This window comes from Rhinopithecus roxellana, chromosome 8 (genome assembly GCF_007565055.1).
Source record: "Rhinopithecus roxellana isolate Shanxi Qingling chromosome 8, ASM756505v1, whole genome shotgun sequence".
Taxonomy (NCBI): domain Eukaryota; kingdom Metazoa; phylum Chordata; class Mammalia; order Primates; family Cercopithecidae; genus Rhinopithecus; species Rhinopithecus roxellana.
In genome coordinates, this window is record NC_044556.1 from 12,557,691 (window position 1) to 12,672,400 (window position 114,710).

The 114,710-nt window shown below is 54.1% G+C and overlaps 3 protein-coding genes across 9 annotated transcripts; 1 reads left to right on the top strand and 2 right to left on the bottom strand.

The window, feature by feature from the left end:
* The first annotated feature begins 10,438 nt into the window (after positions 1 to 10,438).
* TLE6 (TLE family member 6, subcortical maternal complex member) lies at positions 10,439 to 28,609 on the top strand. Its single transcript, XM_030936265.1, has 17 exons — positions 10,439 to 10,485; positions 11,071 to 11,156; positions 14,243 to 14,325; positions 15,639 to 15,684; positions 16,261 to 16,302; positions 21,402 to 21,464; positions 21,556 to 21,811; positions 21,925 to 21,947; positions 22,296 to 22,362; positions 22,471 to 22,547; positions 22,662 to 22,699; positions 23,625 to 23,877; positions 24,099 to 24,349; positions 26,157 to 26,298; positions 27,006 to 27,156; positions 27,467 to 27,543; positions 28,323 to 28,609. The coding sequence occupies exons 2-17, from the start codon at positions 11,106 to 11,108 to the stop codon at positions 28,425 to 28,427; spliced, it is 1,725 nt and encodes a 574-aa protein (XP_030792125.1). The 5' UTR covers positions 10,439 to 10,485; positions 11,071 to 11,105; the 3' UTR covers positions 28,428 to 28,609.
* Positions 28,610 to 30,914: 2,305 nt separating this feature from the next.
* Positions 30,915 to 77,205, bottom strand: TLE2 (TLE family member 2, transcriptional corepressor). Of its 6 annotated transcripts, none has more exons than XM_030935450.1 (21): positions 77,150 to 77,205; positions 65,991 to 66,067; positions 65,816 to 65,913; positions 65,435 to 65,498; positions 64,937 to 64,981; positions 61,348 to 61,410; positions 56,325 to 56,399; positions 55,908 to 56,091; positions 53,837 to 53,856; positions 51,332 to 51,439; positions 49,266 to 49,310; positions 48,364 to 48,513; positions 45,765 to 45,903; positions 44,020 to 44,180; positions 43,354 to 43,430; positions 40,300 to 40,549; positions 39,565 to 39,812; positions 39,284 to 39,431; positions 35,515 to 35,665; positions 33,815 to 33,945; positions 30,923 to 31,212 (listed from the first exon to the last, which is right to left on the bottom strand). In XM_030935450.1, exons 2-21 carry the CDS (start codon positions 66,012 to 66,014, stop codon positions 31,105 to 31,107), a joined length of 2,289 nt encoding a protein of 762 aa, XP_030791310.1. In that variant the 5' UTR covers positions 66,015 to 66,067; positions 77,150 to 77,205; the 3' UTR covers positions 30,923 to 31,104. The 6 variants fall into 6 exon arrangements, with proteins under 6 accessions (XP_030791315.1, XP_030791314.1, XP_030791310.1 ...); XM_030935451.1 differs by lacking the exon at positions 77,150 to 77,205 and adding an exon at positions 66,666 to 66,710; XM_030935455.1 differs by lacking the exon at positions 77,150 to 77,205 and having other exon boundaries at positions 30,915 to 31,212; positions 33,815 to 33,891; positions 55,908 to 56,088; positions 65,991 to 66,390.
* A 10,483-nt stretch (positions 77,206 to 87,688) lies between these two features.
* Positions 87,689 to 97,312, bottom strand: TLE5 (TLE family member 5, transcriptional modulator). Of its 2 annotated transcripts, none has more exons than XM_030935456.1 (7): positions 96,966 to 97,312; positions 95,947 to 96,044; positions 92,490 to 92,553; positions 91,115 to 91,159; positions 90,448 to 90,510; positions 88,914 to 88,988; positions 87,689 to 88,834 (listed from the first exon to the last, which is right to left on the bottom strand). In XM_030935456.1, exons 1-7 carry the CDS (start codon positions 96,990 to 96,992, stop codon positions 88,613 to 88,615), a joined length of 594 nt encoding a protein of 197 aa, XP_030791316.1. In that variant the 5' UTR covers positions 96,993 to 97,312; the 3' UTR covers positions 87,689 to 88,612. The 2 variants fall into 2 exon arrangements, with proteins under 2 accessions (XP_030791316.1, XP_010365608.1); XM_010367306.2 differs by lacking the exon at positions 96,966 to 97,312 and adding an exon at positions 96,391 to 96,551.
* Positions 97,313 to 114,710: the final 17,398 nt, after the last annotated feature.

Sequence of the window (114,710 nt, forward strand, 5' to 3'; positions counted from 1 at the left end):
CCTAGCCACTTCCAGAAACGCAGTCTTCCTGCGCCAGGCGATTGGTGTGGAGCCTGAGGGTGGGGGTGACGCTGTCCTCACAGGGTTAACAAGAATTCTGGACAGACATATAGTTATAAGTAAGCATTAGGCTGGACACGGTGGCTCACGCCTGTAATCTTACTACTTTGGGAGGCCAAGGCAGGTGGATCACCTGAGGTCAGGAGTTCGAGACCACCCTGACCCCGTCCTTACTGAAAATACAGAAAATTAGCGGCCGGGTGCGGTGGCTCACGCCTGTAATCCCAGCACTTTGGGAGGCCAAGGCGGGCGGCTCACGAGGTCAGGAGATGGAGACTCTCCTGGCTAACATGGTGAAACCCCATCTCAACTAAAAATACAAAAAATTAGGCCGGGCGCGGTGGCTCAAGCCTGTAATCCCAGCACTTTGGGAGGCCGAGACGGGTGGATCATGAGGTCAGGAGATCGAGACCATCCTGGCTAACACTGTGAAACCTCGTCTCTACTAAAAAATACAAAAAACTAGCCGGGCGAGGTGGCGGGTGCCTGTAGTCTCAGCTACTCGGGAGGCTGAGGCAGGAGAATGGCGTAAACCCGGGAGGCAGAGCTTGCAGTGAGCTGAGATCCGGCCACTGCAGTCCAGCCTGGGCGACAGAGCGAGACTCCGTCTCAAAAAAAAAAAAAAAAAAAAAAAATTAGCCGGGCATGGTAGTGGGCGCCTGCAGTCCCAGCTATTCGGGAGGCTGAGGCAGGAGAATGGCGTGAACCCGGGAGGCAGAGCTTGCAGTGAGCCGAGATCGCACCACTGCACTCCAGCCTGGGTGAGAAAGCGAGACTTCATCTCAATAAATAAATAAATAAATAAATAAATAAATAAGCTGAGCATGGTGGTGCACGCCTACAGTCCTAGCTACCTAGCTACTCGGGAGGCTGAGGCAGTAGAATCACTTGAACCCAGGAGGTGGAGGTTGCAGTGAGTCAAGATTGCGCCATTGCACTCCAGCCTGGGCGACAAGAGCAAAGCTCCAGCTCAAAAAAATTAAAAAAAATAAAATTGGCCAGGTGCAGTGGCTCACGCCTATAATCCCAGCACTTTGGGATCCACCCGAGGCGGGTGGATCACGCGGTCAGGAGATCACGACCATCCTGGCTAACACGGTGAAACCCCATCTCTACTAAAAATACAAAAACTTAGCCAAGGCCGGGCGCGGTGGCTCACGCCTGTAATCCCAGCACTTTGGGAGGCCGAGACGGGCGGATCACGAGGTCAGGAGATCGAGACCATCCTGGCTAACATGGTGAAACCCCGTCTCTACTAAAAAATACAAAAAAAAAAACTAGCCGGGCGAGGTGGCGGCGCCTGTAGTCCCAGCTACTCCGGAGGCTGAGGCAGGAGAATGGCGTAAAACCTGGGAAGCGGAGCTTGCAGTGAGCTGAGATCCGGCCACTGTACTCCAGCCCGGGCGACAGAGCAAGACTCCGTCTCAAAAAAAAAAAAAAAAAAAAAAAAATTTAGCCAAGCATGGTGGTGGGCGCCTGTAGTCCCAGCTACTCAAGAGGCTGAAGCAGGAGAAAGGCGTGAACCCAGAAAGCAGAGCATGCAGTGTGAGCTCAGATCACGCCACTGCACTCCAGCCTGGGCAACAAGAGTGAAACTCCATGTGAAAAAAATTTTAAAAAAAATTAAAATTAAAATGAAGCATTAATCTGGCTGCACTCTGACCTGCTTCCTTGTAACAGAAAAGCACATTGCACTAGACACTGACCATTTGCACCACATAGATACAATCTCTGACGTTAGAAGCAAAAGATTTCTGTTTAAGAATTGCTTAAGCAGGCCAGGCTCATTCCTGTAATGCCAACATTTTGGGAGGCCCTGGCAGGAGGATTGCTTGAGCCCAGGTGTATGAGACCACTTTGGGCAACATAGCCAGACCTCATCTCTAATTTAAAAATTAGCCAGGCATGGTGGTGGATGCCTGTAGTCCCAGCTACTCAAGAGGCTGAGATGGCAGGATCGCTTGAACCGAGGAGGTCATGGCTGCAGTGAGCTGTGATTGCACCACTGCATTCCAGCCAGAGCAACAGAGCAAGACTCTGTCTCTAAAAAAACAGTAACAGGCTGGGTGCGGTGGCCTACGGCTGTAATCCCAGCACTTTGGGAGGCCAAGGCGGGTGGATCACCTGAGGTCAGGAGTTCGAGACCAGCCTGGCCAACATTGGAAAACCCCGTCTCTACTAAAAACACAAAAATTAGCCGGATATGGTGGCCGGCACCTGTAACCCCAGCTACTTGGGAGGCTGAAGCAGGAGAATCACTTGAATCTGGGAGATGAAGGTTGCACTGAGCCAAGATCACACCACTGCACTCCAGCCTAGGTGACAGAGAGAAACTCTCTCAAAAAAAAAAAAAAAAAAGGCCGAGGACGGTGGCTCATGCCTACAATCCTAGCACTTTGGGAGGCTGAGGCAGGCAGATCACCTGAGGTCAGGAGTTTGAGACCAGCCTGGCCAACACGGTGAGACCCTCCCCACCCCTCCTACCTACTAAAAATACAAAAATTAGTCGGGCATGGTGGCAGATGCCTGTAATCCCAGCTACTCGGGAGGCTGAGGCAGGAAAATCGCTTCAACCCGGGAGGCGGAGGTTGCAGCGAACTGAGACTGTGCCGCTACACTCCAGCCTGGGCAACAGAATGAAACTCTGTCCCAAACAAACAAACTAACAAAAAAAGTTTTGCAGTGTGGCGCCTGTTTATGGGTTGAAGAGTGCAGGGTGAAGTCCTGGGACAGGGGAGGGAGAAGCTAGGTTCTCATGCTCATCCTGCTCCTCTGTGGGGGCCTTCAAACTAGCTGGTGTCAGCTGTTCTGCTGGAATTCAGGATCTACTCAAGCAATTCTCTCTTTTTATTTTCCTTCCCAGGCTGGAATGCAGTGACGCGATCTTGGCTCACTGCAACTCCGCCTCCCGGGTTCAAGAGATTCTCCGGCCTCAGCCTCCCGAGTAGTTGGCATTACAGGCATGCACCATCATGCCCGGCTAATTTTTGTGTTTTTAGTAGAGATGAGGTTTTGCCATGTTGGCCAGGCTGGTCTCAGACTCCTGACCTCAGGTGATCCACCCGCCTCGGCCTCCCAAAGTGCTGGGATTACAGGTGTGAGCCACCGCCCCCGGCTGCAATTCTCTTTTTTTGACACAGGGTCTTGCTCTGTTGCCCAGGCTGGAGTGCAGTGGTGCAGTCACGGTTCAGAGCAGGCTCCACTTCCTGGGTTCAAGTCATCCTCCCACCGCAGCCTCCCGAGCAACTGGACAACAGGTGTGTGCCACCGTGCCTGTCTAAATTTTTATTATTCATAGAAATGGGGGTCACATTTTCTTACCCAGGCTGGTCTTGAAGTCGCAGGCTCAAGCCTCAGCCTCCCAAAGTGCTGGCATTACAGACGTGAGCCACAGCACCCAGCGAGGTAGTTTACTTGTGTAAAACAAAAAGTCCAAAGTATTTGGAATGCAAATGCCTTTTGTCTCAAACCTTCCAGACCTTGAGTTTCCAAGTCAACCAAACAACTCGAAAGCCAAGAACAAGGAGGAAATATTGGCTTCCTCCCTTCCTGTCTGCTGTGTCCTCGGTGTCCTCCCTGAGGGGTCAGGGGAAGTTGCTCCCTGCTGGCCAGGCGGGAGTGGCCAGGGCACAGCCATAGGGAAGAACCCAGGGTGGCCGCACTCCAAGGAATTCCCTTCAACCCCACCCACGGGGGTGTTAAAACAGGGAGAAACGGGCCACGCCCAGTGGCTCACGCCTGTACTCCCAGCACTTTGGGAGGCTGAGGTGGGTGGATCACAAGGTCAGGAGTTCAAGACCAGCCTGGCCAAGATGGTGACACCCTATCTCTACTAAAAATACAAAAAAATTGGCCGGGTGCGGTAGCTCAAGCCTGTAATCCCAGCACTTTGGGAGGCCGAGACGGGCGGATCACGAGGTCAGGAGATCGAGACCATCCTGGCTAACACGGTGAAACCCCGTCTCTACTAAACAATACAAAAAACTAGCCGGGTGAGGTGGCGGACGCCTGTAGTCCCAGCTACTCCGGAGGCTGAGGCAGGAGAATGGCGTAAACCCAGGAGGCAGAGCTTGCAGTGAGCTGAGATCCGGCCACTGTGCTCCAGGCTGGGCAACAGAGCGAGACTCCGTCTCACAAAAAAAAAAAAAAAAAAAAAATTACCCAGGACTGGTGGCACGCACCTGTAGTCCCCGTTACCTCAGGAGGCTGAGGCAGAATTGCCTGAACCTGGGAGGCGGAGGCTGCAGTGAGCCGAGATCACACCACTGCACCCCAGCCTGGGCAACAGAGCAAAACTCCACCTCGGAAAAAAAAAAAAAACAACGGAGAAACAGAACGGACCAGTCTCTGTGGCTCACCCCTGTAACCCCAGCACTTTAGGAGGCTGAGACGGGAGAACTGCTGGAGCCCAGGAGTTCAAAACCAGCCTGGGCAACACAGCAAGACCCTGTCTCTACAAAATACAATTAGCTGGGTACGGTGGGTGGCAGGCACCTGTGGTCCCAGCTATTTGGGAGGCTGAGATGGGAGGACTCCTTGAGCCCAGGAGGTTGAGACTGCAGGGAGCCAAGATTGTGCCACTGCACTCTAGCCTGAGCAAAAGTGAGATCCTGTCTCAAAAAAAAAAAAAAAAAAAGGTGAGCATGGTGCCTCACGCCTGTAATCCCAACACTTTGGGAGAAAGAGGTGAGCAGATCACCTAAAGTCAGGAATTCAAGACCAGCCTGGCCAACATGATGAAACCCCATCTCTACTAAAAATACAAAAATTAGCCAAGTGTGGTGGCTGGCGCCTGTAATACCAGACACTCAGGAGGCTGAGGCAGGAGAATCACTTGAACCCGGGAAGTGGAGGTTGCAGTGAGCTGAGGTTGTGCCATTGCACTCCAGCCTGGGTGACAGAGTGAGACTCTATCTCAAAAAAAAAAAAAAAAAGTAGAAATGGAACGACTACTGAAAATGCTTCCGATTTCTACATGGACCCTGGAGGAATTTCTGTTTCCTAGGAGCCTCCAATCAGTGCTGTCCACTGGGACTTTCCGTGATGACAGAATGTTCTAGATCTTCGCTGTCCAGTACGGTGATCCCCAGACCCCAGTGACGACTAAGCGCCTGATGTGCGGGCAGTGTGCCTGAGGAATGGAATTTTAAATTGTATTTCATTTTAATTAATTGTAACTTAAATAGCCACTGCTTAGTGGATACCCTGTGAGACAACAGAGTTTTGGATAAAGTAACGTGCCCAGCTGAAAGTCCACAATCAGAGGAAGGGGAAAAAGCAAAGACCATATTAGGAGGCTGGACCACAAATAAAACACACTTTAATTATGGGGCCGGGCGCGGTGGCTCACACCTGTAATCCCAGCACTTTGGGAGGCCGAGACGGGCAGATCACGAGGTCAGGAGATCGAGACCATCCTGGCTAACACCGTGAAACCCCATCTCTACTAAAAAATACAAAAAACTAGCCGGGTGAGGTGGCGGGCACCTGTAGTCCCAGCTACTCAGGAGGCTGAGGCAAGAGAATGGTGTAAACCCAGGAGGCAGAGCTTGCAGTGAGCTGAGATCCGGCCACTGCACTCCAGCCTGGGCGACAGAGCGAGACTTCGTCTCAAAAAAAAAAAAAAAAGAAAAAAAAAAAAAAGATCAGCCTGTCCAACATGGAGAAATCCCGTCTCTACTAAAAATACAAAATTAGCTGGAGGTGGTAGTGGGTGCCTGTAATCCCAGTTACTCAGGAGGCTGAGACAGAAGAATCACTTGAACCCAGGAGGTGGAGGTTGCAGTGAGCTGAGATCGTGCCGTTGCACTCCAGCCTAGGCGACAGAGAAAGACTCTGTCACACACACACACAAAATAATAGGCCGGGCGCGGTGGCTCAAGCCTGGAATCCCAGCCCTTTGGGAGGCCGAGGCGGGCAGATCACGAGGTCAGGAGATCGAGACCATCCTGGCTAACATGGTGAAACTCTGTCTCTACTAAAAATACAAAAAATTAGCCGGGCAAGGTGGTGGGCTCCTGTAGTCCCAGCTACTCGGGAGGCTGAGGCAGGAGAATGGCGTGAACCCGGGAGGCGGAGCTTGCAGTGAGTGGAGATCGCACCACTGCACTCCAGCCTGGGCGACAGAGCAAGACACTGTCTCAGTAATAATAATAATAATAATAGCCAGGCACAGTGGCTCACACCTGTAATCCCAGCACTTTGGGAGGCCAAGGCAGGCAGATCACAAGATCAGGAGTTTGAGACCAACTTGGCCAATATGGTGAAACTCCATCTCTTTTAAAAATACAAAAAATTAGCCGGGCATAGTGACGGGCACCTGTAGTCCCAGCTACTTGGGAGGCTGAGGCAGGAGAATGGCATGAACCCGGGAGGCAGAGCATGCAGTGGGCCTAGATCGCACCTCTGCACTCCAGCCTGGGCAACAGAGCAAGACTCTGTCTCAATAATAATAATAATAGCCAGGCACAGTGGCTCACACCTGTAATCTCAGCACTTCGGGAGGCCAAGGCAGACAGATCACAAGATCAGGAGTTTGAGACCAACTTAGCCAACATGGTGAAACTCCATCTCTATTAAAAATACAAAAAATTAGCCGAGCATGGTGGTGGGCGCCTGTAGTCCCAGCTACTTGGGAGGCTGAGGCAGGAGACTCGCTTTTGAACCCAGGAGGTGGAGGTCGCAGTGAACTGAGATCGCGCCACTGCACTCCAGCCTGGGCGACAGAGCAAGACTCTGTCGCAAAAAAAAAAAATAAATAATAAACATTTAAAAATAATAATAATTATGGGACAGTGGAGGGTTCATGGATGGGAACCTTTCCTGCAGCTCTTTCATGTCAGCTCCTCCCTTTGTCCTCCATGGACCAGCTGCAAAACCCAAGTTATGTGTGCACATCACCTGACCTTTGGGGGCCACTTGTCCCAGCACTAAAACCCTCAGTTCCCCGCAGTGAGACAGCCTTGAACAGAAAACAGCGAAGTTTCTCTGGCTGGGTGTGGATCTGAAGTCAGCAGACCTATCGGGTGTTTGTGTCACATGGGGAGGTCAGAGGACGGAAGGCGTCTCTGCAGGAGAATCCTGACAGCATTCTCTGCATTTAGAACACCCAGGGTTTAGAGCTAACGTGGGAGGCTCCCCGCCACAGGAGCCACTGAGATTACAAGATTAGCTGCTATCCAAACCACATTTGGAGAAAAATAAAATAAGAAAAGGAGATACAGGCCTGGTGGCGGCACAGTGGCTCATGCCTATAATCCCTAGTACTTTGGGAGGTGGAGGTGGGAGGATCACTTGGGGTCAGGAGTTCAAGACCAGCCGGGGCAACCTACTGAGACTCCCCTCCCCCTCGCCCTGTCGTTAAAAAAAAAAAAGAAAGGGAGATATAGGAAAGGGAAGGGAGGGTTGGGTGGTCTCTTCGATGAGATGATTCCTTCCTTCCTTCCTTCCTTCCTTCTTTCCTTCCTTCCTTCCTTCCTTCCTTCCTCCCTTCCTCCCTTCCTCCCTTCCTCCCTTCCTTCCTTTTTTTTGAAACAGAGTTTCACTCTTGTCGCCCAGGCTGGAATGCAAGGGCACGATCCTGGCTCACTGCAACCTCTACCTCCCGGGTTCAAGCGATTCTCCTGTGTCAGCCTTCCAAGTAGCTGGGATTACAGGCGTCTGCCATCACACCCAGCTGATTTTTGTTTTTGTTTTTGTTTTTTTTTTTGAGACGGAGTCTCACTCTGTCACCCAGGCTGGAGTACGGTGGCGCGATCTCGGCTCACTGCAAGCTCCGCCTCCCGGGTTCACACCATTCTCCTGCCTCAGCCTCCCGAGTAGCTGGGACTACAGGCGCCCGCCACCTCGCCCGGCTAGTTTTTTGTATTTTTTTTTTAGTAGAGACGGGGTTTCACCGTGTTAGCCAGGATGGTCTCTATCTCCTGACCTCGCGATCCCTCCGTCTCGGCCTCCCAACGTGCTGGGATTACAGGCTTGAGCCACCGCGTCCGGCCGATTTTTGTATTTTTAATAGAGACAGGGTTTTGCCATGTTGGCCACGTTGGTCACGAACTCTTTTTGTTCTTTTGGGGCAGAGTACTGTGTCGCCCAGGCTGGAGTGCAATGGCATCATCTCGGCTCACTGCAACCTCCACCTCCCGGGTTCAATTAGCTGGGATTACAGGTGTGTGTCACCATACCCAGCTCATTTTTGTATTTTTAGTAGAGATAGGGTTTCAGTATGTTGGCCAGGCTGGTCTGGAACTCCTGACCTCAAGTGATCCTCCCGCCTCGGCCTCTAAAAGTGCTGGGATTACAGGCCTGAGCCACCACGCCTGGCCTGATGTGGTGATTTTTTTTTTTTTTTTTTTCTAAGACAGAGTCTCACTGTGTCACCCTGGCTGGAGTGCAGTGGCACGATCTCGACTCACTGCAGCCTCTGCCTCCCAGATTCAAGTGATTCTTCTGCCTCAGCCTCCTGATTAGCTGGGACTACAGGTGCCTACCACCATACCCGGCTAATTTTTGTATTTTAGTAGAGCTACGGTTTCACCATGTTGGCCAGGCTGGTCTCGAACTCCTGACCTCAGGTGATCCACCCAACTCTGCCTCCCAAAGTGATGGGATTACAGGCGTGCACCACTGCGCCCGGCCTAATGTGGTGATTTCTAAGTAGGGAGCTGAGGGAGTAAGGAGCCAGCCAGTGGCTGTCTGAGGGAGACAGAACGAACTGCTAATGCCAGTACCAGGTCCTGGGTCAAACAGAAAGAATCTTGGGCTCTCACTACATATATATACTTCATATGTATACTTTATATATATATTATATATGCTTTATATATGTATAACATATACTTTATATGTAATATATATGCTTTATATATGTATAACATATACTGTATATATTATATATACATTATACATGTATAACATATACTTTATATATACTTTATATATGTATAACATATACTTTATATATTATATACACTTTATATATGTATAACATGCTTTATATATAATATATACTTTATATATGTATAACATACTTTATTATATATTCTTTATATATGTATAACATATACTTTATATAATATATGCTTTATGTATGTATTGTATATGCAATATGTATGTTGGTTTTTATTTTTGAGGTGGGGTCTTGCTCTGTTGCTCAGACTGGAATGTGGGCTTACGCAATCCTCCTGCCTCAGCCTCCCCAGTAGCTGAGACTACAGGTGCATGACCACCACACTTGGCTAATTTTTAAATGTTTTTGTAGAGACGGGGTGTCACTGTATTGCCCAGACTGGTCTCCAACTCCTGGCCTCAAGCAATCCTCCCACCTCAGCCTTCGAAAGTGCTGGGATCACAGGTGTGAGCCATGGTGCCTTGCCTTCGTATTTTGAATAGGCCAAAACAGAACTCCGGAATCCCCTACCCCTATCCCCACCACCCCACATAGCAGGTTTCTCTCGCTCTGTAGCAACCCACTTACCTCTCTGAAATCATCCCAGGCCTGTTCGAGTGCACGCAGCCCCGTTAGCCTCCCTGTCTTCTCCTGTAACCAGCCCAGCTCTGCCTGAGAGCTTCCACTATTCCCTCCATCTGGAATACCCAGCAATGTCTCCCACCCCGGGCTTGGATCTGGCGATACAGTACCAGCCTCAGGGCCTCTGCCGTCCGGCTTTCTGCCCTCAGAGCCTTTGTCACTGGGCAGGGAGCTCCAATACGATAAATGCATAGCCCGGGACTAGGACCATCAAGGGAACCCAGTAAGTTGGCTCCAGAAAAAGGACTAGAAGCTTCGTTTGCATTGCGCGTTATTTAATATTGAAGAAAATATAACTAGCCCGTTTCTAAGAATTGGGGTGAGAGCGCTAAAGATTGACCCCACCCACCTCCCACTCCTCACCTCCAGCCATAAGCCACTTCCAGACAAGGGTAAAAATGCATAAAACAATGCAACTACTCGCCACCTATCCCTCCCCAAGTTCCACCCTCCGAGCCTTAAGCCCCACGCCCTCCTAAATATCCCCGCCCCTCGCTGGGACCCCAAATTGCCTAGAGCTCTGCAATTCCGCCCTTCCCGACAGCGGGACCGAAAGGGTTAAGCGGAGGCTCCCAGCTCGCTGAGTGACGGCTTGGCCGGCAGCCGGGGAGAGTTGACCAATCAGGGAGGGCGTACGCGACCCACGTGCGCAAACGGCCTTGCGATTGGCCAGTGCTGCCAGATGCCTGCCCACCCCGAGCCTGGACCCACGTGCAGCTACTGCGCCTTCATTGATCCGCTTCGCGGTCCAGGTGGCGGCTGGGTGGGGCCTGGGCGGGACGGGGCGGGGACAGGGCGGGACGAGGCGGGGCCCGATGGGTCAAATGGCCCCCCGGTGGGGGGGGAAGGAGGAGTTTCCTTTTGGCCTGAACTTGGTTGACCTCGGCAGCTTCCGCCCTGTGAGGGACGTGAGTTGCCAGGCGTTTTCCTGGGGGTTGGGGGGACTCCAAGATTCCCGGGCCGGGGAAGGGGCTGCAGGGGCGTGGAAGGGCAGGACTGAGGCAAGGAAGGAGCTTGGTGCTGCAGCTGGGATGCAGGTGGAGGGAGGTCGTTTCTTCTGTCGGATGAATTCCGCCTAATGCACCTGGCTAACTCCTATTCATCCTTCAAAACCCCTTTCTGGTGGTCTCCCTGCGCTTTAGGAAATTGTTTCAAAACTAAGGTTGAGCTTTGGCGACCTTCCCTGGGCTCCCCCATCCCAGACTGCCCCCAGCAGGGAGTGTATGTGCACCATCCACCCCAACCTCCTAGAGTGAGGCCTGGGAGGCAGGGCTCAGTTCTTTCTGGGTTCCCGGCCCCATGAATCTGGGCAGCTGGAGGTATTGATAAGTGAGGACGGGACCTAGGGAACGCATGGGGTAAACGCAGGCCTGGGTCCCTGGAGACTTACCAAACTGGGAGGTGCAGGTGGGGTAAGGGGTGACTTCCCTCCCTGGCACTGCCTTATTTTCTGTCCTTCAAGACCTTCCATCTCCTTGTTTTAGACTCTGGCTAAAGTCCTGGAGGCTACTGCCTGAAGATGACCTCTAGGGACCAGCCTAGCCCCGAGGGCCCTCCGAAAGGCACTTCGGTGAGGAGGGCATGGGGTGGGATCAGCCCTCAAGGGAAACCCAGGCCGGCCCAATGAGGTTCTGCCCCTTTCTCATCCTGTATCCACCTGTGACCTGGGCTGGCCCCGTCCAGGCCTCGCAGCTGAAGACAATACCGGTCACTGCTACACTCAAGACAGGTGCCAAGGAGCCATTTAAAAAAAAAATTAAGTGTGGGGCCGGGCGCGGTGGCTCAAGCCTGTAATCCCAGCACTTTGGGAGGCCGAGACGGGTGGATCACAAGGTCAGGAGATCGAGACCATCCTGGTCTACACGGTGAAACCCCGCCTCTACTAAAAAATACAAAAAACTAGCCAGGCGAGGTGGCAGGCGCCTGTAGTCCCAGCTACTCGGGAGGCTGAGGCAGGAGAATGGCGTAAACCCGGGAGGCGGAGCTTGCAGTGAGCCGAGATTGCGCCACTGCACTCCAGCCCAGGTGACAGAGCTAGACTCCGTCTCAAAAAAAAAAAAAAAATTAAGTGTAGGCTGGACACAGTGGCTCATAACTGTGATCTCAACATTTTGGGAGGCCAAGGCAGGAGGATCATTTGAGCCCAGGAGTTGGAGACCAGCCTGGACAACGTAATGAGACCCCGTCTCTACAAAAAAATTAAAAGAATCAGCTGGGCCTAGTGACATGGGCCTGCCTGTAGTTGTAGCTACCCAGGAGGCTGCGGCAGAGGCTTCGCTTGAGCCCAAGGAGTTTGAGGCACTGCACTCCAGCCTTGGTGACAAAGTGAGACCCCATCTTTAAAAAAATGTAGCTTCTGCCGGGCGCGGTGGCTCACGCCTGTAATCCCAGCACTTTGGGAGGCCGAGACGGGCGGATCACGAGGTCAGGAGATCGAGACCATCCTGACTAACACGGTGAAACCCTGTCTCTACTAAAAATACAAAAATTAGCCGGGCGCGGTGGCCGGCGCCTGTAGTCCCAGCTACAGGGGAGGCTGAGGCAGGAGAATGGCGTGAACCCGGGAGGCGGAGCTTGCAGTGAGTGGAGATCACACCATGGCACTCCAGCCTGGGTGACAGAGCGAGACTCCGTCTCAAAAAAAAAAAAAAAAAAATGTAGCTTCTAATCACATACGTAATAAAAAATACAGGAACACAGCACGTATTTGGTTAATATTTTACAAGCAATCCCGGCTCCCTGTACTTTATGTCCCAGAGATGACCATTTGTAAATTTAGGCTCTCAGGGCTGAGCAAACTCTCTTTTTTGTAAAGGGGTCAGATGAGAGATATTTTGTTTTGAGACTTGATGACTATTATTTTTGAGACGGAGTCTCACACTGTCACCTCGGCTGGAGTGCAATGGCGCAATCTCGGCTCACCGCAACCTCTGCCTCCTGGGTTCAAGTGATTCTCCTGCCTCACCTCCCGAGTAGCTGGGACTACAGGCACCTGCCACCATGACCACCAATTTTTTTTTTTTATTTTTAGTAGAGATGGGGTTTCACCATGTTGGCCAGGCTGGTCTCAAGCTCCTGACCTCGTGATCTGCCCGCCTCAGCCTCCCAAAGTGCTGGGATTACAGGTGTGAGCCACCGCACCTGGCCAAGAGACTTTATTTTATTGAGTCTTGCTCTTGTCGCCCAGGCTGGAGTGCAGTGGCACGATCTTGGCTCACTGCAACCTCTACCTCCCAGGTTCAAATGATTCTCCTGCCTCAACCTCCCGAGTAGCTGGGATTGCAGGTGTGTGCCACCATGCCTGGCTAATTTTTGTATTTTTAGTAGAGACAGGGTTTTGCTGAGTTGCCTCGACTTGTCTCAAACTCCTGACCTCAGGTGATCTGCTCACCTCGGCCTCCCAAAGTGCTGGGATTACAGGCATGAGCCACCTTGCCTGGCCTTTTATTTTTAAAAATATTTTGTGCTTCTATTTTTATCACAAGAATGTGGTGAATATTTTAGACTTTATGCCAAAGTGCAAAATGGAAGATGCTCTTTTAGGTACTGAAATAAGAGAGGCTGGGAGCAGTGGTTCATGCCTGTAATTCTAGCACTTTGGGAGGCCGAGGCGGGTGGATCACGAGGTCAGGAGGTTGAGATCAGCCTGGCCAAGATGGTGCAACCCCATCTCTACTGAAAATACAAAAATTAGCCAGGCATGGTGGGAGCCGTCTGTAATCCCAGCTACTCAGAAGGCCGAGGCAGGAGAATCACTTGAACCTGGGAGGCAGAGGTTGCAGTGAGCTGAGATTGTGCCCCTGCACTCTAGCCTGGGTGACAGAGCACGACTTGGTTTCAAAAAAAAAAAAAACAAAAAAAAAACGCAATTACTTTTGCACCAACCTAATACCTATACTCTGGTTGAGATGGAGACCTGGGGTCTTGAGTGTTTGGGGCATTGTAAGTTTTTGTTTTTTTTTTTTTTTTTTTTTTTTTTTTTGAGATGGAATCTCGCTCTGTGGCCCAGGCTGGAGTGCAGTGGCGCGATCTGGGCTCACTGCAAGCTCTGCCTCCCGGTTTCACGCCATTCTCCTGCTTCAGCCTCCCAAGTAGCTGGGACTACAGGCACCCGCCACCTCGCCCGGCTAGTTTTTGTATTTTTTTTTTTAGTAGAGACGGGGTTTCACCGTGTGTGCCAGGATGGTCTCGATGTCCTGACCTCGTGATCTGCCTGTCTCGGCCTCCCAAAGTGCTGGGATTCCAGGCGTGAGCCACCGCACTAGCTGGGACTACAGGCGCCCGCCACCTTGCCCGGCTAGTGTTTGTATTTTTTTTTTTTTAGTAGAGACGGGGTTTCACCGTGTGTGCCAGGATGGTCTCGATCTCCTGACCTCGTGATCCGCCTGTCTCGGCCTCCCAAAGTGCTGGGATTACAGGCGTGAGCCACCGCACTAGCTGGGACTACAGGCGCCCGCCACCTCGCCCGGCTAGTTTTTGTATTTTTTTTTTTTTTAGTAGAGACGGGGTTTCACCGTGTGTGCCAGGATGGTCTCGATCTTCTGACCTCGTGATCTGCCTGTCTCGGCCTCCCAAAGTGCTGGGATTACCGGCGTGAGCCACCGCACCCGGCCGGGGCATTGTAAATTTTATGTAACCTTGCTCTGACCTTTCCAGCCCCATCCTGGGATCTGGAACTCGGAGAGCGCTCCACCACTGAATTATCAAGGCGTTCTCAATCGGCTCAAGCAATTCCCCAGGTGAGAGCAATTCCAGGGGCGCTAGCGGTCCCACGCTGGGAAGGATTCCCACCTGGCCTCTCTCCTTGCGGTCCTAGTGAGTGGTCTAGAAACTGCTGGCCCAAGAGACAGGCTCAGGAACAGGAAGCCATGCGGATACCCAGCATGAAGAACCCAGCAATACCCATCCCAGCTTTTGTTTAATAGGTTGATTTTCCTGTGTGACATGGATTTGTTGGCATTCAATTTTATTGTTGAAAAATACTGCAATGGCTGGGTGTGGTGGCTCGCACCTGTAATCCCAGTGCTTTGGGAGGCAGAGGCAGGCAGATCACTTGAGGTCCGGAGTTCGAGATCAACCTGGCCAATGTGGTGAAACCCCATCTCTACAAAAAATACAAAAATGAGCCAGGCGTGGTGGCAGGTGCCTGTAATCCCAGCTGAGGCAGGAGAATCTCTTGAACCCAGGAGGCGGAGGATTGCAGTGAGCCGGGTTCACACCATTGCACTCCAGCCTAGACTACAGAGTGAGACTCCGTCTCAAAAAAAAAAAAAAAAAAAAAAAAATACTGCATGGGCTGGGTGCAGTGGTTTGCACCTGTAATCCCACCACTTTGGGAGGCAGAGGCAGGAGGATCGCTTGAGCCCAGAGTTCAATACCAGCCTTGGCAACATAGTGAGACACCATCTCTTAAAAAATAAAAAAAATCTAGCTGAGTGTGGTGGTGCATACCTGTAGTCCCAGCTACTCAGGAGACTGAGGCAGGAAGATCATCTGAGCCCAGGAATTGGAGGCTGCAGTGAGCCATGATTGTACCACTGCACCCTAGCCCGAGCAACAGGGTGGGACGCGGTGGCTCATGCCTGTAATCCCAGCACTTTGGGAGTCCAAGGTGAGCGATCAGCTGGGGTCAGGAGTTTGAGACCAGCCTGGCCACCATGGTGAAACACTTTCACCATGAAAAATAAAAAATTAGCTGGGCTTGGTGGTGGGTGCCTATAATCCCAGCTACTCAGGAGGCTGAGGTAGGAGAATCTCTTGAACCCAGGAGGCAGAAGTTGCAGTGAGCCGAGACTGTGCCACTACACTCCAGCCTGGGTAACAAGAGTGAGACTGTCTCAAAAAAAAAAAAAAGAAAAAAAAGAAAAGGAAGAAAAAGAATATACTGCATTAAAATCTTTATTGAACTTCTTGACACTGCCTTAAATTTGGCTTTGGGAGCCAATGCCTTCCAGCTTCATTGAGACCCTCCCTAGGGGTTGAGGGCGGGGCTTACTCTGGGGAAGGGGTCCTGAAGTTACAGGTCTTCCAGCCTCTCCTCCTTCCCCCTCAGGTTTTCTCCTCTTTTTGCTGCGGAGTTGGAGAGCATTTACTACTCGGTGAGCCAGACCCAGGCAGCCCCAACCAAGGAGGGCCCCACTGGGACAAGCCAAGGCAGTGGTTTCACAGCCCTGCCTCCTGAGTGCCCCCAGAGAGGCTCTTTTCAGCCAGGCACTGTGCCTCATGCCTGTAATCCCAGCACTTTGGGAGGCCAAGGCGTGTGGATCACCTGAGGTCAAGAGTTCGAGACCAGCCTGGCCAACATAGTAGAGACCCTGTCTGTACTAAAAATACAAAAATTAGCCAGGCATGGTGGTGGGTGCCTGTAATACTGGCTACTCGGGAAGATGAGGCAGGAGAATCGTTTGAGCCCGGGAGGCAGAGGTTGCAGTGAACTGAGATCACACTGTACTCCAGCCCAGGCGACAGAGCAAGACTCCCTCTCAGAAAAAAAAGGAGGGACCATACATCAGCATAGTATGAAAGTAAAAGAGAAAACAAAGTGAAAACAAAAATGTCTTTAAGGTGGGGACAGGGGTGGAGTAGGGATCAGAGAGGTAGAGCAACTTGCCCAGGGTCACACAGCATTCACACCCGGACCACCTCCTGATGGGATCCCTGTTTTCCCTTTGCAGCTGCACAAGATCCAGCAGGATGTGGCAGAACATCACAAGCAGGTGGGTGACCAGGAGCTCAGGGGTGCGGCTGCCCCTCCGTGAAAGGCATGAGAAAGGACAGAGGTGGGGCCAGGCACAGTGGCTCATGCCTGTAATCCCAGCACTTTGGAAGGCTGAGGAGGGCAGATCACTTGAGGTCAGGAGTTCGAGACCAGCCTGGCCAACATGGTGAAACCCCGTCTCTACTAAAAATACAAAAATTAGCCGGGTGTGGTGGCGGGCGCCTCTAATCCCAGATACTTGGGAGGCTGAGGCAGGAGAATAGCTTGGACCCAGAAGGTGGCGATTGCAGTGAGGCGAGATTGTGACACTGCACTCCAGCCTGGGTGACAGAGCGAGACTCTGTCTCAAAAAAGAAAAAGGGGGGGGATGGTGAAGATAGGGAGGGGACAGGGGCAGGTCATGCAGAGCCTTGTGAGCCGTGGGAAAGACTTGGGCTTTGACCCCAAGGAAGGTGGGAGCCACAGAGGACTGCGGGCAGAGGAGGGACATACCCTGACTTGGAATCTCTCATGGTATCAGCGGAGGCCCCGTATCTTGGGGAGCATCTCCAGTCCTGTCTGAGCTTCTTCCAAGAGAGGATCAGTCCAGCTCCCTCCGCTCCCTGGGCCCCTGCACGACCTAGATGCCAGTCAGTTGCTTTGGATAGAGAGCGCCTGTGATGGGGCAGGCACCCGCTGTGTTCCTCTGTGTGTCTGAGTGTTCAATGAGGGGCAATAGAACATGAGAGCGAGGGAAGCTCTGCGTGGGGAGGGGGTGCCCAGGCTCCCACCTGCCAACCCAGGGCACCTAGCCCAAGCTGAAGTACGCCTTCCAGCCCTGCCCGTTCTCCCGCCACCTGGCCTTTTCTCCCAGGCACTGGCAGGATTTTCCGCCTGTGCCAGATGTAACTGGCAGGGGCCCAGGGCCGTGTCTGCAACTTAGCAGGGCCTGGGAGGAGGGGGGCAGCGGAGGGAACAGGGTGAGGGGGGCCAGGAAGCAACCAAAACATGGTTATTCATTCAACAGATATTTATCCGTCACCTCCTTGCCAAATACTATTGTAGAAGCCAGGAAAATAGCAAAGAACAAGGCAGAGCTTCCCACCCTTGGGGCGAGTGGAGCCTGGTAGATGGAGTGTTAGAGGGTGAGGACTGGGCAAGGTGGCGAGTGGAAGAGAGCAGCCCCAAGGGGACTGGGGAGGCCAGGGTGGGTGAAGGGTGCAATTCAGGGTGGTTGGGGAAGGCATGCGAGAAGGTGATATCTGAGCGGATGCTTAAAGAACATCAAAGAGGACGTGTGGCTGTCTGGGGTGGGAGGGATATTTCAGGCAAAGGGCACAGCCTGTGCGAAGGCCCTGAGGCAGGACGGCAGCGCCTGTCCTGTTGGTGCTGAAGGCACCGCGAGGGGACCCGAGTGGCTGGAGCAGAGTGAGAGAAGGAGGAGGGGTGGAGGGAGGGGGCAGGGCAGGCCACACGGTGCCCTGTGAGCTTCAGGGAGGACTTGGACTTGAACCCCAAGGGAGGGAGGTGGGAACCATGGAGGGCTGCAGACAGGACAGGCCCTGGCTATTGCGGAGAGGACGGAAGGGGAGGGATGAGGGTAGAAGCCCAGGAACCAGTTAGGACAGTCCAGGTGTGGAATGCTGGTTGCTTAGTGATGAGAAATAATTGAATAATTGTGGACGCGTTTTGGGAGGAACCTGACCACAACTGCGGAGCATCGGGATAGGCAGGGGATGAGGGCCCCAAAGGAGCCACTTAGGATGGAGCCAGACCCAGAAGGGTCCTTGCCTAGCCCCCACTGCAGGAGGCCCCAGGATCCCTGGCAGCCCAGTCTGGCCTGTGGTCTGGGGCAACCCGCTTCCCCCACCCCCTGCTTCCAGTTCCGGGCTTTGCCAGCCTCCTTGCTGTGCTTTTAAAATCCCCATCAGCGCACAGCCCCCTCCTCCGCCAGCCCGCCTGCCACTCTCCCACGGGAGGACCTGCTAGCAGGCAGAAGGGAGCCACACTTTTCATGCTGAGCGCATTAAAGTGCCGGTAAATTGCGCATTAACGAGGCGGGGTGAATTGCAGAGGGCTCCCCTGGGCTTTGCTGCTGCCGGGCGGGCTCAGCTGGGGAATCCATCACTGGCTGCCCCAGCAGGCAGCAGCCTGGAGCGCCCCGCAGGGCTCCGATGGAGGATCTCCCCTCCCCGCCCCTCCCTCCGCCTTCCTACTAAGGAAACAGGTAGCCTGTTTGTAGAGAAAACTTACGGGATCACTCACCTTGCTTTCTTTTTTTATTGTTGTTTTGACGGATCATGCTCTGTCTCCCAGGCTGGAGTGCAGTGGCAGGATCTGAGCTCACTGCAACCTCTGCCTCCTGGGTTCTACCCATTCTCCTGCCTCGGCCTCCCTAGTAACTGGGATCACAGACATGTGCCACCACACCTGGCTAACTTTTATATTTTTAGTAGAGACAGGGTTTTTCCATGTTGGCCAGGCTGGTCTTGAACTCCTGACCTCAGGTGATCCGCCCGCCTCAGCCTCTCAAAGTGCTGGAATTACAGGTGTGAGCCATTGCACCTGGCCAGTTTCTTTATACTTTGAACATGGCTACTAGACATTTCATATGCATGACTATATTAATATATGATTCCAATTGTACTAGATGGCATTGATCTAGATTTTATTGTTTACTGGGAAACTACATTTAAATTTGAGATTGGCAGTGGTCAGATGGCTTGATTATTGTTGTTTGTTTTAAATAAAAAACACTAGACTGGGTGCGGTGGCTCACACCTGTAATCCAAGCACTTTGGGAGGCTGAGGTGGGCAGATCGCCTGAGATCAGGAGTTCAAGACCAGCCTAGTCAACATGGAGAAACAGCGTCTCCACTAAAAATATAAAATTAGCTGGGCATGGTGGCGGGTGCCTATAATCCCAGCTACTTGTGAGGCTGAGGCAGGAGAATTGCTTTAACCCAGGAGGCAGAGGTTACAGTGAGCAGAGATTGCGCCTCTGCACTCCAGCCTGGGCGACAGAGCAAGACTGTCTCAAAAGAGAAAAAAAATTACTGACCTGTTTCTATCAATTCTCCCCAGCAAGTAACCCTCAGTTTCTTAGTATCTTTCCAAAGTTTAAGCAAATGCTGTTTTGCTGCTTGAAGCTTTTTTTTTTTTTTTTTTTTTTTTTTTTGAGACAAATCTCTACTAAAAAGTCTTGCTCTGTTGCCCAGACTGGAGTGCAGTGGCACGATCTTGGCTCACTGCAAGCTTTGCCTCCTGGGTTCCCGCCATTCTCCTGCCTCAGCCTCCGGAGTAGCTGGGACTACAGGCGCCCACCACTAAGCCTGGCTAAATTTTTTTTTGTATTTTTTAGTAGAGAGAGGGTTTCACCATGTTAGCCAGGATGGTCTCGATCTACTGACATCATGATCTGCCTGCCTCAGCCTCCCAAAGTGCTGGGATTACAGGCATGAGCCACTGTGCCTGGCCTGCTTGAAGCTATTTTAAGCAAGGGGTGGTGGTGGTCAGGTTTTCTTTTTAAAACATCCCAAAAAGGGATTATAGGTGTGGTGGCTCACAAGGCAGGAGAGTCATCTGAGGTCAGGAGTTCAAGACCAGCCTAGCCAACATGGTGAAACCCTATCTCTACTTAAAAATACAAAAATCAGCCGGGCGCGGTGGCTCACACCTGTAATCCCAGCACTTTGAGAGGCCGAGGCGGGCGAATCATGAGGTCAGGAGATCGAGACCATCCTGGCTAACATGGTAAAACCCTGTCTCTCCTGAAAATACAAAAAAAAAAATAGCCAGGCGTGGTGGCGGGTGCCCGTAGTCCAGCTACTCGGGAGGCTGAGGTAGGAGAATGGCGTGAACTTGGGAGGTGGAGCTTGCAGTGAGCCGACATCACACTATTGCACTCCAGTCTGGGTGACAGCAAGACTCCATCTCAAAAAGAAAAAAAAAAATCAGCCGGTGTGGTGGTACACACCTGTAATCCCAGCTACTTGGGAGTCTGAGGCAGGAGAATTGCTTGAACCTGGGAGGCAGAGGGTGCAGTGAGCTGAGATCACATCACTGTACTCCTGCCTGGGCAACAGAGTGAGACTCAGTCAAAAAACAAAAAAAAGTCCGGGCATGGTGGCTCAAGCCTGTAACCCCAGCACTTTGGGAGGCCAAGACCATCCTGGCTAACACGGTGAAACCCCATCTCTACTTAAAAAAAAATACAAAAAACTAGCTGGGCATGGCGGCGGGCGCCTGTAGTCCCAGCTACTGGGGAGGCTGAGGCAGGAGAATGGCGTAAACCCGGGAGGCGGAGCTTGCAGTGAGCTGAGATCCGGCCACCACACTCCAGCCTGGGCGACAGTGAGACTCCATCTCAAAAAAAAATAAAAAAAATAAAAAGATATATGCCAGGTGCGGTAGGCCGGGTGCGGTGGCTTACACCTGTTATCCCAGCATTTTGGGAGGCAGAGGTGGGATGATCGCTTGACGCCAGAATTCAAGACCAGCTTGGGCAATATAATGAGACCCCCATTTCTACAAAAATGTTTAAATTAGCTGAGCATGGTGGTGCACACCTGTAACCCCAGCTACTCAGGAGCTGAGTAGGAGGGATGGGAGGATCACTTGAGCCTGGGAGGTTGAGAGTACAGTGAGCTATCATCGCTCCACTGCACTCCAGCCTGGGTGTCAGAGTGAGATCTTAGCTCCAAAAAAAGTAGATGAAGGCCGGGGGTGGTGGCTTACACCTGTAATCCCATCAGTTAGCGAGACTGAGGTGGGCAGATCACTTGAGGTCAGGAGTTCAAGACCAGCCTGGCCAACATGGTGAAACCTATCTTTACTAAATAATACAAGAATCAGCTGGGCGTGGTGGCGGGCACCTGTAATCCCAGCTACTCAGGAGGCTGAGGCAAGAGACTCACTCGAACCTGGGAGGCGGAGGTTGCAGTGAGCCGAGATCGCACCACTGCATTCCTGCCTGGGCAACCCAGTGAGACTCGGTCTCAAAAAAAGAAAAAAGTAGATGCTATGACCTCCTTTTACAGGTGGGGATAATCATGCTGTAGGGTTGCAAACCCTTAACTGCAACAACGTTTAACTGTTTTGCTGCCAACCTCCCTCTAGATAGGAAACTTCTTACAGATTGTGGAGAGCTGCAGCCAACTCCAGGGTGTCCAGTCTGAGCAGGTGGGTTTCTGGGTCTTTGAGGAGGGGAGGGGACAGGCTTGGGTGAAGGTACATCCTCAAAGCTGTCACCACCTCGTTCCTGCCGGGCCAGGTCTCCCCTGCTGAACCAGTCAGCCCTGGGATGCCCCGGCAGGCAGAGGACAGGACCCCGCAGGAGTCGAGCTTTGAGGACATCATGGCCACCAGGTCCTCCGACTGGCTCCGGCGGCCTCTGGAGGCGGACGATCAGCCGGAGACCCAGCTGTTCTGGGACAAGGAGCCTTGGTTTTGGCACGACACTCTGACAGAGCAACTTTGGCGGATTTTTGCCGGCGTCCACGATGAGAAGGCAAAGGCCAGAGACAGACGTGAGTGTCCCGGAGGCTGAGAGGGAAGGGGCGGCCGCAGGCTGCATCCCAGGGGCTGTGCAGTGAACCCTGCTGTTCTCTCTCTGTCCCCCTCCTCCTCTCCGTTGTCATAGAGACAGAGCAGGCACCAGGCCTGGTGAGTAAACAACCTCGGCTCTACCCAGAGGCGTGGGCTTCCAGGCAGGCCGTTTGGGCTCCCCCAGGTCAAGGCACCTGGGGTTCCTGTGCAATTTGCCTTCCTTCCATCTTGCCCCTCAGGTCGCGGCGGGGCGGGGGCACTTGGGTGATCCAGGAGGCTATACTGGAGCAGCCTAGGACCCACAGCCCAGGGCTTCCAGGACCCTATACCCTGACTCCTTCTCTGCAACTCTGCCTGGACCCGGAGATGGGACCCCAGGCAGTTGACAAGCCCTGGGCACGCTGCCCAGGAATCCCTGAGGGTTTCTGGTCCTAACAGGCCTGATGAGACTTTTCCATTTCCCAGGGGCAGGAAAGCAAGGCGCTGGGATCCTGTGACCCAGGAGCGGACCCGTGTCCAGGAGATGCCTCCAGTAATCCCAGCGGGCGGGGGCCGACAGACTCCAGGCGGGATGGGATGGGGGGCAGCCTGCGCTTAGGAGCCAATGCAAGCCGCTTAGTCCCTCTTATCTCCCTACTAGCCCCCAGGCCACCTGAGACCTCCTCCAGCCCCGCCAATGGTTCCCAAGACAGGAACACAAGGTGTAGTGTGGTCCAGGTGAGACCCAGGCCCGAGCTGGTAGCCCAGCATGAAGGCGGCCCAGGTGGGGTAGAGGAGGGTACACAGATGTGTGGGGAGCCTGGGGGCAGCTGTGATCTCCCCCACCTACAGGAGCCTCCTGGAAGAGCCTCTCCATTTCTACAGTCCATGTAAGTGTCTGCACTGTTTGCTTTGGGCGGGGTGAGGGTCAGCGGGAATTCCTTCGTGTCTATACCTCTGTTCCCGGCACATAGAGGGGAACAGAGATGTCAGACTTTCTTCCCCCTTTCCCATCACTACTCTGCCATCCTCTCCAACAGCAGCTGCAGAAGCTGGGTAGAAAAGTGCAGTGTTAGGCCAGGCACAGTGGCTCATACCTGTAATCCTGACACTTTGGGAGGCCAAGGTGGGCGGATCACAAGGTCAAGAGATCGAGACCATCCTGGCTAACATGGTGAAACCCCGTCTCTACTAAAAATCCAAAAAATTAGCCAGGCGTGGTGGCGGGTGCCTGTAGTCCCAGCTACTTGGGAGCCTGAGGCAGAAGACTGGTATGAACCTGGGAGGCGGAGCTTGCAGTGAGCTGAGATCGCCCCCACTGCACTCCAGCCTGGGTGACAGAGCGAGACTCCATCTAAAAAAAAAGTTCATTGTTGGGTTCACAGGATTGTCGCCCCAATACTGGGCTCAAGACATTTGGGGAAGACATTTTCATGGAAGGGGGTGGGGAGTAGCTGTGTTAGAACTGGATGCAGATTGTTGCAACCTTGTGGAGTGACGCTGGGAGAACCCAGATAAGGCAAAGAAAGCTTTTCTGGGGAAGGGGCATAATAGCTAGGACCCTAAAGGATGAATAGGAGTTCTCCTGGGGCAAAGCAGTCTAGGAAGAAAGTAGAAGTATATGGAGGGCTGTGGCAAAGGGACAGTACTTGAAGGAATGTGAGCAGGACATATGGGGAGTCTGAGGGTAAAACAAGACCTTGAGAGGGGGATCAAAATCTGAAAAAGAAGCCCCTCTAGGCCTTGATGTGTGGCTCCCACTGGGCAAAGGGGGCTCACAGGCAGGTCAGTTACCCCGAGGCCTCCCCTCCCAAGATCCTGGGACCCTGAGGACTTTGAAGATACATGGAAGAGGCCAGATGCCTTGCCCGGGCAGTCTAAGAGACTCGCCATCCCGTGCAAACTGGAGAAGATGCGGATTTTGGCACACGGGGAGCTCGTGGTCGCCACAGCCATCAGCAGCTTCACGCGGCACGTGTTCACCTGTGGCAGAAGAGGCGTCAAGGTGTGGAGCCTGACTGGCCAGGTGGCTGAGGACAGGTTCCCGGAGAGCCACCTGCCTGTACAGGTGAGGGCGGGCTTGGTTTCCTGGGGTGCAGGGCTTCTGGGAACAGGGGGTTTGAGGTTTGAGACTGGGAGAGCCCAGATGGTGGAGAGAGGGCTTCCAGGGAAAGGGGGCATAATAGCTAGGAACCTAAAGGATGAATAGGAGTTCGCTCTCATGAGGCAAAGCAGTCCAGGCAGAATGCCACAGGGGGCGACAGCTCACAGTGACTCTGCCCATCCCAGACTCCTGGGGCCTTCCTGCGTACCTGCCTGCTGTCCTCAAACAGCAGGAGCCTGCTCACCGGTGGTTACAACCTGGCCAGCGTGAGCGTATGGGACCTGGCGGCGCCCTCCCTGCACGTGAAGGAGCAGTTACCCTGTGCAGGTCTCAACTGCCAGGCCCTAGACGCCAACCTGGATGCCAACCTGGCCTTTGCCAGCTTCACCAACGGCGTGATCAGGATCTGGGACCTGCGGGATCACAGTGTGGTCAGGTGCGTTTCGGGGGTGGGCAGGGACAGCATCCTGTTTCCAGCCTCCTGTGACCACCTCTGCCCACCTTCCTGTCACCACCTCTGCCCGCCTTCCTGCTGCCACCTGAACCTGGGACATAGCACTCTCCCAGCCAAAAGCCCTTGCCCCCTTGAACTTGCATTTGAGAAAGTTGGAGGTGCGGACTTGGCTCTTGGCTGGACTGCATTCCTTGCATTCGAGGGCATTTTACTTTTTGTCTGTCTCAGTTTTCCCACTTGGACACAGGATGTGACAGCCCCAAACTCAAAGGCTTGTTAGAAGGGCAAATTTGTTGTAAAAATATAAAACAGCAGGCTAGGCATGGTGCCTCAAAAATGTAAATCCAGCACTTTCGGAGGTCAAGACGGGAGAAATGCTTGAGCCCAGGAGTTCGAGATTAACCTGGGTAACGTAATGAGACCCCATCTCTATTTAAAAATATGTATATATAAATTAGCCGGGCACAGTACCTCACACCTGTACTCCCAGCACTTTGGGGGAGGCCAAGGTGGGCAGATCACGAGGTCAGGAGATCAAGACTGTCCTAGCTAACATGGTGAAACCCCGTCTCTACTAAAACTACAAAAAAATTAGCCAGGCGTGGTGGCGGGCGTCTGTAATCCCAGCTACTCGGGAGGCTAAGGCAGGAGAATTGCTTGAACCTGGGAGGCGGAGCTTGCAGTGAGCTGAGATCTGTGCCACTGTACTCCAGCCTGGGCGACAGAGTAAGACTCTGTCTCAAAAAAAAAAAAAAAAAAAAATGTCTATAATATATATATTATATATAACAGGCTGGGCACAGTGGCTCATGTCTGTAATACCAGCATTTTGGGAGGCCGAGGTGGGTTGATCACTTGAGGCCAGGAGTTCAAGACCAGCCTGGCCAACGTGGCAAAACCCCGTATCTATTAAAAATATGAAAATTAGCCAGCATGGTGGCACATGCCTGTAATCCCAGCTACTCTGGAGGCTGAGGCAGGAGAATCGCTTGAACCCGAGAGGTGGAGTTGGCAGTGAGCCAAGATGGTGCCATTGTACTCCAGCCTGGGTCACAGAGTGAGACTCTGACTCAAAATATATATAGGCTGGGCATGGTAGCTCATGCCTGTAATCCCAGCACTTTGGGAGACTGAGGTGGGTGGATCACCTGAGGTCAGGAGTTCAAGACCAGCCTGGCCTCAAACATGGTGAAACCTCGTTTCTACTAAAGATGCAAAAATTAGCCAGGTGTGGTGGCACACACCTGTAATCCCAGCCACTTGGGAGGCTGAGACACTAAAATCGCTTGAATCCAGTAGGCAGAGGTTGCAGTTAGCTGAGATCGTGCTGCTGCACTCCAGCCTGGGCAACAAAATGAGACTCCATCTAAAAAATACATGTAAAATATGTATATAATATATAAAATATCAGCATGTTTGCAGGAAGCAATGGCTGACGTAAAATACAGCACAGCACCCGTCCACCACTATTCCCCTTCCCTGCTTGAAGGGATTCCTGTAGACCTGCCTCAGAGCTTGGGTGGACTCAGGGTAGAAGAGGCAAGAGGGGGAGGCCTGGGTGAGACCAAGGGGAGGCCCAGGTGGATGGAGAAGGGAGACTGAGGGCTGTGAGGGGCCAGCACTAGTTCCTGTGTCCATTTTCTGCCAACTTTGATACATGCTCTGTGAAGGCAGAGATTTGTGGGGGGTGGCACTGTCCTTTTCATGCCCAAATGTAGTGACTGGTGTTTCTGGGGGCCCAAACCTCAGAATCTTGGCCTGATTGCCTCCCGCTGTCCCTTCTGGCCAGGGACCTCACAGGTTACCCTGATGGAGTCAAGAGTATGGTGGTCAAGGGCTACAACATCTGGACTGGGGGGCTGGATGCCTGTCTGCGGTGCTGGGACCAGAGGACCATCATGAACCCTCTGGAGTACCAATTCGAGTCTCAGGTGCGGAGGCTGGGATGGGGTCTGCTTGGCCAGGCATCCTCTGGTCCTCACATGAAAAAATGAGGTCGAGGCCGGGCGCGGTGGCTCACGTATGTAATCCTAGCGCTTTGGGAGGCCGAGGCGGGTGGATCTCCTGAGGTCAGGAGTTTGAGACCAGCCTGGCCAATGTAATGAAACCCCATCTCTATTAAAAATACAAAACTGAGGGCTGGACGTGGAGGCTCATGCCTGTAATCCCAGCCCTTTGGGAGGCCGAGGCAGGCAGATCATTTGAGGTCAGAAGTTCAAGACCAGCCTGACCAACATGGTGAAACCCCGTCTCTACTAAAAAATATAGAATAATTAGCCGGGCATGGTGGTGCATGCTTGTAATCCCAGCTTCCCGGGAGGCTGATGCAGGAGAATTGTTTGAACCCCAGGAGGCAGAGGTTGCAGTGAGCCGAGATCATACCATTGTAGTCCAGCCTGGCAACACAGTGAGACTCCATCTCAAACACTCATGCTATATTGGGTGCAAAGTAGGGAAGACGCTCCATTTTACAGACCGACAAACTGAGGCACAGATATGAAGTTGCTTGTCCCAGGGCTGCACAGCTAGGAAGGGGTCAGTCGCTCGGCCTCCAGGGTAGGTCCCCAGGCTCCTGCCTGCTTCCTGGGCCAGGCTGGGACCTAACCAGGTTCCTCCCTCCCCACTGCCCTTTACCCAGATAATGAGCCTGTCCCACAGCCCCCAGGAGGACTGGCTGCTGCTGGGCATGGCCAATGGCCAGCAGTGGCTGCAGAGCACCAGCGGGAGCCAGCGGCACATGGTGGGGCAGAAAGACGGCGTCATCCTGAGCACCAAGTTCTCCCCCTTTGGTAAGCGGCTGGCGGAAGGTGGGGGGACTCCCCTGCAGCCCCCAGCCTCCCACAAGACCCCACCCAATCCTCTAGGATACCTCAAAACCCATCTGTAGCAGAAACAAGTTTTGGGGATGCTGTTGCAGGGGGATGAGGGAGGGAAGGGGGTGGGTGACTGTGCCCTCCCCACCCCATGGCCCTCCCCCCCGACTCCCTACCCCTGGCGTGGTCCTTCACCCCAATCCCCGCCCCCCCTGCCCCCGGCGTGGTCCTCCCCCCACCTTCAGCTGCTAGTGTCCCCATGAGCCGACACCCTCATTTCTCCCAGGCCAGTGGTGGGCAAGTGTTGGGATGGACGACTTCCTTGGTGTCTACAGCATGCCAACAGGGACAAAGGTGTTCCAGGTACCGTGATGGACTTGGGGAAGGACCTGGGGGTGGCCCCAAAGGGACCATGTTTACAGCCTGGGCAACATAGCAAGACACTGTCTCTACAAAAAGTTTAAAAATTAGCCAGGTGTGGTGGCTCATGGCTTTAATCCCAGCATTTTGGGAGGCTGATACGGGAAGATCCCTTAAGCTTAGGAGTTCGAGACCAGCCTGGCCAACAGAGTGAGACCCCATCTCTATAAAAAATAATTAGCTGAGCTGGGTACGGTGGCTCACGCCTGTAATCCCAGCACTTTGGGAGGCCGAGGCGGGTGGATCATGAGGTCAGGAGATCAAGACCATCCTGGCTAACATGGTGAATCCCCGTCTCTACTAAAAATACAAAAAATTAGCCGGGCATGGTGGCCGGCACCTGTAGTCCCAGCTACTTGGGAGGCTGAGGCAGGAGAATGGCTTGAGCCCAGGAGACGGCGCTTGCAGTGAGCAGAGATTACGCCACTGCACTCCAGCCTGGGCAACAGAGCGAGACTCCGTCTCAAAAAATAAAATGATAATTAGCTGAGTGTGGTGGTGTGCACCTGTGGTCCCAGCTACTTGGGAGGCTGAGGCAGGAAGATTGCTTGAGTCCAGGAGGTCAAGGCTGCAGTGAGCTGAGATGGCACCACTGCACTCCCACCTGGACAACAGAGCAGGACTTTGTCTTCGAAGAGATCATGCTTCATGCTTGAGCTAACGGGTAGAGACCAGGGGTGTGTGAGCCCTACCCCAGTTCACTGCCCACTGCCCCCCTCCAGGTGCCCGAGACATCCCCAATCACGTGCTGTGACGTCTCTTCCAACAACCGCCTCATTGTCACAGGCTCCGGGGAGCACGCCTCCGTGTACCAGATCACCTACTGAGGGGCCTCGCTGCTGTCGTCCAACTCTGGCTCCTCTTTGCATCCCCGCCGCCTTTTTTTTCCCCCAACCAGGGGGGGTCATGGTGGAGGGAAGTGGGAAGGATCTTCTATGGCATCGCACGATCCAGTCTGTGGTGTACAGACTGACCGCCATCACGTGTAATAAAGCACTCGGGAAAGGCAGAGAGTGGATGTGTCCTGTCCTCCGAAGGGAAAGGGGCCTTCCTATCCCATCCCTGCTCAACTTTTGGAAATCTGGAAGGACTTCGTCCAGCCTGGTGGCTCTAAGCCTTTTTTTTTTTTTTTTTTTTTTTTTTGAGGCAGGGTCTCACTCTGTCATGCAGTCTGGAGTGTGGTGGTGCCATCATGACTCACTGCAGTCTTTCCAACTCCTGGGCTCAAGCCATCCCCCTGCCTTAGCCTCTTGAGTAGCTGAGACTACAGATGTGCACCACCATGCCCGGCTAATTTTTTTGTAGATGCCGGATGTGGTGGCTCACGCCTGTAATCCCAGCACTTTGGGAGGCTGAGGCAGGCAGATCATGAGGTCAAGAGGTCGAGACCATCCTGGCCAACATGGTGAAACCCCGTCTCTACTACAAATACAAAAATTAGCTGGGCATGGTGGCAGGTGTCTGTAGTCCCAGCTACTTGGGAGGCTGAGGCAGAAGAATCGCTTGAACTTGGGAGGCGGAGGTTGCAGTGAGCTGAGATTGTGCCACTGCACTCCAGCCTGGTGATAGGAACTTTTTTTTAAGACAGAGTCTTGCTCTAAGAGTCTCACAGGAAATCTGGCTACACTCTGAATAGCTGTCTGCTCTGCCCTTTTTACCCCCTACCCCTTGTACTTAGGTTGAATCTTGGGATAATTTTTTTTTTTTTTAATAGGGTCTTGGGACTGGGTACAATGGCTCATGCCTGTAATCCCAGCACTTTGGGAGGCTGAGGTGAACAGATCACCTGGGGTCAGGTGTTTGAGACCAGCCTGGCCAATATGGTAAACCCCATCTCTACTAAAAAATACAGAAATTAGCCAGGCGTGGTGGTGTGTGCCTGTAATCCCAGCTATTCAGGAGGCTGAGACAGGAGAATCACTTGAGCCCAGGAGGCAGAGGTTGCAGTGAACTGAGATCGCACTACTGTACTCCAGCCTGGGCGACAGCAAGATCCTGTCTCAAAAAAGATAATGTGTTGGCCAGGTAGAGTAGCTCATGCCTGTAAAACCAGTACTTTGGGAGGCCAACGTGGGCAAATCACTTGAGCCCAGGAGTTTGAGACCAGCCTGGGCAGCATAGTGAGAATCCACCTCTAAAATAAGCTAACCAGGCATGGTGGTGGTACATGACTATAGTCCCGGGTACTTGGGAGGCTGAGGAGGAAGGATTGCTTGAGCCCAGGAGGTTGAAGTGAGCTGTGATTGTACCACAGCACTCCAGGCTGGGCATCAGAGCAAGACCCTGCCTTAAAATTCCAGGCTGGGCGCAGTGGCTCCTGCCTGTAATCTAGGCACTTTGGGAGGTTGAGGTGGGTAGATCACCTGAGGTTAGGAGTTTGAGACCAGCCTGGCCAACGTGGTGAAACCCTCTCTACTAAAAATGCAAAAATTAGCTGCACGTGGTGGTATTTCTGTCATCCCGGCTACTCAGAAGGCTGAGGCAGGAGAATTGTTTGAGCCCAGGAGGCGGAGGTTGCAGTGAGCTGAGATGGTACCATTGTACTCCAGCCTGGGCGACAGAGTGGGACTGTCTCAAAATTTCTACCTGGAGGCCTGAGTGACTGCCTGGAGTAGAGCCCTGTATACCGTGTGGGCATGAGCAAGAAATAAATGTGTTAACCCAGAGACTAGGGGGCTACTTGTTACACAGTATCTAAACCATCCTCCCAAGGCAACTCCTGTGTCTCGGAGTGACTTTCACACACCAGGCAGACACTTCTGGAATATCCTGCAGAATTTTTTTCTTCTCACTCTGTTGCCCAGGCTGGAGTGCAGTGGCGCGATCTCGGCTCACTGCAAGCTCCACCTCCCGGGTTCACGCCATTCTCCTGCCTCAGCCTCCCGAGTAGCTGGGACTACAGGCGCCCACCAAATTTTTTTTTTTTTTTTTGAGAAGGAGTCTCACTCTGTCACCCAGGCTGGAGTGCAGTGGCCAGATCTCAGCTCACTGCAAACTCCGCCTCCCGGGTTTACGCCATTCTCCTGCCTCAGCCTCCCGAGTAGCTGGGACTACAGGCGCCCGCCACCTCGCCCGGCTAGTTTTTTGTATTTTTTTTAGTAGAGACGGGGTTTCACCGTGTTAGCCAGGATGGTCTCGATCTCCTGACCTCGTGATCCGCCCGCCTCGGCCTCCCAAAGTGCTGGGATTATGTGAGCCACCGCGTCTGCCCCAGAATGAATTCTCGTTATGTATGATTCCCAGGACATGGTCACCTCCCAGTAACCGTGCCCAAGAGAAGCAATGATCACCGGTTCCCCAGTCCGAGAGAGAAATGCGGATATGATAACTACATTTTATTTCTACCAAGGTCCTCTGCCCATCGGCCCCCACATGCAGCAGGGGAAGGTGTGAAGCTGTTGGCCAGAGAGCAGTGGGATGAATGGTTCCTAGGCAGGGCTATGAGGCGGCTGCTGCTTCCCCTAGGAGTCTGGACTTCGGGTTCAGGAAAGGGGGCATCATGTCTCAGTAGACCACCTCATACACGGTGGCCTTCTTGTCCCCCGAGCCTGTCACGATGTATTTGTTATTCCTGGAGATGTCACAACTCAGGACTGAGGACGACTCCTTGGACTGCCAAGGGAAGGGGGAGAGAAAAGGGCACGGTGAGGCATCGTCCCCACAGATGGGTGTGTGGGCAAGGCTGGGGCGGAGTCGGGAATAGGAGGCCAGGACTCGCCTACACTGTGTGACGCGTTTCCTTTTTTTTGAGATGCAGCTTTGCTCTTGTCACCCAGGCTAAAGCAAAGTAGCGTGATCTCGACTCACTGCAGCCTCCGCGCCTCCTGGGTTCAAGACATTCTCCTGCCTCAGCCTCCCGAGTAGCTGGGATTATAGGTGCCTGCCACCATGCCTGGCCAGTTTTTGTATTTTTACTAGAGAGGGTTTCCCCATATTGTCCAGGCTGGTCTCGAACTCCTGACCTCAGGTGATCCACTGCCTCGGCCTCCCAAAGTGCTGGGATGACAGGTGTGAGCCACTACGCCTGGCTGAGTGACCTGTTTTCTAGAGACAGGTGATTTGGAGCTAAGTCTGATGGGCAGAGCAGGGCCTCCATTCCCTCAATACCAAGAGAGATGGAACTGAAGTGCTACCCTTTCTGAGATGCTCAGAGTGGGTGTGAACCAGGCATGATGTCACACAGCACAGCAGAGGGCCAAGGCAATGGCCCAGACCAGGGATCGGCAAACTTCACAAAGGGCCTGGTAAATATTTTAGGCTTTGTCTAAAGTCTAAATAAGTCTATGTCACATATTCTGGGATTTTTTCTTACAACCCTTAAAAAACTGGGCCGGGCACAGTGGCTCACGCCCGTCATCTCAGCACGTCAGGAGTTCCAGACCAGCCTGGCTAACATGGGGAATTCCCGTCTCTGCTAAAAATACAAAACTTAGCCAGGCGTGGGGGTGGGCACATGTAATGCCAGCTACTTGGGAAGCTGAGGGAGGAGAATTGCTTGAATCCAGGAGGTGGAGGCTGCAGTGAGCTGAGATCGTGCCACCGCACTCCAGGCTGGGCAACAGAGCAGGACTCCATGTCAAAAAACAACGCCAGGCATGGTGGCTCACGCCTGTAATCCCAGCACTTTGGGAGGCCGAGGTGGGCGGATCATGAGGTCAGGAGATCAAGACCATCCTGGCTAACACAGTGAAACCCCATCTCTACTAAAAATACAAAAAATTAGCTGGACGTGAGGGCGGGCGCCTGTAGTCCCAGCTACTCGGGAGGCTGAGACAGGAGAATCACTTGAACCTGGGAGGCCGAGGTTGCAGTGAGCCGAGATCGTGCCACTGCACTCCAGCCTGGGTGACAGAGCAAGACTGTCTCAAAAAAAAATAAAACTTTACCAACCAGGATGGGCATCATTAAAAAGACAGCCAATAATAAGTGTTGGTGAGGATGCAGAGAATTTTAAAACCTTGATCCTTGCTGATGGGGATATAAAATTTGAAAAACAGCTCAGCGCAGTGGCTCACGCCTGTAATCCCAACACTTTGAGAGGCCAAGGTATGCAGATCACCTGAGGTCAGAAGTTTGAGACCAGCCTAGACAACGTGGTGAAACCTCATCTCTACTAAAAATACAAAAATCAGCCAGGCATGGTGGTGCGTGTCTGTAATCCCAGCTACTCAGGAGGCTGAGGCAGGAGAATGGCTTGAACCCAGGAGGCGGAGGGTGCAGTGAGCCGAGATCGTGCCACTGCACTCCGGCCTGGGAGAGGAGATAGAGCAAGACTCTGTCTCCAAAAAAAAAAAAAAAAAAAAAAAACGGCAAATTTTTATTTATTTGAGGCAGAGTCTCGCTTTATCGCCCAGGGTGGAGTGCAGTGGCACGATCTCGGCTCACTGCAAGCTGGGCCTCCCAGGTTCACACCATTCTCCTGCCTCAGCCTCCTGAGTAGCTGGGACTACATGCGCCCGCCACCACGCCCGGCTAATTCTTTTGTATTTTTTTTAGTAGAGACGGAGTTACACCGTGTTCACCAGGATGGTCTCGATCTCCTGACCTCGTGATCCACCCACCTTGGCCTCCCAAAGTGCTGGGATTACAGGCGTGAGCCACCGTGCCCAGCCACCAAATTTTAAATTTTATGTTATGTGCATCTTTTTTTTTTTTTTTTTTTTTTTTTTTTTTTTTTTTTTTGAGACGGAGTCTCGCTCTGTCGCCCGGGCTGGAGTGCAGTGGCCGGATCTCAGCTCACTGCAAGCTCCGCCTCCCGGGGTTACCGCCATTCTCCTGCCTCAGCCTCCCAGTAGCTGGGACTACAGGCGCCCGCCACCTCGCCCGGCTAGTTTTTTGTATTTTTTTTAGTAGAGACGGGGTTTCACCGTGTTAGCCAGGATGGTCTCGATCTCCTGACCTCGTGATCCGCCCGCCTCGGCCTCCCAAAGTGCTGGGATTACAGGCTTGAGCCACCGCGCCCGGCCTGTTATGTGCATCTTACTGCAACTATATTTTAGAAAAACCAACAGGCTACAGGCAGATGAGGTGAGGTCCTCCGGCTGAAATTCCAACCTCTGCTTCAGTACCTGGGCGGTGGGGAGGCTTGCAGGACCCTGAGGAGGGGTTAGGGTGGCAAGGGGGGATGGGGGACGGGGACAGGGGCAATCTCTCTGACCATGGCATACCTGGGCCCATGGCCCTGCCAGGGTGGGGACTCCAGACCATTGAGTACCTGGAAAATGCTGGCCCCGTACGGTGTCCTCCAGGCGTTGAGTAGGTTGTCCTTCCCAGTGCTCACAAACCACCGTCCTTGGGGAAGGAGAGCAGCGGGGTTCAAGGCAGGGTACTGAAGAGACGCCAGGGCTGCAGGGGGAGGTGGGGCAGGCTGGGTCTGGCCTCTCCCGTTTCCTTTTTTTTTTTTTTTTCCCGGAAAGGGTCTTGCTCTGTCACCCAGGCTGGAGTGCCTTGGTACAAACATAGCTCATTGCAGCCTTAACTGCCTGGGCTCAAGCGTGCCTCCCACCCAGCCTCCTAAGCAGCTGGGACCACAGGTGTGCAACACCATGCCCAGCTAACATTTTTAGTTTTTGCCAGGCACGGTGGCTCGCACCTATAATCCTAGCACTTTGGGAGGCCAAGGCAGCTGGGTCACTTGAGGTCAGGAGTTTGAGATCAGCCTGGCCAATGTGGTGAAAGCACTTCTCTACGAAAAATACAAAAATCAGCTGGACATGGTGGCAGGCATCGCATCTGTAACTCCAGCTACTCGGGAGGCTGAGAGTTGAGAACTGCTCGAACCTGGGACGTGGAGGTTGCAGTGAGCCAAGATCATGCCACTGCACTCCAGCCTGGGCAACAGAGTGAGACTCCATCTCAAAAAAAAAAAAAAAAAAATTATTTGTAGAGTTGGGATCTCACTATGCTCCCCAGGCTAGTCTCAAACTCCTGGCCTCAAGCGATCCTCCCACCTTGGTCTCCCAAAATGCTGGGATTACAGGTGTGAGCCACCGTGTCCAACCCAAGTTTTTTTTTTTTTTGGTATAAGGTATCTCATGTACTATTTAGGATATACTTACACTAACAAATGATTTTTTTTAAGAGATAGGGTCTCACTGCATTGCACAGGCTAGAGGGCAGTGGTGCAATCATAGCTCCCTACAGCCTCAAAGTCCTAGGCTCAAGCAATCCTCCTGCCTCAGCCTCCCTAGTAGTTGGGACTACAGGTACAAGCCACCATACCCAGCTGTTTTATTTTTTTGTAGAGAAAGTCTTGCTATGTTGCCCAGGCTGGTCTTGAACTACTGGTCTTGTAGTTCCCAAGTAGCTGAAACTACATGCATCAGCTACTGTGCCTGGCTTAAATTTCTTTTTTTCTTTTTGAGATAGAGTCTTGCTCATTCAGGCTAGAATGCAGTGGCATGATCTTGGCTCACTGCGACCTCCACCTCCCAGATTCAAGCGATTCTCCTGCCTCAGCCTCCCAAGTAGCTGGGATTACAGGCACCCACCACCACACCTGGCTAATTTTTGCACTTTTAATAGAGTCAGGGTTTCACCATGTTGGCCAGGCTGGTCTCGAACTCCTGACCTCAGGTGATCTGCCTGCGTTGGCCTCCCAGAGTGTTGGGATGACAGGCGTGAGCTACTGCACCCAGCCTTAAATTTGAATCTCGGATAAGTCATCAATAATTTTTACGACAGGTATCTCCCACATATTTCATTATTTGGTTTTTAGTATAAGTATATCCCACACACCATTTGGAATATAGTTGTACTAACAATTTGCTTTTGAATATATAAAACTTAGTAGAGAAATAACATTTTAGTATATAAATAACATTATTTGTTATTTATCTAAAATTCGGATTGAATAGGCACCCTGGGTTTTGTTGCGGTTTTGGGGGTGTGCCCCCCCCGCCCCAGAAGACACACCACAGGAGGCAAACTTCAGGGACAGCACGCAGCTCTCGTGGAGGTGCAGCTGGTATTTCTCCGGCTTGCGGACGTGCAGGATCTCCACATTGCTACTCTCCATTCCGACCGCCAGCCAGTCCTGGTTAGGGCAGTGGCCCAGGGAGAAAATCTGGGGATAAAGAGGGAAGAGAAGGGGTCACGAGCCCCGCTTTGTTTTGTGTCTCCTGGGTTCACTCCGTCGCCCAGGCTGGAGTGCAGCAGTGCAGTCATGGCTCACTGCAGCCTCGACCTCCAGGGTTCAAGTGATCCTCCTGCCTCAGTCTCCCGAGTAGCTGGGATTACAGGTGTGCACCATCACGCTGGATAATTTTTTTTTTTGAGACAGAGTCTCATTGTGTCATTCAGGCTGCAGTGCAATGTTGCAATCTCAGCTCACTGCAGCCTCTGCCTCCCAAGTTCAAGGGATTCTCCTGCCTCAGCCTCCCAAGTAGCTGGGATTACAGGTGCCTACTGGCACGCCCAGGTAATTTTTGTATTTTTAGTAAAGACGGAGTTTCACTGTGTTGGCCAGGCTGGTCTCAAACTGCTAACCTCAAGTGATCTGCCTGCCTTGGCCTCCCAAAGTGCTGGGATTACAGGTGTGAGCCACTATGTCCAGCCTACGAGTCCCTTTGGATATTGGGGGGTGCCCAGCACCATCAGGGTTGGGGGTGGAGTCCAACATTCTCCTTCAGCCCTCCCAAAGAAAGGCAGCTGGCCCAGGACTGGGAACACAGCAGACAACTGCATGTCGAATCATTAATATTAATCAGAATTACACAGAACCCTAGGGCTGCACATCGATTATCTGCTCTGAGCGCACAACAGCACAGGGAGGAGAGAGAGAGGAGGGAGAAGAGACAGAGAAGGGAACAGCCAGGCAAGGACAATCACTCCCGTTAAGCAGATGGTGGAAGCTGAGGCGGTGTCCCCTCAAGGTCACACAGCAAGGCTATGAAAGACCAGGCCTTGGCCGGGCTCTGTGGCTCATGCCAGTAATCCCAACACTTTAGGAGGCCAAGGCAGGCGGATCATCTGAGGTCAGCAGTTCGTGACCAGCCTGGCCAACAGGGCAAAACCCCATGTCTACTAAAAATGCAAAAATTAGCCAGGTGTGGTGGCAGGCACCTGTAATCCCAGCTACTTGGGAGGCTGAGAAAGGAGAATCGCTTGAACCTGGGAGGTGGAGGTTGCAGTGAGCAGAGATTGCACCACTGCACTCCAGCCTGGGCGACAGAGCAAGACTCAGTCTCAAAACAAAAACAAAAACAAGACAGACAAGCCAGGCCTGGGAGACAGGACTTCTCTTAGCTTGGAATGTTCCCTACTTTTTTTTTTTGAGACAGGGTCTCGCTCTGTTGCCCAGGCTGCAGTGCAGTGGTGCAATCATGACCCACAGCAGCCTCGACCTCCTCCTAGGCTCAAGTGATCCTCCCGCCTCAGCCTCACAAGTAGCTGTGATCACAGGTGTGTGCCATCATGCCTTATTTATTTTGAGACGGAGTCTCGCACTTTCACCCAGGCTGGAGTGCAGTGGCGCGATCTTGGCTCATTGCAAGCTCCGCCTCCTGGGTTCACGTCATTCTCCTGCCTGAGCCTTCTGAGTAGCTGGGACTACGGGTGTCCACCACCACACCCGGGTAGTTTTTTGTATTTTTAGTAGAGACAGGGTTTCACCATGTTAGCCAGGATGGTCTTGATCCCCTGACCTCGTGATCCGCCCACCTTGGCCTTCCAAAGTGCTGGGATTACAGGCGTGAGCCACAGCGCCCGGCCCACCATGCCTTATTTTTAATTTTTTTTGTAGGGACAAGGTCTTGCTATGTTGCCAAGGCTGATCTCAATCTCCTAGGCTCAAGCGATCCTCCTGCCTCAGCCTCCCGAACTGCTGGGATTACAGGTGTCGGCCACTGAGCCTGGCCTGGAATGTTCCCCATTTGCAATGCTGCTTTTCGTTGTTTATTATTATTATTATCAGAGTTTCACTCTTCTTGCCCAGGCTGGAGTGCAATGGCACGATCTCGGCTCACTGCAAACTCTGCCTCCCAGGTTCAAGCAATTCTCCAGCCTCAGCCTCCCAAGTAGCTGGGATTACAGGCATGCACCACCACACCCAGCTAATTTTGTATTTTTAGTAGAGATGAGGTTTCTCCACGTTGGTCAGGCTGGTCTTTAACTCCCGACCTCAAGCGATCCACCCACCTCAGCCTCCCAAAGTGCTGCGATTACAGGCGTCAGTCACTGAGCCTGGCCTGGAATGTTCCCCATTTGCAATAGTGCTTTTCGTTTGATTTTAAAAGGATTCAGGGTCCTCCTCCTCCTGTAGCCCACTCCATTTTAGGCACAAACAGGAATTAGTTTCTGTTCCACCCTAAACCTCTTGGAGTCTCACTAACAAGACGCCTGTGGAAATAACCACACATTTACAGAAGAGAAGACTGGAGGGTTTCAAATGTCATTTCCTGGCCATACAGAAGCATTCCTGAGTAGAGACGCATTGAGGGGTACCCAGTGAGCTAGGAGATAGTCACCATGGGATCCCTAGAAATGTTCTTAGCCCACCTAAGCTTTGGCGATATGGGATGAAGAACTATGTCCACCTGCACTCCTGATTTCCCTATCCAACAATTCGTCAAACGAAAGAACAATGGGTTGGACATAATGAGCCTGGGAGGCAGGGCGCGGTGGCTCACACCTGTAATTCCCACACTGGGAAGCTAAGGCAGGTGGATCATTTGAGGCCAGGAGTCCAAGACCAGCCTGGACAACACAGTGAAACCCTGTCTCTACCAACAAATACAAAAATTAGGCGGGCATGGTGGTGCATGCCTGTAGTCCCAGCTACTCAGGTGGCTGAGGCATGAGAATCATTTGAACCTGGGAGGCAGAGGTTGCAGTGAGCTAAGATCACGCCATTGCATCCCTATCTCAAAAAAAAAAAAAAAAAAAAAAAAAAAAAGGAGTTTGGGAGTTAGGAGTTAGCTCCTCTTAGGTTCCAAGGAGGGGCAAATGAGATGGGTCTTGAGGGATGAATAGGAGTTTGCTAATTACAGAAAGAAGAGAAAGGCATTTCAACCACAGGGAACAAATGAGCAGAGGTCTCAGAGCTGTCCCAGAGTGTGCTGTGCATGAGACCAGCCCATGGAAACCCTGAATGACAGCAAGGAGCTCACAGCCTGCCCCCAAAGCAGGTGAGAGGCAGGATCTAGGGTCATGGTGCCTTGAAGATTCGCTTTGTTCAGCCCTGAGGAGCCCCCAGTTCTGTCCAGCCCCTTCACCACGTCCTTCAGCTTAGGCTCCACCTCAGTGGGGATCTCTCCATGCCCAGCTCCTCCTCCATCAACCTCCAGTCTGTCCTCCTGGCCAGTAGCTGCCCCTTGGTGAGTCCTCGGTGGGGAAGTGTGTGTCCCACGCTCTAGGCGCAGTCCAGAGATTAAAGGCTGGGAGAACCCAGCTACACGAGGAAAGACACACATAAGGGTATGGCCGGACACAAGCAGGTGGGGAAGATGATCTGGCGGTCTCAGTAGCCCCACAGCTTCATATGAATCATCAGCACCCTTGTGTTCCCCTACATCCTTAGAGAGTTAAAGGGGAAGCTTGTGGATGTGTCTGGAGGACAAGAAAGATGGGCACCACAGCAGATGTGAGTCCTGTCCTGCCTGTGGAAGTGGGCACCTCACAAGGAAAGGAAGGGACGCTGGATTCCTAGAGCTTCCATCCCCCTCCCGCCAGACCCGAACAGCACCTGGGAGCTGAAGTCGTGCTGCTGCAGCTGGCGGCCCTCCCGCAGGTCCCAGCAGCGCACTGTGTTGTCCAGGCCCCCTGTCCAGAGCCGAGTGCCGTAATCGGAAACATCAATGCAGCTGGCGCCGTCCGTGTGGCCCTGGAACTGCCTGGAGGGAGAAGGCCCAGGCGTCCATCTCGGAATTCGAGCTGCCCCAGCGTCCTCCCAGGTCACTCCTCCACCCTCCCTGCACCAAGAGGGGCCGGGGGCTTGCCCAAGGTCCTAGCGCACCTGCCACCCACCTGACCATAGTCTGGTTCTGCAGGTCCCACACCACAATGTTGCCATCGCTGCAGCAGGAGAAGCAAACCTTGGCGTCGGGGCTGACGGCCAGGGCGTAGCAGGCTGGGGCCGAGGAGGTCAGCTCGGCCTTGATACGGGGGGTGGGCGCCGCCAGGTCCCAAATGGACAAGGTGCTGGCCTCACCGCCCACTATCAGACTCCGGCCATCCGGCAGCAACTTGCAGGAACGAATGTAGTTGTCTCGGTTCTGGGGTCGGGGAGAGAAGCAGGGGCTGGGGGTTGGTCCCAGGTGAGGCCTCTAGGAGCCTAGCTCAATGTGGGGGTCTCTGGAGCCTAAGGTAGCCTCATCCTGATTAGCCTGCAAGCCCTACCCTGACTGGCCAGCAAAACCCACCCCTTTGGCCCACAAACCCTGTTCCATTTGACAAGCTCCGCCCTTCACCTGTAAACCCCACCCATGGTTGGCCTGCAAGCCCTACCCTGATTGCTGGTGAGCCACGCCCCTTTGACTCGCAAATGCTGCCCCATCTGACTATAAGCTCCATCCTTTACCTGTAAACCCCACCCATACTTGGACTGCAAACCCTGATTGTCTTGCAAGCCTAATTCTGATTGGCCAATGGGCCCCCACGTGACAAGCCCCGCCCACGCCCAGCCCGCGAACACCAGCCCATTTGAACAAAAGCTCCACCCCTCACCTGTGAGTCCCGCCCACTGTCCCACCCCACCCTCACCAGGCAGTCGAGCTGGGCCACGGGCGTCTTGGCTCCAGGTTGGCCCACGTCCCACACCTTCACACAGCCCTTGCCGCCCGTGTACACGTGCTGCGTGGAGCCGCTGATGGTGACTGCGCAGACCACCTCGCCGTGTGCCAGCGTGTGCAGCTGCCGAGCGTGCCGCGGGATGCCCGCGCCCACCAGTGCATCCGAGGGGAAGGGCACGGGCTGCATCTGTCCGTCCGCAGACACGTGGAAGGAGTAGGCCCTGGAGAGAAAGCCGGGACATGACCCAGTGCTGGGCACCACGCCCCCGCACCCGGGAGGGCAGGGAGACGCCTTTGTCCTGCCTGGCATCCTCTGATGCGTTAGTATTTATTTATTTATTTATTTATTTATTTTTGAGACGGAGTCCCGGTCTGTCGCCCAGGCTGGAGTGCAGTGGCGCATCTCAGCTCACTGCAAGCTCCGCCTCCCGGGTTCACGCCATTCTCTTGCCTCAGCCTCCCGAGTAGCTGGGACTACAGGCGCCCGCCACCACGCCTGGCTAATTTTGTTTGTATTTTTAGTAGAGACGGGGTTTCACCATGTTAACCAGGATGGTCTCGATCTCCTGACCTCGTGATCTGCCTGCCTCGGCCTCCCAAAGTGCTGGGATTACAGGTGTGAGCCACCATACCCGGCCCTTTGTTTTCTTTTTTGAGAGGGAGTCTCACCCTGTCGCCAGGGCTGGAGTGCAGTGGCCGGATCTCAGCTCACTGCAACCTCTGCCTCCCGGGTTCAAGCGATTCTCCTGCCTCGGCCTCTCGAGTAGCTGGGATTACAGGCATGCGCCACCATGCCCGGCTAAGTTTTTTGTATTTTTAGTAGAGACAGGGTTTCATCATGTTGGCCAGGCTGGTTTTGAACTCCTAACCTCAAGCGATCCACCCACCTCGGCCTCCCAAAGTGCTAGGATTACAGGTGTGAGCCACCAGGCCCAGCCTGATGCGTTTTTCGGTTTGTTTTTTGAGACAGAGTCCCGCTCTGTCGCCCAGGCTGGAGTGAAGTGGCGCGATCTGGGCTCACTGTAACCTCTGCTTTCCGGGTTCAAGCGATTCTCCTGCCTCAGTCTCCCAAGGAGCTGGGATTACAGGCGCAGGCCACCACACCTGGCTAATTTTTTTGTATTTTTAGTAGAGACGGGTTTTCGCCATGTTGGTTAGGCTGGTCTCAAACTCCTGGGCTCAAATGACCCACCCACCTCGGCCTCCCTGGGATTACAGGCGTGAGCCACCAGGCCCAGCCTCTGATGCATTTTTTTTTTTTTTTTTTTGAGACGGAGTCTCGCTCTGTCGCCCAGGCTGGAGTGCAGTGGCCGGATCTCAGCTCACTACAAGCTCCGCCTCCCGGGTTTACGCCATTCTGCCTCAGCCTCCCGAGTAGCTGGGACTACAGGCGCCTGCCACCTCACCCAGCTAGTTTTTTATATTTTTTTTTGGTAGAGACGGGGTTTCACCGTGTTAGCCAGGATGGTCTCAATCTCCTGACCTTGTGATCCGCCCTTCTCGGCCTCCCAAAGTGCTGGGATTACAGACTTGAGCCACCGTGACCGGCCTGATGCATTTTTTTAAAGTAATTATCTCTATTATTATTTTGTAGAGATGAGGTCTTGCTATGTTTCCTGGGCTGGTCTCAAACTCCTGGCTTCAAGTGATCCTCCCACCTTGGCCTCCCAAAGCACTGGGATGACAGGAGTGAGCCATGCTGCTCGGCCTCTGATTCATTTAGGAAAAAGGCAGGACAACGTGGTCAAGAGTGATATGGGACAGTCAGCGGGTGGCACAAATACACAGGGGGTCTAGGTCGTGGTGTGGCGCATGGTAAATAAACACTTAATAAACGTTCGTTCAACCAAGGACCCACGAAGGCATGTTGAATATTCCAGACCAGCTAGAGGGCACTGTCCTAGGAGCCCCAGCCATCTGTGACCAGTTAAGACACTTAAATGAACTGAAATTAAATAAACATTTTCAGGCCGGCACAGTGGCTGACACCGGGAATCCCAGCACTTTGGGAGGCCGAGGTGGGTGGATCATTTGAGGTCAGGAGTTCAAAACCAGCCTGGCCAACATGGTGAAACCCCATCTCTACTAAAAATACAAAAATTAGCTGACAGTGGTGCAGGCCTGTAATCCCAGCTACTCAGGAGGCTGCAGCAGGAGAATCGCTTGAACCCAGGAGGTGGAGGTTGCAGTGAGCTGAGATCTCACCACTGTACTCCGGCCTGGGGGACAGAGCGAAACTTCGTCTCAGAAAAAAAACAAAACAAAAATTTTCAGCTCCTCAGTTGCACTGGCCACATTTCAAGTACTCAAAGCCACGATCAGCTGGTGGCAATCAGGTTGGCCAGCAGTGGGTGTAGAACACTTCCATCACTGCAAAAAGTTCCGTGGACATTGGGGCTAGGTCTTTGCTGGGGGAGCCGTCCCTGTTAGCAGGGTGCTAAGCAACATCCCTGGCTTCCACACTCCAGGCCAGGAGCGTTTCCTCCCCCAGCTGTGACAACCACACGTGTCCCCTGACATCATCCAGTGTCCCCTTAGGGGTCAGAGTCTACTTCTATGGAGAGCCAGTGGAACTCCCAGTAGCTTACACAAGAGACTTTTTTCTTTCTTTCCTTTCTTTTTTTGAGACTGAGTCTCGCTCTATCGCCCAGGCTGGAGTGCAGTGGCGCAGTCTCAGCTCACTGCAACCTCCACCTCCCGGGTTCAAGCGATTCTCATGCCTCAACCTCCCAAGTAGCTGGGACTACAGGCGCCCGCCACCTCGCCCGGCTAGTTCTTTGTATTTTTTAGTAGAGACGGGGTTTCACCGTGTTGGCCAGGCTGGTCTCAAACTCCTGACCTCAGGTGATCCGCCTGCCTCGGCCTCCCTAAGTGCTGGGATTACAGGCATGAACCACCATGCCCGACCCACACAAGAGACTTTCTAGAAGGGGAGCAGGGAGACCCCAACCACACAGGTAAGACCTCAGAGGAGGCGGGGGGCTGGCCTGGGTCCCCAGGCAGGGAACCCCACCCTGGTACTCACGGCTTTCCCCCAGGGATGCTGGGTAGGGAGGAAGAGACGGATGACGCTCGGAGATGCGGGTGAGACTCAAATGCCATCTGTCAGAATGCCAGAGGGGGTGTCAGTGGGGCAGGTGACTCCAACCCACCTCTGTGCTGCCCCACGCCCACCTGCCATGCCACTATTTATCAGCCCCTCCCCAAGGAAGCAGAGATGCCTTCTCTCTGCCTGTCACACTACAGAGGGAGGGCTGAGGTTTTCATGTGAGGGCACCGGCCCCAAAATCTCTGTCCAGGAAATCCTAGAACTCCAGGGTCCCAAGGACCCTGAAGGGTTCTCCATCCAATGTCCAGACTGGCTCTATGATGGAGGTCTCTAAACTCCAGCCCCCCAGAACAAATCTGGTCCACTGCTCGTTTTTGTAAACAGTGTCCTGAGGCCAAGGCCTTACTGCCCCTTTTCATGCAGCTTAATCATTGCATTTTTCCACAATCACAAGTCCTGCTTTGTATTAAGCTTGTGGGACTACTAAGACCCCCAGATCGTCTTCCCATGCACACTTGCTGAGCCAGGGCTCCCTTCCCTTTCTGCTCCCTTCCCTTGTCTCTCCTTCTGTAGTTGGTTTCTCCTCTCGGCCCCCAGCCCGAGCCCTGCTGACACCTCCTGCGCCCCCACCCAAGGACTCACCATGGGGGAGCGTCCGTATACCACAGAGCTGCTGACCTGGGGGGACAGGTGGAGGCTGACATAGGAGCTGGGCACGGAGAGGTCTCCATTGAGCGTGCTGTGGGAGCCCAGGCTGAAGGACGTGGTGAAGGGACTGGACAGAGTCAGGGGGCTCCTCAGGGCTGAGAGGGAAGAGTCGGGGACAGGTTTTGACCTGGACCCAGATCCCGCCTCCCACTGCCTTGGGAGCTCCCCGGCCTTTCATTCAGAGTTTCCATGCGCTGGTCCCACATTGGCCATAGCCCGGGACACGTCCAGACCTCTGCACTATCATTCCTCCAGTGGACATGACTTTCTCTCCCTCTTTTATTTTTTCTTTTTTTTTTTTTTTTTTTTTTTTTTTTTTTTTTTTTTTTTTTGAGACGGAGTCTCGCTCTGTCGCCGGGGCTGGAGTGCAGTGGCCGGATCTCAGCTCACTGCAAGCTCCGCCTCCCGGGTTTACGCCATTCTCCTGCCTCAGCCTCCCAAGTAGCTGGGACTACAGGCGCCCGCCACCTCGCCCGGCTAGTTTTTTGTATTTTTTAGTAGAGACGGGGTTTCACCATGTTAGCCAGGATGGTCTCGATCTCCTGACCTCGTGATCCGCCCGTCTCGGCCTCCCAAAGTGCTGGGATTACAGGCTTGAGCCACCGCGCCCGGCCTTTATTTTTTCTTAGATGGAATCTTGCTCTGTTGCCAGGCTGGAGTTCAGTAGTGCGATCACGGCTCACTGAAACCTCTGCCTCCTGGGTTCAAGCAATTCTGCTGCCTCAGCCTCCCGAGTAGCTGGGACTATGGCCATTCTCTTTCTTTTAATTGGCAAACTCCTACCCATCCTTCAAAACCCACGCTCACGCCTGTAATCCCAGCACTTTGGGAGGCCAAGGCGGGCGGATCACCTGAGGTCAGGAGTTCAAGACCAGCCTGACCAACATGGTGAAACCTGGTCTCTACTAAAAATACAAAAATTAGCTGGGCATGGTGGCGCATGCCTGTAATTCCAGCTACGCAGGAGGCTAGGGCAGGAGAACTGCTTGAACCCGGGAGCGGGAGGTTGCCGTGAGCTGAGATCGCGCCATTGCACTCTAGCCTGGGCAACAAGAGTGAAACTCCGTCTCAAAAAAAAAAAAAAGAAGAAAAAAAAATTAAGGCCCAACGTCCATTAACATCTCAGAAACATCCTTGAGCCTCCCCATTGCCAACCTCCAGACTTGCCCTTCCTGGGCACCTGGCTTGGTACCAGCCCTGATTATACAGGTTCCTTGAGGGCAGGTTCCAAGGACAACTTTTTTCAGGGGCCCCAGAACCAGCCCAGGGCGTGACCGTAAGGCTGAAAAGATGACCACTGTCATTCCCCAGATTACTGATAGGGAAACTGAGGCTCAGAGAGGTTGGGTCACTTGCCCAAGGTCACACAGCTGGTGAATGTCCAAGCCTGGTCTGAAACCCAAGCCCGTCTGGCCCCGAAGATAGTCTCTCCAGTGCACTAGGCTGAAACCCGCGACTAAGCCACTTCCACGCTCCAGGCCTCAGTTTCCCTACCCGCCGAGCTGAGACAATGAGGAACTGCCCAGAGGGAGGCAGAGTCTAACTTGAAGTCACAAAAAGGACTAAGGCAATGAACGCCAAGCCTGGAATCCCAGCCTTCTGCCTCTCCAGCCCCTTTTCCTAGATCTCCCCGGAGATGAGGCCTGCTCTGGACAGGCACCAACAGGCAAGGTGCTCACCGATGCTGTCCGTGGAAGGTGCTGGCTTGGCAGCGAGCTGGCAGAGGTGACTGGCCGAGCTGGGCCCAGGGGTGGACGCATCCTGGGGCGGGGAGGAATCGCAGGACTTGGAGGCAGGAGTGCTGGGGGGAAGGTCATTCTGCAGAGAAAGGGCAGGACTGAACGCCACCAGGCACCTGGTGTCTTGTGGCCTAATGATCTGATCAGAAACTGTGGGGGCCAGTCGCAGTGTCTCACGCCTGTAATCCCAACACTTTGGGAGGCCCAGGTGGGCGGATCACCTGAGGTCAGGAGTTAGAGACCAGCCCGGCCAACATGGTAAAACCACATCTCTACTAAAAATACAAAAAAAGATTAGCTGGGCGTGGTGGCGCGTGCCTGTGATCCCAGCTACTCAGGAGGCTGAGGCAGGAGAATTGCTTGAACCCAGGAGGTGGAGGTTGCAGTGAGCTGAGATCGCACCAATGCACTGCAGCCTGAGCAGCAGATCACGACTCTGTCTTAGCCGGGTATGGTGGCTCACGCCTGTAATCTCAGCACTTTGGAAGGCCGAGGCAGGTGGATCACTTGAGGTCAGGAGTTTGAGACACCCCTGGTCAACATGGTGAAACCCTGTCTACTAAAAATACAAAATTAGCTGGACATGGTGGCACGTGCCTGTAATTCCAGCTACTCGGGAGGCTGAGGCAGGAGACTTGCCTGAACCCGGGAGGCAGATGTTGCAGTGAGTGGAGATCAGGCCATTGCACTCTAGCCTGAGCAACAAGAGCAAAATTCCACCAAAAAAAAAAAAAAAAAAAAAAAAAAGGCAACAAAGTTACAAAGTTATAGGCTGTCAAGATTTGCAATTTTTATTTTATTTTATTTTAACACAGGGTCTTGCTCTCAAAAGTAACATGATCAGATAGAGGCTGTGGCTCATGCCTGTGATCCCAGCACATTGGGAGGCCAGGGCGGGCGGATCACCTGAGATCAGGAGATCTAGACCATCGTGGCTAACACTGTGAAACCTTGTTCTACTAAAAATACAAAAAATTAGCCAGGCGTGGTGGCACATGCCTGTAGTCCTAGCTATCCACTACCCGGAAGGCTGAGACAGGAGAATCTCTTGAACCCAGGAGGCAGTGGTTGCAGTGAGCCGAGACTGTGCCACTGCACTCCAGACTGGGTGACAGAGTGAGACCCCATCTCCAAAACAAAAAACATAAAACAAACAAACAAAAAAAGGCACGCTCGTAGCTCACTGCAGCCTCAATCTCCCACACTTAAGTGATCCTCCTGACTCAGCCTCCCAAGTAGCTGGCACTACAGGCACACGTCTCCATGCCCAGCTAACTTTTTAAATTTTTTTGTAGAGACAAGGTCTCACTATGTTGCCCAGGCTGGTCTCCAACTCCTGCTCGAGTGATCATCCTGCCTTGGCCTCCCAAAGCCCTGGGATGACAGGCATGAGCCACAGCCCCCAGCCACTGTTGAGATTCTTGAACGACAAGGAATTAGAAACTCCAGGATGGGCTCGTGGAGAGGCAGACCCCACAGCGGCATATTCCCAGGTGAAGGAAGAACGCCTAGCACACAGTGCAATCCTCCTTGTGCCCCCACGGAGAGGGAGGTGTCACCGAGCTGTCCTTCCCCAAAGGGAGCTCTGAGGAAAAGCTGGACCTCCATCTAGGGGCAGGCTCTGTTATCTCGGCTTCATGTCACTGCCTCCCCTGCCTCCCAAGAAACTTCGCATCCTTGTCTCGCGTCTGTCTCGGCTTCCCATGACACCATCGCACACACGCTGACAGCCGCACAGCACCCGCACCCGCGAGAGAGTGGGTGGGACAACTGCGGGGTCAGGGAGGACCCCTGAGGGCTTCTCCAATACAACGGAGCTGCCCTACCCCCTCGTAAGGTTTTTCCCGCAGTGGGAGGAGGGCACCTAAGATAGAATGGGAGCCCCAACCTCTGGCGGTTGCCATGGTAACCTGCCAGGAGGGGAGGCCTTAAAACCGGGCGGGGAGGCCTAGAAACCGACATACTCTCCCTTGGTAAGTGCAGGGGAGGGGTCTGGAGAAGATTTGGGGTGAGGGGAGCCACAAAAGGAGCTGAATTTCGAATGCCGTGGGGGTGCTTTTAGATGGCTTACATGCCTGGCATTAAACTCCAGGAGGTCCAACCGGAAAGTTGTTCCTATATTAATTATCTTTCCTTCCGGGGACAACATCTCAGCTTGGGGCCGGTGTGTCTCTAAGCGCCTCTGGAAGGGCTCAACACATGCAGGCCTGGGTCCAGCTTAGCTGGCTGGGCTTTCACTGTGTTTATTTCCATGGGATTTCCTATTGATTGCAAGAGAGAGACCTGCTTTCCATGTAAGGTGGTGAATTGCCTTTTAAAATTTATCTACAAAGCTTCTTTACAAAGTTGCCTTTTAATATTTACTGAGGTTCAGCAAAGTCAGTCCCAGTGGGAGGTTAAAAAAAAAAGCACAAGGAGAGGGTGGACAATGCAAGCCGGGCTGATTTCTCATCATTGCCCTCTGTGTCATGGGGTAGTGTCTGTTTCCAGGCCCCCAGGATGAATAAAGGGAGTTTCAAGGCCCTCCCCTCCTCCTTACCAGGATGAGCTCCTTGGCTCTAGGGAGCGGTGAGCCAAGGCTAGAGGCCAAGGAGGCTGGACTGTCCACCAGGTCCCGACGGGCAGGAACACAGATGGGTACCTTTCCGCAAGGGGTGGTAGCCGGGCTGGGGGGCTCTGAGGGTTGGTCCTGGGTTCGAGAAGGTAACACTGAGCCGAGTTGAAATGAGATGGAAAGAGTCCCTCTCTATCCTCCTCCCGACTCCCATCCCAATCTCTAGAATGGGTACCCATGACCCACCATGGGAAGATTATGAAACCTCCTGCTGCCTCAGTTTACTCATCTGTAAAATGTCTTTTTTTTTTTTTTTTTTTTTTTTGGAGTCTCGCTCTGTCACCCAGGCTGGAGTACAGTGGCTTCCTGCAACCTCCGCCTCCTGGGTTCAAGCAAGCACATCCAACTAATTTTTTCGTATTTTTAGTAGAGACAGGGTTTCACCATGTTGGTCAGGCTGGTCTCAAACTCCTGACCTCAAGTGATCCATCCGCCTCAGTCTCCCAAAGTGCTGGGATTACCGGTGTGAGCCACCATGCCCAGCCTGTAAAATGGGTTTAATGATAGGCTCTACTCCATAAGCACCCGTAGCAAGGACTACATAAGGCCTTGGTTTTATTTTCCCATTGAACAGATGGGGAAAAGTGAGGCCAGGGAAGTGAGGATGTCACTGCCCACAAATCACTCAGTGAGCCCGGGCTTGAAGTCACTCCCCGTGCAATGGAGAGGAGGTGAGCCAAAGGTGTCTCAGAGCCCCCGACTCTTCCTGGCCCCATCCCAGCTGTCCCACAGAGGAGGGAACCGGGACCCCCACTACCTCTGGGTCCTCCCATCCCAGAAAACCCACCCCTTGCTCTGTGCCCAGAGTAGTGCACCCCTGGACTCACCTCATCCACCACCAGATTGTAGTCACTCTTGTCTTCGTCACTTTCCTGGTGGGAGATGGGTGAGAGAGCTCATGGAGGACACGCCCCTGCCTCCACGCCCCCATCCACTCCCCAGGAGTTGGAGGCATGAGCCCAGCCAGCCCCAAGGCATGACTGGGATTCTCAGACCACTGCATCCGTTTGCTCAGAGCAGAAGGGAAGGCCAATGTGCCCGCATCTGGGAAGGACGGGGTCGGCGGGGCAGGTGGGCACCTTGTGGGGCACCTTGTGGAGAGGACTTTGAAGGATGTGGACTACATGAGTGTCCTGTGTGACTCCTGGTCCTCTCAGACCTCAGTTTACCCCCTGTATGGTAAGGGGAGAGCCAGAGACCAGGAATCGCCCTTACCTCCTTCCTCCATCTTGCTAACAAAGTCAAGCAGTCTCTCAGGCATGTCTGTCTCACTCATCTCTCTGGCCATTTCCACCCACTACAGCCCTAGGACAGACCTCATCCCCTCCTAATCCCTTCCTAGGGCTCCTAGCCTCCAGCCTTGCCCCCTCCAGGCAACCCTCCAAGCTGGCCCCAGACAGATTTTCCTAAGACCTATCCCCACCTCTGCTCTGCAACCCTCTATGGCTCCCCATTGCTTTGGAAGAAAAACCAAGCTCCAATTCTATTCACTGATGCAGACAACACTATCCTGGGTACCATGGCAGGGAGCGGGGTGGGATGGGACACCCACTGACATGCTGGACTGCAGGGCAACCTCTGGTTGGGCTGGAAACCAAAGGAAGAAAAAAGGTTGCAGCCTGGAAGACAAAATCCGCCCAGTGGGTGGGTTCTCCTAGACTCCCTTCCTATGCACAGTTTTCTTTAAATGAAAATTTGTTGTGTCCAGGTGCGATGGCTCACGCCTGTAATCCAGCACTTTGGGAGACCAAGGCGGGTGGATCACCTGAGGTCAGGAGTTTGAGACCAGCCTGGCCAACATGGTGAAACCCAATCTCTATTAAAAATACAAAAATTAGCCGGGTATGGTGGTGGGCGCCTGTAATCCCAGCTACTGGGTAGGCTGAGGCAGGAGAATCGCTTGAACCCAGGAGGCAGAGGCTGCAGTGAGCTGAGATCGCGCCACTGCACTCTAGACTGGGCAAGAGAACAAGACTCTGCCTCAATAAATAAATAAATAAAATTCATTGCCCCCCCAAAAAAAGCTATTAGGTAAAAAGACAGATTTAAGGCTTCTCTGAGAAACCGCAATATTGGGCCGGGAGTGGTGGCTCAAGCCTGTAATCCCAGCACTTTGGGAGGCCGAGACGGGCAGATCACGAGGTCAGGAGATCGAAACCATCCTGGCTAACACAGTGAAACCCCGTCTCTACTAAAAAAATACAAAAAACTAGCCGGACGAGGCGGCGGGCGCCTGTAGTCCCAGCTACTTGGGAGGCTGAGGCAGGAGAATGGCGTAAACCCGGGAGGCGGAGTTTGCAGTGAGCCGAGATCCGGCCACTGCACTCCAGCCTGGGTGACAGAGCGACACTCCGCCTCAAAAAAAAAAAAAAAAAAAGAAACCGCAATATTGGCCCCCACTGAGCCTGCCAGTCTCCGAGGACCAAGTTGCAGCTGCCCCCGTAGGTGGGAGAAGGGCTCCCCAGCTGGCCACAGCCCCATTCCCCACATTCAGCCTGGCCCCTGGGACGCTAGAGTTTGAAACTACAAGTGTGCAGTTGTCTAGCAATAAGAGGAGGTCCCAGCCTCTAGGAGGTGGTCAGGGAAGGCTTCCTGTAGGAGGTGGTACCTCGTGTCTTGATGGAAAAACAGGTTTCTAAAACATGTGTGTTCTCGGGAAAGCAAACAGCTGGAGCAAAAGTTAGAGGGTGGGAAAATGGCTGTATGAGCCAGAGGTCACAGAGACTTCAAGCAACTGGAGTTAAGCCTTGCATCACAGGCTCTCCCGATTGGTCAGTACTCTGAGTAGCAGGGAGCTATGGAAGGCTCTGGAGTGAGAGAATCATGGCCAGAGCTGGGCTCTGGAAGGCTCTGAGGGCATCCCCACCCCAGTCCTGCACCTGCCCCCACTCACATAAGGTCCTGACAGCTCCTTCTCATCTGCTCTCTGCTTCCCACCACCACCAGGGCCACTCGGTCGCTCCTCCTCCACGAGACTCTCAGGAGGCGAGGGGGACGCACTCTGCGGAGAGACAAGGGCCAGGGGGAGAAAGGGTCAGGGCCCTGGGCTCCTAGATTGCATTGTGATCCAGCCGAGACTGAGGGTCCCCACCGTTATTAGGGTCTGGAGCGCAAGCTTCCCATCTGGGAAATGGGAGCTTCCAAGGGCTGACTCAGTGCTAAACTTTTATTTTATTTTCTCTTTTGTTTTGTTTTTGACAGAGTCTTGCTCTGTTGCCCAGGCTGGAGTACAGTGGAGCCATCTTGGCTCACTGCAAGCTCTGCCTCCCGGGTTCAAGAGATTCTCCTGCCTCAGCCTCCCCAGTAGCTGGGATTACAGGCACGCACCTCCATACCCAGCTAATTTTTGTATTTTTAGTAGAGACAGGATTTCGCCATGTTGGCCAGGCCTGTCTCGAACTCCTGACCTCAGGTGATCTACCTGCCTCAGCCTTCCAAAGTGTTGGGATTACAGGCATGAGCCACCGCAAGCAGCACCTTACTTCTTCTGAGACCTCTCTGACATCTATAATTATTTCAAAATTATACCATTTTGGCCGGGCGCGGTGGCTCACGCCTCTAATTCCAGCACTTTGGGAGGCCAAGGTGGGCGGATCAGGAGGTCAGGAGATCGAGACCATCCTGGCTAACACAGTGAAACCCCATCTCTACTAAAAATACAAAAAAAAAAAAAATTAGTCAGGCATGGTGGTGGGCACCTGTAGTCCCAGCTACTTGGGAAGCTGAGGCAGGAGAATCTCTTGAACCCAGGAGGTAGAGCATGCAGTGAGCCGAGATCGCACCACTGCACTGCAGCCTGGGGAACAGGGCGAGACTCCAATTCAAAAGTAAAATTAAACTATTTTTTGAAAAACTTAACAGACACAGCTCGCGTGACATTTCTGTTGGGGAGCACCCACAGATATTGCCGAACGGATGATGGCTACATGAACGGAAGTGAGGATGGAAAGAAGGGTCCGAGGTCTTGCATTCATTTATTTAATTACCCAAAAAAAGCTCTAAGTCGAATTTTTTTTTTTTTGAGATGGACTCTCACTCTGTCGCCCAGGCTGGAGTGTAGTGGCACAATCTCGACTCACTGCAACCTCTGTCTACCAGTTTCAAGTGATCCTCCTGCCTCAGCCTCCCCAGGAGCTGGGATTATAGGCACCACGCCCAGCTAATTTTGTATTTTTAGTAGAGACGGGGTTTCACCATATTGGCCAGGCTGGTCTCGAACTCCTGACCTCAAGTGATCCACCCACCTTGGCTTCCCAAAGTGCTGGGATTATGGGTGTGAGCCACCACGCCCGGCCATGATTGAAAATTTTAAACAATACAGCCTTGTGGGCATCTCCCACGCAGAAAGGCTTCAGGAAACTGGGCTGTGGATCTTTTTGTTGTTGCTGTTTTTTTTTTTTTTTTTTTTTTTTTTTGAGACGGAGTCTCGCTCTGTCGCCCAGGCTGGAGTGCAGTGGCCGGATCTCAGCTCACTGCAAGCTCTGCCTCCCGGGTTCACGCCATTCTCCTGCCTCAGCCTCCTGAGTAGCTGGGACTACAGGCGCCCGCCACCTCGCCAGGCTATTTTTTTTTTTTTTTTTTGCATTTTTTAGTAGAGACGGGGTTTCACCGTGTTAGCCTGGATGGTCTCGATCTCCTGACCTCATGATCCGCCCGTCTCGGCCTCCCAAAGTGCTGACATTACAGGCTTGAGCCACCGCGCCCGGCCGCTGTTGTTTGTTCTTTGAGACAGTCTCACACTGTCGCCCAGGCTGCAGTGCGGTGGTGCAATCTCGGCTCACTGCAACCTCTGTCTCCCAGGTTCAAGTGATTCTCCTGCCTTGGCCTCCTGAATAACTGGGATTACAGGCACCTGCCACCACATTCGGCTAATTTTTGAATTTTTAGTAGAGACAGGGTTTCGCCATGTTGGCCAGGCTGGTTTTGAACTCCTGGCCGCAAGCAATCTGCCCACCTTGGCCTCCCAAAGTGCTGGGATTACAGACATCAGCGCCTACATCTGGCTTTTTATTTTTTTCTTTTTATTGAGACAGGGTCTTCCTCTGTCACCCAGGCTGGAATGCAGTGGTGCAATCACAGCTCCCTGCCGCCTTGGCCTTCTGGGCTCAAGCGAACCTCCCACCTCAGCCTCCCAAGTAGCTGACACAACAGGCATGGACCACCACACCCAGCTAACATTTTGTATTTTTCTGTAGAGACGGGATTTTGCCATGTTGCTCAGGCTGGTCTCAAACTCCTGGCCTCAAATGATTCTCCTACCTCTGCCTACCAATGTGCTGGGATCACAGGCGTGAGCCACCACGCTCAGCCTAGGTCTCATTCTGAGGCCCCCATCGGCTCAGAACCAGCGTCGCCCTCCCAAGAATATAAAGAGAGTCCCAGGGCGACACTCACTTACCCTGCTCGGGGCTCTCTCCACTGGCAGATTGGAAATGAGATCAAGAGAAAGGAGAAAGAATGAGGTGTTTGTATCCAGAGGGTACCGCCCTCCACAGTTTATAAAGCCCCTGCCCCCACCACCCCACCCAGAGTCACCCTATCCTTCCAACACCCTTGCAAGTGGTGGACTACCCCTCCCCTGCATTCAGATCAATGCCCAGAGAGGGGCAGTGACTTGCCCCAAGGCACACAGCACACCAGGGGTAATGGTGAACCCTAAGGCCTTGCAGCCACTCTCATTCATCCCCTCACACTTATTTATTTATTTATTTATTTATTTATTTATTTATTTATTTATCTGTAGACAGTCTTGCTCTGTCACCCAGGCTGGAGTGCAGTGGCCTGATCTCAGTTCACTGCAAGCTCCGCCTCCTGGGTTCACGCCATTCTCCTGCCTCAGCCTCCTGGTAGCTCGGACTATAGGCGCCCACCACCTCGCCTGGCTATTGTATTTTTTATTAGAGATGGGGTTTCACCGTGTTAGCCAGGATGGTCTCGATCTCCTGAGCTCGTGATCCGCCCGTCTTGGCCTCCCAAAATGTTGGGATTACAGGCGAGAGCCACCACGCCTAGCCCATCCCCTCACACTTCAAAAGATGGGGTCTTGCTCTGTTGCCCAGGCTGGAGTGCAGTGGCTCAGTCACAGTTCACTGCAGCCTCGACCTCCCGGGCTCAAGTAATTGTCCTATCTCAGTCTCTCGAGTAGCTGGGACTCCATCCAGGTGCATGCCATCATGCTTGGCATTTATTTACTTATAAATGAGATGGAGTCTCGCTCAGTTGCCTAGGCTGAACTCGGCTCACTGCAACCTCTGCCTCCCAGGTTTAAGCAATTCTCTTGCCTCAGCCTGAGTAGCTAAGATTACAGGCACCCACAACCACGCCCAGCTAATTTTTGTATTTTTAGTAGAGATGAGGTTTCACCACGTTGACCAGGCTGGTCTCAAACTCCTGACTTCAGGTGATCCACCCACCTTGGCCTCCCAGAGTGCTGGGATTACAGGCGTGAACCACCATGCCTGGTTACTTATTTTTATTTTTTAATTTTTTGAGACAGAGTCTCACTCTGTCACCCAGGCTGGAGTGCAATGGCATAATCTTGGCTCACTGCAACCTCCGCCTCCCAGGTTCAAGTGATTCTCCTGCCTCAGCCTCCCGAGGAGCTGGGATTACAGGCACCCACCACCACTCTCGCCTAATTTTTTTTGTATTTTTAGTAGAGATGGGGGTTTCCCCATGTTGGCCAGGCTGCTCTCGAACTCCTGGCCTCAGGTGATCCAGCCACCTTGGCCTCTCAAAGTGCTGGGATTACAGGCATAAGCCACCATGCCCAGCCTATGCTTGGCTAATTTTTATTTATTTATTTTATTTATTTATTTTTTGAGATGGAGTCTCGCTGTGTCGCCCAGGCTGGAGTGCAGTGGCGCGATCTCGGCTCACTGCAAGCTCCGCCTCCCGGGTTCACGCCATTCTCCTGCCTCAGCCTCCGAGTAGCTGGGACTACAGGCGCCCGCCACCACGCCCGGCTAGTTTTTTTTTTTTTTTGTATTTTTAGTAGAGACAGGGTTTCACCATGTTAGCCAGGATGGTCTCGATCTCCTGACCTCGTGATCCGCCCATCTCGGCCTCCCAAAGTGCTGGGATTACAGGCTTGAGCCACTGTGCCTGGCCTAATTTTTAAATTTTTCATGGAGATGGCATCTCGCTATGTTGCTCAGGCTGGCCTCTAACTCCTGGCCTCAAGTGATCCTCCCAGCTCAGCCTCCTGAGTAGCTGGGGTTACAAGTGTGCACCACCACACCCAGCTAATTTTTAAAATATTTTTAGAGATGGGGTCTCGCTCTGTTGCCCAGGCTGGTCATGAACTCCTGGGCTCAAGTGATCCTCTCGCCTCAGCCTCCCAAAGTGTTGGGATTACAGGTGTGAGCCACCGCATCCCCTCACGCTGATGTCTTTTGCTGCCCTGGCCTTCCAGTCCTCCTCCCCAGCCCCATCCCCCCAGCCAATGCCACCTCACGCTGCCCACTCACCTCTGGACCCCTCGGCCTCCACGCCCGCACGGTCCTCCTTGACAGCCGCAGCCAGCTGAGCCTGGGCAGCCAGGGCTCCGGACAGGGCGAGCAGCCCCGTAGCACTGCCACCCACCAGCCCGGCTGGGCGGGGGGTGAGGGGCACAGGGGGTGCGTGGTGGGACAGCGGCTGGAGCTGCTGCTGCTAGAAAGGAGGCAGGATGGGCCGGGGCGGGGGGCAGCGGGAGCCCAGCAGTCCCCAGGCCAAGAGGTAGACACAGGGGACGGGAGCCAAGCACAGAGTGTGCCCCTGGGATTCTCAGGACTGCTGGAGCCAAAGCCCACACACCACCCCCAGCTTTAACACGTCCTGGGCGGGTGCCAGGCACCTGGGAGTGGGTGTCTCCCCATGGCAGGGCAGGGGCTGGAGAGACTCACCCCGATGAGGCTGTTCAGTTCCCCCACGGTGACCTGCTTGGCACGCTCTACGGCCTGGAGCACCTGCTGCTGATGCTGGCGGGTGGAAGGGACCAGGTAGAGGGTACACTGAGCCCCTGCTCACGCTAGCGCTAGCGGTGCCCTTGGGGGCCTGACCTCTCCCTGCCACCCTCTCATCTTTGCCCCAGTACTTCCCATTTCTCTTTTTTTTTTTTTAATTTTTTTATTTTTTTGAGACGGAGTCTGGCTCTGTCGCCCAGGCTGGAGTGCGGTGGCCGGATCTCAGCTCACTGCAAGCTCCGCCTCCGAGGTTTACGCCATTCTCCTGCCTCAGCCTCCCGAGTAGCTGGGACTACAGGCGCCCGCCTCGTCGCCCGGCTAGTTTTTTGTGTTCTTTAATAGAGACGGGGTTTCACCGTATTAGCCAGGATGATCTCGATCTCCTGACCTTTCGATCCGCCCATCTCGGCCTCCCAAAATGCTGGGATTACAGGCTTGAGCCACCGCGCCCGGCCCCCATTTCTCTTTTATCTTTTTCCCTCTCACTCTCTCCCTTTCCTTTTGGAATTTTGAAATAAGCACATGGAGAAAGAAATGAAACCTAACTGCAGTTAGAATTATTACAAATGAGGCTGGGCGCGGCGGTTCACGCCTGGAATCCCAGCACTGTGGGAGGCCAAGGTGGGCGGATCACCTGAGGCCAGGAGTTGGAGACCAGCCTGGCCAACATGGTGAAACCCCGTCTCTACTAAAAATACAAAAATTAGCCTGGCATGGTGGTGTATGCCTGTAATCCCAGTTGCTCGGGAGGCTGAGGCAGGAGAATTGCTTGAACCCAGGATGTGGAAGTTGCAGTGAGCCAAGACTGTCTCACTGCACTCCGGCCTGGTGACAGAGCGAGACTCTATCTCAAAAATAAAATTTAAAAAAATACAAATCAGGCCGGGCGCGGTGGCTCAAGCCTGTAATCCCAGCACTTTGGGAGGCCGAGACGGGCGGATCACGAGGTCAGGAGATCGAGACCATCCTGGCGAACACGGTGAAACCCCGTCTCTACTAAAAAATACAAAAACTAGCCGGGCGAGGTGGCGGGCGTCTGTAGTCCCAGCTACTTGGGAGGCTGAGGCAGGAGAATGGTGTAAACCCAGGAGGCGGAGCTTGCAGTGAGCTGAGATCCGGCCACTGCACTCCAGCCTGGGCGACAGAGCAAGACTCCGCCTCAAAAAAAAAAAAAAAAAAAAAAAAATACAAATCATAGTCTCTCCTTCAGGGCATTGAAGACATTTGGGGCTGGATCATTCTCTGGGGCAGGGCCGTTCCGGACACTGCAGGGGGCTGAGCAGCACCCTTGGCCTCCACCCACTCCAATGCCAGGGGCACCCCCCAGTTGTGACAACCACACACGTCTTCTGGTGGTTTTAAAAAAAAAAACCAATGTGATAAATCAGTACCATGGACTCTCCTAGGTTAAGGAATAGAAAGTACCAGACTCCAGGGGGCCCCTACACTCCCTGCCATCAAAACACCCTCCCTTCTCCACTTTCATGACAATAATTTCTTTGTTTTTCTCTGTAATTCTGCCTCCTACGATTGCCTTCCTAAACCTGCTTGGATTTGTCCGTTTTGAACTACATTGTGGGCTCATTCCCTGCGTTCTCTTTGGTGTCTGGCCTCTCTCAGCATAACATTTTAAGCTTCTTCCATGATGTGGTGGGTGGCGGCAGCGCGTTCAGCTTTCAGAGCTGCGGGACTCTGCCACAAGAATATGTTCTATCTGGGCCGGTCGTCGCGGCAGCTCACACCTGTAATCCCAGCACTTTGGGAGACCAAGGCAGGTGGATCACCTGGAGGTCAGGAGTTCAAGACTAGCCTGGCCAACATGGTGAAACCCCATCTCTACTAAAAATACAAAAAAATTAGCCAGACATGGTGGCGGCTGCCTATAATCCCACCTACTCATGAGGCTGATGCAGGAGAATCACTTGAACCCAGGAGGCAGAGCTTGCAGTGAGCTAAGATTGCGCCACTGCACTCCAGCCTGAGCGAGAGTGAGACTCAGTCTCAAAAAAAAAAAAAAAAAAAAAAAGGCGGCCGGGCGGCGGTGGCTCACGCCTGTAATCCCAGCACTTTGGGAGGCTGAGGTGGGCGGATCACGAGATCAGGAGTTCGAGACCAACCTGACCCACATGGTGAAACCCCATCTCTACTAAAAATACAAAAATTAGTCAGGCGTGGTTACGCGTGCCTGTAATCCCAGCTACTTGGGAGGCTGAGGCAGGAGAATTGCTTGAACCTGGGAGCCAGAGGTTGCAGTGAACCAAGATTGTGCCATGCACTCCAACCTGGGCAACAGAGTGAGACTCAGTCTCAAAAAATAAATAAATAAATAAATAAAATGTTGTATCTTTGCTGTTCCACACAGAAGCCATTGGACATGTGTGTGGTCACCGGGCATTTGACATGTGGCTGGTGCAACTGATGAATAGAATGCTTAATTTTATTAAATTGAAGTGAATATAAATTTAAATATAAAATAAATTTAATAGGCTTATTTTTATTTTTACTTTTTTGAGACATAGTCTCACTCTTGCCCAGGCTGGAGTGCAGTGGCATGATCTTGGCTCACTGCAGCCTCCGCCTCCCAGGTTCAGGCAATTCTCCTGCCTCAGCCTCCCAAGTAGCTGAGATTACAAGCACCCACCACCACGCCTGACTAATTTTCATACTTTTAGTAGAGATGGGGTTTTGCCATGTTGACCAGGCTGGTCTTGAACCCCTGATCTCAAGTCATTTGCCCCCCTCAGCCTCCCAAAGTGCTGGTATTTCAGGTTTGAGCCACCGTGCCTAAATATAAATTTAAATATAAAATTAATTTAATAGATTCCAGGCCAGGTGCAGTGGCTCATGCTTGTAATCCCAGTACTTTAGGACTCCAGAGTGGGAGGATTACGTGAGTCCAAGAGTTGGAGACCAGCCTGGGCAACATGGTGAGACCCCCTCTCTATTACTACATACATATACACACACACACACACACACACACACACACACACACACACACACACTCTTATTTGAGCCAGAGTCTTGCTCTGTCGCCCGGACTGAAATGCAGTGGTGTGATCTCAGCTCACGCTAACCTCCGCCTCCCAGGTTCAAGCAATTCTCCTGCCTCAGCCTCTCGAATAGCTGGGATTACAGGCACCTGCCACCACGCCCGGCTAATTTTTGTAAAAAAAAAAAAAAATTTTTTTTAGGCCAGGCGTGGTGGCTCACACCTGTAATCCTAGCACTTTGGGAGGCCGAGGAGGATGGATCACCTGAGGTCAGGAGTTCAAGACCAGCCTGGCCAACATGGTGAAATCCCCCCCCTCTACAAAAATGCAAAAACTAGGCCGGGCGCGGTGGCTCAAGCCTGTAATCCCAGCACTTTGGGAGGCCGAGACGGGTGGATCATGAGGTCAGGAGATCGAGACCATCCTGGCTAACACGGTGAAACCCCGTCTCTACTAAAAAATACAAAAAAACTAGCCGGGCGAGGTGGCGGGCGCCTGTAGTCCCAGCTACTCGGGAGGCTGAGGCAGGAGAATGGCGTAAACCCGGGGGGCGGAGCTTGCAGTGAGCTGAGATCCGGCCAATGCACTCCAGCCTGGGCGACGGAGCGAGACTCCGTCTCAAAAAAAAAAAAAAAAAAAAAAAGCAAAAACTAGCCAGCATAATGGCGGGTGCCTATAATCCCAACTACTCAGGAGGCTGAGGTGGAAGAATCACTTGAAACCGGGAGGCAGAGGTTGCAGTGAGCTGAGATCGTGCCACTGCACTCCAGCCCGGGCAACAGAGCAAGAATCCATCTCGAAAGAAAGAAAGAAAGGAAAGAGAGAGAGAGAGAGGGAGAAAGAGAGAGAGAGGGGGGGAGAATGAGAGGAAGGAAGGAAGAAAGAAAAAATAAACAGGGACTGTGCAAAGGCTGAAAGGAACCTGGGGCACTCTCAGAAGAGCTAACTTTTTTTTTTTTTTTTTTTTTTGAGACGGAGTCCAACTCTGTCACCCAGACTAGAGTGCAGTGGCACAATCTCTACTCACTGCAACCTCCGCCTCCCGAGTTCAAGCAATTCTATTCTCCTGCCTCAGCATCCCGAGTAGCTGGGACTATAGGCACACACCACCATGCCCAGCTAATTTTTTTTTTTTTTTTAAGTTTTAGCAGAGACAGGGTTTCACCATGTTGGACAGGCTGGTCTCAAACTCCCGACCTCTGGTGATCCATCTGCCTCAGTCTCCCAAAATCTTAGGATTACAGGCGTGAGCCACGGCGCCCGGCCAGATTACAGGCCATTTTAATCATTTGTAAGTGCACAGCTCAGCAGTGTAAAGCACACACACGGTCGTGCAGCCGTCACCAGCACCATCTCCAGAATTTTCCCATCTTCCCAAACTGAATTTCTGTCCCCATGAAACACTCACTCCCAGTCCCCTCCCCACCCCCTGGCACCCCCCAATCTGCTTTCTGTCTCAGTGAACCTGACAACCCTAGGACCTCCTAGGAGTGGATCACCCAGGGTTTGTTCCTCTGTGATTTCTCCTAGCACGACGGCAGGGGTAACTTTCATCGGGTGCTGAGTAAGCGGACCCATCGTCTTCAGGCCCCTGGGTGTATGAGCTCATCTCACCCTCACACCTACGCTACTGCAAAAACAGAGAGACATGTGTCCTGCCTGAGGCCACACAGCCAGGATTCAGACCCAGGCAGCCCACTTGCAGGGCTTGAGGGAGTCAGCTCCACACCTTGCTTCCCATCACGGTGGAAAAAAGACCCCAGTCCTCACCCTCAGCCAACACCTCCCTCCATCCCTGCAGCCCCTGCCCCAGCTGGATGCCTGGCCTCCAGGCTGCTGGACTACTGCAGTGAGAAAAAACAGTCTCTATCCGTGCTGCAGGCTACCCAGCAGAATCAGTGCCTGGGGCGTCCTGGCCCAGACCTAGCCCCTCCCTTCCCCTCCTCCCCGCCACCCCCAGGCTCACTCACCTCCTGGGTCAGGAAGGGGATAATCTGAGCGCAGATACCGCTCAGACGCTTCACAATCTCCGCCTGGCAGGAAGCAACAAGAGGAAGCTTGGAGAGGGGTAGAGATTTGCAACCCAGCTCTGGACTCCCAGGCGGACCAGGTGCTTGCAAAGCTGAAGGGTTGGGGAGGTGGCGCCCGCAGATGCACAAGGGGAACTCAGGCCAGCATGGCATGGGCCGAGGCAGGCGGGATTCAGAGCCCCACCAGGCTGTGTGCTCAGCTGAGCGAGTCCCAGGGTGGCCTGGAGCTGGGAAGACCAGGGCTGAGGTCCTAGGAGTCACAGATACACCACCTGCCAGACGTACACCCGCTAGGGATTTGCAAGAGGCAGATGCTCAGGAACCCAACTCAGATGCAGACACTGAGGTGCTGGGCTCAGCTGAAACAAAGGAAAGGGGCCTCCGCCCAGAGTCCCAGATTCCAGCCCTGGCTGGGCCCACATCTCTCCCAGGCAAGGCTCCTCTCGGTCTCCTCCACTTCCCAGGGCTGATCTACCAGCTGAGGCTGCTTCCAGGTGGAGATCTCAGCACTCCACACTCAAGGGAAGGGTTTCATCTGGAGAGGGTCTGGGCCCAGGTGCCTCAAAGAGGCTGAGCAGAGGAGAAGGCACGTGGGTGGGGAAGGGGGCGGCATACAATGGCCGCGGGCTTCGCCTCTGCCTGAGTTACAGGTGTGCTGTGTGTCTGGTGGAGTCTGTGTCTCCTATTACCACCAGGAGGGTGAAACCGGGATCCCAGGGTGTCCTGCACCCCCATAAGGGGATCTATTGCATGCACCCATGCGACCATGCCATGCTTCAGCAGACAAGCCCCCTCCTACCCATATCAGAACCAACAGAGCCCCCACACATGCAGGAAAGCATGCCAGGGTGGGCACCCCCAGGCACCCCACACTCCCAGCCCACCCCCTTCTCCTTTCCAGACACCAGGAAGTCCCAATACAAGGCTCTGCTCATTGATTCGTAATATTCTGATAGAATCTAAGAGCCCGTGAAGCTCAGAAGCTTGGGACCCCTTTCATCCCTTTACAAACCACTGGCCAGTCTCAGGATCTCAGGGTGAAGCATGGACCACTGAAGTCAATTTTAGAATCTTTGGGTCTATTGGCCGGGTGTGGTGGCTCACGCCTGTAATCTCAGCACTTTGGGAGGCCGAGGCAGGCGGATCACCCGAGGTCAGGAGTTCGAGACCAGCCTGGCCAACATGGAGAAACCCCGTCTTTACTAAAAATACAAAAAATTAGCCAGGCATGGTGGCAGGCGCCTGTAATCCTAGCTACTAAGGAGGCTGAGGCAGGAGAATCGCTTGAACCCAGGAGTTGGAGGTTGCAGTGAGTGAAGATTGGGCCATTGCACTCCAGCCTGGGCAACAAGAGTGAAACTCCGTCTCAAATTTAAATTAAAAATTTTAAATTAAAATTAAAATTAGCCGGGCGCGGTGGCTCAAGCCTGTAATCCCAGCACTTTGGGAGGCCGAGACGGGCGGATCACGAGGTCAGGAGATCGAGACCATCCTGGCGAACACGGTGAAACCCCGTCTCTACTAAAAAATACAAAAACTAGCCGGGCGTGGTGGTGGGCGCCTGTAGTCCCAGCTACTTGGGAGGCTGAGGCGGGAGAATGGCGTAAACCCGGGAGGCGGAGCTTGCAGTGAGCTGAGATCCGGCCACTGCACTCCAGCCTGGGCGACAGAGCGAGACTCCACCTCAAAAAAAAAAAAAAAAAAAAAAAAAAAAAAAAAAAAAAAAAAAAAAAAAATTAAAATTAAAAAAAAATTTTTTATCTCAAAATAAAAAAAATAATCTTTGGGTCTATCTCAGAACCTTGAGATCACAAGTTTAGGAACAGCCTCAGAACCTTTTAACACATCTCAGCACATAGATAAGACAATCTCAGAACCCTGAGGTCTGTCTCACAACCCTGAGGTCTCACAACCCTGAGGTCTATCTCTGAACCTTCAGGTCAATCTCAGAACCCTGAAGTCAATCTCAGAACCCTGAAATCTATCTCAGAGCCCTGAGGGCTATCTCTGAACCTTGAGGTCTATCTCAGAACTTTGAGGTCTATCTCAGGACCTTGAGGTCTACCTCTGAACTCTGAGGTCTATCTCAGGATGTTGCGTTGAGGTCTATCTCTGAACCTTGAGGTCTATCTCAGAACCCTAGGTCTATCTCAGAACCCTGAGGTCTATCTCTGAACCTTGAGGTCAATCTCTGAACCTTGAGGTCTATCTCTGAACCTTGAGGTCCATCTCAGAACCTGAGGTCAATTTCAGAAATTTGAGTCTATCTCAGAACCCTGAGGTCAATCTCAGAACCCTAGGTCTATCTCAGAACCTTGAGGTCTATCTCTGAACGTTGAGGTCTATCTCAGAACCCTAGGTCTATCTCAGAACCTTGAGGTCTATCTCTGAACCTTGAGGTCAATCTCTGAACCTTGAGGTCTATCTCTGAACCCTGAGGTCAATCTCTGAACCTTGAGGTCTATCTCTGAACCCTGAGGTCAATCTCTGAACCTTGAGGTCTATCTCTGAACCCTGAAGTCTATCTCAGAACCCTGAGGTCAATCTCAGAACCCTAGGTCTATCTCAGAACCTTGAGATCCATCTCTGAACCTTGAGGTCTATCTCAGAACCCTGAGGTCAATTTCAGAAATTTGAGTCTATCTCAGAACCTTGAGGTCAATCTCAGAACCCTAGGTCTATCTCAGAACCTTGAGGTCTATCTCTGAACCCTGAGGTCAATCTCTGAACCTTGAGGTCTATCTCTGAACCCTGAAGTCTATCTCAGAACCCTGAGGTCAATCTCAGAACCCTAGGTCTATTTCAGAACCTTGAGATCTATCTCAGAACCTTGAGATCTATCTCAGAACCTTGAGGTCTCTCTCAGAACCTTGAGGTCTACCTCAGAACCTTGGATCACACTGAGAAGCTTTGGAAGAGGCTCAGAGCCTTATGGCACTGGGGTCAGTCTCAAAGCCCTGAAGACAGCCACAGAGTTTTGAGGTCTATCTTGGAAAAGTGGGGTCACAGTCTGAACCATGGCATCAAATTCAGGGCCTGGAGAACAATCTCGGAACCTTCCAGCCAATCACACTGAGACCAGTCTGAGAAGCTTCAAAGCAGGAACAGAACCTGGAGTCCATTTCAAAACTTCAGACGCTCTGGGCTGAAAGGGACCTCGAAGAGTGGTCATCCAGCCCCCTCCCAGGACAGAAGTCACCTCCACAGCCTCCCTGGCCTGGCTGTCCTGCCTCTGCTATGTGCCCTCCTTGATGGGGATGCCTGGTGGCCCCTGCCCACTGCCTGCCTCTCTGCTGGACACTCCAACTGCTGGCTACTGTCTTCAGAAGTTGGGACTCATTTTCCTTCCTTGAGGCTGAAATGTGCCTTCCTGGTCCCAGATGGGCCCTCTGTGACCTCTGCGGAGATTTCAGGATGAGACCCGTGTTCCCTAGGTCTGCTGTGGCCCTGGCTGCCCACACTGGGTCCCTCCCAGGGCTTCCAGAACCCCACCCTCCCTCCTGAACATGCTTAACACCAACCCAGTTACCTGCTTATGCATTTCAATGTTGAGCCCATAAGACATCTCATAATACTGAAAAGGAAAAACCAAGTAAGAACCTCTGCAGTGGAGATGGGTGCCCTCCTCCAGACAGGTGATGCCAGGGTCTTCCAAGAGCCCCCAGGTTCGGGAGATCACAGCAGGACGCAGAGCACCCCCAGCTCCACGGGGTCTCAGAGGAGAAGCCCAGAGGAGGAAGCCGGGGTTCTGCCTGGAAGGGCCCCCTCTACTCTCCCCAGAGAGGCAGGGCAGGTAGGAAGCGTCCAGAGGCCCTGGCCCCATCAGGCGAGGGGTCCTCCCTGTCTCCCTGTTCCCGGAGCTGGGTGGACCCTCCGAGAGAGAGACCTTGAAATCCCAAATCCGCCCAATGTACAGACAGGGAAGATGAGGCTCGGAGAAGGGCAAGGACCTACCTACCCCAGAGTCCACCGTGGCTCAAAGCCCTGCCCGCCTCTCCCCGCACCCTGGCATCATAAGTGCCCTCACCATGACATAATGTCGCTGCATTTCCGTCTTCTCACTGGCTAGCTTCTCACATTCTAGCTTGAGGCTGGGAAGGAAAGAGAGGGCAAGGGGCTCCTAACCGCCCCATGTGGGCCGGCTTCCAAAGTGAGGGGCTGGATCTCCCCCTCCCGACTTCCTTACAGACTCCCTCCCTCCTCCCAGCACCTCCTGTCCCAGTCCCTCCCCGCCCCTTCCTGGGCTCCCAATGCCCCAGCTCTGACTGTCCCCAGACCCCTCTGCACCTGCGCTTTCACCTGGAGGCCTTTCCCGCGCCCCGGGAGCCCCTCCTCCCCGCCCCGTACCCCGGAGGCCCCGCCCCGCGCCCAGGTGAACTCCCGCGGCCCCCGGGGCGGCCCCCCTCACCTGTGGTACTGAGCCTGGAGAAACTGGAATTCTTCTTTGATGCGGTCGCAGATCTCCAAGATCGAGAACTTGAAGGGCTGGCCGGACTGGAGCGGGGTCTGGGGGGGTTTGGGGAGGGACGTCAGGGTCTGAGTTCCAGGACACCAGGGACCCCCTCTCCGCAGCCCCCACTCACCGGGTGCCTTCCCTGGGGGTACATCCTGCCGATCCGGGAAGCCCTCCAAGCGCCACCAGAGCTTGATGATATGGAGGCTGCAAGAGTGGGGGAGGCTGAAGTGGGGTGGGGGGGAGGCTGCCCGAAGAAAGAGGGAGGAGGGAGAGGCGGCGCGGGGCAAGGGACCCTGGAGTCCCTGGCGCGCCCCCAAGCGCGCGCGCCCGGGGTCGTGGGAGCCCCTCCCCGGGCCGGGGCGCGCAGGGCGAGCGGGGCGGGCGGGAGCAGCGGCCGGGGCGGGGGCGCGGCGAGGGCGGCCGCGGCAGCCGGCGCAGAAGGTCGGGCGCGCCGCGGCCGGGTTTCGGCGGCGGCGGCGGCGGCGCGGGCGGCGGGCCCCGCGCGGAGCCGCCTCCCTCCGGCGGGGCTCGGCCGGGAGCCGCGGGCTGAGCCGCCTTAAGGTGGCGCCGCCGCCCCCACGCACCCGCGGCCCGCCCCGCGCCCACTCCCGCGCGCGCCGCCCCTCTCCGCGCCCGCGCGTCCCGGCCCCCGGGCACCCGCCCCCTTCCTTCAGTCCCTGGGCCTGTGGGGAAACTGAGGCCGAGTGGGGAGGCGCCCAGTGCCGCAAAACAGGGTCCCCACCCCCTCCCGGAGGGGCGGGAGGAGAAACACCAGTGAAGAAATTCACACCGCGTTACCCACCGTTGCGGGGGCTTGCGGAGGGCGGGGGCCCCTCTGGAGTCGGAAATGGCTTTTCTGAGCAAGTGACATTGGGCTGAGATGGAAGGGTCAGGAGGACGCAGCCTTGCCAAGCGCTCGCTCGCAGGGAGCCCTGCCAGGAAGGGAATCTCACAGCAAACACCGCCTCCCAGATCGGGCTGGGCCCTCACCCTCTGGGGGCCTCAGTAGTCTCTGCAAAAGGTCAGGGATGGTGCACGATCTTTAGTGTTTAATTTTTTGCAGAGATAGGGTCTCACTATGTTGCCCAGGCTGGAGTACAGTGGGGCGATCATGGCTCACTGCAGCCTCGAACTCCTGGGCTCAAGCGATCCTTCCCCCTCAGCTTCTCGAGTAGCTGGGACTACAGGTGTGCACCACCATGCCCAGTTAATTTTATAATTTTTTGCAGAGATGAGCGGGAGTGTCTCACTATGTTGCCCAGGCTGGTCTTGAACTCTTGGACTCATTCCTCTCTCTTCGGCCTTCCAAAGTGCTGGGATTACGGGCGGGAGCCACGGCACTAGGTACTACACTTACATGAGATGGTGCATGAACGCCCTCAGCCTTTCCCTACACAGAGCAAACTTCCACAGATAGGAATTGTATTCCTACTGCCATCACCAGTGGACTGGGCTGTCTCCCTTCTCAGACTGGGTTTCTTGAAGGCAGGGGCCATGTCCCACTTAGAACTGGAAGAACCACAGCTCTGCCGTCAGACTCAAGTCTCTCCCAGGGCAAAGGCTCCAGCCCCGACCAGAAACCACAGACATCCAGCCAGCATTCTTCAGGCCCACCCGGGAAGTTCTTATTCTCTCCGGAGAAACCTCAGGAGAGGTTCGTAAAGTCAATCAACAAACATGTACTGAGTGCATACTGTGGACCACACACTGCAGTAGACACTGGGGCACAGCTGGGAACAAAACAGGGGAAAATCCATGCCCCTTGATCATGCTTGGACCTGTGTCCTTAGATGAACGAACACCTAACGGTACCTAAGGGTTAGGGTTACAAACACCCATTTTTGTAACGGGCACAAGAGCCCTTGTCAACGGGCCAGGTCAATGGGCCAAGAGTGGTGGGTCATGCCTCTAGCCCCAGCACTTTGGGAAGCTGAGGAGGGAGGATCGCTTGAGCCCAGGAGTTCAAGACCAGTGTGGACAACGCAGCGACAATACAAAATAAATGTTTGCATTTTTTGTATCTCTACCAAAAAATGCAGAAATAATTAGCCAGGCATGGTGGTGCACACCTGTAGTCCCAGCTAGTTGGGGGGCTGAGGCAGGAGATACCTGAGCCCCAGGAGGTCGAGGCTGCAATGAGTAGACATCACATCACTGCACTCCAGCCTGGGTGACAGAACACGACCTTGTCTCAAAAAAAAAAAAAAAAAAAAAAAAAAAAAAGCCCTTATCAAATTTAAAGCCATCGTTTTCCAGCCCACAGATATTTACGGAGCACCTACGACGTGCCAGGCACCCTTCCAGGCACTGGGATTATAAGGGTGGATAAAGGAGACAGATCCCTGCCCTCTCTGAGTTTGTGGGATGTGAGTGACAGGCTAGGCAGATTCACAGATTGATAATTATGGGTCTATTTGTATAGACAGAGGAAGAGTTTAGGGGCCAGTGATAGAGATTAACAAGAGGAAACCTGCTTATCGGGGGTGTCTGGGAGAGGGCTCTTGGGGGAGGGTAGCCTTGGAAATGAGACCTGAACGATGAGGTTGGGCAGCTCTGGGAAGGGAGGAAAAGAGAGAGCCTGGGATAAAGATACAAGTGTGTGTGTGTGTGTGTGTGTGTGTGTGTGTGTGTGTGTGTGTGTGTGTGTGTGTGTGTGTATAGTACTCACTGGCTCCCTATTGTCCTCAAATCCAAACTCGTCTCTCTTCCCACAAGGTTCTGCACAAAACTCCCCCTTTTCCCCTTGATGATCTCTTTTTTCACGTTTTGTTTATTGTCTCTGGAGTGCAGTGGTGCGATCTCAGCTCACTGCTGCAACCTCTGCCTTCTGGGTTCAGGCGATTCTCCTGCCTCAGCATCCCAAGTAGCTGGGATTACAGGCACCCACCACCAAGCCTGGCTAATTTTTATATTTTTAGTAGGGATCGGCTTTTGCCATGTTGGCCAGGCTGGTCTCAAACTCCTGACCTCAGATGATCCACCCGCCTTGGCCTCCCAAAGTGCTGCGATTACAGACTTGAGCCACCGTGCCCAGCCCACAGTGTGTTTTGGATGTGAGTATGTTTACTCGGAGGTTGTTCGAGTCCTTGTTTGTCTCCCTCACCACGAAGAAGGCTGTGGAGGGACTGAGCCTGTCTAGGTCCCTGCAGGGCCTGGCACACGGCAAGTGCTCAATAACCAGCCTAAAGCCAGAAACCACTGGCCTCATTCCCTGCTCAGAAATTCTCACAAACAGGGAGAGCCATCATTCCACGTTGCCAAGAGCCTGTGATTCCAGGTTCTTGGGGGTCTGTGAAGTGCTGATTCCAAACCCTTTCCAGCAGGTGTTTCACTCCCCTGGGAGGCCAACATCTCCCATGCCAGGACCTTGAGCACACATAGTGGCATCCGTCCTCATTGTCTGCAACTGTCCACACCCCACATCTTCCTTCTTGGTTTTTTTTTTGTTTGTTTGTTTGAGACAGAGTCATGCTGTCATCCAGGCTGGAGTGCAGTGGCATGATCTCGGCAGACTGCAACCTCCGCCTCCCAGATTCAAGCGATTCTCTTGCCTCAGCCTCCCAAGTAGCTGGGATTACAGATCTCGGCTCACTGCAACCTCCGCCTCCCAGGTTCAAGTGATTCTCCTGCCTCAGCCTCTCCGGTAGCTGGGATTACAGACACACACCACGCCTGACTAATTTTTTTTTTTTTCTGAGACAGAGTCTCGCTCTCTCACCCAGGCTGCAGTGCAGTGGCACCATCTCAGCGTACCACAAGTTCAGCCTCCCAAGTTCACGCCATTCTCCTGCCTCAGCCTCCTGAGTAGCTGGGATTACAGGCGCCCGCCACTGCACCCGGCTGATTTTTTGTATTTTTAGTAGAGACAGGGTTTCATCGTGTTAGCCAGGATGGTCTCCATCTCCTGACCTCGTGATCCACCCACCTCGGCCTCCCAAAGTGCTGGGATTACAGGCGTGAGCCACCGCGCCCAGCTAATTTTTGTATTTTTAGTAGAGACGGGGTTTTACCATGTTGGCCAGGCCAGGCTGGTCTCAATCTTCCGGCAGCTGATCCACCCGCATCGGCCTCCCAAGTGCTGGGATACAGGTGTGAGCCACCGCATCCCTCCAGATCTTCCCTCTTCTGCCAAAGCCCCTGGCTCTGGAAACCCAGTGGCTCCTTCTCCACCTCCATCGCAACACTTGCTCACAGCAGCCTCACCTCCCTCTGCAGGGCTCTCCTGTCCTGGCGGCCCTCGTCCCTCTCTAAGCACAGGTGTGGTGGCTCAAACCTGTAATCCCAGCACTTTGGGAGGCCAAAGAGGCCAGGAGTTTGAGACCAGCCTGGGCAACGTAGCGAGACCCGCATCACCCGCCCCGCCCCTCGTCTCTACAAAAAAATAATAAACATAGGTCTCTGTCCTTCCTTAGCCCGGTCACCTGAATGTCACCTTGACCCATACCTCTGGCTTCCAGGGCTCTGAGACACCGCCTCCCCTTGAGGCTTCAGTGACTGCCTCATGAGGAAGACTGCAAGCTCTGGCTCCACCTCTGGTTCCTACCCTGAGATCCAGCCCTGTGCGTCCAGCCACATCTCCCCTAGAGGTTCCCCAGATCTCAGACTCTTACCCCCTGCTCCTGTCAGGGTCCCCACACACAGCCCCCCAGATACTCCAAACCAGAGCATCAGCCTAGTCCTCTATTGCCAGCACCAATCCTGCAATCCTCCTCCTTTCTCCCCGCCCCAGCAGCCCCCACCCTGGCCAGGCCTTTGTCCTCTCTCCCATCTGGACCACAGCCACCTCCTCCCTCTGAGCAGCCTTTGTTTTTGGTGAGCTTCAGTTGGAGCCTGGCCCTCCTTCCCTCAAACCCTCCCCTGGCTCCCTATTGCCCTAAGGACAAATGCCCAGGTCTTCAGCCTAGCACTGGAGCCTCTGCATCCCTGCCCCAGCCAGCTTCACCTTCCTCCACCAGATCACACCACACCCCCAGCCCCTCCAGCCACCCTGACCAGATTACCTAATTGGTGCCCTTTCTTTCCCACCTCCGGGCTTTCCCTGCTTGTTATCTCTTCCTGGAATTCCCTCCCCTCCTTTTATGGCTGGAGAAAGTCCATTTTCTCAAGGCCTAACCCAAAAACTGTCTCCTCCAAAAGCCATCTCCCTCAGCCTCCTGTCATCTCCTCCATATGTGCACACACACACACACACACAGTGGACATAAACTGCTTGGTGTTGGTGGATAAGTGGATATTTCGTCTACGACCACCTCCACATGCTGCAAGAGGCTGGAGCCCTAGAGAGGACCCAGCCCCAGGCCTTCCAGGGAGGGGCTCCCAGAGCATCTGGCGGGGACAGAGGTACGGGGACACGAACCCTCCCAGGGCCACAGAGCGCACTGCCCGGTGAGTGAGCTGAGGCTCCCTGGAGGAGGGGATCTTTACCTAGCAGTCTTCAGATCCCTCTACCAGGCACAGTGCACCGGGGAGGGTAAATACAGATTTGTGGATTGCCCGAGAAGCCACAAGACCACACACGCACACAGGAACACACCCCATCCCTTGGTGTGTGTGATCCGCCAGGAAGGAGGAGTTTTTGCTCTGGGCAGCAACATCCCCAACTTTGGGAGCAGCGGGCGGAATCTGGGGAGACTCAGCTGCCAGCAACTGCGTGCGATACTGGGGAACCCTTGGCCGCCTGTGACTGCATAACTCCCCAAAATACCACATCCGGCCAGAGCAGGAAGCAGGGAAGCAACCTGCCAGGCGTGTTCCAGCCTGGGCAGAGTCCCCAGCGACTTCATTTGCCACGCGGGGCTTCACGGACCACCTCTTTGGGCCTCAGTTTCCCCAGCTGCACCATCAGGGAAGAAGCTGCCAGAGGGGAAAAGGAGCTCAGCCGCCGATCTCCCCCTTCCCACTACAGAGAGGCTCAGTCCCTGGTTCCTGGCTAGGGTTTTATAATGTGGATGTGGGTTTAGAAAAAAAAAAAAAAAAGGGAAAAAACTGAGAAGCTGCGCTGAGACCCTGGATTGCTCAGACCACCTTAAATCAGCCTGGCCGCCCCAGCTACTGTGGAAATTCCTTTCTCCGCGGTGGTTGGCTGGGGGCGCCAGCCAATCCGCTCGCGGCGCTCCCACATGGGCCAGTGACGTCACAGAGGAAATTGGCCAATGGAGATTAGGAGACCAGCAACCAATGACAGGAGGCACTGGGATCAGTAGGGCCAATCGGAAGGGAGCTCGGCGTTCCAGGCAGGGTTTGGCGAGTGTGGCCCCCCTCCCTAGAATCTGAGACCCTAGTGGACGCCCGAGCCCTGCCGGATTGGAGGACGGGGGGGATAAAGCTCCATTATTATTCGGAAACAGGGGAAAGCGAGTCACCCCCAAGCCTGGCCTATCTCCCCTTAAAAACAAGGAACACTCGTGCGATATGCTACCTTGCAAAATCCCGGCTAGCTGGCGGAGCAGAGGTTGCATCTTTCTTCCTATTTCACAGATAGGTAAACTGAGGCAAAGAGTAGTTAAGTCATGCTGAAGACCTGAAGCTCTTACCCGAGCCTGGAGGCTCCAGGAACGGGCTCAGTTTTATTTCCCAGATGGTGGGCGGGGATAGGCCTATAGGTAGTCTGGGGGGGGAGAGTGCTGGTCCTTGTGCCTCAGTTTCCCCGAGCGTGCAAGCTGGAGGGGAGCACGGGTTTTCAGAAAAAGACTACGATTCCCAGAAGTTCCCGCGCGGCGCTCGCCCGGGCTGTCAATCAAAGTAACGTGGGTACCTCTCCGGCCCGCGCTCCCCCGCCCGCCACTTCCCTCCCGCCAGCTCCCGCTCCCTCCCTGCCGGCTCCCGGCCCGGCGCGGTATAATTACAGCCCATTGATCCGACCCGGGCCGGGAAAGCGGCTCCCTCGGGGAGGCCAAGCCTTTGGCTTCCGACACCGCCAACCTCTGCCTACCGCCCCCTCCAGCCGAGCTGCTGGGCCACCAGCCAGGCCTGTCCCCTCCCGCTGGCCCCGGGCTCGCGGGTGACCTCTGAGCCTCAGCTCCCCGCCACGCTTGGCGGTGTGCCCCCCCCGGAAAAATCACACACACATTTCCTTCCACCCAGGAACATGGGGAGCCATCTCCCTAGAACCTCCAGGGCCACTCTTTGAGCCTCAGTTTCCCACATGCGTAGTGAGATTGCTGGACAAAACTCATTGATGAAACCAATACTCCGTGCCGTTCTGCCTGTGAGCAACCAGGGCTGACCTTGGTGGAAACTCAAGGAGGGGCTCCCAAGTTTGGGAGGAGGGGAAGACATCCCAACTCTCTCAGAACCCCTATGGTCAGGGTTGGGGTGAGGGAGGATCAGAGCTGGGGTGGGAGTGGGGGCAGGCTCAGCCAGGATTTACCGCCCTCATTGGGAAGTTGGGATAGCTTTCTAGATGTTGGGTGGTAGTATTTAATAGATGTTGGGGCCGGGTGTGGTGGCTCACGCCTGTAATCCCAGCACTTTAGGAGGCCGAGGCAGGCAGATCACCTGAGGACAGGAGTTCCAGGCCAGCCCAGCCAACATAGTGAAACTCCGTCTCTACCAAAAATACAAAAATTAGCCGGGCATGGTGGCACGCTCCTGTAGTCCCAGCTACTCAGGAGACTGAAGCAGAATAATTGCTTGAACCTGGGATGTGGAGTTTGCAGTGAGCCGAGATTGTGCCACTGCAGTCCAGCCTGGGCAACAGAGTAAGACTGTCTCAAAAAAAAAAAAAAAAAAAAAAAAAAAAAAAAAGGTGTTGGGCTTCGGTATTTAAGTTAGGGTTTTGCAGAATGCATAGGAGTTGCCTCATTTGAGCAGTGCCTTTAGATCACCCTAACCCTAAGTGGACAGAAGAAAGATGGGGCAGCCTTAAGCCCTTTCCTGTGACAGAGTGAGCCTTAGGCTCTGACCCCTAGCTTTGCTGTGTGGATCTCTGAACTATTCCCCAGCTGTGAAGTAGTGAAGTAGGGGAGAGGTAGACACCCCCTACAGTTAGAGGGCCCCTGTGCCTACTTTCGCATGGGTGCTGAAGTCACAGTGGGTTCTGACCAGTGGGAGTCAGGGACTGGGAGCCCATGGCAGGTGGTGGCACTAGGATTGGCTGAGGGGCTCAGGAACTCCAGCCTCTCCCTGAGTAAGAACTGGGCGGCTGGGGGAGAAGTCCCAGAGTGACAGCAGCTCAGTGCCAGACATGTTCACTCTGCTTGGGTTTCCTTGTCTGGAACGCAAGGTTAATAGAATCTTCAAATAAGGCCTATAAAGTATTTACAATAATGCATAGTAGGCCGGGCGCAGTGGCTCACGCCTGTAATCCCAGCACTTTGGGAGGCCAAGACGGGCGGATCACCTGAGGTCAGGAGTTTGAGACCAGCCTGGCCAAAGTGGGGAAACCTTGTCTCTACTAAAAATAGAAGAATTAGCCAGGTGTGGTGGCACATGCCTGTAATCCCAGCTACTCAGGAGGCTGAGGCAGGAGAATCCTTGGAATCCAGAAAAAGAGGTTGCAGTGAACCGAGATCACACCACTGCACTCCAGCCTGGGCAACAGAGCAAGATTCTGTCTCAAAAATAATAATAATAATAATAATAATACATAGTAAATGCTCCATAAAGGGTAGCTATTTGTATTCCCAACATTTCTTTATTTTGTCCTTATTATTGAGACAAGGTCTCGCTCTGTCACCCAGTCTGGAATACAGTGCCACCATCATAGCTCACTGCAGCCTTGACCTCCCTCGGCTCAAGCCATCCTCCTGCCTCAGCCTCTGGAGTAGCTGGGATCACAGATGGGTACCACCACACCCAGCTGATATTTTTTTTTTTTTTTTTTTTTTTTTTTTGAGACGGAGTCTCGCTCTGCCACCCAGGCTGGAGTGCAGTGGCCGGATCTCAGCTCACTGCAAGCTCCGCCTCCCGGGTTCACGCCATTCTCCTGCCTCAGCCTCCCGAGTAGCTGGGACTACAGGCGCCCGCCACCTCGCCCAGCTAGTTTTTTTTTTTTTTGTATTTTTTAGTAGAGACGGGGTTTCACTGTGTTAGCCAGGATGGTCTCGATCTCCTGACCTCGTGATCCGCCCGTCTCGGCCTCCCAAAGTGCTGGGATTACAGGCTTGAGCCACCGCGCCCGGCCTAGCCAGCTGATTTTTAAAAAATGTTTTGTAGAGACAGGGTCTCACTATGTTGCCCAGACTGGTCTTCAACTGCTGGGCTCAAGCAATCCTCTTGCCTCAGCTTCATAGAGTGCTGGGATTACAGGTGTGAACCACTGTGTCCAGCCCCCACTATATCCTAAATGGTCCTTCTTTCCCACCCTGCCCTCACACTCTATATCTACGCTATGCATTCTCCATTGTGCCCACATCCTTGATGATCCATTGAAATGTGAATCAGGGCTGGGTGTGGTGGCTCACCCCTGTAATCCCAGCACTTCGAGGGGCTGAGGCAGAGGGGTTGCCTGCGGTCAGGGGTTCGAGAGCAGCATGGTCAACATGGTAAAACCCCGTTTCTACTAAAAATACGAAAATTAGCTGGGTGTGGTAGCGGGCGCCTGTCATCCCAGCTACTTGGGAGGCTGAGACGGGAGAATTGCTTGAACCTGGGAGGCGGAGGTTGCAGTGAGCTGAGACTGTGCCATTGCACTCCAGCCTGGGCAAGAAGAGCAAAACTCTATCCTCCCCTACCTCCAAAAAAAAAAAAAAAAAAAAAAAACTCTGAATCAGATCCCACCCCTCCCTTGCTCAAGAACCTTCCATAGCTCCCTATTGCCCTCAAAATAAAATCCAAACTCCCTACTTCTGTCTATGTGATCTCACCTCCATCGCCTCCCTCTTCTCACCTCCTCCCGCTCCTCCCCCTCTGCTCCAGCCACACAGGCCTCCTCCCTGTTCCTCACAGAGTCTAGCCTCAAGACCTCTGCACTGCACTGGTTGTTCCCTCTGTCTGAACCACGGCCAGCCTTTCTCTTCCGTTCAGATCAAACATCACATCCTAGAGAGGCCAGCCTGGCTAGAGTAGCTCCCCCCCCCCACCTGCTTAGCTTCTCTTGTTCTTCAGAGGCCTCGTGGCTCTCTGAACACATACTATCTGTTCGCTTCCGTGTGGATGGTCTGCCCAGGCCCCAACATACTACTGGCTACACTGTATTTATTGGGAGAGTAAGTGAACAAGCCGATAGAGGAATAGAGGCTCACCAAGGTCACACAGCATGGTGGACGCAACGCCAGGCCCCTGCTAACCTGCCCAGCGCTAACACAACCTGTAGGGTTCAGCTGAGATCTCAGAGATCGCACTACCCCCAGAGGCTGTGAGACCCAGTGTCACTGATGCGTAAGCCTGGGTTCAAACCCCACCTCCGCCGCTGCGTCACTGTGATCCTGTACGGCGGGATAATTATAGGAACTTCTTTATTGAGTCATCACACGATCAAATAGCTCGATAGATGAAAAGGCCCTGACCGTCATTATTGTGTGGGAATGTGCTGGGCCCAGCTGGGACAATTTGGGGTGTGGAAGCAGAGCTGGGGCTGGTACCCCAGACAACCCCCATTTTTAAACCCCTGGGGCCTTCTGGTCATTGCACCAACCCCATCACCCACACCACATGTAACCCCTCTGTACCAAGTTGGGGGCTCCCCCTCCTAGGATCCCCACGGACTCTGTCTCCAACTCCACCCTCCCTCCTTCCCTGGAGAGCTCATTGCCGGGCCCTAAATTTGCCCAGCCTGGTCTCCCTGGAAGGCACAGCACAGATGGGGGTTGAACAAACCCCTGGCTGCATGGCCCAATCTGAATCTTCTTTTTAATTTTTTTTTTTTTATAAGACAGGGTCTTGCTCTGTCGACTAGGCTGGAGTGCAGTGGCTGGATTTCTGCTCATTGCAGTCTCCACCTCCCACGTTCAAGCGATTCTCCTGCCTCAGCCTCCCGAGTAGCTGGGACTACCGGCACCCGCCATCACGCCCGGCTAGTTTTTTTGTATTTTTAGTAGAGACGGAGTTTCACTGTGTGAGCCAGGATGGGATGGTCTCGATCTCCTGACCTCGTGATCCGCCCACCTCGGCCTCCTAAAGTGCTGGGATTACAGGCGGGAGCCCCGCGCCCGGCTTTGTTATTAAGACAAGGTCTCACTCCGTCGCCCAGGCTGGAGTGCAGTGGCATGATTATGGCTCCCTGCAAGGCTCAAGCAAAATCGTCCCACCTCAACCTCCCAAGTAGCTGAGACCACAATCGTACACCACCACACCTGGCTCATTTTTTGAGATTTTGTAGAGATGGGGTCTTGCTGTATTACCAACCTCAATCTGAATCTTCCTCATCCAGCTTCTGGTTTGCAGTGAGACCTTTTAGGCCTTGTGGACCTCCGTTTGCTCACCTGGAAAAGGGGCAGGGTACTGTCACCAATCCCAGAGTGGCCCTTGATGACAGCTTCTGCTGCCATTGCTTTTTTTTTTTTTTTTTTTTTGTGAGACAGGGTCTCATTCTGTCACCCAGACTGGAGTACAGTGGGGAGATCTCCACTTACTGCAACCTCCACCCCCCAGGTTCAAGCCATGCTCCTGCCTCAGCCTCCCGAGTAGCTGGGATTACAGGTACATGCCACCATGCCTGGCTAATTTTTGTTTTTTTGTTTTTTGAGATGGAGTCTTGCTCTGTCGCTCTGTTGCCCAGGCTGGAGGGCAGTGGCGTGATCTCGGCTCACTGCAAGCTCCGCCTCCTGGGTTCACGCCATTCTCCTGCCTCAGCCTCCCGAGTAGTTGGGACTACAGGCGGCCACCACCACGCCCGGCTAAGTTTTTGTATTTTTAGTAGAGACGGCATTTCACCGTGTTAGCCGGGATGGTCTCGATCTCCTGACCTCATGATCCACCCGCCTCGGCCTCCCAAAGTGCTGGGATTACACGTGTTAGCCACCGGCCTAATTTTTGTATTTTTAGTAGAGATGGGGTTTCACCATGTTGGCCAGGCTGGTGTTGAACTCTTGACCTCAAATGATCCACCTGCCTCGGCCTCCCAAAGTGCTGGGATTACAGGAGAGAGCCACCGCGCCCGGCCTGCCATTGCTATTATCACTGGGCTACCTGGTTGATATGCACACCGTGGCCCTCTGAGTTAGGGGCTGAGAGCTTGCCCTGGGATGGGCACAGTGCCGCCTCCAGCCTTTGCCTCGGGGTTCCCTCTGCCTGGAGCACCTGCCCCCTCCTCGACAGCCTCCTCCCCAAGATGGGCTCTTGCTGTCAAGCCCTTCTCAACTCAAATGTCACCCCCTCAGAGGGGCCTCCCCTCCTCTCCTGGGCCAAGCAGCCCCATCTGCGTCACCAGCCCTTGCTAGATTTTTCTTTCTACCACTTGGTGTTCTCTGAAATGGCCTTGGCCTATTTTCCAAACCTTCCCCATGACTCTGTAGGCTCCATGAGGGTCGAGAGGGATACCCAAGCCTGGCACACAGTAGGCGCCCAATAAATACAGGAATGAAAGGCCCGCTGCTGCCCCCGGTGGGGTTTTAATTCCTTCCCCACCAATCCAGTTGCTGGGAGGTCAGGCTTTGGAGGCAGACAGGCCCAGAGACGCCTAGGGACCTGCCCAGGGTCACACAGCCACGCGCTCCAGCTGGGAGCTCTGTGGCTGCCCTTGTGGAGGGAGGGTGGCGGGGGTGAGTTTGAGGGTGGTGGGGGCGAGTTCCAGGGTTGGGCAGGCCTAGGGCAAGGTTGTTCGCCCCCTCCTCCCGCGCTGCTGCTGGGGAACCCACCATTAGCCACGCGGGCCTGGCCCAGCAGGGGAGAGGGGCAGTGGGGGAGCGTGGGGAGCATGGGGAGCGCGGGGAGCGTAGGGACCGCCCCTCCCCGGGACCAGGATCTGAGATGGGGGTGTAGGAGGGAAGAGGAGGGAGAAGAGGAGAGAATGGAGGAGGAAGCGGAGGGACAAAGCGGGAGGCGGCAGAGGGGAGGGAAGGGAAGGAGAGGGGAGGGGAGGGGAGGAGGTCCCCGGGTGGAGGGGACCCGGTGGAGGGGCAGGGAGGAAGGTGGGGGGAGGGGGCGGAGGTAGAGGGAGAGGGAGGGGGCGGAGGAGGGGCGGGCTTTCAGGCCTGGCAGGCGCCCAGCAACTGGGGACGGGGTAAGGGGGGCCTAGGAGGGCGTGGGCCTGGGTGGGTGGGAGAGGTTTGCAGGGGGAGGTCAGTGGCGGGGGCGGGAGCGGGGATGGTAGGAAGGGAGGCGCCAATCAAGAGATCCAGGGAAGGTTAGGGAACCCAAGCTGGCGACTTTGAAGGACAGAGGGAGAAGGCCAGAGATCACAGAAAGAGGGAGACGAGACCATCAGAGACCCGAGGCAGAGGGGGGAGGCGAAGGAGATTGTTGGATAATCTGTTTCAAACCTGAGTTCTATTTGCTTCATATTAGGGGTCTGTCCCTTTTCCCCAAGTCCCTCGGGATCCTATGTAGAAGCTGTTCTCATTAAGCACCAAACAGTTCTGTCCATTCTCCAGTACTAGCTCGGAAGTCGGTTTCATATTCGACTTAACAATTTAAATGAACGGAAATTTTTTTTTTTTTTTTTTTTTTTTTTTGAGACCAAGTCTCGCTCTATCGCCCAGGCTGGAGTGCAGTGGCCGGATCTCAGCTCACTGCAAGCTCCGCCTCCCGGGTTCACGCCATTCTCCTGCCTCAGCCTCCCGAGTAGCTGGGACTACAGGCGCCGCCACCTCGCCCGGCTAGTTTTTTGTATTTTTTTAGTAGAGACGGGGTTTCACAGTGTTAGCCAGGATGGTCTCGATCTCCTGACCTCGTGATCCACCCGTCTCGGCCTCCCAAAGTGCTGGGATTACAGGCTTGAGCCACCGCGCCCGTCCGGAAATATTTTTTTAAAGGCAGTGGGGACTCGGAGAAGGAGGGGGACAAAGACAGACATTACCCAGGAAAGTCAGAGGGGAACCCTAGGCTCTCAGAGGGGAAACCAGGCAGCGGTGGTTTCAGCTCCTTTCTCTAGTTTTTAATTTACTTTTAAATTTTATTTTATTTTTTAGACATTGGGGTCTCACTGTGTTGCCCAGGCTGCTCTCAAGCTCCTGGCCTCAAGTGATCCTCCCGCCTCAGCCTCTCAAAGTGCTGGGATTACAGCCATGAGCCAACTCGCCTGGCAGAGCTTTTTGTGTTTTGTTATTGCTTTGAGACAAGGTCTCACTCTGTCGCCCAGGCTGGGGTGTGGTGTCATGATCACGGCTCCCTGCAAGGCTCAAGCAGTCCTCCCACCTCAGCCTCCCAAGTAGCTGAGACCCAATCGTACACTACCATGCCTGGCTCATATTTTGAGTTTTTGTAGAGATCGGGTCTTGCTATATTACCCAAGCTGGTCTCCAACACCTGGCCTCAAGCAATCTTCCAGCCTCGGCCTCCCAAAGTGCTGGTATTATAGGCATGAACCATGGCACCTGGTGCCTTCTGCAGTTTTTTTTTTTTTTTTTTTTTTTTTTAAGATGGTCTGGAACTCCTGACCTCGTGATCCGCCCGTCTCAGCCTCCCAAAGTGCTGGGATTACAGGCATGAGCCACCGTGCCACGCCTGGCCTCTGCAGTTTTTAATATCAGTCAAAACATCTAAGTGGGACCTGGGTCGTGGTTGGCACCTGTAATCGCAGCAGTTTGGGAGGCCAAGACAAGCGGATCATTTGAGGTCAGGAGTTTGAGACCAGCCTGGCCAACATGGTGAAACCCCGTCTCTACTAAAAATACAAAAAATTTGCCAGGCATGGCAGCGGGGGCCTGTAATCCCAGTTATTCAGGAGGCTGAAGCAGAATTGCTTGAACCCAGGTGGCAGAGGTTACAGTGAGGTGAGATCACGCCACTGCACTCCAGCCTGAGTGACAGAGCAAGACTGCGTCTCAAAAACAATAAACAAAACAACAACAAAAATATAAAAAGTAGCCCAGGCGTGGGGTGCATCCCTGTAATCTCAGCTACTTGGGAGGCTGGGGCAAGAGAATGGCTTGAACCCAGGTTGCAGTGAGCCGAGATCATGCCACTGCACTCCAGCCTGGGCCACAGAGACTCCATCTCACAAAAAACAAACAAACAAAAAAAGAAAGAAAACACCTAAGTGGCACAGGGGCCTCCTCGTGACTTCCTGCCTCAGTTTCCCCTGCAGCCTGTCCCCCTGGTGTCCCATGGAGGATCTCACTAATCATACATCTGCGTGTGCCTTCCCTTTTCTGCTCAAACACCACCCATGGCTCCCTATGCCCCAGCTCCTGGCCTGTAGGGCAGGCAGGATCCTACAGGGCTGGCCCGCATCCACCCATCTCACAGGCTTCTCTGTCCTTTTTCTTTTTTGAGGAGGAATCTGACTCTGTCACCCAGCTAGAGTGCGGTGGCATGATTTCTGCTCACTGCAGCCTCCGCCTCCGGGGTTCAAGCGATTCTCCTTCCTCAGCTTCCTAAATAGCTGGGATTACAAGTGTGCGCCACCACGCCCAGCTGATTTTTGTCTTTTTAGTAGAGATGGGATTTCACCATGTTGCCCAGGCTGGTCTCAAACTCCTGGCCCGACTTGGCCCTCCTGCCTCGGCCTCCCGAATTGCTGGGATTACAGGCGTGAGCCACCATGCCCAGCCTTCACTGCCATTTTCTCATTTTCTTCTGTAATCACTGCACACCTACTGTGTGCCAGGCATGATTCTAGGCCCCAGGATCTATAGTAGCAACCCAAACAGACAAACTCTCTTCACCAAACCCATATTACAGTCGAGAAAAGCAGTGGACAAGGGAATATTTGTTGGCACATATTGTGCGGAGTGAGAAATGCTGTGAAGATAAGAAGGCAGGGAAAGCCGGGGACGGCGGCTCACGCCCGTCATCCCAGCACTTTGGGAGGCCGAGGTGGGTGGATCACTCGAGGTCAGGAGTTTGAGACCAGCCTGGCGGACACAGCAAGACCTTGTTCCTACAAAAAAAAAAAAAAAAAAAAAAAAAATTAGCTGGCTGTGGTGGTGTGTACCTGTAGTCTTGGCTACTTAGGAGGCCAACATGGGAGGATCACCTGAGCCCTGGAGGTTGAGGCTGCAGTGAGCTATGATTGCACCACTGCATGTCAGCCTGGGCAACCAGGTGAGACTCTATCTCAAAATAAAAATAAAAATAAAGAACGCGGCCGGGCACGGTGGCTCAAGCCTGTAATCCCAGCACTTTGGGAGGCCGAGACGGGCGGATCACGAGGTCAGAAGATCGAGACCATCCTGGCTAACACGGTGAAACCCCGTCTCTACTAAAAAATACAGAAAACTAGCCGGGCGAGGTGGCGGGCGCCTGTAGTCCCAGGTACTCGGGAGGCTGAGGCAGGAGAATGGCGTGAACCCGGGAGGCGGAGCTTGCAGTGAGCTGAGATCTGGCCACTGCACTCCAGCCTGGGCGACAGAGCGAGACTCCATCTCAAAAAGAAAGAAGAAAGAAAGAAAGAGAGAGAGAGAGAGGGAGAGAGGGAGGGAGGGAGGGAGGGAGGGAGAGAGGGAGGGAGGGAGGGAGGGAGAGAGGGAGGGAGGGAGGGAGGGAGGGAGGGAGGGAGGGAGAGAGGAGGGAGGGAGAGAGAGAGAGAGAGAGAAAGAGAGAAAGAGAGAAAGAGAGAAAGAAGAAAAAAGTGACTGTGATGGGGATGACTGAACCAGGAACAGAGTGTTTCAGGCAGAGGGAAAGGCTCTACCTGGGACCACGTCTGAACACTTTCAGTTACAGAGAAGGTGCCAGGAAGGGTCAGACTGAGGCAGTGAACACAGGGCAGGGGCCGTGAGCTTCCAAGGTCAGCCCTGCCTCAGCCAATCCTGCTGCACCCCAACTCTGCCTGGAATCAGCCATCCCTGTCTCTCAAGTCCTCCCTCCTCCCCCACCAGTCAGTGGGTCCAGAAACTTCTATTAAACCAAATGGTTTAGATCCTGGCTGGGCGCAGTGGCTCACACCTGTAATCCCAGCACTTTGGGAGGCCGAGGCGGACGGATCACTTGAGGTCAGGAGTTCAAGACCAGCCTGGCCAACATGGTGAAACCCCGTCTCTATAAAAATACAAAATTAACCAGGCGTGGTGGTGCATGCCTGTAATCCCAGCTACTTGGGAGGCTGAGGCAGGAGAATAGCTTGAACCCGGGAGGCAGAGGTTGCAGTGAGCCGAGATTGCACCACTGCACTCCAGCCTGGGCAACAAGAGCGAAACTCCATCTCAGAAAACAACCAACCAACCAAATTATTAAGATCCTGAATTTCCTGCATTTGAATCCAGATTCCCCGGCTCTGTGACCACTTAGAGCCTCAGTTTCCGGATCTGTAAAATAGCCCTTCCTTCAGAGACATTTGCAAGAATCCTTTGAGAGATCCAATTTTCACTGCATCACTCCAGCATTGCTGGAGGCATGATGGATGTTCAGGACATCACAGCCGCTATTACTGTTGTTATCTTTATGATTTTCTTTGCATTCCTAATTAGTCTGGTTGCTCCTGGGGGGGCAAAGAGGTCCCTGAGCAGACAGCAGGAGACTCAGCTACAGCCCTGACTTATTCCTGCCCTTGAGCAATGCTCTCATCTTCCGTGGGCCTCAGTTTTCCCATCTGCACGATGGGGAGAGAGCGGGATCATTTATAGGTCCCTAATTCCACCAGCACTGCAGGTGCAGCTTTTATCTTCTCCCCCAAGACTGCCTGAAGGGCACACACAGGGACGGAGAAGGCTCAGCTGCAGACAATTCAGCCAGCACAGGCACCTGGCCGGCCTGACTGTGAATGTCTAATGCCTCCTAGTTTTAGCTCCTGTTCCCCGCTCCTTTTCCTCCCCGGCTGGGGATGGGGAAGGGGGGTTCCGTAAGTCCTCCCACCCTCTGCCAGACCCTTTGGGGTGTGGAGGTGGGGGAACTGGAGGATTTTAGACCCCGGAGTCCTCAGTCCTCGTCCCTGTGGAGGGACCGGACAGGCCCTCCCCCGCCCCACACCTAGAGTCCTCCCACCTGGGCCTGCGGGATTCTCCTCCCTGCACTGAGAACCATTGTGTGGATGCGGGCAACTGAGACCCAGCAGGCAGGGGATCTCCTCACCTGCTGCAAAGTCCCTCAGAATGGGGTAGGGGGGCTGGGAGAAGAGTGGGGTCGGAGAAGGGGAGAGCCTTAGACAAGGGGCATCCAGAGGAAACAGGGTGTTAGAGGGGGAGAGGTAACCAGAAGGAGTATGGGCTCACCCCAGTCCTCTCTGCTCCCCTCCGGTCCTATGCAAGGAGCTGGAAGCATATGCTGTGCCTCCTCCTCCTCCTCCTCCCTTCTCTCCCTCCTTCTCCCCCACCCTCCTATTCTTCCCCTCCCTTCCTGCTTTCCCTCCTTCCTCCCTCCCCTCAGTTTTCTCCCCCACGCCCCTCCCTCTCTATCCTCCTCCCTCCCCTTCCCTCCTCTCTCTCCTCCCCTCCTCCTTTCCCTCTCCCCCTCCTCTCCCTACCCCCGCCTCCCCGCTGTTCTCTCCCCTCCCCTCCCCCTGCCCTCCCCCGTCCTCCGCCTCATTAGGCGCGGCCGCGGCGCGGGGCCCATTAGCGGATCAATTAGCCGAGGTCGCCCGCGGCGCAGTCGTTAAGCGCGGGGCGGCCGCGACGGGGGTGGGGCTCGGAGCCCCCGCCTTCGCCCGCCCCGGCTTGCAGGCCCCGAGCACGCCCCCCAGGACGCCCCTTACCACCCGCCCCGCAGCGGGTCCCGGGACCCTCCCCAAACCCTGCGGGGCCCTGGGAGACCCCCAGATCGCAGGCCAGGCTGTGGCTGAGTAGGCAGGACCCCCCTTCTTCCGAGAAGACCCCTTGTGGGGTGTCGGGCTTGTGACCCCCCCCGGCACCCTTCTGCTGCCAGCAACATCCATATCAGTAATACTTATTACTGTTATTATTATTATTACTAGCTGACACTCGAGCCCTTGCAGAAGTTCTAATTCTCAGAACAATTTTCCAGAAATTGAGATCAGAGCGTGATTTCACTTGCCCCAAATCACCCCTAAGGGTCGGAGATGGGGAACCCCCAATAAATGTACCGGCATTCCTGCAGTTCTTTCTGTGTGTAGATTTCACACAGCAAAATGCAACCCACACTCCCCGTTCCCCGTTCGCCCCCGCCTAGTCTTTCTCTATCGACACACCCGCTGACACGCCGTATATTTTACTTGTTTATCTGTTCACCCCAGCCAGGAGGGCGGGGCTTTCTGTCTTGTTCCCCGCTGTGTCTCTGGGATGCAGGGTAGAGTCTCTATAAATGAATGAATGGGCCGGGCTGCGGTGTCTCTCGCCTGTAATCCCAGTGCTTTGGGAGGCCGAGGCGGGCAGATCACCTGAGGTCAGGAGTTCGAGATCAGCCTGGCCAATATGGTGAAACCCCCATCTCTACTAAAAATACAAAAAATTAGCCGGGTGTGGTGGCGGGTGCCTGTAATCCCAGCTCCTTGGGAGGCTGAGGCAGGAGAATCGCTTGAACCCAGGAGACGAGGTTGCAGTGGGCAGAGATTGTGCCAGTGCACTCCAGCCTGGGCGACAGAGCGAGACTTCGTCTCAAAAAACAACAACAAAAATTAACCGGGCATGGTGGCACCCATCTGTAGTCCCAGCTACTTGGGTGACTGAGGCAGGAGAACCCCTTGAACCCGGGAGGTGGGGGTTGAAGTGAGCCAAGATGGCACCACTGCACTCCAGCCTGGGCAACAGAGCAACAGTCTGTCTCAAAAAAAAAAAAAAAAAAAAAAGAATGAATGCACAAGCCTCTGCTGTGAGCACTTTCCAGGGATTAAAATTGGGTCTTCCTAACAAGGATCGGTTCTGTGATTATACCCATTTTACAGATAGGGAAACTACACCCCAGCGTGGTGTAGCCACTTGCCTGAATCAACCAGCTGTGAGAGGAAGAGCCAGGATTTAAACCCAGGCTGGACACTTCATGCAGAGGACCATCCTAGGACATCTGTGCCACATCTGTGACAGCTGCTGGTGCCTTTCACACTCACATTTTTTTTTTGAGACGAAGTTTTTGCTCTTGTTGCCCAGGCTGGAGTTCAAGGGCATGATCTTGGCTCACTTCAACCCCCACCTCCCGGGTTCAATGGATTCTTCTGCCTCAGCCTCCCAAGTAGCTGGGATTACAGGCACACACCACCACGCCCGGCTAATTTTGTATTTTTAGTAGAGACAGGGTTTCCCCATGTTGGTCAGGCTGGTCTTGAACTCCCAACCTCAGGTGATCCGCCCACTTCGGCCTCCCAAAGTGCTGGGATTACAGGCGTGAGCCACCATGCCCGGCCTGTTTTTGTGTTTTAATAAGGACAGTGTCTCGCTCTCTAGCCAGGCTGGAGTTCAGTGGCGCGATCATGGCTCCTTGCAGCCTCAAACTCCTGAGCTCAAGCAATCCTCCCACCTCAGCCTTCAGAGCAGCTGGGACTACAGGCGCACACCACCACATCTGGCTATTTTTTTGTATTTTTAGTAGAGATGGGGTTTCACCATGTTGTCCAGGCTGGTCTCGAACTCCTCGCCTTAAGTGATCCTCCCACTCTGGCCTCCCAAAGTGCTCGGATTACAGGCATGACCCACCGCACCCAGCCTTATTTTTATTTTTTGTAGAGATGAAGTCTTCCTATGTTACCCAGGCTGGTCTTGAACTCCTGGGTTCAAGCGCTTCTCCAATGTCAGCCTCCCAAAGTGTTGGGATTACAGGTGTGTGCCAGCGTGTCTGGCTAGACTCAGGGTCTTTGTATGGGAACTGGGGCAGGGATGTTGAGAAACCCACCCTGCTTTTGGTGGGTGAGAGTCAGAGGAGGCCTTCAGAAAAGTGACTTCTAGGCAGTCTGGGAGAATTAGAATGCCTGGGGAGGGGAAATAAGAGAACCCTGTTCCAGGCACAGGGAACAGCGTGTGAAAAGGCCTCAAGACAAGGGATAGTAAGAGGTTTCACCTTGGCTGCAGCCTGTTGAGTAGGAATGAAAGATGGGTGGGGTTTCCTGGGCCGAGGTAAAGAATTTATGATTTATTCCAAGGGCAGTGAGAGCCAAAGATAATCCTTTTTTTTTTTTTTTTTTTTTGAGACAGAATCTCACTCTGTCAGCCACGCTGGAGTGCAGTGGCATGATCAAGTTCACTACAGCCTTGACCTCCAGGGCTCAAGCAATCCTCCCCACTCAGCCTCCCAAGTAGCTGGGACCACAGGTGCACACCACTATGCCCGGCTAATTCTTGTATTTTTGCAGAGATAGGGTCTCACTGTGTTGCTCAGACTGGTCTTGAACTCCCAGCCTCAAGTGATTCTCTCACCTTGGCCTCTCAAAGTGCTGGGATTACAGGTGTGAGCCACCAGAAGCAGCCTGTCTTTTTTCACGGCTGTGTAGTATTCCACTGTGTGACCATGTCACAACCTATCTATTTGATTGGGGGCAATCATGACAAATTACAGCAGCTCTGAACACTCTTGTTCAGGTGTTTTTTTTTGGAGACAGAGTCTCACTGTCACCCAGGTTGGAGTGCAGTGGCGCAGTCTCAGCTCACTACAGCCTCCGTCTCAGTGGGTTCAAGCGATTCTCCTGCCTGAGCCTCCTGAGTAGCTGGGACTACAGGGCTGCCATCACACCTGACTACTTTTTGTATTTTTAGTAGAGATGGGGTTTCACCATGTTGGCCAGGCTGGTCTTGAACTCCTGGCCTCAAGTGATCCGCCTGCCTCGGCCTCCCAAAGTGTTGGAATGACAGGCGTGAGCCACCGCACCTGCTGGCAATTCTTGATGTTGTAGGAGGGTGTCTCACATTGGAAGGAACCCCGTCCTCCCCCAGGGGCAGCCACGACGCAGAGGCAGGGACACAGCACTGAACCTTCTCACATCTTTATTTGAAAGGCACAGCTAAGCCCACCCTTGATACAGCATTTTCCACTTCTCTGTAGAGATCAAACGACTGAACACAAGATAAGCTGACTATATACAGACACAGGTGTGGGTGTTGCTTTTTTTAAAAACATTTTTGTCTTTTTTTTTTTAATATCCCCTTTCTTAAAAGACAAGCTAGTATACTGGAAAAAGAAAAAAATAATAATAAAATAAAAACCAAGACAACTTTAGTACCCTCATCTTTATTTGGGAAGGGGAGGGGGAATCCTGGGTCGCCCACCCTCACCCTGCTCCTCCCAGCTCGGCTAAGCTCGTCCCTCATGCCCCCTCTTTTGTGGGCAATGGGAGAGGACCAGGTGGGCGTGGAGGCGTCTGGAACTAGCAGAGGTGGTGAGCGGGGCAGGAGGTGGAGGTGTGAGCATACCTGGGACCCGGGGTCTGGGGAGACTCGGGGTGCCCAGGATGGGAAGGGGCAGCTAGCATTGCGTGCATGCAGTACCAGGGTGAGAGAGCAGTGGCGTGTGCCCCGAGGGGCCCGGGCAGACTGTCAGTTACACGTGTTCAAAACGGGGGAAGGGCCGGGGGTTCTGGGCTTCTCGAGGTCTTGCTCCCTTGGGACCTGGTCTCCCATCTGACCCTCCAGGCCTTAGCTTGCCTCATGTGTCAGGGCAGGTATCCACCTATCCAGGCTGCAGGGGAGAAGGAGGGAGGCCGGGACTGGGGTAGGAAGAAAGCTAGAGGTGGCCTGCAAGTCGGACTGGGGCCTCCGCAGGCAGCCGCCATAAATACTATGGGAGTTTAGCCAATCCCGAGCTCCGCTGTGTCTTGTGCTAAACATTCCTTTCTCTCCGTGCCTCTGTCTCCCCTCTGTCCCCCCCTCCCACCCTCCCCGTCCTGGCCCCCTGCTAATCCGACTTCTCGCCGTCATCCTCCTGGTGGGTGTCACCGTCGTGCCCGTTCTTGTCTTCCTTGGAGAGGTGGGCCTGGGAACCCAGCGCGGACAGCGAGAGCAGGCCGGTGCCTGCGCTGACCGCCGGCAGCGAAGGCGGCTGCAGCCCCACAGGCAGTGGGGTCAAGGGCAGGGCCAGGGCCTGCAGCTGGGACAGCTGGTGGGCTTGGAGCTGCTGCTGCAGGGCGGGGGAGGGGAACGTTAGCTGCCTGGGGCCCACCCGTGCCCCGCCCACCCGCCCAAGTCTCCATACGTACTCGGATGATAGAGTTCAGCTCAGGAGCGGTGACCTGCTTGGCCCTCTCGATGGCTCCCAAGACCTGCTGCTGGTGCTGGAAGGGGGTGAGGAGAGAGGAGAGGCAGTGATTCCTCCTGATCCTGACTGAGAGAGGAGGCGGGGGCTACCCTGAGGCCAGGAGGAGCCCCACTACCAAGTGGGCCATCATGTCTGCTCCTCCCAGTGGTTTTCAACCCCATCAGAAAGCGCCCTCCCTCTCTCCAACTGCTTCCCTTCACCAAGCTCGTCTCTTCATCTGGCCAATGGAGATAAATGGAAAAGTGCAGAAAACGATTAAAAGGGTTTTGTGCTAAGTAGTTAGAAAATGGCCTTAGAGTGAGCCTGGGAGAAACCCCGGATCCTGACCTATTCTATGTCCGCAGCCATGTACAAAGACGTGAAAATTTGTGCAGTACACAACCTGCCCAACTGTACAGGGACGTCCTGATCCTAGGCGCTCCAAGACTGTGCCCTAAGTCTGGCCAAATTCAGCCCTTCTCCTACCATGGCTGGAGAGGGCCCAGTGAATTCTGGCAGAGCCAGCTGGGGAATGGGCCCAGGTTCAGGGCAGTTCCTCCCCCAGCTCTCCCCAAACACTTGACTCTGTGGCCAGCAGATGCTAGAATCTATCAATCTCCCTTTTTGCTTTGGCCACCAGGAAGCCTCCGTTCTGAAGAGTTCCAATTGTCCTTTTCTCTAGGGCTTTCGTTGGGTCCTTCTAGACTTGTCCCTGGGCAAAGCAGGGCACCCAAAGGATCCTGAGATACAGGGATTAAAGAGGAAATTACAAATTTTTGACAGTAAACTTGGCAGGGACAGGAGACGGGCCTTACATGGCCCTGGGGAGGGGCAGCCTTACATCCTGAGCCTCAGAACCCAAGAAAGGAGAAGAGAAGCTGAGCATCAGGTTCCTCTGGGTGTGTGTGTGCATGTGGTAGTGTGTGCTCAGGATCACGTGTGCTCACGTGTAGCTGCACATTCCTGCGTGTGTGACCCTGTGCTGTCTGCACACGCCGTGTATCCGTGTGTGTCTGCGTCTGTGTGTGTATCTCCCGTACCTTGATGTGCCCATACCTATCTATGTGGCTGTGTCCATGTGTGACGGCCCTGTGCTACCCCATCCCCGCAACACACCCTCTAGTCCTTGGTCCTGTGCAGCCCGCAGGGCCTGAAGGATGTTCTCAAGAGGGTGAAAGGAGGAAGAGAGATGAGAAAAAAACATTCCTGGTGCCGTTTTGGCCCATCCGACATTTCTACCTATGACATGACTCACTCCAGCTGGGAATTCCAGAGCAGGGTGAGGCCCGGCCCCCACACCCCTGCACCCCTGGAGTGTCTCTGGCCCAGGGATTCTTCTGCACAGGCCGGCTCTGGTGTCCCGAGCCGGGGAGGTCCAGAGAGGGGAGGCATGTGCCCTGGGGTGCCCAGCATGCCCCCCAAGATGGTTGTAGCACACAGGGGCTGGGCAAGGGGAGGGCCCCCTGGCACCCGCTCCCTGAGGCCCTGGCTCTTACCTCTTGGGAGAGGTAGGGCAGGACCTGGGCACAAATCCCATTCAGCCTTTTGACAATCTCCGCCTGGAACACACAGATGAAGTCAGCGGCAGTCCTGGACGGGTGGCAGGTGCAGGCCAGCCCCAGGAGGCCCGCAAGGGGCCCAGCCCAGCCCTGCCACTTGCAGCTTCTCTCTAAGAGGGGCTAGGTCTGGCCAGGGTGGTCATATGAGCAAACCCGTGTTTGGGCCCAAGGGCAGCCAGTCAGTGGCAAAGGTGGGGCTGGAGACCGGCTGTCGCCTGCAGCTTAGAGTGCAGTAAATGCAGGATGAGGCTAGACTGCACATTCCTCGGCTACATTCCTCGGGGCTTGGCCACTCAGGCCCCTGGCAGATAGTAAGCGCTCGTGGGAATGTAGGGAGGGCTGGGGGCCATAGGTTGTGGGGGAGGTCTCCGCCTCTCCCGCCACCCCGAGAAAACACTCCAAGGGAGGCCTGAAAAAGAGGCGGTGGGGAGGAGACTGGGAGCTTGGGAAGGGCTTAGGAGGTAACAGGATAACAGGGCTGGCTTAGTGCCCAGCCAAAGGCCGGCCGCTACCTGCCTGGGGGTGCCCAAGGGGGTGCTGAAGGCGGGGGGCGGAGGGGGAGGAGGGAGGAAGGAGAAGGAGGAGGAGGAGGAGATGGGTGTACCTGTTTGTGCATCTCGATGTTCAAGCCGTAGGACATCTCGTAGTACTGTATGGGAGAGAGAGAGAGGGAGCGGGAGATGAGGGCGGGGAAGGATCGGGGGGCATGGAGACAAAGAGATAGGGGAGTGGCAGAGACAGACAAAGGGGGGAGACAGCAAGAGACAGCTGAAGGCAGGAAAGAAAGGAGAGGCAGGTGGGAGGGAAAGAGCAGGAGAGAGAGACGCCCACACCCAGCATCCCAGCCAGCCCGGGAGAGGGGCAAGGGGCCCGCTGGGGCTGTAGATGGAGACTGGAGGCACTTTAGGTCCCTAGCCCTGGCCTGGCTCCTCCCCCACGCCGTGTGCACCGCGTAGAACACGCATTCCAGGGCTCCTAATCTTGTATCTTTCTATGTCCTGTCTACGGGTGGGCCCAGACTCCAGGGAAGTTTGCCTGCCTGGGTATAAACACTGAGGGGTAAACAAAGCCTGCTGGCTCTGAGGCCAGCAGCTACCCCTGCCCCAAGCCCCAGATCTCACCCTGCCCCTGCCCTGCTCTAAACCCTCCCATGGCTCCCCGTCACCCCTGGGGGAGAAAACTAAGTTCATTCCCAGGCCTTCACATAGCTTCTCCGTCTCTGTCTGGTGAACTCCTACTCATCCTGCAAGACCCCAGCTGTGTGCCCCACTTCTCCATATAGTGTTCCTCAGGCAGGTCCTAGGTCCCTCTATCTGACCCCAGCCCTATCCTTCTGGCTGGGAGGGTTAGGGTCTGGCTCTGCCTCCCCCACAGTCTGGGAGATTTGGGTTCTGGGCTGAGACCCCAGCATCGCTGCTCGAGGGCCAGGCCAAGCGGGGGTAAGGGAGGGGATTTTTGATGCAGAAATTGCCACCTGGTGGTTACTAAACTGAGCAAGTGATTCTGGCAGCAGCAATGCAGTGTCACACCTCAGCCCCCCGAAATGAGTAGGGCTCAGACCCCCTCCCACAGGCTTCCTCTTTGAGCTCGGGCCCAAAGGGGTTAAGCATGTGGACGCTGGGACCTTGGTGGTGGGGAGGGACCCGGCTGCTCCCCCACGTCAGTTCCTGGCTGTTGGCTTTCACAGCCGGTGAGCCTCCTCCTCCTCCCTCCTCCGCTGCCAAGGACAGCCGGGGGACCTGGCAGGGCCGGTCTGCAACCCGGCGGTTTGGCACCTAGGCCACTGCCTCGGCCAGCTGCCAGGCTAGCGAGGCAGGCTCAGCCCAGCAGGGGCCGGCTGAATGGAGAACAGGCCCCGAGTCCTCGCGCTTCCCAGGGGAGGTGGCCGGGGTTTAGGGAGCAGCTGCCCGTGGTGGATGGGATGTGGGGGGCCCTGTCCCCCACCCCCAACACTGGACCTAGGGGCGGAGTGGCTTTACCATCACATAGTGACGCTGCATCTCCGACTTCTCACTGGCCAACTTGTCACATTCGAGCTTGAGGCTGAGGAGGCACAGGGGGAGACAGGGTGGTTGGTGGCAGCTGGATAAGAGCCCCCCACCCTCCGTGATCCAGGGGAGGAAACTGAGGCTCCAGGGGCCCAAGACCCCTGTAAGGGAAAGATCAGCCAATTCTCAGAGGATCAAACAACATTTTTTTTTAAAATTGAGATGCGGGTCTCCCTATGTTGCCCAGGCTGGTCTCAAAAACTCTTGGGCTCAAGCAATTCTCCTGCCTTGACCTCCCAAACCTCTTGGGATCACAGATGTGAGCCACCCACCGTGCCTGGTCAATGAAGCCCATAAACTTTGACAGGGCTGAGGACATTGAATTGAGGGGCAGTGAAGTTGGTAACAGTTGAGCTCTCTGTGATGCTGGGGGGAGGGGAGAGCATCAGGGCTCCTGACTGTAAGAAGGGGTGATGAAACCACCTTTGCACATCTGGTCGGGGGAACATATCCAACATTACAGGAACAACTGAAGTTAGACGACGCACAGCAATGCTGGCTCAGAGAGTTTCACGAGCCTTTACCTCTCACGATCCCGATGAGGCCCGCAATGTCATTGTCATGCTCCTTTTATAGATGACACAGTGGACACCCAGAGAGGGTGAGGAACTGCCTCAAGGTCACACAGCCAAGCAACAGCCCAAGCTCTCAACCACAGGGGAAAATTTTCCAGACCCAAATAGAAAGTACAAAGCGGCTGAGCGTGTCTGGGGCTGCGAGGCGGCTCCCAGCTGGACTTCCCACGGGGACCCTAGCTTCATGGGGGGCCTGGGCGTCCCGGGCAGACCCCTCAGCTCCCTCTTAGTCCTTCCTAACAGCCTTTTTTCTTTAGCTGAGACAAAACACACCATTTCTCCCACTCCACCTGGCCAGTCCAGGTGGCTGACGCCAGAGCTTCTTACAGGCCCTCCCGGGAAGGAGGAGCTGTGGGACGTTTCTCAAAGCCCCCATGAGGGCCTCGTGGCCGGAGGGAAGAGAGGAGGAGGGCCTCCCAGTCCAGGAAAAGAACTGGTGATGGTAGTGGGGGAGGTGTCCTTTAACCTATTTAAATCCAATCCAGCACAGGGGCCCCGCGGACCTGGCTGTGGCTTACCTGTTTCTACCATCCCTGCCCCCTCTCGGACTGGGTTCAAAGCTCAGCCCTGCGTCTTCCCTGCTGTGTGACTCTAGGCAAACTCCAGTACCTCTCTGGGCTTCACTTCCTCTTCTGTGAGGTAACACTAACCTCGCAGGGTGTGGTGGAGAAGAGTCAATGAATTCAGACAAGGAAAGTTCTAGAATAGTACCTGGCATACAGCAAGCATCCCATAAGTGCATGTGGATCTTAGGATACCCCAGGAGCCTGGCATTTTGCTCCACCAGGGACAAGTGTGCCGGGTTGAGGATGCTTTGGCCGCCACCAACTTTTCTCTAGTTTTCTTTTAAAATGTGCATTTGTTGCTACCATTAAAAAAAAAAAAAAAAAAAAATTGGGGCTGGGCGCAGTGGCTCACACCTGTAATCCCAGCACTTTGGGAGGCCGAGGCGGGTGGTTCACTTGAGGTCAGGAGTTCGAGACCAGCCTGGCCAACATAAAGAAAGCCCATCTCCACTGCAAATACAAAAATTAGCCAGGTGTGGTGGTGCACGCCTGTAATCCCAGCTACTTGGGAGGCTGAAACAGGAGATTCGCTTGAACCCAGGAGGTGGAAGTTGCAGTGTGCCGAGATCGTGCCACTGCACTCCAGCCTGGTGACAGAGCAAGACTCCGTCTCAACAAAACAACAACAAAAACAACAACAAAAACAGTTTCACTCCAAACCCTGGATTTCTGGCCTTTCTTGAAAAATAGGGTGATCCGGCCACCCAGTGGCTGTTATGCCTCAAACATCCGGCGTGTGCCTTGTATGGCAGGGACCTTCGTTGGATAGCAGGAAGCACAGGCCCAGCGGATGGAAGACCCAAAGCTCAGAGAGAGCTTCCGGCTTAGCAGAGGTCACACAGCACTGTGACTGCCATCTGATCCCTTCCCTGTGGAATCAGGTCAGCCCCAGGGTTCACCAGGCGGTCTCTAACCCTTCACATCGAGGGACCCAAACAAAAGTTTCTGGGGCCTGCGTGGAAAGCCGACTCCAGCGCCTTCGACTGTCAGTGTCTCAGTTTGCCCATCTTGAGAATGGGTACGACAGTCGGACAACAGGAAAGATGAAGTATGAGGAGGCACATATGGTCTTCAGCACACAGGGAGTACCCAAAAAGGTTCGATATTTGCAATAGCAACAACAAAATTGAGATTCCCCTTTCTACTTGGAGGAAATCCAGGATCCTTCCAGGAACATTTCTGGGGTGGGCACACTTCAGTTTGGAGAGGGCTCCAAGGCCAAACGGGGGTTTGAGCATAGCCTGACTTCCTCCAGATTCCCAGGCCCGGCGTGCCCCTCCAGAGCAGAGCAGGTGAAAATCTGTATCTTTAAACCAGGAGAGAGACCTGGTGCAAACCTCAGCCTTGCCACTTCCTCAACGCTACGGACATCCCCGAGGAAATAACCTCTCTGGGCTTAAATTTCTTCTTCTTCTTCTTCTTCTTCTTTTTTTTGGACACAGAGCCTCTCTCTGTTACCCAGGCTGGAGTGTGGTGGTTCGATCTTTGCTCACTGCAACCTCCGCTTCCCGGGTTCTAGCAAGTTTCCTGCCTCAGCCACCCAAGTAGCTGGGATTACAGGCACCTGCCACCACAGCCAGCTAATTTTGTATTTTTAGTAGAGACGGGGTTTCACCATGCTGGCCAGGCTGGTCTTGAACTCCTGACCTCAAGTGATCCACCTGCCTCAGTCTCCCAGAAAGTGCTGGGATTACAGGCGTCAGCCACCGGTGGCGCCCGGCCTGGGCTTAAATTTCTTTAAGTGTAAAAGGACTAAATAGTTCCTTCCCCTTAGATACCACAGCATGGCAAGCTCTTCAGAAACGCCAGGAGATTCATGAAAGAAGAAGCACCTCGGAGAATCTGACTGATGCTGGGAACCCTTTCTCCAAAACTGGGCAAAGAGAGATGACCAGGCTGCAAAATGTTTCTGTTTTGGGGGTTGGGGGGAGGGCGAGTCCGTGCCCTAACTCCGATGGTCTTTTATCCAAGGGGGGACTTGGAGGGATTGGGGAGGAGGGAGGAGCTCTGAAGCCACACAGCTGGGTCTTTGGGCAAATTATTTAACTTATTTTGTGCCTCGGTTTTGTCCTCTACAAAATGCGGCTGTTTAAAAGAAATGAATTCCGTATTTGTCAAGTATTAGGTCAGAGTCTAGCATACATTATTTTCCCAATCTCCCCTCCAGGCCTTGCCATCTGCGCAGAAGAAATGGGGTGGGGGGGCTCACCTTCTCGGGAGGCAGGGACCCTCGGCCCCCCGGCTCACCTGTGATACTGAGCTTGCAGTAGCTGAAATTCGTCTTTGATGCGGTCGCAGGAGTCCGAGGTGGTGAATTTGAGTTGCTGGGGTAGGTGCGAAGAGCCCTGTGGGGAAGGGGCGGCCCAGGTCAGGCCCTGGCTTGGGCTGGACCCCCCTCGAGGGCCAGCCGGGAGGGAGCGGCCGCACAGCTGCGGCGCCCCCCCTCCTGCCCCACTTCCTGGGCCCGTGTTTACGGCCCCTGGCGCGGCCCCCACCCGCGCTTCCTGCCCCCCCGCCTCTCCCGGGGGAAGCCGAGGGGGTGGGTGCGCCCGGAGCCGCCCCGACCCCCGCCACCTCCAAGCAGTTGGGGGTGCGTTTTAAGGCCTGCCCTAGATGGGGGCAGGGTGCGCCCTCTACCGCCCCTCCAAAGCGCCGGGAGGGAGTGCACATCCGAGGGGGTTGGAAACGCACCCTAGGGAGCCCCCTCCCCAAGTTGGGGGGCAGCGAGTCCTCCCAGCAAAACCCCCTTGGGGAGGGGTCTCTCGGCGCCCGAAATCTTCCGGGGGGCCCACCCCAGATTCCCAGCGCCCTTCCTCGGGGACGCGCTCTTCCGGGAGGGGTGCGCCTCGGATCGCCCCCCACCACAGGCCCCCAAAGGATCCCCGCGCTAGAGGTGCCTGGCGGGGCTCCCGGAGCGCCCCAGGCCCGAGGCCAAGGCCGTCCGAGGCCCTGCCTGTCCCGGCGAGTCGCGGGGGGGCGCCAAGCCGGGAGCTGGGGCGGGAGGGGGGGCTCGGGGCCCGGAAGCTGGGGTGGATCGGGAACTGGGGGGGTGGATCGGGAACTGGGGGGGTGTCCGGGGGCCGGCGGCAGGAGGGGGGTCGCGCCGGGCTCGGAGCTGGAGAGGGAAGACAGGGCCGGGGAGTTGGGGGGGCGCCGGGCCGGAGGCACCGGGCCTGGGGGTGGGGGGCGCGGGGCAGGGAGCCGGGGGTGGGGAGCGCAGGGCCGGGATCCGGGGTGGGGGCGCCGGCCGGACGGGCTCCGCTTACCGAATGCCTGCTTTGTGGAAACATCATGTCAGTCGCGGCGGGGGGCGCGGGCTGCGCCCCGGCTGTGCGCCCCGCCTCGGGCTGCTGGGGGCGCCGGGCGGCCGCGCCTTTGTCCCGGCGCCGATCGGCAGCTCCCGGGGCCGCCGCCGCCTCCCGCGCCCGGCCTCGCCCGCTTCCTGCGCCCCCTCCCCGCGCGCCCGGCCCCGGCGCGCCCCGGGCCCCGCTTCCTGCGCGCCCGGCGCCCCTCCCCGCCCCTCCCCACCGCCCGCCTCCCCGCTCCCCGGCCCCACCGCTATTGTCTAATGGCGGCGACGCCGGCAGTGGCCGCGGCTCGGCTGCTGCGGAGGCTCCGGCTCCACCTGCCGCCGCCGCCCGTGCCCCGTGCGCGCCGCCGAGGGGGGGGAGGCGCGCGCCCGGGGAGGCCTGCGGATCCCCACCCCGGCCCGCCTCCCCGGGGCCCGCCCGCCGCGGTGACCTTGGGCCTGGCCCGCCCCCGCCCCGGGCCGCGGCCCCCGCCACCCCCCCAACCCAGCAGCAGGCCGGGCCTCGGTTTCCCCATCTGTCAAAGAAAAGGGACCCGGCTGCCTGCGTCGAAGCCGCCGGCCCTACCGTGGCACGACCTGGACGCGTGCCACCGCCGTGCTCTGTGACCTTGGCTCTGGCTGGGCGGTGGTTCTCGCTGAGCCTCAGTTTCCTTTTCTGCAGAAAGGCAGCGGTAATGCCGCCTTTCTCAGGGAAGCCATTCTTGCGACACATTTATAGAACGCCTACTGTGTGCCAGGGCCTGCTGCTCCAGGGCCCTGTGGTGGGGGCGGGGTTGGGGGTCCCTGCTCTGGTGGTGGTGCCTGGAGACAGACAGAGACAAATTAACAAGCTGAATTCCCGGCAGGTCAGATGGTGGGGACAGTTCTGCAGAAAAAGCAGCCGGGAGGATGGCAGGGTAGGAAGGTGCAAAGTTAAACAGGTGGCAGGGAGGATCAGAGTCAGCTTCCTCCGCCCCTAAAACGACCCAAAGAAGGAGAGAGAACAGGGGCATGGGGTACAGAGGTAGTCAGAGGCAGGACCAGCAGGTGCAAAGGCCCTGGGGCAGGACTGTGCCTGGCATCAGGGTGCCAGGGCGAAGGTCAGGAAGGCCGGAGGGAGGCAGGGCTTGGGGCTTCATGCATTTGCCCAGGCCCCCCGCTCCTCAGCAGGGCTTGTGCTTGGGTTAATATTTACTGCTGCATTTTGAGATTCCTAATCATTTTTGAACAAGGGGCCTTTCAGTTTTCTTTTGCACTGGGCCCTGCTAACTCTGTAGCTGGTGAAGCAGGCCAGTCCAGCAAGGACTTGTGGGCCATGGGGAGGACTTGGGTTTTTGGCTGAGTGAAGTGTGAGCCCTGGAAGGCTGTGGGAGGAGGGACGGAACCTGGTGGTTCGTTTTTTGTTTGTTTTTGAGATGGAGTTTAACTCTTGTTGCCCAGGCTGGAATGCAGTGGCGCGATCCCAGCTCACTGCATCCTCTGCCTCCCGCGTTCAAGTGATTCTCCTGCCTCAGCCTCCCAAGTAGCTGGGATTACAGGCATGTGCTACCACGCCCGGCTAATTTTGTATTTTTAGTAGAGATGAGATTTCTCCATGTCGGTCAGGCTGGTCTTGAATTCCCGACCTCAGGTGATCCACCTGCCTCAGCCTCCCAAAGTGCTGGGATTACAGGCGTGAGCCACCTTCCCCAGCTGTTTGTTTTTGAGATGGAGTCTCACTCTGTTGCCCAGGCTGGAGTGCAGTGACGTGATCTTGCTCACTGCAGCCTCCGCCTCCCGGGTTCAAGCGATTCTCCTGCCTCAACCTCTCGTGTGGCTGGGATTACAGGTGCATACCACCATGCCTGGCTAATTTTTGTATGTTTAGTAGAGATGGGTTTCAGCATATTGGCCAGGCTGATCTTGAAATCCTGACGTCGGGTGATCCTCCCGCCTCTATCTCCCAAGAGTGCAGGGATTACAGGTGTGAGCCACCGCACCTGGCCCTGGACTTGCACTTTTGCTCTGAGTGAGGTGGGAATCCTGGAGAGCCGTGGGAAGAGGAGGAATGGGACCTGGTGGCAGTTATGGAAGGATCCCTCTCTCTGCCATTCAGAGAACAGGCCCCAAAGAGGCCATTGAAATAAGGCTGTTACTTTTAAGGTCCTCCTTTGGCAGGTGCTGAGCACACCGTCTCTTCATCATCATCATCCACTAAGCAGCCTGCTCCCTTGGATGAATGCAACTGATTTGGGCCTTGGGTGTTCCCATCTGTAAAAATGCACCCGGAACCCCAGCCTCCTTACCTTGGCAAGTAAGGGTGAGAGCCCTCAGTGTTTAAGATTAATAATCTTTAAAGCAGTGTTTTAATATTTTTATTACTTTTTTTTTTTTTGAGACAGAGTCTCACTCTGTGGCCCAGGCTGGAGTCCAGTGGCGCCACCTCGACTCATTACAAGCTCCACCTCCCGGGTTCATGCCATTCTCCTGCCTCAGCCTCCTGAGTAGCTGGAACTACAGGCATGAGCCACCACTCCCGGCCTAAAAAATTTTTTTAGAGACAGTCTTCTTCTGTTGCATAGGCTGGAGTGCAGTGGTGCAATCAGCTCTCTGCAGCCTCCCACTCCTGGGTTCAAGTGATCCTCCCACCTCAGCCTCCTGAGTAGCTGGGACTACAGGAGTGCACCAGCATGCCCAGGTAATTTTAAATTTTTTTGTAGGCCAGGAGCGGTGGCTCATGCCTGTAATCCCAGCACTTTGGGAAGCCAAGGCCGGTGGATTACAAGGTCAGGAGTTCGAGACCAGCCTGGCCAACATGGTGAAACCCCGTCTCTACTACAAATACAAAAATTACTAGGGTGTTTTGGCGTGCGCCTCTAACTTCCGCTACTTGGAGGCTGAGGCAGGAGAATTGCTGGAAGCTGGGAGGTGGAGGTTGCAGTGAGCCAAGATCGCACCGCTGTACTCCAGCCTGGGTGACAAGAGTGAGACTCTGTCTCAAAAAAACAAAAAACAAAAAGATTAGGGTTAGGAACTAGGATTTTGTATTTTTAAGATTACTGCTACTTGGTGGCCGGGTGCGGTGGCTCACGCCTGTAATCCCCACACTTTGGGAGGCCAAGATGGGCAGATCACCTGAGGTCAGGAGTTCGAGACCAGCCTGACCAAAATGGAGAAACCCCGTCTCTACTAAAAATACAAAATTAGCCGGGCGTGGTGGCACACACTGGTAATCTCAGCCACTTGGGAGGCTGAGGCAGGAGAATTGCTTGAACCCGGGAGGTGGAGGTTGTGGTGAGCCAAGATGGTGCCATTGCACTCCAGCCTGGGCGACAAGAGCGAAACTCTGTCTCAAAAAAAAGAAAGAAAGAAAAAAAGAAACAAAGATTAATACTACTTGGTAACAGCCAAGCCTTCAACCAACCGCGACGCCCTTCGTTTTCAAGCAGGGCCCTGAGAGACTGCGTTCCTAGAACGTCCTTGAATCCAGTCCTGCTGCTAGCACCCCTGCCACCCCACCCCCACAGCTGTGGGGACCAGACACCCCGTCTCCTGGGACGCCACCTGCCAGTGTTTATTTAGGCAGGCGCCTTCCGGTATCAGTGCGCCTGGTGACCAAACACTCCCATTTTCGAAGCCCCCACACTGTCGGGGGAAGCAGAGCTGGACACAGATACTTTGAGCGTGGTGAGGTCAGAGCTGGGCCGCCCAGAGGGACCTAGGCCTGTGAAGGAGAGAGTCATTGTGAAATCATCGTTTTTAGAAAACAGGTTTTTTTTTCTGTATAGAAGGAAGCCCAGAATGCTGGCCCACATTGTAAAGAAGCAAAGCAGGCCGGGCGCGGTGGCTCAAGCCTGTAATCCCAGCACTTTGGGAGGCCGAGACGGGCGGATCACGAGGTCAGGAGATCGAGACCATCCTGGCTAACACGGTGAAACCCCGTCTCTACTAAAAATACAAAAACTAGCCGGGCGAGGTGGCGGGCGCCTGTAGTCCCAGCTACTCGGGAGGCTGAGGCAGGAGAATGGCGTGAACCCGGGAGGCGGAGCTTGCAGTGAGCTGAGATCCGGCCACTGCACTCCAGTCCGGGCGACAGAGCGAGACTCCGCCTCAAAAAAAAAAAAAAAAAAAAAAGAAGCAAAGCAACACAGGGCTGCGTGTGTTTGCTGTGCACCAGGGGCTGCTTTAAGCACTTTAACCCTTAGGTACTGTGGTCACGCCCATTTTAGAATGGGGAAAATAGGCGGGCAAGGTGGCTCAGGCCTGTAATCCCAGCACTTTAGGAGGCCGAGGCAAGCGGATCACTTGAGGGTCAGGAGTTTGAGACTAGCCTGGCCAACATGGCGAAACCCCGTCTCTACTAAAAATACAAAAATTAGCCGGGCATGGTGGTGCACGCCTGTAATCCCAGCTACTCGGGAGGCTGAGGCAGAAGAATCACTTGAACCCGGAAGGCGGAGGTTTCAGTGAGCCTAGATCGTGCCACTGCACTCCAGCCTGGGTGACAGGGTGAGACTCTGTCTCCAAAAATAAAAAATTAAAAAAAAAAAAAAAAAAAAAACAGAAAAAAAAAAATGGGGAAAGTGAGTCACAGAGAGGTGAAGTGACTTGGCCAAAATCACACCGTGGGTAGGGGGCAGAACCAAGATGTAAGCCCAGGCCTTTGACCTTGACCTTGGGCCTTTGAGCACTCTGCAGTGTGGCTTCTGGCAGAGACACGATGGTAGCACGTGCTGCTGGGCTGAGGAGCTAGGATTTTATCTGGAGGGCACCAGGGAGCCACGGGAAGTTTTAGAGCAACATTTTTCAGTTAGTGCCATTGCATTCCCCCCTGGGCGACACAGCGAGACTCCATCTCAAAAAATAAAAGTAGATTGCATCAAAATAGTGTTTATCCTGATGACTTAGGTTTTGGCATCCTCTCAGCTTTTTTATTTTATTTATTTTTATATTTGTTTGTTTATTTATTTATTTATTTTGAGACAGAGTCTCGCTCTGTCGCCCAGGCTGGAGTGCAGTGGCTGGATCTCAGCTCACTACAAGCTCCGCCTCCTGGGTTCACGCCATTCTCCTGCCTCAGCCTCCCGAGTAGCTGGGACTACAGGCGCCCGCCACCTCGCCCGGCTAGTTTTCTGTATTTTTTAGTAGAGACGGGGTTTCGCCGTGTTAGCCAGGATGGTCTCGATCTCCTGACCTCGTGATCCGCCCGTCTCGGCCTCCCAAAGTGCTGGGATTACAGGCTTGAGCCACCGCGCCCAGACTGCTTTTTTATTTTTATTGTTATTTTTGTTGAGATGGGGTTCTGACTGTCACCCACGCTGGAGTGCAGTGGTGTGACTTCGGCTCACTGAAGCCTCAACCTCCTGGGCTCAAGCAATCGGCCCACCGCAGCCTCCCGAGTGTGTGGGACGACAGGCGCGCACCACCACGCCCGACTAATGTTTGTTTTTCATAGAGATGGGGTTTCACCATGTTACCCAGACTGGTCTTGAACTTCTGGGCTCAAGCAATCTGCCCTCCTCAGCCTCCCAAAGTGCTGGGATTACAGGTGTGAGCCACCATGCCCGGCCCCTCTTAAGTTTGACACCAGAATAAAGGACCTCACGCTCAAGTACACTCACCCTGGTCCTAGCCCTGCCTCAATCAAATAGGAAAAGTCTGCTTTTTGGACATTCTGGCCCACATCATTCATTCTCTTGGCGGGCGAGGGGCGTCCTGGGCACTGCAGGGTGCTGAGCAGTGTCCCTCTACTCACTCCATGCCAGGGGCACCCCCGAGATGTTCCCCGCACAGATGTCCCCAGACATCGCCCAGTGTCCCGCGTGGGGCACGATGACACGAGAATGAGCACCCCGGCTTAGAGCATGGACGAAACAAGGCCGCTGGTGGTAGAAGGTTCTCCCTGGTAGTGTGTTGGGAGAATCAGGCGAGAGACGGGCGGCCTGGGCTGGGCCCACCGCAAAGAGCATTACAAGAACAGAATGCGGGTGGCGGGAGGGTGAGGAAGGGCAGACAGCTTGCCGCAGGAGGGAATGTGTAATTAATTGGTGAGAATTGGGGTTTAAGCACATCACACTGTCTGGGTGGCTGTCACTGAGCCCCCCTACCCCGCACACATACCCCCCCACCCCCGTCCCTGGCCCCACGTGTCCAACTCACGGTCTTTCCTCTCCCTGGGATTCTCAGGGCACATCTGGGGCCAAGGCGGGGCGGGGATCTGTCTTATGGATCCAACCGTCTGAGACCAGCCTCAAGGCCTGGTTACAAATGAGTGCTGGGCCCCGCGGCCTCCAGGGCAGAGCCTGGCCCTGGCGCGTGATGGATGGGGCTGCATGGCCATTAATCACAGGCGGGGGAGGAAACAGGTGGCCTCCGTGCAGAAGCAGGGACCTCCCTCTGCTGGGCCCGGGGGAAGGTGGGGCTCAGCTGTCCAGCCCTGGAGTTGAGCACTGGACTGCTGCTACCTGGCCGGGTGACGTGGGGCCATACACGTTGACTGCTCAAGACCTTAGTGTCACCCCACCCGCACTTCCAAATGCAACCTGCAAATACTTAGAGAGCACTTACTCTGTGTCAGGCATGCTTGTAAGTGGAGGTTCTGAGCAGTGACCAAGGAGGAGAGAAATTCCCCCTCCACCTTTTGGAGCTGATAAGCTTAAAACTTTTATTTATTTATATTTTTGGAGACAGAGTTTAGCTCTTGTTGCCCAAGCCAGAGTTCAGTGGCACGATCTCGGTTCACTGCAACCTCTGCCTCCCAGGTTCAAGCTATTCTCCTGCCTCAGCCTCCCGAGTAGCTGGGATTACAGGTGTGAGCCACCATGCCTGGCTCATTTTTTGTATTTTTAGTAGAGATGGTGTTTCTCCATGTTGGCAAGGCTGGTCTTGAACTCCTGACCTCAGGTGATCCTCCCATCTTGGCCTCCCAAAGTGCTGGGATTACAGGAGTGAGCCACCACACCCTGCCTTAATTTTTTATTCTTAGTAGAGACAGGGTTTTGCCATGTTGGCCAGGCTGGTCTTGAACTCTTGACCTCACGTGATCCACCTGCTTTGGCCTCCCAAAGTGCTGGGATTACAGCCGTGAGCCACTGTGCCCGGCTGACAGTAATTATTTATTATCCTCATATTCCAGATGAGGAAACTGTGGCTCACAAAGGGGCAATCATGGATTTTGTCTGCCTTCCTCTCCACCCCCAGAGCTCTGTCACACAACAGGCCTTCATTGAACACTTGCATGCTTGGTCTTCGTCGAGATCCTAGGGATACAGTGACCCACGTAGCTCTAACCTTACAGCCTAGCAGGGAGCCAGACATTAATCAAATCACTGTACAAACATATGTGGCTATAATCCCTCAGCAATCCCATTGGCTCCAGCTTTACCAATACACCCAGAATCCAATCAATTCCCACCAACTACAGGGTTACCATCCTGGCTCACGTCCCCATCAACTTGCTCAGTGCAGCAGTCTCTCATCTCACGTAGTAGTTTTTGGGTGGACGTGACAACAGCAATAATGACAGAAACAAAAAAAATGTAATGGCTTAAGTGCATGGAACTGAACATTGATGATATTAGTGTTGACTTCAGGCATGGCTCGATCCAGGGGTTCCAACATTATCAGGATCCTGTGTCACTGTGCATAGCTGAGACAGCTGTCTCCCATGGCGGCAAACAAACACAGTTTCCCAGCAGCTGTAGGCTTTCACCCTCCCAAGTCAGCAACTCAGGCCAATTCCTTCTGCTTAATTACAGCATGTCTCAGGACTCATTCCCATTGGCCAGGCTTATGTTGCATGACACCCCTGATTTAATCCCTGTGTTCTGACTAGAATCCTCTGGTTGACCAATCTTGGGTCACATGACTTTTCCATTTCAATCTTTTTTTTTTTTTGAAATGGAGATGGAGTCTCACTCTGTTGCCCAGGCTAGAGTGCAGTGGCATGATCCTGGCTTACTGCAACCTCCCCCTACCGGGTTCAAGCGGTTCTCCTGCCTCAGCCTCCAGGTAGCTGGGATTACAGGCATGTACCACCACGCCCAGCTAATTTTGTATATTTAGTAGAGACGGGGTTTCACCTTGTTAGCCAGGCTGATCTCTGTCTCAAAATAATAATAATAATAGTAATAATAATAATAATAATAAAACAAGAGCTTCTTCTTCTTTTTTTTTTTTTTAGACGGAGTCTCACTCTGTCACCAGGCTGGAGTACAGTGGCGCGATCTCAACTCACTGCGACCTCCGACTCCTGGGTTCAAGCGATTCTCCCGCCTCAGCCTCCTGAGTATTTGGCATTGCAGGCACCCGCCACCACACCCAGCTAATTTTTGTATTTTCAGTAGAGACGGGGTTTCAGCATGTTGGCCAGGATGGTCTCGATCTCCTGACCTCGTGATCCACCCACCTCAGCCGCCCAAAGTGTTGTGATTACAGGCATGAGCCGCCGCGCTGGGCCAAATGTTTTGTTTTTGTGCTTTTCACTGTCCCCAGCGCTCCCAGCTGCTGCCCTTGGGAGCCTGGTGTTGGCAGGACTATGAGTCGCTGCTGGGGTGTTTAAGGGCATTTAAAAGGTGTTCCCAACATTTCCCGGGGGCTGTGCACTAATTAGGTGATTAGTAGGCTGGCTCCGGCAGATGTCTGTTTGGGGATACCAGGGGACTGTGGGGAACAGGGAAGTGTGGCTGCCAACCAGGCCTGCCCTCCAGAGGCCCCACTGCCTCCCCGTAGACACACAAGGGGTAAATGCCAGCCTCAGCTTTGGGATGGGTGGGCTGTGTGTCTCTGGACAAGTGGCTGTCCCTCTCTGGTCCCATCTATCTGCTTTCCCATCTATCTAGTGGGCTGTGGGCATATACTGTGGTCCTGTAGGACCCGGAGCCACTATTCTTGCTCTCTGGTGCTCAGATACCTCTAACCTCTCCTCCCAGCAAAATAATCATCCCCTTTATCATAAATGGCTGAGGTTTACCAAACTCTCAGAGCCCCAGAACTGATCCAGGCCTTCAAGCTAGGTGCAGTTATTACTACCATTTTTTTCTTTTTCTTTCCTTTTATTTTAATTTCAGAGACAGGGTCGGGCTCTGTCGCCCAGGCTAGAGTGCAGTGGCGTGATCACAGCTCACTGCAGCCTCCACCTCCCAGGCTCAAATGCTCCTCCCAGCTCAGCTTCCTGAGTAGCCAGGACTACAGGTGCACACCACCACGCCTGGCTAATTATAACATTTTTTTGTAGGGAAGGGGTCTCCCTATGTGACCCAGACTGGTTTTGAAATCCTGGGCTCAATCGATCCACCCACCTCGGCCTCCCCAATTGTTGGGATTACAGGTGTGAGCCACTGTACGTGGCCAAATTTTGTGGGATTTTTTTTTTGTTTGTTTTTTGTTTTTGAGACAGAGTCTTGCTCTGTTGCCCAGGCTGGAGTGCAATGGCGCGATCTTGGCTCACTGCAATGTCCGTCTCCCAGGCTCAAGCAATTCTCCTGCTTCAGCCTCCCAAGTAGCTGGGATTCCAGCTGCCCACCACTATAGCTGGCTAATTTTTGTATTTTTAGTAGAGATGGGGTTTCACCATGTTGGCCAGGCTGGTTTTGAACTCCTGACCTCAAATAATCCACCCGCCTCGGCCTCCCAAAGACCTGGGGTTACAGGCATGAGCCACAAAAATTGAGTCCAATTTCTGCTCACACCAGAGACCAGGATAAACTCCCAATGGGGCAGACAGCATAAATCAGGGTGAACCCAGCTCCAGGGATTCTCCTCCTCTCTCCCTCCCCACTCGGGGTGTGGATTTCAATGTGTTCAGCTGCCTAGACCCAGTAGGAGAGATGATCATGGGACGCAGAGTCTCTTGAGGGGGTCCGTGGAATCCCATAACCCAGAGGGTCTCAACCAGGGTGATTCTGCTCCCGGGGGCCCTGGGTGATGTCTGGGGACATTTGTGGTTGTCACAATGGTGGGTGCTCTTGGCATGGAGTGGGTGGAGGCCAGGGATGCTGCTCAGCACCCTGCAGTGCCCAGGACGGCTTCACCCCAGATAACTATTTAGCTCCAAATGTCCACAGCGTCCAGGGGAGAGACCTCATTCCGGAGCTCGGTAGCCACCAACCATGCATGGTTACTTACGTTTACACTGAGTTGGCTGGAAACGGACCAGGCTGTAATTAACCCCAGCGCTTTGGGAGGTCGAGGCGGGAGGATTGATTGAACCCAGGAGGTCGAGGCTGCGGTGCGCTATGATCGCGGCCCTGCACTCTAGCCTAGGTAGCAGTGACATGCTGTCTGTATTTAAAAAAAAAAAAAAAAAAAAAAAAAAAAAGATAAAAATGAGATGAAAGATGCATTTCCTCAGTTGCCCTGGCCACGATTCAGGGGCTCAGCAGCCACCAATGGCCACCACGTGGGACGCCACGGAGCTAGAATGTAGGCGTTGTGGCAGAACGTCCTAGTGGGCCGTGCTGCGCAGAGACCTCCCCGGGTGCTGGCGCTCCCCGCCCCCCCACCCCCCCCCACCCCCCACCCCCCACCCACGCGGCGCAGGTGCCGCTGGCCGCGGTTCCACAGATGCCCACACGGGGGCAGTGTGTCATCAGGATCCCGCGCACCTTGGCTCAGGTCGCCTGCACCTGCCCTCTCCTCAGGGAAGGTGAGTGAGGCCACTAGGGGTTTGGAAACAGCAGCATCTTGGCTTACAAATCCTTTGCGAGCCCCTGCTGTGTGCCAGGCTGTGTGCTTGGACAGCTCAGTAAATCAGAGAGTCTCATGCATGCTTTCTCCACCTGCTCACCGTGGACATCATGGGAGGGATGGTTCTTTGGGGCGGGGCTGTCCTGGGCACTGCAAGGTGCTGAGCAGCGTCCCTGGCCTCCTCCCACTCCATGCCAAGAGCACCCACCATTGTGACAACCACAAATATCCCCAGACATGACCCAGTGCCCCCTGGAAGCAGAATCACCCTCCAGATGAGACTCCCTGGGTTAGGGGGTTCCACGGACCCCAAGAGACTCTGCGTCCCATGATCCTCTGCCCTGCTGAGGTCCCAGGAGGCTGCACACATTGAAATCCACACCCGGAGTGGAGAGGGAGAGAGGAGGAGAATCCCAGGAGCTGGGGGTCCCCCTGGTTTATACCGTCTGCCCCAGTGGGAGCTTGTTCTGCTCTCTCGTGTGAGCAGGGAGCACACTCGATTTTTCCCCCAAATAATTAATTAAGAGTTCCCCATTCTCTGCACTGTGGACGTTCAGGGCTGGATCGTTCTCTGGGGCGAGGCCATCTTGGGCACTGCAGGGTGCTGAGCGGTGTCCCTGGCCTCCACCCGCTCCACGCCAGGAGCACCTCCTCCCCAAGTCCTGACAACCAGAAATGTCCCCAGACACTGCTGTCAATCTCCTTATCAGGGGGTGCAAAATCACCCCCACCTGAGAATTCCTTTCTTTTTTTTTGTTTGTTTTGAAACAGAGTCTTGCTCTGTCGCCCAGGCTGGAGTGCAGTGGCCGGATCTCAGCTCACTGCAAGCTCCGCCTCCCGGGTTTACGCCATTCTCCTGCCTCAGCCTCCCCAGTAGCTGGGACTACAGGCGCCCGCCACCTCGCCCGGCTAGTTTTTTGTATTTTTTTTTTTTTTTTTTTTTTTGAGGCGGAGTCTCTCTCTGTCGCCGGGACTGGAGTGCAGTGGCCAGATCTCAGCTCACTGCAAGCTCCGCCTCCCGGGTGTACACCATTCTCCTGGCTCAGCCTCCCGAGTAGCTGGGACTACAGGCGCCCGCCACCTCGCCCAGCTAGTTTTTGTATTTTTAGTAGAGACGGGGTTTCACCGTGTTAGCCAGAATGGTCTCGATCTCCTGACCTCGTGATCCGCCCGTCTCGGCCTCCCAAAGTGCTGGGATTACAGGCTTGAGCCACTGCGCCAAGCCAGAGATGGGGTTTCACTGTGTTAGCCAGGATGCTCTCGATCTTCTGACCTCGTGATCTGCCCGCCTCGGCCTCCCAAAGTGCTGGGATTACAGGCGTGAGCCACCGTGCCCAGGCAAGAATTCCTTTCTAATGAATCAACTCATCGCACATAGAAATAAATAAATACATATTTATTTAGTTTTATTTAGTATTTTTGAGATGGAGTCTTGCTCTTGTCACCCAGGCTGGAGTGCAATGGCACGATCTCAGCTCACTGCAACCTCCACCTCCCAGGTTCAAGTGATTCTCCTGCCTCAGCCTCCCAGGTAACTTGGATTACAGGCGCCTGCCACTGCGCCCAGCTAATTTTTGTAGTTTTTAGTAGAGATGGGGTTTTGCCATGTTGGCCAGGCTGGTCTTGAACTTGTTAAGGCTGGTCTTGAACTCGTTAAGGCTGGTCTTGGTCTCTATTAAAAATGCAAAAGTTGGCCGGGCGCGGTGGCTCAAGCCTGTAATCCCAGCACTTTGGGAGGCCGAGACGGGCGGATCACGAGGTCAGGAGATCGAGACCATCCTGGCTAACACCGTGAAACCCCGTCTCTACTAAAAAATACAAAAAACTAGCCGGGCGAGGTGGCGGGCGCCTGTAGTCCCAGCTACTGGGGAGGCTGAGGCAGGAGAATGGCGTGAACCCGGGAGGCGGAGCTTGCAGTGAGCTGAGATCCGGCCACTGCACTCCAGCCTGGGCGAGAGAGCGAGACTCCGTCTCAAAAAAAAATAAAATAAAATAAAATAAAATAAGTAAAAAAAATAGGCCGGGCGCGGTGGCTCAAGCCTGTAATCCCAGCACTTTGGGAGGCCGAGGTGGGCGGATCATGAGGTCAGGAGATCAAGACCATCCTGGCTAACACGGTGAAACCCCTTCTCTACTAAAAAGTACAGGCCGGGCGCGGTGGCTCAAGCCTGTAATCCCAGCACTTTGGGAGGCCGAGACGGGCGGATCATGAGGTCAGGAGATCGAGACCATCCTGGCTAATACGGTGAAACCCCGTCTCTACTAAAAAATACAAAAAACTAGCCGGGCGACGAGTCGGGCGCCTGTAGTCCCAGCTACTTGGGAGGCTGAGACAGGAGAATGGCGTCAACCCGGGAGGCGGAGCTTGCAGTGAGCTGAGAGCCGGCCACTGCACTCCAGCCTGGGCGGCAGAGCAAGACTCCATCTCAAAAAAAAAAAAAAAAAAAAAAAAAGTACAAAAAACTAGCCGGGCGAGGTGGCGGGCGCCTGTAGTCCCAGCTACTGGGGAGGCTGAGGCAGGAGAATGGCGTGAACCCGGGAGGTGGAGCTTGCAGTGAGCCGAGATCCGGCCACTGCACTCCAGCTTGGGCGACAGAGCGAGACTCCGTCTCAAAAAAATAAAAATAAAAATAAAAATAAATAAAAATGCAAAAGTTAGCCAGGTGTGGTGGTGGGAGCCCGTAATCCCAGGTACTCAGGAGGCTGAGGCAGGAGAATCATTTGGCTGAGGCAGATGTTGCAGTGAGCAGATATCGTGCCATTGCATTCCAGCCTGGGCAACAAGAACAAAATTCCATCTCAAAAAAATAAATTAAAAAAAAAAATTGGCCAGGCACGGTGGCTCACACCTGTAATCCCAGCACTTTGGGAGGCCGAGGCGGGCAGATCATGAGGTCAGGAGATCGAGACCATCTTGGCTAACATGGTGAAACCCCGTCTCTACTAAAAATACAAAAAAATTAGCCAGGCGTGGTGGCGGGTGCCTGTAGTCCCAGCTACTCGGGAGGCTGAGGCAGGAGAATGGCGTGAACCCGGGAGGCAGAGCTTGCAATGTGCCGAGATTGTGCCACTCACTCCAGCCTGGGTGACAGAGCGAGACTCCGTCTCAAAAATAAATAAATAAAGTAATTAATTAACATGAGCCAGGCACGGTGGCTCATGCCTATAATCCCAGCACTTTGGGAGGCTGAGGTGGGAGGATCACTTGAGACCAGGAGTTTGAGGCTGAAGTGAGCCTGGATTGCACCACTGCCCTCCAGCCTGGGTGACAGAGTGAGACTCTGACTCAAAAATAAATAAATAAATAAATAAATAAATACCCCTCCTTCTCACTTTATTTACCTATTTTCCAAATAGATTCATGGATTCTCTCTCTCTCTCTCTTTTTCTTTTTTAGACGGAGTTTCACTCTGTCACCCAGGCTGGAGTGCAGTGGCACGATCTCAGCTCACTGCAACCTCTGCCTCCTGGGTTCAAGCAGTTCTCGTGCCTCAGCCACCCTAGTAGCTGGAATTGCAGGCATGCATCACCACACCCAGCTAATTTTTGTATTTTTAGTAGAGATGGGAATTTGCCACGTTGGCCAGGCTGGTCTCGAACTCCTGATCTCAGGGTATCTGCCTGCCTCGACCTCTGGAAGTGCTGGGATTACTGGAGCCTCCCGAGTAGCTGGGACTACAGGTGCCATCACGCCTGGCAAATTTTATTTTATTTTTTGTGGAGACAGATTCTTCCTGACAAGCCCAGGCTGGTCTTGAACTCCTGGGCTTAAGTAATGTGCCTGCCTTAGCCTCCCAAGGTGTTGAGACTACAGGCATGAGACACCTCGCCTGGCCCAGAAGGAGGGGTTTAGAAGGGGTAAAAGGGACAAACAAAGCTAGATTGTGTAGGGATGGAGTTCACATGGTGGGTAGAGAGTTCCAGGCAGAAGGCACAGGCTGTGCAAAGGCCCTGGGGTAGGACTGTGTCTGATGAGTTGGAGGAACACTAAGGAGACCTGTGTGGCTGGAGCAAAGTGAGGAAAGGGAGAGAGGGAGGAGGGAGGGCAGGGAGGGGCTGGCGCAGGTCCTGCAGGGCCTTGTGGGTCATGGAGCAGACTTGGGCTTTTCCAGCAGGAAGATGGGAGCCACGGAGGGCTGTGAGCCAAGGAGGGACGGGCCCTGACTCAGGTTTGAATTCAGTTGTGAAGGCTGGGTATGGTGGCTCATGCTTGTAATCCCGGCACTTTGGTAGGCTGAGGCAGGAGGATCACTTGAGATCAGGAGCTCAAAACCAGCCTGGCCAACATGGTGAAACCCCGGCTCTACTAAGAAATACACAAATTAGCCGGGCGTGGTGGCGCGCATCTGCAGTCCCAGCTACTCAGGAGGCTGAGTCACAAGACTCGCTTGAACCCAGGAGGGGAAGGTTACAGTGAGCCGAGATTGCACCACTGTACTCCAGACTGGGCAACAGCGTAAGACTCCATCGGAAAAATAAATAAATAAATAAATACAAATAATTCAGTGTGAATTTAACATGAAGAGGCTTCTCCACGAAGTCCATGTCGGCAGAAACCAGGCAGGAGCTGTCCCTGGCTGTGCCTGGGCGTGTCTGTGGATGTTCAGACCTCCCTGGGCTCAGAATCGGCTTGTTTCAAATGCAGCTTCCTGGGGCCGACTCTCTGCACGGTCTAATTCAGCAAAGGCGGGGCAGAGTCTGAGCTGTGACCCGTGTCCCGCGTGTTTCCCGAATCATAAGATCAGATGAGCCTGTGGGCAGAAGCTTTGTAGGAGGCTGTGTGCATGGCCAGAGCCTGCAGCCCTGGGTGCAATCTGTTTTGCCCTTACTTGGGAATAAGAAACTCAACCTGCTCACAGGACAAAATGGTTTCTAATGTTTGTTTTTTTTTAAAACAGAAAGTCTTGGCTCAGTTATTTGCCCGAAGCCAGAATTGGGATAATCAAGGAACTTAACCAAAACATTCATTCATTTGTTCGGATTTAGTACATTTCTTTATTTTTATTTTTTTAGAGACAGGGTCTTGCTCTCTTGCCTGGGCTGGAGTGCAGCGGTGCGATCATAGCTCACTACAGCCTTGGCCTCCTGGGCTCAAGTGATCCTTCCTCCTCAGCCTCCTGAGTAGCTGGGATTAAGGTGTGTGCTATGGCACCCTGACAGATTTACTACATATATATACACACACATACACACACACACATATATATATTTGAGATACAGTCTTGCTCTGTCGCCCAGGCTGCAGATCATAGTGTGATCTCGGCTCACTGCGACCTCTGCCTCCCGGGTTCAAGTGATTCTCCTGCCTCCTGCCTCAGCTCCCCACTAGCTGGGACTATAGGTTTGCATCACCATGCCTGGCTAAGTTTTGTATTTTTAGTAGACACTGAGTGATCCTGACCTCAGGGGATCTGCCCGCCTTGGCTTCCCAATTTTTTTTTTTTTTTGAGACAGGGTTTCCCTCTTGTTGCCCAGGCTCTAATGCAATGGCATGATCTCGGTTCACTGCAACCTCCGCCTCCCGGGCTCAAGTAATTATCACGCCTCAGTCTCCTGAGTAGCTGGGATTACAGGTGCCCGCCACCATGCCTGGCTAATTTTTGTATTTTTAGTAGAGACGGGGTTTCACCATGTTTGCCAGCCTGGTCTCAAACTCCTGACCTCAGGTGATCCGCCTGCCTCTGCCTCCCAAAGTGCTGGGATTTCAGGCGGGAGCCACCACACCCGGCCACAGGTAGCTCTTATATCCCTGTTTTGCTAAAAGGAAATGGAGGCTGAGGAAGGCTGAGTCCCTGGTTCAAGGTCACAGCTCAAGGTCATGGAGTTGGGAGGGACCGCAAGGAGGCAGAGTGGGGATTTGAACCCAGGGATTCTGGGTGCAGGGTCTGTGTTGTTATCTGCCCCAAAACTTTTCCACACATGTACAGCCTCCACCTGGGCACAGCCCTATCCTCCCTCACCTTGACGAGCCAAGTCCTGTCTGCCCTGGTCCCCTTGATGCAGGACAGGTGAGCCCCAAAACTGGGGCTTAGCCTGGAAGGGTTCTTGGCTTTACCCAGGGAAGATTGCAAGGGCAGGTGGAATTAGAAAGGAAGTTTTTGTTTGTTTTTTGTTTTTTGAGACGGATTCTCATTCTGTCACCCAGGCTGGAGTGCAGTGGCAAGATCTTGGCTCACCGCAGCCTCCGTCTCTTGGGTTCAAGCGATTCTCCTGCTTCAGCCTCCCAAGAGCTGGGATTACAGGCACGCGCCACCACGCCCGGCTAATTTTTGCATTTTTAGTAGAGTTGGGGGTTTTACCACGTGGGCCAGGCTGGTCTCGAACTCCTGACCTCAGGTGATCTGCCCGCCTCGGCCTCCCAAAGTGCTGGGATTACAGGCGTGAGCCATGGTGCCCAGCCTGTTTATTTTTTTGAGACAGGGCCTTGCTCTGTGGCCAAGGCTAGAGTGCAGTGTTGCAATCATCGCTTACTACAGCCTCAACCTCCCAGGCTCAAGCAATCCTCTCACCTTAGCCTCTTGAGTAGCTGGGACTACAGGTGCATGCCACCACACCTGGCTACTTTTTAATGTTGTATTTTTAGTAGAGATGGGGTCTGGATATGTTGCCCAAGCTGTTCTTGGACTCCTGGGCTCAAACGATTCTCTGGTCTCGGCCTCCCAAAGTACTGTGATTCCAGGTGTGGGGCACTGGGCCTGGACAAGCATCTTTCCACGTGCCCATTGGTATACGGAAATTTTTATCACTACCCTTGTTTCACCAATGAAGAGATGGAGATTCAGAGAGGGCAAGCCACCCCCTGAAAGTCACACAGCCTGGGGAGGGTGTGCTAGATGAGAAACAGAGAGCCGGACTCCCAGCTTCCAGCAGTGTAAACTATGGCTATTGTTAGTATGGAGCGTAGGCGTCTGTATTGACATGTCTTCATTTCTTTTGGCAAAATAACTAGGAATGAAATGGCTAGATCCTGTTTACTTACTTAAAATAAATATAAATAGATCCTGTTTATTTATCTATTTATTTATTTATTTATTTAATATTTTTTTTTCAGACAGAG

What these genes read in the sequence shown, in the direction of transcription:
- TLE6 (XM_030936265.1), top strand. Translation starts at nt 11,106, where the DNA reads ATGACCTCTAGGGACCAGCCTAGCCCCGAGGGCCCTCCGAAAGGCACT. An exon ending in GCCCTCCGAAAGGCACTTCG is followed by an intron (nt 11,157 to 14,242) that starts GTGAGGAGGGCA and finishes TGACCTTTCCAG; the next exon opens with CCCCATCCTGGGATCTGGAA. An exon ending in AGGGTGTCCAGTCTGAGCAG is followed by an intron (nt 21,465 to 21,555) that starts GTGGGTTTCTGG and finishes CTGCCGGGCCAG; the next exon opens with GTCTCCCCTGCTGAACCAGT.
- TLE2 (XM_030935450.1), bottom strand. Translation starts at nt 66,014, where the DNA reads ATGTACCCCCAGGGAAGGCACCCG. An exon ending in ACCCCCAGGGAAGGCACCCG is followed by an intron (nt 65,914 to 65,990) that starts GTGAGTGGGGGC and finishes AAACCCCCCCAG; the next exon opens with ACCCCGCTCCAGTCCGGCCA. An exon ending in AGCATCCCTGGGGGAAAGCC is followed by an intron (nt 40,550 to 43,353) that starts GTGAGTACCAGG and finishes CTTTCTCTCCAG; the next exon opens with GGCCTACTCCTTCCACGTGT.
- TLE5 (XM_030935456.1), bottom strand. Translation starts at nt 96,992, where the DNA reads ATGATGTTTCCACAAAGCAGGCATTCG. An exon ending in TTCCACAAAGCAGGCATTCG is followed by an intron (nt 96,045 to 96,965) that starts GTAAGCGGAGCC and finishes CCTTCCCCACAG; the next exon opens with GGCTCTTCGCACCTACCCCA. An exon ending in ACATCGAGATGCACAAACAG is followed by an intron (nt 90,511 to 91,114) that starts GTACACCCATCT and finishes TGTGTGTTCCAG; the next exon opens with GCGGAGATTGTCAAAAGGCT.